The sequence below is a fragment of the Pezoporus occidentalis genome, unplaced genomic scaffold, assembly GCF_034315485.1.
Source record: "Pezoporus occidentalis ecotype Australia unplaced genomic scaffold, CSIRO_AGI_Poc_V1 ctg83, whole genome shotgun sequence".
In the NCBI taxonomy this organism is placed as follows: Eukaryota; Metazoa; Chordata; class Aves; order Psittaciformes; family Psittacidae; genus Pezoporus; species Pezoporus occidentalis.
Window position 1 is genome coordinate 91,946 of NW_026916192.1, and position 140,758 is coordinate 232,703.

A 140,758-nucleotide genomic window follows, 5' to 3' on the forward strand; every position below is an offset into this window, starting at 1 on the left:
ACTTCTTTGTTTAAATATGCAAAGGGACTGTCACTCCTAACTCTCTGCCCTTATGATGTGTAGTAAAATGTGTCGTAAGTGTAATAAAAGTGATAAATAAACCAATTCTAACTCATTTGCCAGTAAGGTACCATCAACACAACAGCATAAAAAAGATTTATTGTCATTCCAAGGTAATTGTTTGGGTAGCTACTGGGGTAATGTAGTTAAGCATTTTTACAGCACATTCATGATGTAACTGTGAGGCCCCAACAAAAGCAGTGGGTCTGGACTTGGTTTGTGACCTCCGTTATGACGGTTTGAAGTAATTGCTTGCTGGTTGTATGGTGCTTGTGTGTAGCCAGCAGAACAATGGCTGAGCACCAGCCTCAGATCTACATCTTTATTTGGACTTAATTTGTCACTAATGCAGCTTTGTACGAGCAGCAGAACAAGCAAATCCACCTATGATGCTCAGAAACTGTGGGAAATTGTGAATTACTTCATTGACTCCGATGTCTTGCCTGTGGATACTTACTTTTCTGTCTGCTGTACCAGCAGGGATTGGCTTGGACATTTCCTCATGTCAGGGAATGAGTGAGGGAAGGGACTCGTATCTAACCCACCTCCTGCTCACGGTGGGACCATCCCTAGTAGTGATCAGGGTGGCTGTGGCTTTCCTTAGCCAAGCCTTGAAACCTCCCAGGATGGAGACATCCTTATCTCCTTCATGACCCAAGAGAGGTGTAAGATGCCTCAGAGCTGTGCGATGCATTGTTGGACTGCCTGGGAGGGAGAGGGGATCCTTTCCTTGCTTGGTCACTGACTTGCTGATGACTTTGTGGCTTTATCCTTTGCCTCAGTTTCCCATCTGCGCTAAGAGCCACTGTTACCCAGCAGCAAAGCAGCACCAAGCCTGGAACTGCGCCAAGTGCCAAGCCCCACAGCAAGTCCTTGCCCTGGAGTCTGGGCACAGGAGGGTTGCTGACCCATCTGACTGCAGAGAGGCTGTGAATGGAGTCTGGAGGAGGCCATGGAGATGCTGCGAGGGCTGGAGCAGCTCTGCTCTGGAGCCAGGCTGAGAGAGCTGGGCTGGGTCAGCCTGGAGAAGAGAAGGCTCCTGAAGGGGAGACCTGAGAGCAGCTCCAGTGCCTGAAGGGGCTGCAGGAAACCTGGAGAGGGGCTTGGGACTGGGCACTTGGTTGCCCTCCACAGACAGATTATCACCAGTGGCCAGGACGCCTGGGAGATGACTTGTTCTTTATCCTATTACCAGTGCCAGCAGTTGTCCAGGTCATTGCAAGCCTCTTAGCTCTGCTCTGTCACTGAAACAAAGCTCTGTGGTTATAGCTCTTTAATACACTCACCTTGTCTCTTTCTTTTCCCTCTCTGCCGTCCCTTTGATCATTAGCTGTGGATTCACACCTTAGTTAATACAGATCCAGGCTGTGAATTTGGAAGTGGACTGATGATCTAGTCTTGTCTTGCTGGAAAACTGCCCTGTGCTGGGAGCCTGCTCAGACCCCGTCACAGGGCAAGTGATTCACCCACGCGCTGGTCAAGGGATGGAAGTAAGGAACAAGTCCAAGAGCTTTAATGACGATGCGAAAGGACAGAGCTTACTCAAACAGAAGCATTTCCCCTCTTGATCCTCAGTCCTGGCAGGGTCCTGAGTCCCCCCTCCTATGTTTGCTCTGAGAGTCTCAGAAAGGGTATAAAAATCTTGAGTTTCTAAGCAAAAAATGATCCAGTTTCATTGCAGAAGGGTGGTAAATGGTGCTGCCCTGTCCTTGGGCGTTCCCAGACTGAATGCAGCCGCTCAGCTGGGAAAAGTCTTTATAGAGAGCTGTGATTTGCCTTTTCTTTCTCTTTCCCAAATTCAGTTTGGACAAAGATCTTTTCCAGTAGCCCGGGGAGGATTTGTACGTGCAGATAGCCCATAATCTCTGCTGCAACGTAAGAGAGCCACAGAGCAGCTCGGAGAAGGTTACATGATAAAAGAATATGGCAGACACGGTAAGTATTTGGCATGTTACATGCAACAAAAGATGAACAACAGCAACTGGGACATTATCTTTGTTTGCTAAAAATAGAGTCCCTCAAAGTTTAAAGAAAAGCACTTTATACTTGTAAACCTCTCCTCTGGCTGTGAAAGAGCCTTTAAAGATGGGCTTTGTGGCTTTGGGATGTCGCGTTCCCTTTCCGAGGCTGCCCAGGGCTCAGACAATTGAAACTCAATACAGCATCAGCCACAGTGGGGTGCGTGGGGGGGAATAAATAGCTCTGACATGACCCTGCTTTTCTGACTCCTGACACATGAACAGGAGTTCTGCAGCAGGTACATCCCCCCCGCTGCCACAGCCATACTGGGATGCCCATGGCACAGCCCAGGTCCCCCCAGCTGTGCAGGGCAGATCAGATGGGCACCAGGGCACTGCAGAGCCACCAGCAAGCGAGCAGATCCTTTGCCCACAGCGCTGCTGAGGTATGCACTGGCATCTGATCCACTGCAGTTGACAGGCTGGGGCAGAGCTGGGTGCATGGCTGCCCATCCATGCAGCACAGAGTGGCTCCTCCACCGCTCGCAGGCACACTCGCTTGCCCTGGCACCCTGTAAGGGGGGCAAACCAAATAACCCCCCAATTCTCCGTTGCTCTTCCAGCTGCAAAGAAACCAGCTGAGCCCAGCCTGAAGTTTTGGCCAACTCTGTGGTGTCTCAGGTTCTTTGTGCATTAATGCAACCCATTTTTGCAATAGAGCCATACCAAAACCATTAACTTGACCCCAGGAGCAGAGGGATGATGTGATGCTCAGCACCGGCCAAATACAGAGAGAACAATAGGGCTATTTCCATGGAAGAGGTTTCAGAGGGCTCCCTCGGGAGCTGAACCTCTCGCTGGCCCAGCATGCACAAGAACAACAAGACAGAGCTCTTGCACCCTGGCTTCTCTGTTGGATAAATACCAGCTTCAGGCAGGGCATGAAAGAAATCTATTGTCTCTAAGGCTGTATTTCGATGTGAAATGCTCTGGTAAGGCCAGCAATCTTAAACCCCCCACACGTGTGCCTATTGTTTGAAGTGCAGAACAATTGAAGGGTGCTCTCATGGGCTAAAGATAGAAAGGCAGCTGGTGCTGTCCTTTTCCCTGTAACTGAGAATAAAACAATGCCCAGTATTGTCTGCATTGCTGGAGCGATGACATTGGACTCTCTGCCAAGAGAGCATCTAAAAGATCAATGAAACCCGGGTTATTTATAAACGGGTAGTGTCATTTCTTCCCCAAAGAAATTTCACTTCCTTAGCTCTTCCACCAGGCCTTTCTGCTCCGTGAAGTGCTGTGGAGAGAGGTATAAATAGCACCATGCTGGGAGAGAGGCAAACCGGAGCTGCCGAGCTGAGCCGGCCATGGATGCTGATCCCTTCTGATCCCTTCTGCCATGGGAGCAGGTCCCTGCAGCAGCCCCAGCAGCCCCATGCTGGCCATGCATCGACCCAGCAGCTCATCCCCTGGGCCGGAGTCCCACCCACACCAGGAATTGCTTTCTGGGGGAGCTTTAAAGGGGGTTGATTTCCTCCTCTGGCCAACAAAGAGCGGTAGCATGGGCTCTGTGTGTGTGTCCAGCTCAGCTGCTCTGCTGGGGTGCTCAAGGTAACCCTTGAGCCCAAACACATGGGACAGACTTTGCTTAGGGATGGGGATGTCTTGTAAGGGAAAGCCAAAGCCTGCAAGGTGGCATCCCACCAGGATGCATCCAAACTAGAGGCTGGAAACCTAGATTCAGACATTCGCTGAAGTTTGGAGAAAGAAAAGCCCATGTTGATTGATGGGCCGTAGTAAGGTGAGGTCTCCCACCATGACATGATGACATGCAGAAACATTGCTCCCTCCTGCGTGACAGCCAGTCTTGAGAAAGGTCTAAGCCTACCAGATCCCATGAAGAGCTCCCATGTCTGTTGCCACTCCGTTGTGAGCAATGGTCCCTTGCCATGAGATAGACTGAGCTCAATCTAGTGTGAGGCTTGAAGACCAAGCACAGTGGGGAGGACAAGCCAAGCAGTGTCTGAGCCTGGGGTGAGCAGAATGCTGGGTCAATGGGCCAGGAGAGCTGAGCCATGGCCTTCATCAAGTCCCAAAAACATTGCTAAAGCCAAGCAGGTTCCAGCCCAAGCAGCCAATGTCCATCAGCTTATGTCCTACGTACCACCCTAGTCTAGTTTCCCAGGTAGTAAAGGAAAAGGTACATGAGGGATGGAGAGAGCAGGGGGCTGTGATGAGATCACCCCAAGGACCGATGCTCTGTGAGCAGCTATTGAAACCAGAGCAGGTAGGGCACTGAAGGGACAGATCCTGCACACCGACTGGCAGAACTGCATTCCAGCTCCAGTTCTGGTCAGGCTCTGCACTGCCCTTGCAGCCTCCAAGGCAGCTCTTGGTCATGATTCCCCATGGCTGCTCTATGCCAGGGTCTGTCCTGGCAGGCCAGCTGCAGTTAAAGGGCTGCTAAGTATTCAACGAACAGATTCTCTTTGTTCTCCCTGTTTTGAAGTGCATTGCCAAAACCTCAAGTATCTTCACTGAAGGCTCAGACATTCCTGTGATTTCTGCTGTGTTTGGTACATCCTTCATTCCTTTACAGTGGCAATGCCCAGAATAAAGCTCCTTAAACCTCAAAGCTGCTACATTCAAAGCAAACAAACAAATGGTCCCAGCCTCCAGGTGACCTCACTGTCTCCATGCCTACGTGTGACCTTACTTGCTAATTCTGGACACTGATTTTGCACATCATGTCTCTTCCAGGTACCTTCTCAATCCTGATACTCATTTTGGAGACATCCTGCATGCAGTGCAACCCTGGTGTCTGGAGAGTCAATCTCCAGCATACCCATGCTTCCCAAGCCTCATGCTATGGTGAGCTGCACCTCAACACTGCACCAAGGTGCTCATGGCAGCAGCAGATTCATGCATGTTCATGGAGGGTTCTAGAGGCAGCACTTCACCCCTGGCCAGAGGAGAGCCAGCTCAGGACAGGGCAACCAGCACTGGATGGGACATCCAGGCTGAAGAGCACTCATGCTGGGAAGCGCCCATGGAGCTGTGAGATGAGAGGATCCAGTGCTAATCACATCCCGAGCCCCACAGGAGTCTCTCTGAGGTCCCCGCAGTGGCATTGATGCTGCACTCATCTCCTGCTGGTGTGAGGGGTGCATGGCGAGCTGTGCTGCACTGGTGCCTGCTGCCTCCCTTGCTGTGGTGGGACAGGGCTGTGGGGCTTTGGGGGTTAGCTTTGGAGGGAGCCTTGCATGGCCAGGCTGGGCTATGGGCTGCTGTGGGACCGGCAGCGCCGGCCTGTCACCTCTGCCTGTCTCACTGCACGCAGACATTCCCACTGGATGGAAATATGCCCAAAATAGCCCCTCTGCAGATTGTCTTTATCTAATCAGCACTCCCCTCCCGTGCATTTCAGGGAGCTGATAGCTGTGATATGTGAAGTGTGGAAACCTCCAGCAAGCTGCCCGACACCGAGAGTAATTCTCCTTCCTGCACTTATCAGAGCCTGCTAATGGGAAACATTCCTCCTGGGGGTCAGGGAGCAGGCGGGGGATCTCACTGGAGAGGATGGCTGAGCCCCTGGCACCCTCCTGCCTCCCCAGGGATGGGTTGGAGCTGATCTGACCACCAGATGCTCATTGAAGGAGCAGCTCTGCAGTGTAGCACTGCTGGTGCCCTGTCCCATGTGGAGAGGCTTGTCCAGCCCATGGGAGCACTTCTGAGGGGCTCCCTCTTCTCCCATATACCCCATCCTCATACCCTCTGTATCATGGGACACCAACATCAAGTACAGATCTACGGGAGGAAGAACTGGGGTTCCTCAATGGTCAGGGGGAGATGCTCCCACTCCCAAGGATGGTTGTGTAGGGCTGGTGGGACATTGGGGCAGCCTGCTTTGGGCAATGGCCACCTAAAGCAAACCCCTGTCAGGCTCCTTGTTCTGCACATGGGATTTTGTGGGAGGTCCGTAGGAGCCATGAGGACGTGGTGGGCATGTGAGCAGAGCCCAGCTCAGGCCTTGCCAGCAATGTGAGGATGAACTTCCTACCGCCCTGAAAACCACATCACAAACACCAGCGCCAAAGGCGCCCGAACCCGGCGGAACTGCGCTTCAGCAGCTGCCGGAGCAACCCTTCCACGTTTCCCCTTTACAGATCTGCTCAGGCTTTGATGGACCCTGCTGGAACCTCTTCAAAGAGGGACAGAAACCAGGGCGAGCAGAAGGAGCTGCCGAAGGAATCTCCGAACATAAAACCTCTTTAAAGACAAGGCCGGGAGGGGGTGAGCAGAGCCCTGGGAAGAATGTGCGGGGCTGGGCCAGCTGCTGGGGCTGGGTTCAGCCCACTGCTGGGCACTTCGGGCAAAGGTGCTTGGCACCGGAGCCACCAGAGCCTTGGGTCCCTCCAGGCTGTGGGTGGAAATCTGATGCAGGGCCCAGGGCAGAGGCAGGAGACCACCGGGGTAACCTCAAGGGACCCCATGTCCTCCGGCATCCCTGGCTCTTCAGGACACTGGCACTGCCGCCTCGGCAAGGTTGGGCACCTCTGCCATGGGTTCTCAATTGGGATCTCAGCTCTGGTGTCCCCAGAGTGGTGTCCCCAGGGTGGTTGCAGTGTCCTCATCCATGGAGTCTAATCCTGATGAGGACCTGAGCCTCTGAACTGAGCCTGATGAGACAATGCCCACATGGGACATGGAGGTGGGGGCTTGCTGATGTGCTCAGAGTCAGCTTGTTCAGGCTACAGGCTCCTCTCCGTGGGGCCGTTGTAATTCATGGGAACACTGGCACCATGCGATGCCCTTACACTGCACAGTGCAGCCAATGAAGGCAACATCCACCCATCCCTGAGCCCAGCCATCCTCTCTGTGGGGCTAAGAGGACCGGTCTGAGGTCCTCCATCCCATGAATGTCCCAGGCTTCACTCCACAGCAGGGTGGGAGGGCAGAGGACCTGCCTGTCGGTGGAAGGGATGGCACTGGGAGCCCAGCCCGGAGCCCAGCAGCAAATCATGCCTGTGCATTGGATGGAAGCCTGGCCAGTGCTGGCCTTCCGCAGAACCCCCTTGCAGTGCCTGGCTCAGGGTCAGGGCAGGTTCTGGGGCTGCAGAAATCTCTGTTCACCCTGGGCTGTGTGCCCAGCCCGAAGCCACATGCCCTAAGCAGCTCCTAATGTTGCTATTCTGGCTGTGGCAGAGGCCACCCCACATCCAGGCTGGGCACAGCACTGTGCAGCTAATCCTTCATCACCCTGTGCCTCGGTTTCCCTTACTCTACAAACCCAAGTCACTGTGGGGTGTGAGGGGTGCTGAATGGGGAGCAGCAAAACCCTGCCGTCACGGGCCCTGGTTTTCCATTATCACCTCGTGGGGTTATTTCTATGTCCCCAGGACACGACCACAGGAGTGAGGAACCAAGAGGTGGCTTGCCTTGGAGAAGTTGTGTCCCTTTGCCTTGGAGAAGTTGTGTGCTGGTGCTGTCTTTGACAGCAGCATCTCCTGGGCTGATGTTGGCAGGAGGGAGATGGGGTACAATAAAACATCCAGCCCTGCTTTGCTTTTTGAATGCACCAAAGCAAAGCCAAGAGGAACAGAGTGCTTGGTGGGAAGGCATGGGTGTCCTTCACCAGCATGGGTAGAAACCTCAGCCTTTGGATGCCAGCAACTAAAACAGCTTTTCCCTGAGCCTATGGCATGTCTGTGGGTCTGGGTGGCCCCACTGTGTCCCATTCCCATCTTGGGCAGTCCATGGTGCTCCAGGCTGTGACTACCATGTTGTACCCAGTAAAATGGTGTGGAGAAACCCAGCGCCCTCTCTGCTGAGAGATTCTGAACCTGGCCTAGCCATGGACCAAGCGCATGGGAGCAGGACCTGGGGGCTACTGTTGGGTAGAGCTTGCCAAAGCAGAGCCCATCCATGCAGTGAGGCAGAGCAGGAGCTCGAGCCTGCCCTGGGAGCTCCCCACAGGCCACTGCAGCTCAAGGGAGCATCAGGCCCCTCTGAGAAAACAGTTTCATGCATGTAACTAGAAAAGTCAGTCCTGGTGCTTGTGGTGATTGGTGTTAAACAGGCAGTGGCTGCTGTGCCTCTGAACAAGCCAAACCCTTTGAGAAGATGACAGTGGGGTAGCAGAGACCAAGCCCGGAGGTCCTGGGCAGTCTGTCCAGGGAGAGGCTGAGCTGGAGCTGAGCAGGAGGTTGGGATGCTCCAGCTCAGAAAGCCAGCAGCCACACACATCCTGCCAGGCAGCACTTCCACTGGCAGGGTGTGGGGAAGAAGCAGGAGGGAATGCTCAGGTGCAGGAGGGAACGGGGAAGCTCCCATCCCTCTGCTCCCCACCAAGCAGGCAGCACGGGCAGGCTGCGAGAGCTGCGCTGCCTTCCCGAGCTGGAGGCTCTGCCTTTGTACTCGCCTGACAATACAGGAATAAAAATAACCAGGCTGCACTTGCAGAGAGATAAAAGCGAGGTTTGCCTTTTGTGTCTCTCCGGGCAGTGGGACAGCAGCACCAATGGAGCTGTGTGGACATGACACATGGGAATTTCTGACATATCTTTTCCCACTCTGACCTTGACAGACACAATAAAAAGGGGCTTTGCTGCACGCACTCAGCCACTCAGTCCTATCACCAAGGTTAGTAAGAAAGAGCATGTCTGTGTTGCGCGCTTGTCCTCTGCTACTAACCCGCTTCACCTCTGCAGGGTGGGTGATCCCGGAGGACAGGGGCTGACTGCGGCGGTACAGGGGAGGGTGGGACAGACCTGCGCCAGGAGCTCTTCTGCTAAGGGCTGTGTGCTGTGCCGAGCTCCTGGCTACCAGCAGTGGCCATGGTTGTGGTCTCTGCCACGTCCCGGAGCTCTGCTGTGTGATACTGCAGTAGATGGATAACGGAAAGCATCAACTCCTCCAAGCAGCTCTCTTGGCGATCCTCTAGAAGGGGTCTTCCCAGGGATAATACCTCCAGCCTTGCTTTTATCTTCCAGCAGATCCGGGGCTGTGCAGAGGTTTTGTGCAGGGTACTAGGGCTCCAGCAGGTCTACAGAGCTGGAATAGGCTTAGCTGTTTATCAAGAAAAAGGGTGTCATTGATGATCTCTGGTGACACCTATAATGTGAATGATGGGTTTGACACCAAAGCGGTGCCGGCTCACCCAGCTGGGACTGGATAGCGGCAGAAGGGAAAGTGTTTGGTAACTGCCTTGTTATTATGGTTCTTATTAGCTACTATTGTTGTTCTCTGTTGTCTCTCTAAAGTTAAAGCTCTTCCGGTGAGCACATTGCTCTTGGTAAGCAGCCCAGTGGCGGGCACTTTCCCCATGCACTGATTCACTGTCCTTTCCCTCCTTGCAGCGTTCAGGTGTCCTGCACTCTTCCTTCACTACTGCCAGGTCTTCCTCCAGCCAGGCAAGATGTCTATGCTGGACATGAGCGAGTTTGGGGAGGCTGCTGAGTACCTCCGGAAGAGCTACACAGAGCAGCTGAAGCTGCAGACAATACCCTTTGATGGTAAGACCTTGAGGCAGCTCTCGGCACAGCCCCATGTGTGTTCCCCATGCCAGCCCTTGGCCATGGCTCTCTTTGGAGACCATCCCCATCCCTTTCCCAGTGCTGCTCCTCATGGAGCTGGTGTTACAGAGCTGCCCCCACCACCATGGAGGAAGATCTCACAAGCAGGAAAAGCAGGTTTTTAACTCTCCCCTAGGTTACAGAGGTGGCCTTTGAGGGAGATGGGCTGAGGGAGGTCAAAGCCTTCTCCAGCTCCAGGTTGAAGGTGTCCGCACTGTCCCAGCCACCCCGCTGTACCGCAGCTCAGGCTCCAGGGCCCAACTTGCTCCTCTTGGTTCAGCAAAAGAGGAGAATTTTGCTTCCTCTCACAGTCCTTTTTTCATGATGGTCCCAGTGCAAGCGCACAAGAACAGCAGACTTGGGTCAGGCTAAAAGTCGATCCTGGCAAAATAAGCAGCTGCCAAACACAAAGAAGGCAAAGAAACCCCAGCTCCTAAGAACAAGAACATAGGAAGGGAGAATTGCTCTCCTTCCATGTTATCTGACTGCATTCGTGTGGCTTTCAGTTGACAGTGTCAAATGGTTTCCTACATTTCAACCTGGTTTGTGTCCTTTCCTTTCCTTTCCTTTCCTTTCCTTTCCTTTCCTTTCCTTTCCTTTCCTTTCCTTTCCTTTCCTTTCCTTTCCTTTCCTTTCCTTTCCTTTCCTTTCCTTTCCTTTCCTTTCCTTCCCTTTCCCTTTCCCTTTCCCTTTCCCTTTCCCTTTCCCTTTCCCTTTCCCTTTCCCTTTCCCTTTCCCTTTCCCTTTCCCTTTCCCTTTCCCTTTCCCTTTCCTCTCTCCTCTCCTCTCCTCTCCTCTCCTCTCCTCTCCTCTCCTCTCCTCTCCTCTCCTCTCCTCTCCTCTCCTCTCCTCTCCTCTCCTCTCCTCTCTCCTCTCTCCTCTCTCCTCTCTCCTCTCTCCTCTCTCCTCTCTCCTCTCTCCTCTCTCCTCTCTCCTCTCTATCTCATCTCCTCTTTCCTTCTCCAGGAAAGAAGCGTGCTTGGATCCCGGATGAGAAAGAGGCTTATATAGAAGTGGAAATCAAAGAAAGCACTGGTGGCAAAGTCACTGTGGAAACCAAAAATAAGGAAGTAAGCAAAATACCTTTCCTTTCCCAAGGGAGAGCAAGTGTGTGTGTGTGTGCGTATATATGTGACAGGCTCATGCTTAAACTAGCTGAGCTCCTGCTGATAACCCGGGTGATCAGTGGTGCCCCGAGGGTACGCAGTGTCAGGACACTGATGACCTGCCAAGAGTGGCAGTGGTTCAGCATCCCCCCATGGAGCGCTGGTTTTCGAACACAGTTCCTGTGCGGGGCAGACCCAAGGGGACAGCCCTGGCCCAGCACAGCTCCAGGCTCTGGATGGAAAGGCTGCCCCAGCGCAGCCCTTTGCAATGCTGAACCCGCTGCCCGGCTCCTCTCCGAGGTTCAGACCAGAGGTAAGGGGCCAGCTGGCCAATTCCTGTTCATTTTAGCCGGGATTTGCAGTGGATTGTGGTGCTGTTGGGAGAACAGGCACTAGGCAAAGGGCAGCCCCAGCTATGCGTCGTGGTGAGGCTCCAGTCTGCCAGCAGCGGGAGGGAGGCAAAGCAAGGCAGGGTCAGCTGGTATTTATCAGGATAATGAGCAAACAAGGATCAGTTGATATTATTGGTAATATCCAGTGCCAATAGCTGCAAGTGGAATAATGAATATTCCTGTCTTGGCTAGGGGAGTCTCATGGCCCCACAACTTCATCACAGTGCAGAGACTCAAGACTGGTGTAACACTGGGGAAGAAACCCAAAGACCTGCCCGGGCAGTAAATCATAGGCTTCATTATTGCTATTCCTCAGCTGGTCAGAGTGGCACTGAGAAGCGCTCGTGTCTGACAGGTGTAGAAGAAATACATGTAATTGTCTATGAAAGTGCCAAGGCTTTGAAAACATTTTTGTTTGAAACTGGGGGAAAAAAGTAATGAAATTTGCCCTCCCCAAAATGAAATTTATTGGGGAGGGGGTATAAATTTTAAAAATTATTGAAAGATCTTCAGCTTCTGTGAGCAAAGCAGATTCCAAACCTCTTTTGCTGCTCCCTCTTGAAACTGTCTTGTTTAACAATGTCACAGATGACTTCTGAAAGTGTATCTGCTTTCCCTGGATCAGCATTTCCAGCTCTCGCTTCTAACACCTAACACCTTCTAACACCACACGCTTCATAGCCATCTGTAAAAAACCTCTTTGAAAGGTTTCATTTCATCTTTATTAACAAGACCATTTGCTAAATGCAGCTTCTTCCATTCGGGCCAGATTCGTAACGTGATAGCTTCCCAGCGCTTGGGATTAAATAAACGCAGTTATCAGTGATGGGGTGCAGGCTTCAGCTGTTTGCCCAAATAACCAGGGATCTCTCTAAGCACAAGTCCATGTTTCCCACAGGGTTTTAGGCTGTGAAGAAGGGCACAGGACAGGGGTGTTGAGCATGTTGTGGGCTGATATCATGGTGCCCCCCAGCTTGCATCCCCTCTGTTGGTCTCAGCCACGGCCCATCTCCCTGGGAGAGAAGAGGTCTGGAGCTTGATTGTTGCAACAGGGCTTTGTGGCTGGAGCCCTGCTAACCCCACCAGCCCACATGGGAGGACAGCAGGCATGGGGCAGGGTGCCCAGCATGCCAATGTCATGTCCACCCATGCAGCAGTTTAGAGGGTGTTCACTGGGGACTGGGGTCGATCTGACCTGTGCCCCTCCTCTGGCAGACGCGGGTGGTGAAGGAGGATGAGCTGCAGCCCATGAACCCGCCCAAGTTCGACATGATCGAGGACATGGCCATGCTGACGCACCTCAACGAGGCCTCTGTGCTCTACAACCTGAAGCGCCGCTACTCCCACTGGATGATCTACGTAAGCCACTGGCACCCGGCAGACGGGGGTCACCCAGTGGGGTGGGGAGATGAAGGGGCATCAGGGCATCCCCATCCCTCACCCTCCCTCTTTCCCTTTGCAGACCTACTCGGGGCTCTTCTGTGTCACCATCAACCCCTACAAGTGGCTGCCCGTCTACACGGCACCGGTGGTGGCAGCCTACAAGGGCAAGAGGCGCACGGAGGCTCCCCCGCACATCTACTCCATCGCCGACAATGCCTACAATGACATGCTGCGCAGTAAGCCCTCGCTTTGGGCCCCCCATCCTGGGGGGTCTGGGCTCCTGGGGTTGGGGGTGAGGGGGGTGGCACTGTCCTAATGCCTCCTCCTTCTCTTCCAGACCGTGAAAACCAGTCCATGCTCATCACGTAAGTGCCCCTTGCCCTGCTCAGTCTGATGATGCTAAGTGCTTGGGCAGCACCCTGTGCCCCAGGGGAGCACCTCGGTCATGTCCCCCATCCCTTCCTACTCAACCTCACATGCAGCCACCATGTGAGGTGACAAGCAGGCTCCCCTGCACCCCAAAGCTGCCATGGGGCACCCCAACTGCCTCTGAGGAGCAAGGGGAAAGGAGAGATGGAGGCCAAGGCCAGAGGAAAATGGTGGCAGAGGTGGCCAGAGGGGCGGTGGTGGGGGAGGAAGGTGACGTGGGAGGGTATAGGCCAGGTTGATTTCAAGTGACATATAGATAAGGGCTATATAAAGGACTCTAAAGGACCCTATGCCGCTGCCAGGAGCCATGGACATTTTTAGCCTTGGCCATAGCCTAATTAGGAAACGTAGGGGCTGCAGAGAGATGCTTGGTGCGTGTCCGGTGGCAGCTCTGCTCCCCCCGGGCTCTTTGTGATCTGGGATTACAATGGGAGAGCAGCTAACTATAGGGATGAGCTCAGCCAGCCCGCCGGCTGTGCCTGATGCAGCATCCACCCGGTGTGGCGGCTCCAAGACCCCCCAGCAAAGCAGAGAGTGCTGAAACCACCCGAGCGGGAGCAGCAGACCTGGGTCCTGCCTGATCCCGCACAGCTGAAGCCCCGGGGCTGGGGCTGTACGGCCGTGGTCAGTGCCAGCACCTCCTGCCATAGCTGCAGCGGGCAGCTGAGCCCCTGCGGCACCCCCAGCAGGACACAGTGAGGATGGAGCTGGGTTTCGCTCCTAAGACAAGCCCCAAAGACAAGCACGCACACCCGCAGGCTGGAGGGCATTGACAGTGCCACCCCTCCGAGACTGTGCTGCTCCTTCCTGGCGCGATGAGCAGGGTGGCAGGGTCTCTGTTTGAAGTTTTGCCTGTTCTTTGTCTCATGCCCTTGATCTGTGTATTTCTGTTGCTCTAAGCGGAGAATCTGGTGCTGGTAAGACTGTAAACACCAAGCGGGTCATTCAGTACTTTGCCATTGTCGCAGCCTTGGGCGACACACCGGGCAAGAAATTAGTAAGACCCTCTTTTGAAACAAGCTCGTGCTGTTGTCTTCCTTTCTTTGGTGTTTTTTTTTCTTTCCCTTCCCTCCCCCTTTTCTTCTTTTTACTTCTTTTCTTTTTTTCTTCCCCCATCTTTTTGCATTTGGAAGCGTGTTTTGGTCTGACCCACCCAGGGCTTGGCTTTTCCTTGCCTTTTGAACAAGCAAGGCTTGAAATTACTTTGCTCAAGGGGAAATGGACTTTTTTTCATGTGGCTGCTCAATCTGCGCAGCCTGGAAGAGGTGCCTTATGTACCCTCTTTATCTTCTCTTCCTCCTTCAACACCCCACAGAGCTTCTTCTTAAGGAGTATTAAAAGAACGCAGTAAACCTGCCATTTCCCACCTTGCCTCTTTTAAGCCTTGCTTTTCATCCTTTTCTCCTCTTTTTTCCCCCCTTGTTCATTTTGATCCTTTTCTACCTTGTGCTTTTCTTGCTCTTGTTTTGATTCTTGCATTTCTTTGGTGCTGGTGATTTTTGAGCTGCCTTTGCAAGTGCTTATTTCTTCTTGATACGTTGAGGCTCCAGCCTGCTTTTCCCCTGTAGAAGCAAACTAGCTGCTTTAGGTATCAGTCAAGCAATACCTCGGCATTATTTTCTTTACTCTTCTTTGGGTTTGGATTTAACCGTTTTTGCTTTTTGATGCATTTCTTTATTTTCTTGAGCTAATCTATTTAACAACTTTTTGGCATCTCTTGCAGAGTTTAATCCTCCCATTTTTCTTCTTGGACGGTTTATTGGCACTAAATGGTCATGCCCTGCTTTTCTGACCATGCTTCTTGTGGTTCTTGCCTGCCTTTTCTGGATTGCTAAAGACCATTTTCTTTCTTTTCTCTAGGCAGCTCTTGCCACTAAAACTGGGGTAAGTGTTGTAGACTCCTAATCTTTAATGCTGAGCACAGTTCTGGTGCACCACAGAGCGATGGGGTGATGAGGAATGCCTGTGTGGGGCCTCTGCCTTGGGTCTGGGAGCAGGCGCAGTGTTTAGTTCTCCACTTTGCTTTGTATCTCCCACCTTCCCGTAGTTTGGAGCTTTGGTGTTTCATCTCTTAGCAACTTTCTACCTTTTTGGCTCCAACCTCTCCTTCAAGGGATCATTGCTCTTCAAACACTGGTTTTAGCCAGCACCTTGTGTTGCCTGGGGGGGGGGGGGGGGTGTGGGCTCCTCCAAAGAGAAGACAAAGCCCCCAAAATCCAAGCTGTCAGTGTTCCCCCAAGCCTCGAAGCCCAGCTGAGGGTGGTCGTGCTGAGGAGCAGGGGAAGAGCCTCTTTGCCATGGGCAGCTTCGTGCTTTGGCTTCAGACCTGGGTACTCCTAATGCCTGGACATGCCACCCTCTGCAAAGACCCAAACAGGCTCAGCCCTCCATGTTGCAGGCAGCTCGTGTCCTTCTAGGGGTGCATTTCTGAGGTGCTTGCTTGGCTCCAAGGAAACAACTGGGATCCTTTGGAAATCCAGCACGGGTTCAGTCCCTGGCACTGCCAGCACCCCCAGGGCTCAGCCCTGTGCCCTTGGTCCTCAGTTTCTCTGAGCACTGAGGGACAGCCTTTAGCTGGTGCACACTAAGGGGAGGCTCATTAACACATGCGATTGCTGGAGGGCTGGAGCTGTGGGTCCAGGGCAGCCCATGGGGCAGCCCTCATTGAGTGTCACAGGCTAGATAGCTTAGATCAGGCTGGATTTAAGGATAACAGATCAGAGGCTATCCCAGAGACAAAGTGCAGTTGGATAAAGCTGTGATTCACAGCTGCTCCCCGTCTCTTTACCTTCCACCCAGCTGGAGCTGCTGAGCTGGGGAGTGGTGGTGGGCACAGTACAGCTCTTGGTGGGCAGAGCTCAGAGCTTTCCTGTGCAGGGAAAGTCCTATGGGCTGGAATGGGTCAGAGCATGGGCATAAAGCTCTCACGAAAATCCTGCAGGAGCCTGTGCCACCAAACTCTACTACTGTTGTCAGCCTCCACTGTGCTTTGTGTGGCTTGGCATGAGTTTCTTGCTTCTCTCCTTGAATTCTTGTCCTGCTTTGCCTGCATTAGGTGGAGGTTGTCTCTTTATCTTTGAACTGCGTGTGTGAAACATGAATGGAAGAACGAGGTTAACTGTGGGGCTTGCTCCGGTGAGCTCAGCAGATCCCATTGCCTGGGACTGGTGGTGTGTTCCCACCACCTTGTGACCCTGCTGTGCATGTTGTTAGTGTAGGGAGTCATGGATCAAGCCTGCTTTCTGGGTCATTTCTGCAATGTTCTGTGATTTAAAGTGTCCCAGACTATGGTGGAAGAGGAAATTCCTGTCAGAGTCAGAGCCTGGAATGTTTCAGACTGCTGTGGTGACAGCGTGTGCTTGCTCTTGGTTTCATATTGTAGCAGCCTGAGAAAGAGGCTAAGGGCTGCTGTGTGCAGAGGGGAGGGTAGCCTGGGTCTTCAGAGTTTAGGCAAGGAGAAGCCCACAGAGAGCACTGCTGCAAAGCCTAATGCCTCTGACCCTCAAACCAAGCTGCATTGCTTTGTGAGAAAAGGAGATGCCTGAGGAGCAGCAGGCTCTTCTGAATGGCAGAGCAGGCAGATGGTGCAAGGAGCCCCACTCACTGTTTCCCCGTGTTGTTGGTAACAGATCCCCTCTGGCTGGGTGGGAACTCACGCATCCTTTGGGTTTTGCAGGGCACCCTCGAAGATCAAATCATTGAGGCTAACCCAGCCATGGAAGCTTTTGGCAATGCCAAAACCATAAGGAATGACAACTCCTCTCGTTTTGTAAGTGTCTTGAGCAAGACAGAGAGCTAAAGTGCTGTGTTTATGCAAGCTGAATGCATGCATCATTTGTGCCATTGTGTTCTCTATGGTGTGAGCCAAAGGCATGTATCAGGAAGGAGGCTCTGCTTCCTGGTGGGATTGGACTGCTGAGGCCAGGCTGCTTCTGGTTACATCAGTGCAGTAAATGGTGTGCAGAATGAATGCCTTGGCGTCACAGCCTGTGGCTGCAGAGACATCCCCTACAGGACCAAAGCTGAGGGGCAGTAAGCACAGCCTGGAGTGCTGTGTGCCCCTTCCAGGGGGCAGCATCTCTTTTGCTAAGCACAGCCTTGGTCCGCTGTGGGATACTGTGATGCCTGCTCCCGTGCCTTGGACAGGAGACACTCCAGGGTGAGATTCCTCAGCACACCATGGAGCAGGAGGCTGGGGTGGACTCAGTATCACACTGCCCCACAGAACTGCTCAGCTTTAAGAGTAGGTCTGTACTTAAACCTGGAGAGGGGCTTTGGACAAGGGCCTGAAGGGACAGGACAAAGGGAGGGGAGACTGAGATGAGCTCTTAGGCAGAAGCTCTTCCCTGTGAGGGTGCTGAGGCGCTGGCCCAGGGTGCCCAGAGAAGCTGTGGCTGCCCCATCCCTGGCAGTGTTCAAGGGCAGGTTGGACACAGGGGCTTGGAGCAAGCTGCTCTAGTGGAAGGGGTCCCTGCCCGTGGCAGGGGTTGGAACTGGATGAGCTTTAAGGTCCCTTCCAACCCAAACCAGCCTGGGATTCTGTGATGATTCTATGAGAAGGATTTATCTGCTGTGAGTGAAATCTCTGCCTGCCTGGTGTTCAAAGCCTGACGATACAAACCAGAGAACTTCACCCACCCACCCCTCACAGAGCCCAGTAACTTTCCTGGCATCAGCAGAAGCCTAAGAAGTGGGAAATCACCAGTGCCTTGGAGTTGTCTGAGGTTTCTGGGAGCTGTTTAAGTGTGTAAGCCCAGCACTCACCTTCTGCACGTGTTTCCAGGGCAAGTTCATCCGGATCCATTTTGGCCCCTCAGGGAAGCTGGCCTCTGCAGACATTGACATCTGTGAGTAGAGCTGTGCCTGCTGCCGTGGGGAGGGATCGCACCTCCCCATGTGTGCTGATGCTGGGTCAGCTCTGGGAATGAACAACCTCTCCTCTGACCCCTCTGCCCTGCTCGGTTCCAGATCTCCTGGAAAAATCCAGAGTCATTTTCCAGCAGCCCAAAGAGCGGAGCTACCACATCTACTACCAGATCCTCTCTGGGAAGAAACCAGAGCTGCAAGGTAAGGCAGCTGAGGCTTTTCTAGCATGATGGCCTGAAAATGGCCAGAAAGGGCTCTGTGTTAGCTTTGAGGTCTGCAGGGAATGAGCAAACCCAGCTCACGTGCAAATACTGCGCTCAGATGCTTTGTTAGCTGCACAGGATCGTAGGATTGGTGAATAATTTAGGGTGGAAGGGATTTCACCTACTCCAGCCTCCTGTATCCTCCCAGACAGAGAAGCCAGATCAAAGCCCTTTCTGCAACTGCCTGGGAGCAGAGGTTGTTCTGGGTCTACCTGCAGGGTGGGAGCACGCTTTGCAAAGCTGCCTTGCATAGAGTCCTTATCGTATGGTGGGTACAGCACTGACCTCAGCATGTGCAGGGTGGATTCTTATTCATTTTGGGGTAGGGGGAAGTGTTTTGCAGCCTGCTCTGAGCTCCTTCAGCCACCTGAGTGAGGTGATGTGTTGCAGGTGGGCTTGGAAACAGCTACACAGTTCACTCGCTGGTGGAGACACATCCTAGGATAGTCCCAGCAGACCCGAGCTTGCCCTGGGGCAGCCCTGCTCTTAGGTCCCAGGCTCCATGGAGTGCACAGAACCCTCTCCACAGTGCAGGAAGATGCTGGCACAGTCCCCCGGGGTGGTCAGCCCCTTGCCTGCAGGCTCATTGAGCTCAAGGACAAGACCTTATTAGGCAGGTCTGGAGCACTGTGCAGAGCAGTAATCTTATCTGGTGGTCACGAGGACATGGATGGCCACTTCTAAATCAGTCTGCAGCCAAGCCATGTCCCAAGATAGCAAGCAGGAGGCACATCACAGAGGAGATGGACCCATGTGTGGACCTGCCTGGGCTTGAAGAGGGTGCTCCTCCCACCTGCTGGTGCCCCCTAGTAGCTGAGGCTGGTGAAGCCTTACCTCTTCATCTGTGCCCCTCTGCTCCAGCTTGGTCTCTGCCAGACTGACCTCACCCTCTGCATGTGTTCCCCCCACAGATATGCTGCTGCTCTCCCTCAACCCCTATGACTACCACTTCTGCTCTCAGGGTGTAACTACTGTGGACAACATGGATGATGGCGAGGAGCTCATGGCAACAGATGTATGTGAATTTCCTTCCCATTGCACAGCATGAAGTGGGCCTGGTGGGGAGCACAACCTCCATCTCCCATGGGGAGACATGGGGCCATGTCCTGGCTTTTCTTTGTCCCTCTCTAAATCAGCTGTGTGGTCCCTCTGGTTTATTGGCACATGCTTTGAGCTTACAAAGAAAGAGCAAAGTGACTCTGATCTCCATCAACAGCCCCATGCAGGCAGAGAAGGCGGAGTAATTCCCTGCATTAGGAAGGCTCTGTAGCACATGAGCACTTCCCATGCTCCCAGGAGAAGATGAGAGAGCTCAGCCTGGAAAGCCTCCTGCTTGTGGATGCTAGGCTAGTCCTTCTGCTTTCAGATGAATCTGGTGGGAGCTGGCCTCACATTCAAAATCCCATGGACAGGATTCCTCAGCTAGGTGTGCACTGGACAGAGCACCCTGCCCAGAGCCCCAGGATAGGGAGAGCATGTTAGGAGACCTCACCCCAGAGTGGTGATGTTGTTCTATCTACACTGCTTTGTCTCTCCTCAGCATGCCATGGACATCTTGGGCTTCAGCAACGATGAGAAATACGGCTCCTATAAAATAGTGGGTGCTATCATGCACTTTGGCAACATGAAGTTCAAGCAGAAGCAGCGAGAAGAGCAGGCAGAGGCTGACGGCACTGAAAGTGAGTTTGGCTCCACGCTGCCAGCTCTGCCCAGCCTGGCCTGGGCATGCAGACCCCTCCAAGGGCAGAGTGTGGTAACTTCCCTGGCCTGGTCAGTGGCTGTCACCCCAAGCAACCACACGGTCTGTAGGTGCACAAAGGGGTTTGGCTTTGAGCCGCCACACTTAGGGCAGCCTTTTCTACAAGCAGTAGGTGGTCTCATTTGCATCAGACTTGCCTCAGTAGCCTCATAGGCTCTCACCCCTTGCCTGTGCTTCACCTTGTTCAGTCTTCTGCTGCCCTTCATCTCCTCTTCTCTGGCACTGACAGCCTCCCAGAGCAGTCATCCACAGAGCATGAGCCAGGCCATGCTCAGGACTGCAGGGACCTGCTCAAGACACAGCCTCCTGCAGAGTGGTTAGAGTAGGATACAGCCACTGTCTGATACTTCTCCTTGTTTGTTGCCTATGAAAATCCAATACAAATCAAGAGAATGGTCAGGCTTCAAAGCAAACCTGGAAAGAGCTCAGGTATTTTGTATGGCTTTTGCACTGCTGCGTTATGCCTGGCTCCCATATAACGGAGCAAGCTTCAAGGCAGGATGGGAAAGGGGAGCCCTATCACTTAACTGGAGGGCTTCAGCTGAGTGACTGCCTGGATCAGACCTTCCTGCTAACATTCATGAAGGAATTCCTCTTGCCTGAGGGATGTCAGCACAGGATTCAGCTGCTACCTGGCCATTAGTGGTGATTTTGCTTTAGCAGTGATTTCCCTACAGAGGTGATTTTCCAGCTGCAGTCTGCTACTGGGAGTCTATGAAAGATAAGCAAGAAAATGACCTCTCGTCTGGTCCCTTCAAATTCACTGTGTGGGAATCCAGGCTCCCACTGAAAAGTGCATAGAGATTCCCAGATAAGGCTTGAAAACCTGGTAATGTGCAGCAGGTCTGCTACAGCCATCTCCTCCAAACACCAACTTCAGGCAGGAGGTCAGACTTTAAAAGCATCCTACAATACCCAGGATGGGAAATCACACCAGACTCTGGAGAAGGTGGGAAAACGTGTTTAGTGAGCACTGAACAGCAGGAGACATGGGAAGTTTTAGTTACTCTCTTTTTTCCTTCCTTACTGCCTCCTCATGCCTTTGTGCTGCTTTATAGGTGCTGACAAAGCTGCTTACCTGATGGGAATCAGCTCAGCTGACCTCATCAAGGGCTTGCTCCATCCTCGTGTGAAAGTGGGCAATGAGTACGTGACCAAAGGTCAGAACGTGGAGCAGGTGAGTTTGCCTCAGTAACCCTGAGCTCCCTGCGTCTGTCCTTGGTGTGCCAAGAGGAGCTCTCCAGCCTCTAGCTCCTGCAAAGGCAGGGAGAAGGATCAGTGCTCATGGCCTGCTCCGTGATGTGCTTTGGCAGGTTGTCTATGCGGTGGGAGCCCTGGCTAAAGCCACCTATGACCGCATGTTCAAGTGGCTGGTGACTCGGATCAATAAGACCCTGGACACCAAGCTGGCCAGGCAGTTCTTCATTGGAGTACTGGACATTGCAGGCTTCGAGATCTTTGACGTGAGTTCTGCGGGCCCCCCGCAGTGGGGCTGGGGGATTGTTGTAGCCAGGCAGCGCAGTCCCCTGGTGTTTGACAGCTCCTTCTCCTCCAAGAAAGTGCCTTGATAGGGAAATGAGCTCTTGCCTGGATTAGTCTGTCTGGAGCTAACAGGCAGCTCACACTGCTGTGGGCACATCTCCAGTGATCCTTGGCTACCTGCTCTGGTAGCGGTCCAGCTGAGCCTAGCAGAGATCACTCCTCACACCCAGACAAAACAGAAGAGCGAAGCCCTTCACGTCTGGGCTCCTTCTAATGCAAAATTGTTTTCTTCTGGCAGTTCAACAGCTTTGAGCAGCTCTGCATCAACTTCACCAATGAGAAGCTGCAGCAGTTCTTCAACCACCACATGTTTGTCCTGGAGCAAGAAGAATATAAGAAGGAAGGCATCGAATGGGTCTTCATTGACTTTGGCCTGGACCTGCAGGCTTGCATTGACCTGATTGAGAAGGTAAAGCATGAGTCAGGGCATGGGAATGGTACTTCTGGTAGGTGGCTTGTTTGCAAAGACTGGAGGGGCTCTAGTACCAGAGATGGAATGATCCCCCCCAGTGAGCGGGAAGTGCCCAGCTTTGTTTTCCCCACACTTAGCCCAGAGCCTGCAGCCCAATGAGTCCCTTTGGCACAAATCTTGACTTTCTGAAACCACAGACATTCTGTTCCTGCCCACTGGTGAGCCACAAAACCTGGTGCAGCCTTTCCCTCCAGAGAGCATCGATCTCTGCCTCCTTTTCCTACCCACTTGCTGCCCCTCAAAGCCTCTTACTAAGTACTTGCTGATTCAGAGCAGCTGGTACAAAAGGTTTCCACCACTGCATGGTGGAAACTCACCTCTTTCAGTGGGAAGGAGCTCACCTATCAGGATACTGGAGAGGATCTCCCCTTCCCACAGCCTGATGGACCTGGACAAGCCCCCAAGTCTTGCAGGCTTGGCTGGTCCCACTCTGACTGGCTGGAGGTCAGATGCAGCCTGGAATACACCAGTGATAGCTTGTCCCATAGTCAATGTCTTGCACCATTTGCCTCTAAGAGGATGAGGTCTCCCAGGTCAAGCTCTGCTCAGTGGCACAGGGAATCCCCCATTCTGGAATGGGCTATGGCAAGGCTGAGCTCAGACCTCTTTATACCACCTTCCCCCTGCAGCCATTGGGAATCCTGTCCATCCTTGAAGAGGAGTGCATGTTCCCAAAAGCCTCCGACATGTCCTTCAAAGCTAAGCTCTATGACAACCACCTTGGGAAGTCGCCCAACTTCCAGAAGCCCCGGCCGGATAAAAAGAGGAAGTATGAGGCTCACTTTGAGCTGGTGCACTACGCTGGTGTGGTACGTCCCCGGCACCCTCCACAGCACCCACACCACCCCCTTGGAGCACCGACCTTACCTTTGCCTCTTTGCTCAAAGGTGCCGTACAACATCATTGGGTGGCTGGACAAGAACAAGGACCCCCTGAATGAGACAGTGGTGTCTGTCTTCCAAAAGTCCCAAAACAAACTCCTGGCTTCCCTCTATGAGAACTACGTGGGCTCATCTTCAGGTAAGGAGCAACCTCATCTGTTTCTTGACCTTGAGTTCCCCTCCCTCTGCAGCAAAGCCTCCTCACCCTCACACCCTGTTGGTGTAGTATTCCTGCACCTAGCAGCCCAGGCAAGGGGAAGAGCCACACTGACCCCTAAAAACCTCCCTGACCTGGGTAGGTGGGTGCTCTGGCCATGCAGTGCTGGCCTAGGGGCTTTAGAGGGGGGTTAGGACCAGGCTGAGCTTGTGTGGTGCTTAAATAACTGTCCTGGTGGCCCTGTGTGACCTGAGATGTGTGAAGGGGTCTGTTATCGAGGTCTGAGGAGCAGCACCCAGAGCTGGGTACTGTGGGAGATGTTTCTGCTCTATGGCTTTGCTCTGCAGCAGGGCACTACTAGAGAGCGCAGGGGCTGTGAGTGTTTCGAGGGTGTTTGGGGGTGCTCCTGCATCCTCCAAGCCAAGCAGATGTTATGCTGATGTAATGAATCAATATTTCAACCCAACAGAGGAACCTCACAAGCCAGGGACCAAGGAGAAACGTAAAAAGGCAGCTTCTTTCCAAACAGTGTCTCAGCTGCACAAGGTAAGAGCCAGCCCCTCATCCGAGGCCATAGGGAAGCATGCTCAGTGTCCCACTGTCATCCCACTCCACTCCCCTGACAAGACTCTGGGGTATCTTGTACCTGAGGGTCCGCCAGAGCTCCTGACACCCTCTTGTCCGTGCGCAAGGGGCCCGTGCCTGGCAGAGCCCCAGCCCTGTCCCCATGCCCTAGGGAAGGGCGCGGGGCTCCAGGCTGGGAGAGCGATGGTTCCCTTTGGCTTGTGCTGCTTCCGCCCGGCTGACGCTTGCGCTGCTCACAGCTCCTTCGCCTTTGAGAGAGCGGCAGTTAAGACTTGTAGTGATGTTTAGGTGATGTACTACATGAACATCACTTTAAGTCTGTGCTACTTCTCTCCTCATTCTGGTCAGCAGGAAGGACAGCCTTTGGGCAGAAGAAAATGGAGGAGGAACTTGCAGGTCTCTGAGCAGGCAGCTCGCCGCTGTCCTGTGCGGGGAGGTGACCTGAGCTCCTTCGCAGCTCAGGGTGACACCCCATGCTCACCACAGAAGTTATTTATCTGCCCCAGAGCTTAAGCCACTGGAAAACAGCACAGAGGGGGGTGTGAGCCCAAAGCTGTGTCCTGCCGTGACAGCCCTGTGGTGACGGTGACAGGGTGCTCGCAGAGGGCAGTGCTGGTGTCAGAGCCCCCGCAGGGACATGAGTGACTTTCTTCCTCCTGGACAAGTCACAGGCCTTGGGGAGAGGTGTTTGTAGCAAGAGCTTGCTCTGTGGTGAGGTGGAGCTGCGGGAAGGTGTTCCCAGGCAGGCTGAGCCTGTACGAGCAGGGGAAGGCAGCCTGCAAAGATCGAGGATGCAGATGCCTTTCCCATAGGAAAAGGCAGGGCCATGTCTTGGCTTGAGCCCTGCCTTGGACAGGAAAGGAGGCCCAGGCTGGATTGGCAGGGCTCTCTGTCATGGCCAAAGGGTATGGGAAGCACTGTGGAAGTGCAGGGGAAACCTGATGAGCTGAGGACTGCAGGCAGTGTAGATGCCAGCACTAGATCAGGAGGATGCTGAGCACAGAGTTGGTGGCACCAGCAGAGCTGTTTACGAGGATAAGCTCAGTGCTGTGCTCCTGGCTGTCCCCTGCAGCAAACCTTTACCTGCAAACACTTGAGAAGCACCCAGTCCCCTCTGCCATTGCTCCCACCCTCCAGAAGGCAGTGGTCCTGCTTACAGGGCTGGGGTGTCCAGTTGACAGGATAGCACAGGGATTAGGAAGAATTCCCTCTTTCCCATGAAGAGTGGTAGAGGGCTCTCAGCGTCTGCTCTGTCCCTGCCTGTGGGGGGAAGAAAGGGGCTGCAGAGATGTGTTGTAGGGGAGCAGAGGTGTCACCCTGTGCCTCATCCCCATCTCTGTCCCACAGGAGAACCTCAACAAGCTGATGACCAACCTGCGCTCTACGCAGCCCCACTTTGTCCGCTGCATCATCCCCAATGAGACAAAGACCCCAGGTATGTGTGGACTGAGACAGCACCCAGGGCGTTCCCTTGGGTGACATCCACATGTGGGAGCTGGCAGGACTCTGGCACCCACCTTCTTTCCAACCCTTGTCTTGCAGCAGTTCTGCTGCCACTCACAGCAAGCCCCATCTCAGTGTGGAAACCCCTATGACCCACACCAGCCTCCTCCACTGGGGAGAATGAGTTCTGCCAGGCTCCCCTTTTGGCTGTGCATTGATGGTTGGGCTGCCTTGTGTATGACAGCAGGCATGACGGAGTCTTTCAGGCTCACTGACTTCCATCACCTGAGGCCCAGGCTGCAGCACTCGCGCTCAGCGTAGGCCTGCAGGATGGGTTAACGCCCGCATTCAAAACCACGGGCACTCTCATTTCCAGGGTTCAGACCCATGCTGCAGCTCCATTTCCTCTGTCCTCTCGGGCTGAGTGTCTGCTCCACCTCTGTTCTCACCCACAGGAGCCATGGATGCCTTCCTGGTGCTGCACCAGCTGCGCTGTAACGGTGTCCTTGAAGGCATCCGCATCTGCCGTAAAGGCTTCCCCAACAGGATCCTCTACGCAGACTTCAAGCAGCGGTAACTCTCTCCTCTTCCTTGCCTAGCAGCCCACACGTGTTCTAGGGGAGAGAGACTTGCCCTGGCTCTGACCTGCTCCCCTGCTTGTGTGGGGCTGGTCTGAGCCACAACCACGCTCCCGATGCGTGTGGGATAGCACTGCTGCTGCTCTGTGCTGCCAGACATGGAGAGTTTCGTGCCAGACGTGATGAGACTGGTGATGTTTGGCATGCAGGGCTGGTACAGGGAGATGGTGGCAAGGCTCAGCTCCATTCCTCTCTGCCCTTGGGATCCTTACTGCTCTGTAGTTGGCCCCATCCAACCAGTGGCCTCTTCCTGCACAGTCTTCCTTGTGTTCAGGGACTAAGATCTGGCAGGGTTCCCTGGTGTCTGCTCTGCAGAAGAGCTCATTCAGCACCCTGGAGCAACTGGTTCATACATGGGTCCAGCCTGTGCAGCAGCACTGTCTAGAAGTACTAGAGGGAATTGGCATGACTGGGGTACAGGGATGACGATAGAACCACGGACTCTGTTCTGGAGTTCTTCTGCATGTCCTCCTCTGCTTTGTCCCTGCAGCTACCGTATCCTGAATCCAACAGCCATTCCAGATGACAAGTTCGTGGACAGCAGAAAGGCCACAGAGAAGCTGCTGAGCTCCCTGGAACTGGACCACTCGCAGTACAAGTTTGGTCATACCAAGGTGAGAGCGGGCAGCTGGTCCAGGGACACTGTTCCTCCTGTCCCTGCAGTCCCAGTGTGCTCCCCGTGCCCAGCTTGCTCTCTGCTTGGCCACAGCCCTGCTGGAGCCCTGCGCTCTGCAGGTTGTGTGTGGCCCTTGAAGGAGCTGAGAAGGGCGTTGTAATCCTAGAACCACAGAATGGTTTGGGTTGGAAAGCACTTCAAGATCACCCATTTCCAGCCCCCTGCCACGGGCAGGGACGCCTCACCCTAGACCATGACGCCCAAGGCTCTGTCCAACCTGGCCTTGAGCACTGCCAGGGATGGAGCATTTACCACTTCTCTGGGTACCCTGTTCCAGTGCCTCAGCAGCCTCTCAGCAAAGAACTTCTGCCTAATATCTAACCTGAACTTCCCCTGTTTGTTTGAACCCATCACCCCTTGTCCTATCACTACAGTCCCTAATGAAGATGCAGGCTGAGAAGAAACAGGTCTGAGCAGGACATCTCTGCTGCCTGAGCTCATACCACCCAAGGCAGCAGCTCGTGTCCACTCAGGGCAGGGAGCTCTGATGTCCCCTTGTGCCTTGTGTAGGTGCCCCTCCAACCAGTGCAGTGCAGAGAGGAGGCTGAACCTGCAGTGTGCAGCCCTCGCTGCTCTGTGTGCCCCTGCCTTGGCCACAAGTCAGCTCTGCCTCGTGGGTGATGTTCCCCCTGAGCCCGCTGCCCTCTCTGCTCTGACTCTGCTCTCCCTCTGCTCCTGCAGGTGTTTTTCAAGGCTGGTTTGCTGGGCTTGCTGGAGGAGATGCGGGATGAGCGTCTGGCCAAGATCCTGACCATGCTGCAGGCCAGAATCCGCGGGCACCTCATGCGCATCGAGTATCAGAAGATCATCAGCAGGAGGTAGAGCTGGGGGTGGGGGGAGAGGCAGAACGTTGTGTGTCTCCCTGTTCCTTTGCACATTTGAGTGGGTTTGGGGCAGTGGTTGGGTAAAGCCCTGTCGTGAAGGGCTGGAGGCAGACCTGTGAGAGGTCAGGCATGGGCTTGGTAGAGAGGCTCAGTGTACCTGGGTAGGGAAAGCCTTTGGTTTCCACTGGAAGATTCAGAGGGATGCAGAGTGAAGAGACCTGAAGCCAGCCCACACCACTCATCCCAGTAGGGCCATTATGTGTGCAGACAATGTGCCATTCATTCAGCACACTTCCATACTGGTTGAGAATAGAGCCGTGTCCAGGCCTGCAAAAGCCTCTATTGCAGTGGGGGTGGGATGTGGGGAATCTACACCCATGATGATGCTCTGCTTGTGTCTATCCAGGGAAGCCCTCTATACCATCCAGTGGAACATCCGGGCCTTCAATGCTGTCAAGAACTGGTCCTGGATGAAGCTGTTCTTCAAGATCAAGCCTTTGCTCAAGTCGGCTCAGACTGAGAAGGAAATGTCCAACCTGAAGGAGGAGTTCCAGAAGCTGAAGGAGGCTCTGGAGAAGTCCGAGGCTAAGAGGAAGGAACTGGAAGAGAAACAGGTCTCCATGATCCAGGAGAAGAACGACCTGACTCTCCAGCTGCAGGCAGTGAGTGGCTCACCCCCTCTATGGAAGTCTAAAGATAATGCAGGGTCCATGGGCAGGAGAAGCAGCAGATCATGCTAGATCCCTCCTCCAGCCTCTTGCAGTTCGAGACCCCCTTGTTGCCACAGTCTGTTTGAAATGCATTGTTAGACTTGGTGCAAACCTGAAGCATCATCACAGACTTGCCATCTTCGAGCTGCCACGGGGATTTGTGCTCCTCTGGCTTGGGAAGGGTGATCTCACCAGGAGCATGGGGAGATGACAGTTTGCTGATTGGCTGTGGTTGATCTGTGCTCTTCCTGTTCCAGGAAGTGTCTTTCCAGTGTTTCCATCCCCTGGAAAGATTCAGTTGCTGTTAGCTCTTTGGCCCTGCTTAGTGTCAGTGGTTGTGCCATGGGCCTTGCAAACACAGCTGTCTGGTTTTGTCCACCTGAGCAACTCAGGCATGCTCTACCCCTTCCACAAGGAGAGCTTCAGCTGTGGCCAGGGTAGCATGGCTGAGAGCCTGCTCCGGGGCAGTGGGTGAGCACTGCCTCTCCTGTGCTTGTCCCAGGAGCAAGACAACCTGGCAGATGCAGAGGAGCGCTGTGACCTGCTGATCAAGTCCAAGATCCAGCTGGAGGCCAAGGTGAAGGAGCTGACAGAGCGCCTGGAGGATGAGGAGGAGATGAACTCAGACCTCACCGCCAAGAAGCGCAAGCTGGAGGATGAGTGCGCAGAGCTGAAGAAGGACATTGACGACCTGGAGATCACGCTGGCCAAGGTGGAGAAGGAGAAGCATGCCACAGAGAATAAGGTAAGCGACCCTGCCTGAGAGCACAGCCTCATTGCCCTGGGGTCTCAAAGCTTGTGGAGGCACCAAAGAGAAGCACCAGGGACAAGGTTGCTGGCTTGTGGGAGCCTTTCATGGGTATTAGCAAAGCATCCCTCTCCCTGAGAAGATGAGCTCAGTTGTTGACTCCCTGTTCTAGGTGAAAAACCTGATTGAAGAGATGGCTGCTCTGGATGAGATCATTGCCAAACTGACGAAGGAGAAGAAAGCGCTGCAAGAGGCCCATCAGCAGGCCCTGGATGACCTGCAGGCTGAGGAAGACAAAGTCAACACACTGACAAAAGCCAAGGTCAAGCTGGAGCAGCAAATGGATGATGTGAGTCATAGACAGTGAAGTGAGAGAGGTTTGAGTCACACCTCCAGGTTGTCCCTGATGGGATGTGGAGGGTGGGATCATTATCAGATCCCCGTTTAATATGGCTAGTTGATGAATAACCCCATTGTCAAACTGCCCCTGGACCAAGAGGTGATCCAGAGTACCTCATTGAGAGCAGTTCTGGGCTGAGAGAATGGGACTGGACACCAAGCAGGAAACAGCTCTGGCTCTCAGGGCTGGATGAAGTTCCCATAGCAATGGATGTGGGGAAGGTTGGGGCTGCCAAGGATCCTTTCCCTCCCTACCCTGTTGCCCTTCATTCTCCAGCTGGAAAGCTCTCTTGAACAAGAGAAGAAAGTCCGCATGGACCTGGAAAGAGCAAAGAGGAAACTTGAAGGAGACCTGAAGTTGACCCAAGAGTCTGTAATGGATCTGGAGAATGACAAACAGCAGCTGGAGGAGAAACTCAAGAAGTGAGTGTGTGATCTGTGCCTGGGCTCTGTGCTGACTCTGCGAGGCCAAGGCCCACCTCTAGATCAAGTGGATGTGTGGCCTCTGCAGGAGCTGCTGGGATGGGGCTTTGGATGTGCCAGTTTGGCAACTCCAGTGCTCGCTTAGAGTAGTCCATGAGCTGCTTCTTACGCCTGTGGTCCCTTTCCTATGGGGATTTGTTTGTCCTCTAGAGCTGGGTGTTACACTGCAGGGAACAATCTTCCTTCGGCTTCAGGAGCCAGGTGTCCTTGGGAGGACAGTGTTTGTCTGACCACGGGCTTTGCCTTCTGTCTGTACAGGAAAGACTTTGAAATGAGTCAGCTGAATTCAAGGATTGAAGATGGGCAAGTGACTGAGGCCCAGCTGCAGAAGAAGATCAAGGAGCTCCAGGTATGGTGGGCAGAACTGTTCTCACAGCCTAGGAGTCCCCAATTTCCATCACGTGTAATGTGATGGGGAATCTGTATGGCCCAGACCCTCTCTGAACACATCTCCTAGGCAGAAGAGTGATGAAAAAAAGCGAAGCGTCAGCTAAAACATGGTAGGCTGAAAAGAAGCTCATGAAAGAATGAACTATTGAGGTGAATGCTGGCACCAGCACAAGGAACAGCTTCTAGGATGTAGTTCTCTGTCCAGATTAAAACCTTAAATCCAGTTCCCAAACTCTGAAGACCCGAACTTGTATGCTTGGCTTCTTCCTATCAGACAGGCCTCACATTAAAGCATGGAGGTTCCCACTGAAAAGAAGCAAGTATCATCCTGGATCCTGATGTCAGTGTATAGAGGAGACCAGGAGTTCTGCAAAACACACAGCCAGGGCGCATCCAGGCATGCATGCTTGAGAGAACCCCAACCCAGCCCAGGCCTTTGCTCCAGACTGGTGGCTGCTTGTTCCCCAGCAGCAGAGGAGACACCTTACTCCAATGTGGAGGGCAAAGATGCTGGTGAAACCTGGTGCTTGGAGCATCTGCCTTATTACCCCTTGTCCTATCAGGACAGTCCCCGATGAAGAATACCTCTCCAGCATCCATGTAGGCCCCCTTAGGGGATGTCTGCCCGTGGCAGGGGTTGGAACCGGCTGCTCCCAAGGTGCTTCCCAGCCCACACCATTCCATGGTTGTGTCTCTGCCAGGCCCGCATTGAGGAGCTGGAGGAGGAGCTGGAGGCCGAGCGCGCTGCCAGAGCCAAGGTGGAGAAGCAGCGGGCGGAAGTGTCCCGGGAGCTGGAGGAGCTGAGCGAGCGGCTGGAGGAGGCCGGCGGTGCCACGGCCACGCAGCTGGAGATGAACAAGAAGCGGGAAGCGGAGTTCCTGAAGCTGCGGCGGGACCTGGAGGAGGCGACGCTGCATCACGAGTCCACGGCCGCTGCCCTGCGCAAAAAGCACGCGGACAGCGTGGCCGAGCTGGGCGAGCAGATCGACAACCTGCAGCGCGTCAAGCAGAAGCTGGAGAAGGAGAAGAGCGAGTTGAAGATGGAGGTGGATGACCTGTCATCCAACATCGAGTACCTCACCAAGAACAAGGTGGGTGCTGCTTCTCTGCAGGGCAGTGAACACCAGTGCAGCTGGTGTGTTCAGCACAGCCATGCCCGTGGGATGTTGTCCTGGGTAGCTCTTTGCCATGGCCAAGTCACAGACTCAGAATCCCAGACTGGTTTGTGTTGAAGGGACCTTAAAGCTCATCCAGCTCCAACCCCTGCCACGGGCAGGGACACCTTCCACTAGAGCAGCTTGCTCCAAGCCCCTGTGTCCAACCTGCCCTTGAACACTGCCAGGGATGGGGCAGCCACAGCTTCTCTGGGCACCCTGTGCCAGCGCCTCAGCACCCTCACAGGGAAGAGCTTCTGCCTAAGAGCTCATCTCAGTCTCCCCTCTGGCAGGTTCAAGCCATTCCCCTTGGCCTGTCCCTACAGGCCCTTGTCCAAAGCCCCTCTCCAGGTTTCCTGCAGCCCCTTTAGTCCCCATTTTTCACTGGGTGTAGCTTGTCCCTGTATCCCTATGGCAACGTTTGCAAGTCCCTTTGGGAAGGATGGTGCTCTGTGGCCAGGGCTGGGTCTCACGCAGGCTCTGCTTGGGGCACGCAGGCCAATGCTGAGAAGCTGTGTCGCACCTACGAGGACCAGCTCAACGAGGCCAAGTCCAAAGTGGATGAGCTGCAGCGGCAGCTCAACGACGTGAGCGCGCAGCGGGGCAGGCTGCAGACCGAGAACGGTGAGTGACAGGGGACACGTGGCTGCCCCGGGGCACTGGGACACGTGGGGTGAGGTCCAGCCAGGCAGAGTGTCCCCCTTCTCCTGTGGACAAAAGGAAAATGGCAGGAGCTCCATCTGGAGCGCAGGGGGGTGGGATGTCTGTGTTGTGCCTCCAGTCAGGCCTTGGAAAACTGCTGTATAACTTGACTAGAGGCCAAGGAAAAGGACCTCTGTGGTGATGGTGGTTGTGCTGGGGGATGCTCTATGAGCTCCAGCATCAACAGGAGGGATTTCCTTCCGCTTTGCCTTTAGCTGCTTGTATCTCTGCCCATGGGCCCCAGCTTGGGTGGGTGGGGATGCTGCTGGAGGTCTCCGTGCAGCTGAAGGCCACAGGGTCTGCAGGAGCGTGAGCTAACGCAGGGTGCAGCCCTTCAGCCCCAAAGTAGCTGTTTTGGCTGTGTTTGACCCCAGGGGAGCTCAGTCGGCTGCTGGAGGAGAAGGAGTCCTTCATCAACCAGCTGAGCCGTGGCAAGACCTCATTCACACAGAACATTGAGGAACTCAAGAGGCAGCTGGATGAGGAGACCAAGGTGAGGCTTCTACGGCCGCTCTCTGCATGGCACAGATCTCAGGGAATGGGCCATGTGTCCCACGTGCCCCATGGAGCGGGGAAGTGGGTCATTCCCTGCACACAGGAGCCCCAAAGGCAGCTTCTTAACCTGGGAAAACCAGGAGTCCTCTCCTGCTGCCCCCAGCCCCGGTGCCATGGCTGGTGTCCTGGGGCCAGCGGCTCCTCTCATCACCTCTTCCCTTCCTCAGAGCAAGAACGCCCTGGCCCATGCCCTGCAAGCCTCCCGGCACGACTGCGACCTCCTGCGGGAGCAGTACGAGGAGGAGGTGGAGGCCAAGAGCGAGCTCCAGAGGAACTTGTCCAAGGCCAATGCAGAAGTGGCCCAGTGGAGAACCAAGTACGAGACGGATGCCATCCAACGCACGGAGGAGCTGGAGGAAGCCAAGTAAGTCTGATGGTGGAAGTGGGTTCCTTGCGGGTGGCAGATTTCCGTTCGGTGATGGGCTGAGGCTGTTTGGGCAGGCTGTGTGGGCAGTGGGGTGGGATAACATGGGCCAAGAGCACTCCCCCCTCGCTGCCACCGGCAGGAAGAAGCTGGCCACCCGGCTGCAGGAGGCTGAGGAGGCGGTGGAAGCCGCACATGCCAAGTGCTCCTCGCTGGAGAAGACCAAGCATCGGCTGCAGACAGAGATCGAGGACCTCTCGGTGGACCTGGAACGCGCCAACTCAGCCTGCGCTGCCCTGGACAAGAAGCAGCGCAACTTCGACAGGATCCTGGCCGAGTGGAAGCAGAAGTACGAGGAGACGCAGGCGGAGCTGGAGGCGTCGCAGAAGGAGTCGCGCAGCCTGAGCACGGAGCTCTTCAAGCTCAAGAATGCCTACGAGGAGTCCCTGGACAACCTGGAGACCCTCAAGAGGGAGAACAAGAACCTGCAGGGTAGGACTGGGCTCAAGCTCTCCCCTCGAACTCCTTGCTCAGACTCTTGCTCTCGTGGGGTCCCCTGTCCCCAGCCATGTGGTGGGAGGGGTGCTCCCTGCAGGCAGGGCTCAGACCTTGCTGCTCAGCCGAGACAAGGAATGCAGCAGCCCAGCCAAGAAGCCACCCTTGTTCTGTCCTCGTGCTGGGCACTATGGGCTGGCAGGCAGCGCCACTTGGCCCTTGTTAGCCAATGGTGCGTGGCAGGCAGAGCCATGACCCTGGTTTGGGGGTGTTGCAGTGGACAAGCAGGTCTCCATGCATCCGTAGCGCCTCTCCCACGCCCTCTCCTCCACCCAGACTGCAGCAGTGGCCCCAAGCACAACTCAGCTGCTCTCTAAGGGCCGGGGGTCATCATCCAGCCTGGGCAGGGGGATGGGGATGTCTCACTCTCATTCCTGACCAACCGCCCTTCCACCCCTGCCAGAGGAAATTGCTGACCTGACCGACCAGATCAGCATGAGCGGGAAAACCATCCATGAGCTGGAGAAGCTGAAGAAAGCCCTGGAGAGTGAGAAGAGCGATATCCAGGCAGCGCTGGAGGAGGCTGAGGTGGGTCCTTGTCTCCCACTGGTGCTTGCATGTGCTCCTTGCCCTCGAGGGCAGCACTCGCACCAAGGGGACAGGGCTGGGCTGAGCTGCAGCCCCTGGGCTCATGGGGCTCGTGCAGCCACAGCAAGGCACTGGGATGGCCCCCTCTGCTCCCCATAGCTCTGGGGTGGGGACAAGGCCAGGCTGGGGCAGGTGGCTGATGGAGCACCCCCAGGGGCCACCCTCTGATGGCTGCTGCTGTCTCTACAGGGGGCCCTGGAGCACGAGGAGAGCAAGACTCTGCGCATCCAGCTGGAGCTGAACCAGATCAAGGCTGACGTGGACAGGAAGCTGGCGGAGAAGGATGAGGAGTTTGAGAACCTGAGGTGTGTGCAGAGGGGCTGGGCTGGGCCATGGCTGGCTCCGTGGCCCTGGCTCTGTCAGGGATGGGGCTGACGCATCATCTCCCGCAGGCGCAACCACCAGCGCGCCATGGACTCCATGCAGGCCACGCTGGATGCAGAGGCACGGGCCAAGAACGAGGCGGTGCGGCTGAGGAAGAAGATGGAGGGAGACCTGAACGAGATGGAGATCCAGCTGAGCCACGCCAACCGCCAGGCCGCCGAGTTCCAGAAGCTGGTCCGGCAGCTCCAGGCCCAGATCAAGGTTGGGTGACGGCGGTGGGACCGGGTTGGGGCTGTCCCTGCTGCCAGCCCCGCGGCTGCTGACCCTGTGGTGCCCTGCAGGACCTGCAGATCGAGCTGGATGACACCCAGCGCCACAACGACGACCTCAAGGAGCAGGCGGCCGCCCTGGAGCGCCGCAACAACCTGCTGCTGGCCGAGGTGGAGGAGCTGCGGGCGGCGCTGGAGCAGGCAGAGCGGAGCAGGAAGCTGGCGGAGCAGGAGCTGCTGGATGCCACTGAGAGGGTCAACCTGCTCCATTCCCAGGTGAGGGACCGCCGCGTCCTGCGTCTCTGCTGGCACTGGAGGGCCCGGAGCCCACACAGGAGCAGGGCCATGGTGAACTGACCCTGCTCTGCCTGCAGAACACGGGCCTGATCAACCAGAAGAAGAAGCTGGAAGCAGACGTCTCACAGCTGAGCAGTGAGGTGGAGGATGCAGTGCAGGAGTGCCGCAACGCTGAGGACAAGGCAAAGAAGGCCATCACAGATGTAAGAGTGATGGGGCTGGCGGGTGGGAAAAGAGGGGAAGCTCTCAGAACATCTTCATTGAGCCCCCAGGGCTGCCTGGGCTTGTGGTGATGCCTCTTGGCCTTGCAGGCTGCCATGATGGCAGAGGAGCTGAAGAAGGAGCAGGACACGAGCGCGCATCTGGAGCGCATGAAGAAGAACATGGAGCAGACCATCAAGGACCTGCAGATGCGCCTGGATGAAGCGGAGCAGATTGCTCTCAAGGGGGGCAAGAAGCAGATCCAGAAGCTGGAGGCCAGGGTGAGAAGGCAGGGCCAAGCCCCTCATGCTGCATCAGGCTCTGCAGGGCCCCAGCACTGCTTCGTCCTTCTGGAGCCAGACTGTACACATGGAATCCATGGGCAGTGAGGGATGGTCCCTGAGGACCTGAAAGCCTTTCCTAGGGGTTGTTCAGTCTCAGCTGTGGCTTCCCTGAGCTGGGAAGGTGTCTTGGCCTCATCTGGGGCTGGTGCTGAGCTCGCCTCTATCCCCCTGCAGGTGCGGGAGCTGGAGGGAGAGCTGGATACGGAGCAGAAGAAGATGGCTGAGGCCCAGAAGGGCATCCGCAAGTACGAGCGGAGGATCAAGGAGCTGAGCTACCAGGTACAGCAGCACCGGTCCCAGCTCCAGCCTGCAGGACCCAGCTCAACACTCCCTGTGCTCAGCCTCTGCCGTTACCCCAGTCCCCACCTTGTCCTGGGCTCTGTGCAGAGAAAAGGGGCAGGACAGGCTGCGGCCACAGCAACCACCCCCTGCCCATGGGTCAGCACCTCCTGAGCTGGGTGCTGAAGCACAAAGGGGTCTGGGGACACACACACACACACACACGACAAATGGGCAACAGATGGTGCTGTGTGCGTGTGTCTGAGGGGCCCTGGCACCACTGGGACTATTGGCTGAAGGTGTGGGGCAGCTGGACCCCCAGTTGGGGTTGGTTTTGGGTCCTGCTAACAGAGCTGGGGCACTTGCAGGCTGAGGAAGACCGGAAGAACCTGGCACGGATGCAGGACCTCATTGACAAGCTGCAGAGCAAGGTCAAGAGCTACAAGCGCCAGTTCGAGGAGGCGGTAAGTGCCTGTCCCCACTGCTGCTGCTGGCCTGGGGCAGACCACCCCAGGACGGCCGCAGGAGGGAGGGGCCATGGGGCTGATGCAGTGCCCATACCCCCCCTCCCCATGCAGGAGCAGCAGGCCAACTCCAACCTGGTGAAGTACCGCAAGGTGCAGCACGAGCTGGACGATGCCGAGGAGCGGGCGGACATCGCCGAGACGCAGGTCAACAAACTGCGCGCCCGCACCAGGGAGGTCATCGCCTCCAAGGTAAGGCCACCAGCACGGGGACAGGGCTGCAGCACCCGTGCAGCACAGCCCATGGCCCCGTCCTGCCCAGCACCGCATCTGGGCTCTCACCAAAGCTTTGCTGTGGTTCTTCCCCAGCACGAGTAGCAGGCACTGGTGCCTGCCCTGCGCCGCTGCCCGCTGTAGGTTGGAGCTGAACGGCTGCTGCCAGCTTTGCACTGTGTGAATAAACGTAGATGTGCCAGGACTTGCTCTCTTGTGTCTGTCACCGGGTAACCAGGGCCTTGGCCTTTGCTGCTGTGGAGAGCAAGCTGGGGGCTCTGGGGGTGTCCTGCACAGCCAGGCAGGAGGCAGGGACAGGACTCTGCTCTATGTCCTAACTTGCTTCAGGCTTGGGGTGGGGTTTGGGAGAAGAGCCCTGTCCTCATCCCTCCCCACCAGCCAGCCCACTTCAGCCCCCTCAGCAGCAGGGACCAGAGCTGAGGCAGGGTGGGGTGGGTGAGGGTGTCAGACAGAACACAGAATGAACACTGCCAAGGCCACCCCTAACCCATGGCACTGAGGGCCTCGGGTACACGGTGCGCGAGCGTTTCCAGAAGAGTCATTTCATCACTGCCCTGGGCAGCCTCACCGTTACTCCTGGGGAGAACATGAAAACCCCCAACTACAGTCCTGCAAAGGGCCTGAAAAGAAAGACATCTCCACTTGGTTCTTTAAAATAGATTTCTTTAATAGTTTCCATTTGAATACGTTAGTCTGCAGTTAGCGAATTGGCATTAATCCAGGCAGCACAAACCTTAGCAATCCGTGGGGACAGTGCAGGCTTCCAGCAGTACTTGTTAGGGACAGAGGGTCCCACCTCCATCCCAGAGTCCAGGCGCTCTGCCTGGCACCATGCAGGACACCTCCTCCCCATGCTCTTCGTAAGACAGACAATAAAAGGATGAAGCAGAGAGCTCATCCCTCTCAAACTGAGATGTTGAGGCATCTGCAGGGACAGATGAGCTCACAGAGATGACACCCAGTTATTATGTGCCTGCGCCCCTCTGCACGCTCATGCCCCAACACCCATGTTCCCTCTTTGGAGGAGCTGCTGTGGGTTCCTTTTCCTTCCCTGCTGACGGCCAACTTTGGCTCCTGCACCAGCCTAAAGGCCAAGGCAAAGCCAAGCTGCCTCTAGGATGTGCGCACCCCACAACCACTGGGGCCTTGGGTGATCAAAGGGAGTTCAGTTCACCCACACAGCCAGATAGCTAAGGCCAGACAGACTTTGGTCCCTCTGTGTGTTACATCAATCCAGATGTGAATGAGACTCTGGAGGCTTAGAGCAACAATCACTGGATGCACCAATAAAAGGCATCCCTTACATTAAAATCCTTTATAACTTGAAGCATTTATTTTACGCGTACATCATTACAGTTAAGAAGAAGCAAAGATACACCAAAGCCACAAGTACCCAAGAACAAAAAAAGTACAGAGGAGAAAGAAATGAGCTCAGGGGAGGGAAGGGGCAGGGAGGTGGGGACCTGATGCTGCAGCTCTGCAGTGAGGAACCAGGGTAGGGTCAGCCCAAGGCATTCAGCCTGCCAGGTGGGACACAAGGATCCTGGGAGCTCCTGCATGAATCCAGGTTAATGCACGAGCTCAGAAACTCTGAGCCCCCTGCAAGCAAAGTACCAACTGCAAGTCCAGAGCAGGACACAGAGGAGAGGAGAGGAGAGAGGGATGGGGAGAACAGGCCCTGCACGGGGGAGTTGGAGCCTTGCTCCTCACCCAGGGCCCCAGCACAGGGACCCTCAGAGTGGGCTGCATTCTGCTGGCAATGATGAGACACAATGCTTCAACCCTGGGACATCTTTTCCCCAGTACCTCCCCGGAGCCAGGACAGAGCTGAAGCCAAGTCACCTCATCAAATCAGAAAGGTTAAGAAGTGTTTCAAAGAGGACAGGTTTCCTTTAGCGGGAGCTGCGAGACAAGTTTTTGATTCAAATGCAGTGGCTCAGGACTTCAGGCTGTTATCTCATTCCTGGGAATCTGCCTTGGAGCAACACAATTACCTCTGGTGAGGAAGCAGGGCAGGTGCAGGTTTGGCAATCAGGACTGCCAAATGCCAATTCCCCCTTTTCCAACATATCCCACAATGTTCCTTTCAACCAGGAGTGTTTATTCCCAGCATTTAACACATTCTGATAGAACAGATCCAAGGAAAACAACTGACATCTCCAGTAAATATTGCACTTCAAGATTAGTGTGTGGGTTTTGCTTAAGGACTGAAATCAGAGACTGACATAAGACTTCAGGCATAGCAGGTCAGCATCAAGAGCAATGGTCCTGAAGAGGATTTTAAAAACCACATTAGTTCCCCAAGAAAGGACAAGCTGCAAGTTTACCAAAATTAGTACATTTTAATGCTCTGTGAAAGAGCCAACCCCTGCTGCAACTGTCCCAGTGCTGAGATGTGTCTGTTCTCCACAGCACTGTAACACCTTCAGGTGGGAAGGGGAAGACAGCAGGAGCAGGGGTTCTCTCCTAACACATAGATTTAGTACCAAATGATCCAAAAGGAGATGGTAAAGAGGTGACTGGAGCTGGGGCTCTCAGGAATTAAAAGCACACACACATGCGCGCGCACACACACACACACACACACACTCACACTCTAACCACCCCTGAAACCCTGGTTCCAAACCCCAACAGAAGACTTGCACCCAAGGGAGCCCTCGTGGTGGCTCCACACATGGCTGGTGGCTGGGTCCTGGTCACACTGGCTCCTTGGACCTCACATCTGGAGGACAATTCTGTGCTTTTCGACTTGCTTATTCTGGAAGAGCCACAACTCAACTGGCACATACAGAGCATCCTCTCACAGGGCTGTAAAGAACGATCTCTGACCAGCCACGCTGGGCTGGGAAGAGAGAAAAGAAAGAGTCTGGTTTTTGCAGGTAATGGTTTTTATCCCAGAACAGCTGGAAGATACATCCCTGAATGTGTTACCCAGAGAGCTCTCAGAGTCTCATCTGTTAGAGATCAGAGATGGGGATGGGGGGGGCTGGGGTTGGGACAATGCTCCACGGTTCCAAGCCGTGCACACACACACACTCCACAGCATATCCCTGAAAATCCATGGGCTGTGAGGGACCCTCCAAGCACTGTCCATCAGAATCTGGAGTGAAGAGTTACTCCTCAGCAAAGTCTCTGTCAACGTCCATATACGCCTCGTCGATGTAGCTAACTATGGCACAGGGGGATGTCCGGTCTGGACTGAGCAGTATAGATACAGTCTCTTTCCAGTAGGCAAAACTAATACATGAGCTCTGTGGGAAGAGATGAAGAGGTTGGTTAGTGAGGTCCACAGGCACTGACATGCAGCAGAAGGCACATCCCAAAGGCATTCAGCAGAGGGAACTGAGAATTGCTTCTCATTCAGCCCAATTTGCCCAGCCCCTCCTTGCCAGGGCAGGGAGCAGAAGGGGTGGGAAGAAGCTCCTCTTCAGGTACCTCATCTATAGGAGACTGCCTGCCCATCACTCATGACAGCCATATGGCTGTGTTCTGCAGTTAGATATGCACCAAAGAAGGGCTTTCTTAAACACATTAAAATCTGTTAAAGCTGCCACTCAATCACTGAAAAATCAAGGAAGGAACCTGTGCAACCTCCCTTCAGCCTTCTAGTGCATATACAAAGGAGCTGTCTTCTCATCACAGGTCATTTATTCCTCTTCTTAGTGCCCAAGACAGACCAGCTCAAGTGGAAAAGAGTAGGCTGCTTTCCTTGTATTGTATGTCCCTTGTATGCCCCCTTGTAAACAGGGCAGCTGCCCTGTATTGGAGCAGCTGCACCAGACTGTTTTCCTGCACTGTGCCACACCAGAAGAGAGGGGACAGTCTGGTTAAGGTGCTAGCTATTGTTAAGGGTGGATTCTGTCCTGCCTCCACACCCCTGTGCAGGGCTGTTCACCTCACCAGCCCTGCCTCTCAAACCCACCCAGCACTAGCAAGTCTCACTGTGTGCCAGAGCAAGACCTAAGGGCCTACTTGCAGGAAAACCCAGCATCTACCTTGTGAAGTCTGACTGCTTGCGGAAGGGACCTGACTGGGAAGATGGTGTGAAAAGCACTACACAAAGTCACACTCTGGAGCACAGCTTGCTCCTTTCTTTCCCTTCACCACCTCTCACTTCCCATTTTTGCCAGCTGACTAGTGGACAAAATGCTGTAACTGATTCTTTCAAGGCTAAGGGGCTCACATACATTTTCTAAGCAGGTGCTGTCTTTATCCTTGTTGAGGTAATGCTGCTGCCAGAATCGCAGGAGACTGTGGAAGTTGTTCAGGATGAAGCCTGGGTATTTTTCTGTGTACTCCATCTGTTGCAAAGTGTGCAGATAAAAAGGCAGCTTTTCTTTCCTTCGGGCCAGCATTAGGATAACTAAACTTGTGTTCAAACAACTGACATTTTCCTAAAGGTAAAAATGACACAGTAGGTGAGACAAGAAAACCCCAAACCAACCATAAACCCCCCTGAGGTATCAGCTGTACACATCCTTACAAATCATGCTTATGGTAAGCAAGAGGAGCTCCTATGTGTACCAAGAAGGGACATGCGTCTCCTGAAGAGAAGGCAGGTTCCTCCCTGCTCCCAGCCCAGTTCATCACTACACAATATCAGCAATCTGCAAAGTTACTGTCAGCTCTTTACCTGTGTAAGTGTCTGTACATGAATAATATTAATGAGACGGAAAAGAAAGGACATTCTCATGGACATCTGGGACATATATGACAACAGGCGGCACTCTGACAGGACTTCTGCAACTGCAGCGAGAAGAAAGAGACAGTCATCAGGTGCTTAAAGTTCAGGCAGGTTGGTCCAAGCAACATGGCAGTAAGGGCTGGTGCTCAGACCGTAGCAACAAACACACAGAGTGGTGCTTCTCAGGCTAAAATGAAAGTTTTCAAACCCCAGACTTTAAATAACCACTGCCGGTACCAAACACCCCAAACACCGCTTCTTATTCAAGGGCCTGTAAGGACAGGCCAAGGGGAATGGCTTTAACCTGCCAGAGGAGAGACTGAGATGAGCTCTTAGGCAGAAGCTCTTCCCTGTGAGGGTGCCCAGAGAAGCTGTGGCTGCCCCATCCCTGGCAGTGCTCAAGGCCAGGTTGGACACAGGGGCTTGGAGCAAGCTGCTCTAGTGGAAGGTGTCCCTGCCCGTGGCAGGGGTTGGAGCTGGATGAGCCTTGGAGCAAGGTCCCCTTGCAAGCCAAACCAGTCTGGGATTCTGTGATTCTTTACCTTTAGCATCAGACTGATTCTCAAATCGGTCCAGGGACAGGGTAATGCAGCGAACAAGCATGTTTGAGTCAACCAGTGAACTGTTGATCTGATTTAAAAATATCTGGAACTAAAGAGAAATAGTTTTTAGTACTGGATTAAAAAAAAAACCAACAAAACCACCATCCTACAAGCACACCCACAGAGGAGGTCTGAGAACAGCATTTCGTATCTTCAGAATGGGTATGGCCAAGGGGTGTGATAACGCAGTTACTCTGTGGCAGAAGGGGAACAGGTCAGTTAGGAAAACCTACAAACAGGGTTTGGCAAGTAAAGCAACATTAAGTGTTCTCCAGGTGTTTAACACTGAAATTGAACAGTTCTTGAAGGATACTGGAGAAACCACCTGAAGTTCTGAGCGCAAGCACCCAAAACGTGCACTTCAATGTAGTGCTTCAGACATGGACAATTTCTCTTTCCCTTCAGAAAGGTCAGTTCTGAATGCCCAAATGCTCAGGGTCATTTCCTTTTTTGTTATCCCCAACAAGAAAAAGAGGAGATCCATACTCCAGGGACTGCCTCATCCACCTCAAGCCAACTCCAGCACTGAAGGCTGCCCAAAGGATGCCTACAGCAAGTACTTTAAAAACACTATGGCAAAGGAAAACACCAAAGTCCTGGCACCACTCAAATCTCTTTTGAAGCTAGGTCACTTCAATGAAGCCAAGATTTCATACACTGTTGGTTTTGAAAGAGGGAAATGAGTCAGCATAGCTGCTGGGCTCTCTAGTTCCTCCAGCTCCATGTTTTCCTACACTTTCTCTGTACAAGCAGACAGTGCTAAGGAGGAATAACGCGGAGAAATACAGAATGACGATTAAAGAAATTATAGCTTGATAAATAGGAAGCACACACAAAGTGTAAGGACAGATTCTCTAGAAGGACTGAATTCATTTACCAGAAAACCACCTGAAATTAAATACATCTTTCTTTTAAATGCACCTCTGCTTCTATCCTCCCTGGTCCTTCAGACTTAACAGCAACCAGAGAAACATTTCAGTAACAGAAGCAAGAGTATGAGGTGACTCAAAGCCTATCCAACAGCTGATGTTACATGCACAAAGTGCACAAGAGCATGCAACCACTCTGCATAGAGTTGCCCATTCCTGATCTACATATACAGCCAAGTTTTATAGGTAATTACATCAGCCTTGTATGTAATTGCATGTAAATTCACGTAACATCAATGTATGTCTTTCTACAGCATCAAATATTGAGTATTTAAAGTCATCTCAATGAAGAACCCTTAAAGCTCCAGTAAAAGTTTTTTCTGAGCCTGTCTCAACATCCACAACTATCAACTTAACCCAAACCCCAGTGACTTCACAGGAAATGTTCTACCATAAACCCTGACCTTAGCCCTGCCTGATCATGCAACAGGGCAGAATTTTCTGAGCAGCCCAGTGCCTGCTGACTCACAAGGGCTGCGACACTTCTGAGAACATGAGTGTATGCAGCAACACAGATGCTTGTGAAGTCTTTGGCAGCTCATTCCTTAGTGTTAATTGTGCACCAAGCTCAACAATCACACCAAAATCGAATACATCTGAGCTTTAGTGCTACATCTGGCTGCATTGTAATGTATGTAATGTGACCCAATTGGCACAGCTTCTGCAAGTATTTACCTTCTCATCTGTGTTGATGTACTTGTTGAACCTCTTGAATGCATCAATATTGAATTTCATCAGCTCTCCCAGAAGGTCAAAGTAACTCTGAAGCACATCTCGTGATTTGCACTCACTATCAACAATGCAGTAGAGAATATGCTGGCATGGGAGGAAAACATGTTATTGCCACAGTTTAGTCCAAGCCAGCAGTACAGCACAGACTGTGATGTAACCACTAAAACAGCTATCTCCAGGTTTAGTTCTGAGAAGACAGAACTAAAGACTACAATGCAGATGAGAGTTCTGTTAAATTAATCCCAGCGATTAACTTAAACAGGGGAAGTTCAGGTTAGATATAACAAAGAAGTTCTTTACTGTGAGGGTGCTGAGGCACTGGCACAAGTTTCCCAAAGTAGTGGTAAATGCTCCATCCGTGGCAGTGTTCAAGGCCAGGTTGGACAGAGCCTTGGGCAAAATGGTCTAGTGTGAGGTGTCCTGGCCCACGGCAGGGGGCTGAAGCTGGATGATCTTAAGGTGCTTTTCAACCCAAACCATTCTATGATTCTGTACACTTCGTTACCTCCAGGAGTCCTCTCTTCAGCAGGAAGATCTGGTCTGCATAGGAGGTGGTCCCCCGCAGAAAACTTTCAACTGCCCTCGCTTGCCAAAACCTGAGAGAAAGAAGAAATGAGGTTTTCATTTTGGAGCAAGGGGAATATTTATCACAACTATTGTTTCAATCAGATTTCCTGAGCTGTTTCATTCCAATCTAAAGCTGGAGTCAGACCTGCTGATCCTGCAGAAAGTCACTGTGCTGGGTGTGAGGTCCAACACAAGCTCTGGCATTCCCCCTCACCTGCACTACCACAGCAGACAAGTGCAACAAAGCCAGATCTTTTCATAGGTTATAATTTTCAATGGCTATAAACTGCACGAAAACAAACTGACTTCCCAGTCAACTCTAAAGAGCTCCAGCACAAGTGAACCCACCTGAAGGAGGATTCAGCCGGTTCCTTCTTCATAACCTGAAGCAGTCTGGTCAACAAACCCCTTTTCCCATCACAGACAAGACTCCTAGAGCACATGAGGAAATCACAGCATGAGTGGAAGGGCTGCCAAGCTCTGTACCTTATAGAACACTGAATCCAGTCTCTTCTCCAGAGCTTTTAGTAATCAAAATCCCAGTATTAAATATATAGTACAAATATTCATTGCTAGTTCTACCAATGGAAGAACTCTCCTCACTGCCTTTGATGAACATCTGCAATAAAAAGCTGCAACATGACTTCCAAACAAACCCTAAAGAAAAATGATTCATTTCCTCTCAAAATTGTAATGATTTCAAAAATACCAATTCACAGCTTGTAGTGTTGAAGAGTTAGAAAAAAATGCCATATATACCATATTTGTGCTTAGGAATGAAAGAAACACAGGCCTTTTTTGCTCAATAGATGTAAAGGAAGCTCCAAGTTCTGTTTAAGGAGACAGAGTATGAAAACCCAAATGCTACATGAAGTAGCCTTCATGAGTGTAGCACTAAAAACACAGAGGCTGTAGAACTGCAACACTATTTGTATTAAACAGCATCTTCAGTGAGCATCTACCTACAGCAACCTTGTGCAAAAGCAATGCCTTGATTCACCCCTGGCAGTACTCAAGGCCAGGTGGGGGTGGCAACTGGATGAGCTTTAAGGTCCCTTCAACCCAAACCATTTTATGATCTCATGTATAAGGAAAATCAACATGGAAACAAAATGCTAAGGGTGAAAAAGATACCAAGTTTAGGTCAGAAACTGAGCAATGCTGCCTGTCAGGCGACACAAGCCACCCTGCAGAGGCAGAATGAAGCATTTCAAGCTGCACCCTCCTACTCAAAATGCCCCAGGATGCAGGTTCAGCAGATACTCCCAGGTTAACTGCCATGTACTGGATCAGTACCCTTACTGAGCAGTCAAGAGCCAGCTGGAAAAGCCCTTGTGGGAAGCAGCTGTTTCGCAGTGTGAGTCTGTTCTCACTACCACTTGAGAGAGATGAGAAACTTTGCAGGCAGGAAGAAGCTCCTTTAGTGTGCTCCTAACTGGGCGAATTCTTTCTCCTAAATACTCACCCCTTTTTGACCAAAGCCAGAAGGGTACCTGTGCTTAGAAAGGAAGGATCTGAGTAATACAGACAGCATTTCTTCCCAATTAGGCACAGTATTATAATAATTTTAATCTTCTCTTAGAGAATTCCCTTTAGAAGAGAGGTAAATCTGCTCTGGGAGCCCAGGGCCCGGCTCATACTCTGGGACTATCCTGATAACTGAATTCTGCAAATATTTCAACCTGGGAGGTTTGTGCATCAGAATCATGTATTAAAGAGCTTATTAAGTCAAAATAGTCAATCTAACAGGTACTCAAATCTAACACTACAGATTCACAAGTAGTTTAACATGTTAATCTAATTTAGCTTATTCTAGTTATCAGCTGCTCTTAAAATAAAGACTCTGAGTAGACATATATTTGTGCAGACCGGAAACAGACATTGTGTATGCACAGACTGCTCCTGAATCTCTAAGTTTTATTAGTAGCAGCAATTCATGCATTTAGGGGATACCAGTTTACTCAACAGGTCTGTTTGTAGTGCCCATAGTGAGAAGGGCCAGACAAACAGGCCTTTGGAAAGCAAATCATGACGGAGTCTGGTCCATGAACTCAAACTCCCTCTTTCAGGTTGCTTTTGTTTTATAAAGAGCCTTACTCTGAGCACAAGCCCATTTTAGTTTTGCTAAAGACCACGAACATCATACAAACCTAGCCACTTCCTGCTGAAACACTGGAACTAAAGCAAGTGTCTAGGACAGAAGGACCCCAAATAAATCAGGTGACATCAAACCCCAAGTGCTTGCAAAACTTCAGAAGCTACTGCAATAACCCTTTATCCCTACTCACCTGTCTGTGTTGACAACTGCATCAACTTCAGGGATGTTGGCTTTATGGGAGATTGCACTCAGCTCGTTGAGTTCTTGGCTGTTTAAAAGCAGATACTTGTTCCTACAGCAGGACATTTGGGGAGTTGGGGAGAAAACGCAATGAATTCAAGAGGCAAATGTGCAATCCCATGAAGAGTAAAGCTACACACCTATGAGGGCTGCAGGACCAGGCAAGCAGCTTCCACCTCTCTGACACTGCTCCCCTCACCACAGCGCAGCAGGCCAGCTACCTGCTGCGTTGTGAACCTCCTCCCAAACCACCAAATGCCAGTTTCAACACTGACCACCTCGGAGATGGTGGTGCTTTGCTGTTCAGGATCTTATGGTTTGGTTTTTAAAATCTCAGCAACATTTTGCTGAATTTCAGAAGACTTAAATCAACTTTTTCCCACAGCTTCCTACAGTTTCTCTCTGCCCTATAGTGACCATGCTCTTTGTCAGTAGTAAATCTCAGAAAGTAGGCACTGCAAGAGAAGTCCTCAATCATCCTGGTATTTTACTACTTTGAACAAACTGTTTACTCTGGATAGATTAAAACACTTCACGAAATGCAGAAAACAGAACAGGGATGGATACAAGCCCCAGGAATTTGCATGGAATTCATTTTCAAATACTACACTTTTCCTAATGAAAATCAATTAGTCTAGCTGTGAAGTAAATGAAATGCAGAAGAAGACTGACAGTAGAAATGTAATCCAGAGGCTCCCTTTGAGAGACTCCCTGCCCAATGCCAGTGTGCTCCCATAGAGCCCTCCAAAGTGCTCAGAATCAACTGCAAAGTTGTATTTTCAGGAGCCCTAAAGGAACACAGGATGCAGTGATGACTGTGAAGGTGTGCAAAGAGATCTATTCAGCATACATAACTACACAGAAGATAAACTGTTAGACCAGAAAGGTGATGGGGATGCCTTCTTGCTTCGAACACTGGCTTCCAGATAAGTGCCCACTGAGGCTGTCACATGGAGCTTCTTTTGATCTGGATCAACAGGTTTCTGTAATGAAAATACAGCCTCTCTTCCCAGGCAATAAACAGTCCCACAAGTGTGAGTTTATACATAGTCTTACTGAATACTAGCACAGAAGTAGTTGCTCTCATCTTGTCCTTGGCTAACTCAGCATATCTGTGAGCTCATGTAATTCTTTAAAACCCCAAACCAGATTCCACACATTCCACTTGCTCAAATGTTACAGCTGAAAGCTCTGTTTAAACAAGCCTGAGATCTTTGTAGTGGTCACTCAAGCGGGAATATCATCTAAAGAGATTTTATTGGAAAACCTGGAATGATTCCTGGGCAAACAATGTCTTGCAGGGAGGATTTACAATAGGTCGGCCTTACCCTTCTGCTTATAGTATGTCCAGCAGCTCCCCAGTCTTAAAGCTAATCCTGCACAATAAAAAGGTTGATATTTCCATCCAGTACTAGATCAAACCTACACACAGTATCACTGGCTGCACATCTGAGCAGGGAAGCAGTGCCATATGCTTCAAAGGCAGATGTTTGTAAGCAACAGAACACCACCTTGGAGGACTGAATTAGAGCACCAGGACACTGTACTGCAAGATATGATTCTACATGTCAGAACAGAGCAACAAATACCTTTGTAGCAGCAGTACAGCATTTATAGATCACTATTCCAGCAGACTCAACCTTTGCAAGTCTGCCTTTTGAAGGCAAACAGAAGCTTTCTTCCTATTTCCAACCTAGCTTCCCAATGGCTAGCTGACAGATAACTGTTCCTTTAACATTTTCCCATCCAGTTTCATCAGGTCTTCTCTGTTGCTGGCATTCAGACACCAATCATGTCTCCCCAGCCTTTTGAAAAGGCAAAGGAGTCTTGATTAACCTCTTCAGAGGTTGTCTTTCACCTTGATCTTCCAAACTGAACATGTCCTCACAGGGTACATGTGCTCTTGTGAGCACACTGGCTCACTACCAACTCTCAGAGAAAAGACAGATAAAGAGCAGCATGAAAGCTGCCTCCTTATTCCCTCAGCCAGAAAGTGCTTACTCATCATATAAACGTTTCAGTTCATTGCAACACAAAGCAAAATGGGCTATTTCAAATCATTAACAGACATGTTAAGACATGCCCACTGCAGAGCATGTCCATAACATCTTCACAGCAGGAGCTGAAAGGCACATGAGCATGGAATCAAGTTTAAGGACTGTACAATGTTCCATTCACATGGATCCTGCACCATGCTTGGGACACCCACTGTAACTGCAACCAAACACACCGAGCCCCAGTCTCCCACAGCTTTCCATACTCACTCATGGTGATCACTAAAGCTCTGAAGAAGCCTCAAGAACTGGATCTTCAAAGTAATGTCCTAAAAAGAGACAAGAAAGGTCAACAGATTTTGCTTTACTTGTGGATATCATTAGTTACCAAAGCTGACATGAAACAGCTGAACTGAAAACCTATCCAAACCAAACACATCTGGGCAGCAGAGCAAGTGACTTGCATAAATGGAGAAGGCTGCACTTTGCAGGCTTCCCAAAATAGAACAGAAGTGGAGATTGTCCCCCAGCCTGTGCATGAAATGGTTAATAATTTTCCACTCCCCCCAGAAGACCTGACTGTGATCCATTTGTGTTCTGGGCCTCTCTTTGCTAGACCCACTTGCTACCATGTCCTTAATTTTGGTCATCTTCCACCTTTGGCCTCCAGGGACCACAGAACCCTTTCCCAGTTCCCAAACTAAGAGAGAGTGGAGAGGGTAAATTGCCAGCATGAACCAAAGATAAAGACTTAAGCAGTAATTCACCAAAAAAATATGAATGCACATCTCCCTTTCTTATCCAAGCACCCAGTTACTCAATACAACCACCCAGAATTAAATGATAGGATAAAAATCCAATATAACATTTAAGAAGTTACTCACTGGGCTACAATCACAATTCTGGTTGTGTCCATGCAGAACCAGGGCTGATGCTGAATGCTTTCTCCAGATCAGTTTGTCAAACAAGTTATTGAGACCAGGAATCAGTTTGAACTCTGCTATCATTTTATGAACCTGGAAAGCAAGAGAAGCATATACCCAATCTGGACAGAACAGTCTGGTAAACAGATGGGCACAATTATGTCATCCTCTGACAACAGAAAGAGTGAATTCCTTTAGCAAACAGCATGTGTTTGTGGTTACATGCACACTGACTATGGTGTATCACTACAGCAGTTTCCATTTGGTGGAGATGGATAAAAAACAGACATTTTGAGAGAACACTGTTAGCCAATGCTTCAGTTAACCACCCTGCCTCTGGAAGCACAGGTTTTCATTCCCATCTATATGGAAATCACATTCCTGCTGCTGGACATCTCTGAATATCACACCTGAGGAAGCATGCAGCTCCTTCCCACCTCACCCACAACACCCTAACAGACTGCAAAGCTTGGAGTCCTTTGGTGCTCCCTCACTTTAAAATGCTCTCAGACACTTTGGTCTAGTCACAAGCCTCCAACAACAGCAGCTCTGAGCAATCTCTCTGAACATAGCACTCCCTGTAGTCCCTCAGTGGCCAGAACGGCACAAGCACAACAGATTAAACCCAGTATATGAGCTGCTTGCAAGAGCCTCAGTCCCTCACTAAAGGAGGAGCTCTCTGTGCTCATCATTTTAACTCCTGAATCTGCTCTTTTCCACACACAGCATAATCTGCTTATTCCAAATGACTCTTCCCTAAGTAAACTGAATACATCTGAGATTAACTCACAAGTTCCCACTTGACAGATGGCTGCATGCCAAAGCTGCTGAGTCACAGTCACTGCCTTTGGATCGTGCACTCCCTTCAGACCCCAAACTCCTCACAGCTACTGGGCCCAGGGATGCCAAGACAACCTCTGCTCTATATTCATTCTTCAAACTCCTGTGAGCTTTTCCTGTTGCTGCCCAGCTTCACACGAGTTGCTCTATTTCTTTCTCACCACTAACACTACTATGAGCTTCTGCTGCATGCAGTTGGGCTCCCTGTAGAAGGAACAAGTAACTCAGCTGACTGCCTTTCACCACAATACATGTATCTCCTTACACATATACAAGGAGAGTAATTTAGAGTGTGACCATAAGAAGAAGGAAGCAAAGGCACAGATCTGCAGTGAAACACCACTTATCCCCAAGAGCATGATCATCCCTAACACACAACAGGTACAAGCCAGGCCACTGCTACCACAGCTGCCAATTCATGCACATTAGCCAGCAGTCAGGTTTAAACCAAGGATTTAGAGTAACCATCCAAAACCAGGTTGAGTTTGTCAGGAAGCTGCATCATGCTTCAAGCAAATGCTAGACCATTATGTTGATTATTACAGTGGACTGAGGCAGGTTTGCGATGTCCTGTAGAAATCCTATGCAAAATTAGTCCAATATAAAACCAGTAAGAACTTTGGCTGCTCAGACTGGATGACTGATAGCACAGATCAGTGCTTTTATTCCCTCACAGGAAAAGAGATCCCATCAAGCAACTGAAATGCTTATCAGTGAGAGTGCTGTTGCATTGGAGCTTTCCACATAGAACAGCTCAGATCCAGTTCTCCATCCAGCTGCCTCTCAGGAAGGGGAACGGATTTACATTTCTTTCAAAGGCAGTGGATTTTACTGAAAGACCTGGATCTGGACAGAAAGTGTTTGGGAATGGAGTAACTCAAGTCTTTCAAGAATTCAATTCCAGTCTTGAACCAGCCCTGCAGAGTGAGCCACTAGCTTCATCCTTAGCCACTTTCACTGTTTGCATGGGGGCAGAAGCAGCAGAGGAGGAATAAAGAGCTGTTTTTCCCAGGAAATGGAAAAAAAAAAGTCAAGTTTAAAGCTAGCTATTCCAGCAGCAAACTGTCCACCTTGTCTCATTTGACAGCACCACCCCAGAAGTGACCCAGGAAGCCAGCCCCTCCACCTCCCTGAACAGGCAGCAGCACGATGAGCACAAGCTGCAAGTACTTTCTAGAGTATCTATAAAGCTGCATTCTTGTGGTGAAACCAGGTAGGGATCAGTTATCTGACTCCATACAATAGGAAAAAACCTCCTCCCAACAGATCCATGCTCTGGTGGGTTTATGCCCAACAGAAACAGTACTTCTAAAAGCAATGAAGTACTTTTAAGAACAGTGAAGTACAACAGGATTATGAGCTTCTTATGGTACTGATTGTGGTTGCTGCAAGAATTGCTGGTTTCTTATGGTTACTATTATACTGAATCTATTTCTTTTCAGTGCCGAGTACCAGACTTCAGAGTGACCAGGTGAGTTATGTTTGTGACTGTGCTACAAAAGCACTTCTATTTTAAATTCAGATTAAGAGACTTAAGAGACTGCATATTTGTAACTCCTAAACAGCAGGAGGTTACAAGTACAGAACAAAATACTCAAAGTGTGCTCAAGCAACAGCCCAATACAGCAATTCTTGCCTAATACAAGAGCCCTTCAACAGCTCAGAACAATCTGATCCTCCCAGTCTCTAGGGCATCCAAATGCCCCTGCTATTCCAAGCTGCTCTGTTGAGCTGAGCAGGCTGCCAGTGCTGGAAATCTGTCAAAACTGCATCAACAGATTGCTTTTCTTTTTCCTTCACAATATGCTTTTGACCAGTTTCTAGCAAAATACAGCCAAGCTGCAGTGACTGGTTCTCCATAAGCCTATGGAAGGCAGGGAACAAGTTATTTTTCATTCTGAAAGCAAGAAATACAAAAGTGAATGAGTGTGGGATTTCTAGGCAGCACCTAGAGCAGACAGCCCTGAAGTGTACCCTCCCAGCTGAGAGTTCAACACCACACTCAGCTGAGACATGGGAACATACTGCAAAAACCACCCAGTCACCCCAGAGGATCTTCCAGAAGTGAAAGCAACCAGAGAAGGGGAAGAATGAATGGGCTCTGAACAGGTCACCAGCGCACCAAGAAGGGGAAGAACACGTAACTGCAGCTCCTGAAGCATCCAGGTACACCCACACCTTTCCTCACACACAGACAGGATGCCTCATCCAGAAGCATCCTCCTGCACCCATCCAGAGCTCTGGAGACTGACACCGCCCCGCCACAGGTCAGCACAACCTGTGTCAAACCTTGCTCAATGGCTCATGCTGGCTCTCAATGACGTTTGTTTGTGCAACCCTGTGGTGACAGGATTTGCCCAGCTTTACACCTTGAGCTTTGCCCTGCATGTTTTTGTGCCCATGACCTAATTCATGTATATTTAGGTTTAAAGAGATGTTACCTTCTGCATGAGTGACCCTTTTCAAGTGCTCACCTGATTCCTCTGTCTCCCCATGAGCAGCACACAAAGAACATACAACACCTCCAGCTTATACATGATCTCGTGCATGATCTTCATGGGCTGTGGAAGCTGTGCTCGTGTCGAGGTGTTGGCTAAGCCACTCTCATCTGAAGATTCTGAAAAGATGGAAAAGATGTAAGCCTGAGGCAGCTTCAACAGGAAAGGATTTGTAGCAACTATTACTGGTACACTGAAACACCTCAGGTGTAAATCCAGCATGTCTGCTTGAATCTTAATTAAAAATAGTGCCATGCAGCAAAGAACCAACTTACATTAAATGCTACAGAAGAGAAAAATAGAGCTGCAATAAAATAAAATTAGATTTCTTAAAATTATTTTTTTTTTCCATGGATGAAGGGCATTGTCTACCTAAAATAAGCAGGATCACCTCTATGAACTAGCAGATTACTGCACCAGAAAGGACATGGCAGAAAGGGTAATAAAGGTAGGGGTGAGATCATCAGAAGCATTTACTATTTGCCTATTCTCATTTCATACCTCAGTACCAGTATACTTAGGCCATAGGTAAATAATTTTCATATCCCTGTCTAGTATTATACTGCTAAGGGCAGAAACAGGACATAACAAACCATGGCGGGGGGGGGGGAGGAGGGGGGGTGGAACTGGATGATCTTAAGGTCCTTTCCAAGCCACACCATTCTATGTTTGCATGACAGAAATCATGAGTGACATAAAGTCAATAAAGACATAGTGAAACTTGTAGGCTGCAGTTCAGAAAGGAGTTAGCTCACACAAAGCGTACCTAAGGGCTGAACTGTCCTGCCTGCCACAGGACAGCATGAATGCTTGTTGAACCCATGTGAAGAAACAGTAACTACGCAAACACACAAAGGAAGGAAACTACCAAAGGCACAAAAGCGCAGATGCTGACTCTGACTCAGAGTCCCCAAGCCACAAGCTACTGGACACTGAGGCAGTGTTCTGGGAACGTGCATCTGGGTTTGTGTCCTGGGTTCAGCAGTAGCAGTCATTTTTCTCCTTCTTAGTAGCTGCTGCAGTGCTGTGTTTTTGACTTTCAGCCTGGGAGCAGCGCTGATAACACCGATGGTTTTAGTTGCTGCTCAGTCATGTTTAGTCTGACCAAGGACTTTGTGAGCCTCATGCTCTGCCAGGGAGGAGGGGAAGCCAGGAGGAAGCAGAGACAGGATACCTGACCCAAACTGACCAAAGGGTATTCCATACCACAGCACGTCATGCCCAGTATATGAACTGGGGGCAGTTACCCAGAAAGGCGAGATCACTGCTCAGGTAGGGCTGGGTATCGGTCGGCGGGTGGTGAGCGGTTGTATTCTCTCCCCTTATCATTATTATTATTGGTGGTAGAAACAGTGATTTGTCTTATACCTTAGTTACTGGATTGCTCTTATCTCAGTCCATGGGAGTTACATTCTTTCGATTCTCCTCCCCATGCCTCCAGGAGCAGGGAGAGGAAGAAGGTGGGGGGGGAAGAGAGAAAGCAGCTGCGTGGTTCTCAGCTACCTGCTGGGTTTAAACCACAAGTTTGCTTGCTGACTGATGTTGTGGGTCAAAAGCTGTGACTGGGCATGTTCCACCTCAGCCTTGAGAACTCTGCTCCAGAACACCAAATGCCCTCCGGTTTCACAAAGTCCCAGGCTCATCTGGGTTGAAAGGGACCTTAAAGCTCCTCCAGTTCCAACCCCTGCCACGGGCAGGGACACCTTCCACTAGAGCAGCTTGCTCCAAGCCCCTGTGTCCAACCTGCCCGTGAACACTGCCAGGGATGGGGCAGCCACAGCTTCTCTGGGCACCCTGGGCCAGCGCCTCAGCACCCTCACAGGGAAGAGCTTCTGCCTAAGAGCTCATCTCAATCTCCCCCTCTGGCAGGTTAAAGCCATTCCCCCTGTCCTTTCCACCATGTTGGTGCGTATAAAGCTACATGAAAAATGCTGCTATTGACATTTCATGGGGGGTTTTGTGTATTTTCAGAAGGTCCAATAATTGTTACAAAACTACTGAAGCTGGATAAGGAGAAAGTTTTCTAAAGCAGCACAGAAGCAAAGATGTAGGTATCAAAATTTGGGGTTAATTCTCATGACGTTACCAGGTACTTTGAGCTCTCCAAGACATACAATGCATTTTGTAAGGGTGAAGAAACAAACCCTGTGTTCCCTTCAAAGCATTTTTTAAGGTTGTATTAACACTTCCACACACTCAACCTGGAGCAGTTATTTTATTTCCCAATTAACTTATTTAATTTTCCTGGCACTACCTTTCCTTTTAAAAGGAGGGATGCCTTGCTTGAGACCAAGTATTTGGACCTAAAGCCATCAGCTTAAGTTTTAGAGCAAAATGCTGGCGAGGTCACTTACCTCAGGTATGTGTTATTTCTGTCACTCCAAGGGAGATCAGTGCTGAGGATGTACAGTGTTACAGTGTTAGTACTATTTAGGCATGCAAAGGGCACATTTCCTTCTGCTAACTTTAGTTCATGAGGAAAAACAATCCATGCTACATGAGGACAAAACAGTAGTCAGACCTAAATGCTGAGCTGGTGGTTTTCCAAGAAAGAAATGGGAAAGGAAAAGCAACGCATGGCAAACACTGTAGAAGGTTAAGGTATGCAGCAGCTAATGGTGGCTAGAGGAATGCAAGCCAGATACCTGTACTGCTCTGCTCTGCCTCTTCATTTGCCACTCTCATCAGTGTATCAAGCACTAGTGCATTGTCCAGCCCCAGCCAGGTGTACCATTCTTCCAACTCCTGGAGGAAGCTAGAAGTACCTGTTGTTTCAGACACCTTCCGTGTTGCCAGTTTGCACAAGCGCTCAATGAAGCCTGGAATATTCAGAAGTGTAGCTGAAAAAAGAAATCCAAGTATTAATTATGATTGAAAATAACCAACACAACACTCATCACATCCTCTACACCACAGGGTACCAAAACACCTCCATTAGTAATATGAAAGAGTGCACAGAAACTAAACCCATCTGGTTAAAAAGATGGAAGAAGTCAGTGCACTCTCCTGTTAAGGACTGGCAGAGAGTATACACACCCTAGAAGTAATTCAATCAGCGTTAAACTGGTTTGTGTAACTAGTTCTACCCTACTCTAACTGCTTGTTTCCACCCAATTCCCTCTGCTGGCACTGCTGGTTTCCAGTCCATAGCGAGTCAATACCAAGGAACTGATCTGGTTGAAAAAATCAAGCTGGCATAAATAAAGAAGCAGCCCTTCGAAGGGGCAGCTCCACCTCCTCTTCCATCTGTTGTGTGATGCTACCTCCTCTCTTTACCTCCTATGGTGTGTCTCACTGCACACCGAACCAGCTTACTTCAGGAGCTGGGGAGAAAGCTGTTAGCTTTTTAAGTATGGTTTCCTGAATTAGTTCTTCATGGAGCAAAACAGATGGGAAACATGTAACAGCAGCCCCAAGTCAGAGGGTTTTAATTGTGGAACTGCACCCTCAGAAACAGCAACTCAAGGACAGAAGTCACTGGTTTGCAAAATGCTTGGGGAGGTGCCTTTTGTCCTAAAGATTTCCCAGAATATCTCAATTACAGCCCTGTTTCTTATAGCTACATGGCTAAGTCTTCACACTGCAGGTGTAACTAGAAAAGGACTATGTGAAAGAGTTGAGATTCTGCCCGCTGGTACCATGTCTGAAAGAAACAGCTTCCTGATAATTTTAACATGGAATTGGCAAACAAAAACTGGTTATAAACGCTTGCTTGGCTAAGTTCAGCTCTTCAGGATTCAAGTTTATTCAGTTCAACAACTTCGTACCCACATCTATGTGTACTTGTCCCCTGCTCTTTACAAGCAACCTCTGGTGATTGCAAGGCAGAAGACAATACAAACCCTTTTAAAGCTTCTTGCAGCTTCTGCCTGCTGTATTATGTGTCTGTCTTTCCCTGGATGCTGTAGAGGTGACAGCAGTTACAAACTGAGCTTTCCTGTTCATGCCTAACACAAAACATTGGAAAACAGGAGAACCAGCTCCAAACCCCCTTTTTCCACTTCCCAAAATTGCCTGGCATGGGCCTATGCAAACATCTGCTTCAGAAGCACAAAAGAAGAGTTGCAAAAAACAGATTCTACATTGGAGGGTACTTTTAAATCTCTTAAATTCACATTCATCCTTCTGGGCAAGACATTCACATCTGAAGTACTCAGCAAAATAAGGAAACCAGCCCTGTGCCCAAAGTTAAACTGGTATTAGACCCACAGATTTCCAAGTCTGGTGTGCTAAAAGGGGGCAACATGATTAGTGTTAAACATACTTTCCTTGTTGATAAAAACAGACATCCTGCTCAGGATAAGGCCAGATAAAAGCAGAGAAGAAACTGCTCCAACAGCAACCATGCTGCATGCAGTTTAGTTCATGAATTCCTATTTTAAGGAGGACATGGAACTCTTGAGAGTTGCTAAACAGAAGGCCATCAGGGATAGAAGACAAAACCAAGTTATTTTAACCCACTCAGTTCATCAGAGAGGGCTGAAATGACAGATATTAATCCACCTATTCACCAACCCTGTATGAAACCAAAAGCTACAAAGGAAGTTTCATTACCAGAAAAGACTGTTTACAGGAAACTGCTTGACGAAAGTGAATAAAGAGAAATGCTTTGCCAGACAGACTGCTTATGGTATCCTCTGGAAACACACGCTACGGATGGGACACTGAGCAGAGGGAAACTTCACACACCGCTGAGATTCTTTTGTATTTGTTCCCAATGAATTACCTTGATTAATTTCAGCTCGAGAAGGACCCAAGTTTTTTTTCTGCTGGGCATTTTTGGCAAGCAGCGTGTGCTTGTCATCACTGCCTGGGTCAAGTTCTGAAATGGTGACAGCAAGGATCCTGCAGAAGTTCGCAAGCTGCTGCTGATCAAAACTGGACACCAGGCTCCCAAGATTGGGAATATCATCCAGTTGGATCATTTCCTAGAGGAGGCAACATCAGGAGAGTAAGTCACACATGATAAGGGCATGGAGTTGTTGGAGCAAGGCCAGAGGAGGCCACGAGGTTTATCAGGGGCTGGAGCACCTCCCGTATGGAGACAGGCTGAGAACACTGGGGCTGTTACGCCTGGAGAAGAGAAGCTGCGTGAAGACCTCAGAGCAGCTTCCAGTGTCTGACCCTCTCCACAGAATGTATGTGGACGTTTCATTCAGGGTTTTGCCAGGGTTACACTCACCCCACACCATCCTCTGCAACAGCATTACGAGACCACATGCATCACTTGGCTGCTGCAGGAAATGTGACTGATGATCACTGTTAACATGCAGGTTTCAAATAAGCTTTAAGAGGTGGGGATGCCTGCTCAGAGGGTTATCTTCAGCAACTCAGAGACAGTTGTCCTTCCTAGCCTGAAAAGCCACACAAAGAAAGAAACCAGCAACTGACCTTTTTCACTCCCAGGATATCTTCAATGAGCGTTGCAGTTTGCAGGAATGTCTTTTTGTTTGTCATCAGTGTAAACAGGAACAACACAAAGTCGTTTCTTTCCGCCAATCGCCTTGTGACTCCTTCCGTCTAGAGAGGAGCAAATGCACACATGGACCCAAAGTCAGAGCCCACTTTGAGAAGTCACAAGTTACAGGCACATGCAGGACAGTTTTACAGATGATGTGCTGCTGAATCGGCTACCCCTGAAGCCAGGAAACATTGTGCTTACGATGACTAAAACACCATAAACAGTCCTTGCCTGAAATTAACATGCAAAACCAACAGGCTCCAGGAGGAGAGGCTTCATCTCAAGGCAGTTGTTTACTTGCTTGAATCAAAAGGAAACATTGCATGCATAGAAATACCTCAGAGAGACCTCTGGTTCCCCATGCAAACTGTAACCAGCTCCATTCCATGGTATGTAAGCACACCCCAGATGTCTGTCGGCATCGCTCCCAGCTTGGCAGAGCAACCAGAATCAAGCACTGACCTTACTGAACTCAGTGATGAACCCAACTTCATGCTTTCCCTGACTGCTGGGTTCATTAAGGTCAGCTTTCATGCTCTGATCTCTGCTGAAAGCACAGCCAGTCCTCTCTGTTATTAAACATAACTTAAAACTACATCCTTACCACTTGCAAAGCTGTTTATTATATATAACTGACACATTACCGGTGCTCACAGAGCTAGATACGTCCTGAATATTTACACATAAGCCTAAGAACACCTGATATTGCACTGACGTTTTTGTAATCCTGAATACTTCTCATTCAAGAGAATATTTATATATATATATAGTTATACTAAATTAAACCAGCTATTCTATACACTGCAAACCTGTTTCTTAGCATATTATGCCATTCACAGTTTGCAAAAGTGTCAGTCAGGAAGAGTACTCCCTCTCTTCCTGCTCCCATGTGCACACACAGTGAGAACATGATCTATTAAGACTCCCAACTCTTGAGACAGAGTTGATGTCTTTGGAAGAGCTCCAAGCCAGTAACTGCCTTTTACTTAAGTTTCTGTTCCACAGTGCTTCCTGGGTTGTGCCATAATGAAATGTGGGATTATCTTAATCCTGAGGATGTTCCCTGCATATGCATCACCCGAGGCATGTGCTTTTAGCTTCAACATTTTAAAGGCAAGGAGTTGCAACAGGCCTTTAACCAAGTATCTTCCCTAACACTGATCTGCCAACAACCAAACTGAATATTCAGCATGTGAAGGAGTTGCAGAATCCAACTTAAAACACTTTGCCAGCACTATCACTGAACTAGACGAACTGTAGCATGGGTTAGCAGGCATCCATTCCCAGCTGCAAATTTGAGGTTTGACTACAACATGGCTTGGAAACATGAGCACAAAGAGCCAAACAAGAGGATTTAAACTTGATAATGTGGTAAGAAAACAGAAATTATTTGAGTAACGCATCAAATTACAGGGTGGCCCAGAAAACACACTTCCACAGCAGTGGTACTTACACATATACATGTGTTGTACAGTATGCTTAAACAGTCCTTGATCAGGTCATCGCTTACTGCAAAGAAGAACACAGACACTCAATAGCTACACGCTGCTGAGGAGCACCAACATCCACCATAGTGACATCAACAGCTATACAACAGTGAGAATTTCAGTTTAACTCCTAGCTTAGACCATAAGTGGAAATGCTTTGGAGGATGGAAAACAGAAAGAAACACTCTATACCTGACCTCTTCATATGGTTTCTTCCAAAGCTCCCCTCAGCACTGCCTAGGACCACAAAGGGTACTTGTGGTCTAGGACACATCTTAGTGACACATTAGGAAAATATCATAGATCACAGAATTCAAAATCTGTCAATATGAGAAACTCTATAGATACATATTAGTTCCAGTTGTTAAACATGGAGGGAGTTTTCTCCACACAGCATCAGGACTTCATAGCAAACCTTCCAATCTCATTTACTCCAGCATTTTAATATTCAAAGTATGTTTTCAGTACAGACATACAACAGCTGCCTCCAGCTCAAATTCATCAAGTTACTTCACCTTTGAAGCTCGCTGGCTGCCAGGCATGGAGCGTACCATGACATTTCCTTTGCTCAGAAGGGTTCAGGGAACCAGAATGACAGACAGGAGAAACAAAAACACTAAACCAAAGCTGCTCCAGCAGAGAAGCTGTGCTAAAGCTACTGCACCCCACCTGCAAGCTCTCCTTCCAGCAATCTGGAAACTGGTTACTATGGCTAGACCAGGAAAACAGCATCAGTTACATTATCTCACAATCTCTGTAACTCCTATTACATCAAGGATGTTTTGTGGATTATTAATAACTGTTAACAGCAGCTACAGCCACAGTAACAATGAAAGTTTCCACTGACTGCAGATTGACGAGGGACATTACGCTGAGTGCATGAATGCACTGAACTGTGCTTTGCAACAGGTGACTATCCTAAATCCCATCATGAATCAGTACCAGAGGGAACAAAGAAACCAATGATTCATTTAGGAATAGGAAATCACTGGTATGGGAACACAGAAATAGAAGAATTTCTATGTGAAAAAGAACACAAGACAAGTAAAAAGAAAACCCACCCATTTACTTACTTTTCTGTTTCTTTTTCTGTGTGATAAGAGTTGGTCTCATGAGAATTTCTACTAAAAGCTGTAGTAACAAGATAAAGAATTAAGAGAATAATCATTGAGATACAAATAACCAATTCATTTGTCAGTGATAAATCCAAACTTAGTCCTGTCTCAGCTGAAGCCACAGAGGCGACTGATTACTGGCAGCTCTACAGTCAAACCCCGCTGGTGGCAAAGTTACCTTGACAAAAAATAGTTGCGTTTACCCTAAAGAAATAACAACAGTTGTATAAGACAATCTTCCACTGGCAAGTTTTAAAGCATTTGAGCCTTTAAAGAGTGTAATTTCACATGCACCCAGGTAACATCAAAGATGGCTGTCACACATCTCCCAGAATAATAAGCCTTTAGCAGTCATCTGCAAGAGATGCGAATTTAGCATCCCTAAGTGTTGCTGGGCTTCAGAACACATTCCTGGTCCAGATATAACTGAACTTAGTTTTTCCAGATTTTAAACTCACCACCAAAGAGCAAGCCACTGCTTCTGTGCATGCACCTTGTGTGGGCTGAACATCCACGTTTACACATAGGTGAAGTGTTGTCTTCATTTCTATGTTGGGAATGTAACGGTCAGCTTCCCAAGGCTAGGGCTATGGCTCTGACAGATGTTCAGACAGTCAGATGCAGAACTGACCTTCAGCTGTTCTAGAAGTTTATTTTAAAATGAGAGCTAACCACTGGAAGGAACTGATGACTTCTGCAGAAAGCACTGCAAAAAGCCCCTAACTTTAAAGTTCAGTTTAAAATCATTAAGTGCAACGTAGGCATCACCTGGTTGAGTCATGCAAACTAGGAATATACTTCTATTTTACAACCTACTCTCTCTACTTGTCCCAGTTTAACTTGGTCTTTTAATGAACCATCTACCCAGGCATGGAGGCAAACATCCAATAGCACTGGAGGCACTACTCATTTTAACCACTGATAGGTAAACAGGCAACTTTAAGAATGTCCTGGGTTCAGCTGTAACAATTGTTTTTCTTTCCAGCAGCTGGTGCAATGCTGTGTTTTGGCTTCACTCTGAGCACAATGCTGGTAACACACTGATGTTTCAGTTGATGCTCAGTAGCACTTGCCCTGATCAAGGACTTTTCATTCTCTCATGCTCTGCCAGTGAGGAGGGGCACAAGAAGCCAGGAGGAAGCAGAGACAGGACACCTGACCCAAACTAGCCAAAGGGGTATTCCATACTGCAGCATATCATGCCCAGTATAGAAACGGGGGGGAGTTACCTTGAAGGCCCAGATCACTGCTTGGGTCAGGCTGGGTATTGGTCAGTGGGTGCTGAACAATTGTATTGTGCAGCACTTGTGCTCTGAGCTTTCATTTCTTCTCTTGTTGTTTCCTATTATTATTGTTGGTATTCTATTATCAGGATATTTTACTTTATTTTAGTTATTAAACTGTTGATATCGCAATATTCATTTGATTCTCCTCCCCGCTCTGCCCTGGTGGCGGGGGAAAGGGGAAGGTGAGTGAGTGGCTGTGAGGTGCTGAGATACTGGCTGGGTTTAAACCACAACAAAAGAGGAATATACATTTTATGGAATCCCAGACTGGTTTGGGTTGGAAAGCACCTTAAGATCATCCAGATTCAACCTCCTGCCATGGACACCTTCCACTAGACCATGTCACACAAGACCCTGTCCAACCTTGAACATTGCCAGGGACGGGACACTCACAACTTCTCTGGGCAACCTGCACCAGGGCCTCACCAGAGGCAGAAGGAGCAGAAAGGGAGTTACAAGATCTTATGTCTTGGAATGTGGTTGCAATTCAGATCCAAGGTCCATGATGTTCCTGTATCAGTTCATGTGTTTGTACTTTTGGGTAATATTTTGTATGTATTCATATAAAGGCAGGACACACAAATGTGCTTTTGTTCTTTCTTGATGTAAAGGCTATCAAAATCCAAAATATCTTGCGGAGTCTCCTGTCACACATTACACATACAGAGCACACTGCAGATTTAGTGTCCTTCAAAGTTACTCGTGCTTCACAGCTCGAAGTGCAACTGCAATGTGGAGTCAGCACATGGCATACACAGAACCAGCAGATTACACTCCTTCTATTTTAAAAACACATAGAGCAGGCTTCTACAGCTGCCTTTAACCACATTAAACCCACTGGTGTCAGCCAAATCTCTAGCCATAGTACCAGGTAATTAAAGCGTAGCTGATACTTACCATCTCCAGCCCAAGTTAAAAAAAACAAACCAAAACCAGTTGAGAGGATACCAGTGACTAGACCAGTACTGATTTCAAAACAACATAACCTAAATACAAGTTTTACCTAAGTAAAGGCACGCTAAGAGAGAATTAGCAAAGACAATGTTTAGTTAGACTAAAAAGGGGGCATCAGTTTAGTGTGAGGTGCCCTTGTCCATGGCAGGAGGGTTGGAACTTGATCTTAAGGTCCTTTCCAATGCTAACTATTCTATGATTCTATGAATTCGTTTACTAGAAAACACAAATCATACATGTCTAATGAAAGCTGAAATCCCAGAGTCTGCCACCATTCAATTGAGCAATGGGTATTTGTGTAATATTGAATAAAGATAAATGTCTCCAGAAACCTTGGAGGTCTGTTTAAAAACTTTTCCATCACAGAAGCAGTCCTTATTGCATGCCAGCTATAAACACAGACAACCTGGCTAAAGGAGTGCACTAATGTGCTTAAAGAACCACCACACATCCTTCAGTTGTAAGGGAAAAGCTCAGTGCTCTCGTAGCAACTGTAGTAATCTCACAACTACAAAGCACGTGAAACTGTTTACACTGAGAACAGAGAGGTCTCACCTTTTTCACCCTAAAACCAGACTGCCTGAAGAAACAGGCAAGTCTTCTGTATCATATAAGAAAAAGCACCTCGCTTTTGATGATGGAACACCTCAGAAAATACACCCTTTTCACATTTTGATTAACAGAAACAGGCACAATTCTAACATTTAACATCAAATTGGTAAAGTCATTTTGTAGCTTCTATTTAGAAGCTTCAAAGGTCTCAAGGACCTCACAGATTTCTCAGTGGTACAACTATCATAGAGAAATCTTTTGATATTGTTGGAAAAAAACCACTTACATCGACTCCTCCAAATAAGTCAAACGTGTATGTATTTGGGAAAGTGGACTCTTGAGCAGCTTTTTTATCTTCTGTAACAGATGCCACTGCTTCCATTGAAAGAAGTGGGGAAATTTCCTGTATGCAAAAGAAGGTTCAAAGAGAAAACTGTTCATCAGTATAACACAAATGTCTCCAACTACCCGTGTTATCTACTGACTGATCAATGACACATTCCCAGTTCTTATCTACCAGCCAACTGACAGATGTTATCATACAAACAGCAAACACTCTAGAATACGATCACAGTAGACTTTAAAGAAAGAAACAACAAAATAATCCCTAGCTTTCAGGAAGAACAGTGTAGACAGTACCTTTAAGATGCTTTGGCACTGGGAGAAATCGCTGTTTGGGTGGCTATGTTGATACAGCTTCTGCAGCAGCAAGGGAATCCCACTCCATTTTGCTTGTTTATCTCTTTCCTTTAACAAGGCCTCTGTGATCTGCAACAAAAGAATAGAATTTCCACGCATCAAATGCTTCATAACCAGGAAAACCACCTTATCACCTCCCCAAAACGTCAGCATATCACACAATTTATTGTACAGAGTATCATTACAAATCCAGTACCTTTTTCCATGCAGCATTTATTCAGAACTGATAGCTGCAAAAATTTTACAGATGATCTAAGTATTTTGAGCAGGAGGGGGCTTAAAGCAGATGTTATCATTGAGAGTATTTCACCTCATGCCATATTTTTATATTGATCATAGATTTTAAAATGGGAACACATTAGTGTCCTATTAACTCCATTGGTAGAACTCCACTGAACAGGTCAGTGTGCCTTGATGCTGCCAAGATACTCTAAGATGGACAGAACACTGAAGATGGAAAGGCTTCATTACTCATCACATTCAGCTTGTAATGAGTATTTCCTCAGCCAAATCCATGAAGCCATCACTGGTCATAGCAATGGCCCAAAACATGAAGATTTACAAGCAGGCTCCAGAAGAACATACCAAAGATCCAGTAAAAGCTTCCTCTGTGGTCTGGTTATAAACAAAGGCCAACAACCAAATCAGCAGAACGACACTGGCATTACCCTCTGGGAAGCAGCCTGCAACCATCCCTTCATATTTGCTACTACATTTGTGCAAACTTTCTCCAATTTTCCCTCTTCTCCCCAAAATATATATTAAAAAAAAAAAAATCACCACTACATTTTAAACGTAGGAAGAAAAAAAAATAACAGCAGCACAAAACTAATCAATATTCTGCTTAGAACCCACAAAAGCTGTTTGAAAACTTGACCACTTCCTGCAGGTTACTGTCAGCAGATGCTGTGAAGGCGGAGCTCTTCATTGAGGTTCACCATGCAGTCAATGCTGACCTGCATTTAACTCCCTTCCTTTAACAGTACCTCAGAGGTAACTAGGCCAACCCCAGAAGAGGGCTTTGCCCTTGTACAGAAAGGTCAGACAGGCAGCAAGAGTTAGAGCAGGATTTCTGGCTGGTGTGACAGAATTTTTATATGCCCACCAGATTAACAAACAAGCCCCCAGGAAACTGCAGTCCTCAGGTGAGCCAGACCGCATCTCAACGCGACAGTTGTGGAGCTTCTTTTACTCCAGGCCTAAATCTCTAAGCTGCTCCCATTCTGGGTAACTCACTCCCAGCCTTTCTGTGGCTAACTTTGTAGAATGGTTTGAGTTGGAAAGGACCTTAGGATCATCCAGTTCCAAACCCCTGCCATGTAATCCAAGGCTCCGGACAACCTGGCCTTGAGCACTGCTAGGGATGGAGCATTTACCACTTCCCTGGGCACCCTGTGCCAGCGCCTCAGCACCTCACAGTAAAAAACTTCTTCCTTAGATCTAACCCAAACTTCCCCCGTTTTAGTTCAAACCCATCACCCCTTGTCCTATTGCTACAGGCCCTGATGAAGAGTCCTTCTCCGGCATCCTTGTAGCCCCTTTCAGATACTGGAAGCTGCTGTGAGGTCTCCATGCAGCCTTCTCTTCTCCAGGCAGAACAGCCCCAACTTTCTCAGCCTGTCTCCATACAGGAGGTGCTCCAGCCCCTGATCACCCTCGTGGCCTCCTCTGGAGTTGTTCTAACAGTTCCATGTCCTTTTTATGTTGAGGACACCAGAACTGCACACAGTGCTGCAAGCGGGGTCTCACGAGAGCAGAGTAGAAGGGCAGGACCTCTTCCTTCGACCTGCTGTCACGCTTCTAACTTGTATTGTTTCCTTTCAGCCTCCCTAGATGTTCACTGTTAATAGTTAACAGTCAGGAAAGCTTCCTTCTTATTGTTTCAGTCAAGACATCCTCCTCAGACACCCCTCTGTGTACAATTCTAAAAGGTCACTGCATTCTGTATTAGACAATTACATGCAAATATACTCCAGTTTCTGACTGAGAATTTACCCCTTTTCTCTGTTGCTAGACACCATACAGGAAAACCAGAAAACTGGGGCAAGCACATGAAACTTCAAACTGGCAATGTTAGGTCCTCACCCTTCCTCTAAGCTTCCCAGATAGCTAAGGTTCTTTTCCTGATGAGAACTTCAAGGCTCTTGAAGTATCGGGTTTTCTTGCTACAGGGGCTGACTGAAGCAGCATAAGCAAAACTGGGACATAAAACTCTCTAGTTTTTAACTCTTTGCTGCTTTGACTTCTGAATGAGAGTGATCACTACTGGGGAATGATGACAGAGTTTCTTCTGAGGAGGCCATTCAGAGGCAGAACAAACCCAGAAATCAAAGGGCTTCTCACTGTTTGTCCCGCGGGCAATGGGTCAGCTCCTCTGAAGTTACAAATTTCCATCTCTCCTTGTAACACCCAGCACAGAGATGAAGAGGAGCTCCAACACTGCCCATTTCAGGTGTGGCAGAAGCACACAGCCCCACGAGCAGCAGAAACTGGATTCATTGCAAAGAATGTGCAGCAAAATGCCAGGGAAAGAATCCAACTCTCCAGCTCCAACTGATGTGCAAGATACCACAGGCAAAGATGACGTGCATGGGCTGCAATCTCTGCTTCCAGTAGCACAATGGAGAATTCAGCATCCAAGTGCTCTCAGAAACAGCCAAAAGCTCTTTACCAGTGTTAAAAGCTTGCACTGGGTTTAATACTGCATTTGTTAATCACATGTATGCTTCTTGGTTTGGGCAGGATCCATCCCCATTCCCATCTCTGTACCAGTAGGTCTTCCTCTCCCTGTGCTGGACTCCAAGGCAGCCACTTATGCTGATCTGCAGAAACCTTTCAGAACTGAAATTCTGACAGAATGAAGCAAATGTTTCCTTGCTCTTGTCTTCCTTTAACTGCTTTCAAAACAAAGTTTTCTTTCTCTTATTTAATACATGCCTTTGGTTTCCTTGCAAGCTCCAGCTTGTGGTCCCTGTTCAGTATTTATGAGGCTAGCCTGGCTCTGAATATTTCCATTGTGGTGGGGTGATATCTGCCAATGCAAAGATTTTAGATTCTGTGGAGGGATTAAAATTCAACTGGATTGTATGGAGCTGTCTGTCTTTACAACCATTCTGGTTAAAAACTGCATCTCCTGATTTCTGGAACAGCATATACATGAAAACTGTTCACTACATGCTAAGTGGGTTTTTCCCTCTTGCTCTTTTTGTTATTGAAGAGTCATCAAAATTAGCTCTGGGTCTTTGGGGGCCCCCTTCCCGCTAGAATTCTTTGGTTCAGCACCAATTTCTCACACATTTTCTTCAGTCACTGAATAGTTCTGAATAAAACAGCTGAAATCTTGCATATGAAGCTTGAGAAGTCACATACTCTCCAGCAAGAAGGGAAGGCTGCAAAAGCCCAGCTGTAAATGGCATCAATTAAGACAGAGGCCAATCTAACCAGTGGTTGCTGGGGTTAGGAACCATCACACATTCCTGGCATTAGCAGATGACAGAGTAAGTACCGATTACTGGGAAAACAAAAGGACCAGCGTCAGAACTTCTCTACACCCCAGTGCAGCAACCAAACTGGTACAAACACCAAGCTCCACACAGTCATTTCTCAGAAGTTTGCAGTAACACAGCCAAGTCTTGAATCACAAATTGAGAAACCTGGGGAACAGCACGCTGTGGCCCTCCAGAAGCAGACCATCCAGGCAGGCCTCTGAAACAAGGCAGCACACACCAGCTCAAGCCCAGCACAGAGCTCCCAAGCTATGTCACCAGCCAAAGTGGTCTGATTAATGTCAGTTTTACACCAGCACTTCACTGAATGCTGTTCACCAGCCAAGGGATCAGGTACCTGACTAGTCCCATCCTGGCTCGCTCCAGCTGTGCTTCTGAAGCCACAGCACTGCGGATTTGCTGCAAGGGCAATCAAAGGCTTCCGGATGGATTTAAGCACAGAGGTAAAAATGTGTCATCGAGCCCAGCCATGACAGTGAGTGGAGCAGACAGAGCGGTTCCTCTGCAATCCCAGAGTAGTTTGTGTTCAAAGGGATCTTAAAGCTCATCCAGCTCCAACCCCTGCCACGGGCAGGGACACCTTCCACTAGAGCAGCTTGCTCCAAGCCCCTGTGTCCAACCCCACCTTGAACACTGCCAGGGATGGGGCAGCCACAGCTTCTCTGGGCACCCTGGGCCAGCGCCTCAGCACCCTCACAGGGAAGAGCTTCTGCCTAAGAGCTCATCTCAGTCTCCCCTCTGGCAGGTTAAAGCCATTCCCCTTGGCCTGTCCCTACAGGCCCTTGTCCCAAGCCCCTCTCCAGGTTCCTTGTAGCCCCTTTAGGCACTGGAGCTGCTCTAAGGTCTCCCCTTCAGGAGCCTTCTCTTCTCCAGGCTGACCCAGCCCAGCTCTCTCAGCCTGGCTCCAGAGCAGAGCTGCTCCAGCCCTCACAGCATCTCCATGGCCTCCTCTGGCCTTGCTCCAGCAGCATCATGTCCCTCTTGTGCTGTTGCCCCAGAGCTGGATCAGGACTGCAGGGGGGGTCTCCCCACAGCACAGCAAAGGGCAGAATCCCCTCCCTCAACCTCTGAGATTGCAATCGAGCACACAGGAGGTGGGGGGTGGGTCTGGGCTTAAGTGCACACTGGTGGCTTATGTTGAGCTTAAAGTCTCCCGAAGGACTGGACTCCAGGATTTCCCAGGAGATGACTCCAAAGACCACCATAGGAATAGTTCCCTACTATAGAGTTTAAGTAACCAACTTTTGTGCATAATCTTTTCTTGAAAGTATAAGAAGGGCTGAACCACATGCAAATCTAAGTATTTCTTTTAAATTTTTAATCCTCCTGTGTTATAAATCCTTTTAGAACACCCCAGTATCCATTAGCATAACAATCTAATATAACTAATTATAATACTTAAATCTTCCTTGAGGTATATTGAGTTATATGTTAATATCTACGTAAATCCATCCCTGGATCAGCTTAGTTCTCCCTTCCTTTCTCGCCCTCACTTTGCTATGGGTTTTGTTGCTGATGTTCCTGCCCACGACCACTACTCTCCAGGCACAGCTCCTCCAACGGAAGCAGCTCATCCTTCCAACTGCTTTGTGCCCCTGCCACGGGGTAAGAACTGCATTATGAGCAGCACTAAGTATTTGTTACTGACCTGAGACCTCCTGTAGTTAAGACTGCTTCAAAATCCCTTCTCCTTCCAACGAGTATTTGCCTTTCCTTCTGTGCTCCTGCATTGTGAGGATTTTCATTGCCCTACAAAGTAATCCTCTTATTTTCCCAGCCTTGTCTCCACCACTTTTCCAAGCTGTGGTCAGTGACACATCTCCAAGTCTTCCCATAGTTGCTGATGAACTGGAGGCCCATAAGCACATGGCAGCAGGAGAAACACCATGAACTCCTCTTTGCTCTCCAGAGTAAGCAGTTTTCTAACAAAACTGTGTCTCTAGTTCACATTTACCCTTCAAACATTTCCCTGTCTTGCTGAACACTCACTACAGGAGCCTGGTTTCTGTCATCTTTCAAAAGCAAAATAATAGTGACTCAGGTGCCCAATCACCCTTTACAGCACTGAAGGATTCATGCTGCGATAGACTTCACAGCTATGACACATCTGCTGTCATCCTACTTCATTCCATTGGTTTGGTTGCCATCATAAAATAATTAGGGATGGAAAGGACCTTAAGATCATCCAGTTCCAACCCCCCGCCATGGGGCAGGGGCACCTCACACTAAATCGTGTTACCTCTGTCCAACCCGGCCTTGAACACCGCCCGGGACAGAGCATTCACAACCTCCTTGGGCAACACATTCCAGTGCCCCACCACCCCCACAGTAAAGAACTTCCTCCTTATACCCAATCCAAACCTCCCCTGTTTAAGTTTTAACCCGTTACCCCTTGTCCTATCACTACAGTCCCTATCATGCAGTAAGTTAAGATTGGAAATGCTATAAAAAAAAAAACAACAGAATTTCCATTCTCATTTCCCATGACCACTTCTGAAGTATATATTCAAACATTCTGAATGGTTAGAAGGAAAAAGCAGCATGAGATTATCAAGAAACAGATGCAAGCACAGGGGCTCTATATCATTTTCATATCCTTTCCTTCCAACCTTTTAGGCTGTACCTTTAAAACCCAGGCAACCAGTATTTGTGCAATTAAATATTCAGCAATAACTGAGGAAGCCATCTCTGACATGCTGCCAGGAGAATGAGTATTCAGAGTTAGGGGAGTGCCCTGCCAGCCCAGCTCTTGATCACAGCTCCCTTTCAGTCGCTAACAAACATGCATCAGCCTGGTGAAGCTGTCCCTTTGCTCATGCAACTTCCCACAGAAAACCTTCAACCAAGGCAAATGACCCCTCCTCAGACGCAAGTTTCCAGTTTAACACAACAGCATATCCAGAAACAACTTGTGGCCCTACGGCAACATGTCAGAGATCCCAATTTCGTTCATACAAAGAAACTCCAGTGGTGAGATGTTGACTTCTCCCAACTTAATCAGAGCACCCATCTCCAGCCTCTCTCCAGCTCCTAGATTCTTCAAAGCATGGATCCAGTTTCCCAAAACCAATGCTTCTCCACCCTCCACAAGCCTGGATGGACACACCACCATTTCTCCTGCCAACTCAAAAGCCAGGCGGTGAACTTTGCCAAGAGCTGTGGCTTCTAGCCAGGTCTAACCTTCCCCACAACTCCCGGACTACTGTTCTACTCCCCATCCCTCGAAGAAGAGCTCATCTACCAAGACAAAGAACAGGGCATGAGAATCCAAAACCCTACAGTGCTTCTAAGAGTGGAACAACTCCAGTGCAGATCTTTAACACCAGCAGCTCTTAAAACCCACTACAAAATCCACCAGATAGTAGGAACAGCTACTAATGTTTGCTTTGATGATCTTACTCTCAGAAACTAACACTTCAATGAATATGTAAAATTATATTAACTTCACAGGGATTGCTTTTTGCTTGGAACTGCCCTATGTCTCTTCTTTAATTCATTTTGAATGAAAGCAAGATCCACAGGGATATCTAGGAAAAAGCAAAAGGGCAATGAATATCATGGAACCATGAAATGGTTTGGGGTGGAAGGGACCTTAAAGCTCATCCAGTTCCAACCCCCTGCCATAGCAGGGAATTACACCTATGACGGTTTTCTTCCCACTCACACAACAAAATAAGACCAGTGAAGTCCAACCATTTCTGAGTGTTTCTTATGGATGACAGAGCTCTGGTTCCCGTCACATAAAAAGCATGTCAGGGTTTTCAATACTCCCTAGTTGTCCTCTAGTAAGGAGTATAAGCTTATGAAGACACAATTAGAACTACTCAAGTGGATTATATTCATACTCAAATGCTTTTTTGGTGGCAGTGGTGTGAGGGAACAAAACTGATTAGAAACCAAAATATTTCCTTAGAGTTAGTAAACTACTCCAGACAGACAACCTGTAGTGGTGGGAGCTGGAAATCGGCATGTCTGAGGCAGATGTTTTCCTTCCACAGAGATGTTTTTCAGAGTGGATAGGGGCTATCTTGCTAAGGGAAGCATCTATTCCTAGGGATGAAACACATCTGGAAAGATGGACTCTGTTTTTCCATTCTGATTGTTTCAGCTAAGCCTTGGCAACCCTGAGAGCAGCACTGATGATGCGCTCTTGGGTCTGCACCAGCGGCACACTGATTTGCCAACACATCACTGGTTAGCCCACTATTATACGGCTCTGTCTATAGCGACTCACACAGCTGCACCTAAATATCTTCTGGTTTCATGTTATACACATGCTTTTCACAGTTGGCTTGCAGCAGATGAAGTATGTGCTGTCTTGCAAAGGGATTTGAGCTTGATCAGCCGAGCCAAAATGTTCTGTTGCCTTCAAGGAACCGCACCATAAACCCTGTCAGGTCTTATTTACAGTGCTTGTGTGCAGACAGAACTGCCGTGCCAGCACAGGGACTCAAACCAGCCAGGTCCCAGGCAGTGTTTCTCCTTGTTAGAAAATGTGTGTCACTTCTGGAAAGTTGGTCTGTTCTAGCTTACCAGTATCTGAAAAGCTCCTTTCACTTTCTTTGGACTCAGGGCAAACCCTGACACAAAGTTTTGCAATCTGGTATCACTGACTGAGGCTTGTATGCAGGGAAGCAACTGGGCTCAAATGCCTCTATGAACAGGCAAGGGCAATACCTGCTGAAATCTGCCTTATCCATTAACCTCATTATTATTAACAACAGAGCAAAAAGACCAACCAGCAAGAAAGCTCTGGCTCCTGGTAGGCGAGTACAGCAGGAACACACAAGGATCCAGAGTTTGGAGATTTAACTGGCCTCAAAACTGCCAGATATTCAGGTGGCTGTTGACGTCAAAAATACTATTATGTTCCTGTATGATCAGACTGATGGGACTTCCAGATACGGGTCTGCCAACAATGAACCTCACCCATTCAGAGATAAGCCTCTGCTTTCCTCACACAAAAATTGATCTTGAGTTCACCTAAAAATAGTATACAAAGTCCTGCTTAAGAACAAATGCCACTGCTGATCACAGAAGCGTTCTGACTGTCCCCCAGAGATCAGATGCTGAAATACAGTCACGACATGGGGCTTGGAGCAACCTGCTCTAGTGGAAGATGTCCCTGCCCGTGGCGGGGAATTGGAACTGGACGAGCTTTAAGGTCCCTTCCAACACAAAACATTCTATTATATGAACATTGTGGGAAAACACTCCTCAGCTGGCAGGCACCTCAGCAAGGAACCATGCTTCCTAATATCTCTGAATTAACAGCCTGAAAATGGTTTCTTCTCTTGGAATACCAGCAGTGTATGCAGTCCATGCAGCATATGCCCCAGAACTTCCTCGCAAAGAACAGGAAGACAGAGCCCGAAGGACATTCTCCCAGCTTGTTCTAAACCCCAACGCAGCAGCTTGGAAACCTGATCTGTTCTCATGCTTTTCAGGAGCAAGTGAGTTGATAAACTGAAGCACAAGCTACAGTACCGCTGCTGAGGAGCCAACTGCATGAAAACTGTGCACTTTCTGATCAAAAATAGAACTTCATAAAGATAAGCACCCAAACCTGCCTCCTACTACTTTAAAAGTTACATTAAAATGTTTTATATTTAGATCACATACAAACAAAAAATTGCTTCGAGGCAGAAGTACAGAGACATGTCATTTACTAAGTTCAGAATCATTCAGGGAGTTCTTGTCATTCCCTCTTAGTTTAAGTGATTTGAAAACAGCATTTATGAAGCACTGGGAGCCCTCAGTGTCCAAGCTTGAAGTATCTGAGAGCAGCACATTGATACTGAAATCTATAGAGTAAACCAAACCAAGCCCTTGCAACAAGAAAACCCCATCCCAAACTTGGGCATTATGAGAAGGAGGAGGAGATAACCAGAAGTTTCCTCACTTCCTGTTAAAGCCTGGTCACTGCTTTGGCAGTGATTCCCAAGATTTAACAAACCCCCCAACTAAAACAGGGGACCACACTGCATTTCTCAAGCAAACTAAAGAGTGGAGGTACCATCCTAACAGATCCAAGTTGGTGCACAACAGTGCTACAGGTTTATCCGACTTAAATTGCTGCTGCTGTAGGGGGAGTGAGAAAGAGCATAGAAGTGGACAGGCGAGTTGGCGAGACAACATGCTGCTCTGTCTGCATGCCCTGCAGAACAACTCCACTGAAATAACTTCCTTCAAAGGACACTTCATCAGGTTTAAATTCATGCAAATGGTTTGCTCTCTCTTAAGCCTTAGTCAAACTATCAGAGCAAGCAGCAGAGTGAGGACAAAAGAGTGTCTAAAAGCTTTTTCACCTCCTCAGCTACAGAAGGAGGTGTGGGCATTCATGTTGACCAAGTCCCCCCTTTGCAATTGCTCACACTCCTTGTTAATCAAGGAACATACTGTTGCCTGCACTAGTAAAAAGCACTTAAGAGAGTGGTAACCCATTTTTAATGCCATTTCAACTCTCTGAAGATACTTTGGCTCAATAAATCGCCATTCGAATGCAAGTTCTTTATCCCACACTTTGCTTCCCAAGTCTCTGCACCATTCCAGAATTAATCTGTAAAACAAATGCCAATTACTCTTCACAAAACGAAATGAATACTCCATTATCCATGAACAGCTTCTTAAAAGAGCCAGCATAAGCACATGATAGCACAAGCCTCAGTAGCAAGTTTTCATTTCTTAGTAATTCCCCAGCATCATCAGCTGGGAAAGATGACAAATTTGAAACAGACCTGGAACAGTTTTATGTAAAATCATTAACATAAAACCTACCCCATTTCAGAGCTAAAGTGCCTCTTGAGCTCTAGTATCATCAGGTTGCCTCTGTCCATCAAACACACCTTAAGTCTGACGCAGTGTTATCACGGTTATGAGCAAAGCTTCTTTTCGGGGGAAGCCACAACCTCTATCTCCAACCAAAGCAAGAGGGGAGGCCGACTCTCTCGCAGCATGGCACAGGCCTGCCCTGCTCCACAGCCCTTCTTATAGCGAGACCAAAGACGGGAAGGGGAACAAGGGGCACGAAGGCACGGGGGCATCCTCCTCCTCCTCCTCCGCACCACGTCAGGCTGCAAGGGGAGGATTCGGCCAGGACCGCGGCGGGGCAGCACAGGAAAGGCTGGGCTCCAAGCAGGCTCGGCAGCAGGCCCCGCCGGGCTCCTCCCGGCCTCCGAGCTCCAGCGGAGACCTGACAGCGCCAGGCCGGGGCTCAGCGCCGCCGAGAGGCCGCTAAACACCCGCTCCCAACCCCAGACGGAGCGGGGCCTCGCGGGCCGGAGCAGGCGGCTCTGCAGGCCCTGCCGCGTGCAGGGGGTGTGCTGAGGGCAGGGGGTCCGCCAGGCCTCGGCCAGCCCAGCGGGAGCCCCCCGCCACGCCGGGCCCGGGGAGCCCCCGCCGTGCTCCGGGCCCCCCCGCCCGGCCCAGGTGCCGCCCCCCCACACCCCGTACCTGCGTCCCCCGCGTCAGGCCGCAGCCGCTGAGCTGCCCGTACCGCAGCTGCTGCAGTATGTTGGTGGGCGCCGCGCGGGCTCTGCCGGGCCTGGGGCCCCCCGCCGCCTCCGCCATGTCCGCCGCGGTGCTCGGGCGCACACAAACATGAAGCGTCCCCCCCGCTCCGGGAGGTGCTTTGTACGGGGCGGGAGCAGGGACCCAGTCCCGGCAGAGCCCTGCGCGCTGCGGGGGACGCTGGGAAATGTAGTCCAATGAGGGCGCGGGGCTGCCGGGAAGGGGAGGGGCGCGCGGGGGGAGCAGAGCGGTGTAAATGGCTGCGGGGGGGAATAAACCCCAGCGGGAAACACAGCACTGGGGGAGTAGGCACTGTGGAGCACGGTCACAGAATCCCAGCCTGGTTTGTGTTGGAAGGGACCTCAAAGCTCCTCCAGTTCCAACCCCTGCCACGGGCAGGGACACCTTCCACTAGAGCAGCTTGCTCCAAGCCCCTGTGTCCAACCTGGCCTTGAACACTGCCAGGGATGGGGCAGCCACAGCTTCTCTGGGCACCCTGGGCCAGCGCCTCAGCACCCTCACAGGGAAGAGCTTCTGCCTAAGAGCTCATCTCAGTCTCCCCTCTGGCAGGTTAAAGCCATTCCCCTTGGCCTGTCCCTACAGGCCCTTGTCCCAAGCCCCTCTCCAGGTTTCCTGCAGCCCCTTTAGGCACTGGAGCTGCTCTAAGGCCTCCCCTTCAGGAGCCTTCTCTTCTCCAAGCTGCCCCAGCCCAGCTCTCTCAGCCTGGCTCCAGAGCAGAGCTGCTCCAGCCCTTGCAGCATCTCCATGGCCTCCTCTGGCCTTGCTCCAGCAGCTCCAGGTCCCTCTTGTGCTGCTGCCCCAGTGCTGGACCAGGACTGCGAGGGGTTCTCCCCAGAGCACAGCAGAGGGTCAGGATCCCCTCCCTGCTCTGTTGCTCATGCTCTGGGGGTGCAGCCCAGCACACGGGGATAAGGTCTGGGCTCCAAGTTCTGGACTAACATGCAGGCAGCAGCTCCAGGGACCCAAAAGGTGATGGTAGTCCCAAAGACATAATGGTGACCAGCAGCCACTCTCCTCCCTCACTGCTGCTGGCTGGCTCTAGAGTCTTAGGGCTGCTGTTGCCAGCCCAGCTCTGGTGGCTGGTGAGACAACAGGGAACATACAGTGTAGGCACCCAAAATCACTTAAAACACAGATCTTGGTTTATATCCCATTTTATTATCCCTTTCATTGTACAAGGGACAACAGAATTCAAGAATGACAGTAGTGATTTACATGATGCTTTAGAGCACCCTCTAGCCCGTGCTACTGCGATGGCTCTCAGGTGATGTACTTGAAAGTTTTACAGCATCCCATCTTCCAGCCCTTCTCCCCACCATGAATAATGCGTGGGCCTGATGATGATCACAGTTTTAATTGTAAAAAGCAAGATGTGCTAATGGATGACTTGCTGTCTGGATAAACTGCTGCTCACAGCCACTAAGCACTGCAGCTGAAGAAATGCACACATGGCAATCTGTTCACTTGCCTGCTCATGCTGCCTCAGATACAAACGGCTGCTCTCAGTCCCTTCTCCTAGGGACTCCTGTCACACTGCCCCCTTTGCTTTTTGGTATGGGTGGTTTTTTTTGCCATTGACAGCAATTCATACAAAGTTCTGACTTCTTCTTTTTCCTTTGTTAGCTCCATTAAAATAGTATTTCACAAGACGCTGGTTTGACCTTTCACCAACCCACAGCCTCTCCACATCCCAACAATTGCTTTTGAAATACCTCAGAAAATCCAGCCTGAAGTTTCGGGCTTTGCAAGATGCTGGGGGTGGAGAAAAACACCACCACAGTTTTAAGTATGGCATCAACAGTACATGCTAAATTTGGGTTCTGTCTTCTATCTTTCTCCACCCAAGCAAAGCCTGTAGTATCTTTCCAGCCTCTGAGAGATGCCACAAGTATGCACTGGAGGTAGGACCTCCTGAGCCCTGATCTGCCTCATTTGGAAACCATTCAAAGCTGCCACTACCCATATGTGTTTAACATACCTCTCATCTTGGGTTCCTGACAAAGCTCCTCTACGTTCTGTTAACATGACACAGTTTTCCATTTACAGAAAAGGCTTACTAGAGGAGCCTAAGAAAGTCGGTTTAGTGAAAAGAAAGTCTTAGTAAGAAGGTAGTAGCTCCCAAATACTGGACCAAACCAAAATTAAGGCTGTCTTGTGTTATTCTGACTCACCCATCCATAGCACCAACCAAGGTCCATCTGATTACTCACAGTAAGACAGTAACTGTGGAGAGATGAGTTCTTTCAACTCCCACCGTGCTAAGGATAGGTCTTACCTTCTAAGGCCCTTTGGTTCTGATACTGAATGTAGCTTGTTTGTGCCTGCTCCAACTCCTCACTTCCCAGCAGGCTTGAAGAAAGTTCATCACTTTTCTGCCCCACCTTTTTTCCCTCTCTTTAGAAAGAAAACCTCTTTGTAACACCAGTGTTGGATCCTTGCATACATCTGTCAAAAAGACACTAATATCACATTTAAAGGTTTGGATTTGTCAGGTCAGCTGAAATCCAAGAGGTTTCATGCATTTCACCTCTTAAGAAATAAGTTTCCATAAGAAGGGTCATGGGAACTCTCTCACTGCCTGCTGCACCCTGAGGCTAACTTCACCCACTGAGTTGGCTGATTCGGAGTTATACAAGTAAGGACCAAAGGGAAGTTCGAAAGAGGAAGGAAATGGGGAAATGTCATAGGAAAAGTGTGTTAGATTCTGTAAGAAGGAAGCAAGCTCCACTGCACAGTAAACCAAACCTCTGCTAGTCCACACTCCACCCCAGTTTGCAGATGACACTACCTGGACATTTATTAAACTGGTTTCAGGCAGTTAGTACTGACCCACACTGGTTATAGACATGGAAGCACCAAGAACTTCACTATGTTGCCAGTGCTGTCCTCCCCTCACAGCATCCTTCAGCTTGACAGACAGGAACCACCTCAAACTCAAGTTTTTTTAGCTGGTCAATCTCTCAGGTAAATCACATGTTCCTGAAGAGGCCAAAGAAAAAAGGTGGAGCACATCACAGAAGAGACTTAAAGGCTCAAAGGTGAAGATACACCTTGTGCTCCCTGCTTTTCCCCTTATAACAGGCAACTGCTCAGGCTCATTTTTATAGAGCAAAGTGTCGATTCTGCATAAGCCTGTAAAACTTCAAACTCACAATGGAATCATCATAGAATGGAATGAATCCCAGCATGGTTTGTATTGGAAGGGACCTTAAAGCTCACCCAATTCTAACACCCTGCCATGGGCAGGGACACCTTCCACTAGAGCAGCTTGCTCCAAGCCCCTGTGTCCAACCTGCCCTTGAACACTGCCAGGGATGGGGCAGCCACAGCTTCTCTGGGCACCCTGGGCCAGCGCCTCAGCACCCTCACAGGGAAGAGCTCCTGCCTATTATCTAATCCCCTCCCTGAGCTGCTGCTCACACTCTGGGGCTGCAGCTCAGCACGGGGAGGGGGGTCTGGGCTCAAGCACACACTTCAACCGGGTCATGGGGAGCTTCTCCTCACGCAACACCCCCAAGTCCTTCTCAGAGCTGTTCCATCCAGTCTCTCCCAGCCTGTGTTTGTGCTGGGGATTGCCCTGACCCAGGGGCAGGACCTTGCACTTGGACTTATTGAACCTGCTATTCAGGCAACGAATTGGTTTGAGATAGGCAGTAACAGCTGAGTACCTGAATCACATCTGATGAATGCAGCAGCAGAATTTAATGGGAAGCTGCTTCACTTCCTAATAAAATTCACATTGTGAGGTACAACACTTTCCATTATGAAACTAAAAAAGTATATTCCCAGAGTCTGACTCAAGTTCAATAATTTAAATTGATGAGGAAAACAGAATCAGGTGTTATCCAGGAAGACCTGTCCCAGTACTGCAAGCTTAGAGTTAAAAGACTGACTGGGGCAACTCAGAAGGGAGTGTGAGCTCTTCTTGGAGTTCCTCTTCTCTCTACCTTTCTCTGATGAAGCATCTTCAGGGTCTTTTGCACCTTCCCCTTCACCATGGGTGGAAGCTCTTTTTAAAGTAAATTTCTTGGGTTTCTTCAGTGAGTAGAATTCCCGCATCAAATCCTCCACCTCCCACTGCTCTTCCTTACGCTTCCTGCAGCAGTGCAGGGCAGCAGGGTCGATGGGATGAGCTTCAGTGTTGAAGATGTATCCTCCAGCATTCAAGATGCATTCCCCATATGGTGTAATCACCACATCAAAGTCTGATCCATCATTGTGAATGAAGTTGTCTGGGTCAAAGAGCAAGTACAAGTATTTGATTGTTTCAGCCAAAAAGAAGGATTCCATGCGATTATCCAGCCTGTGATCCCGCAAGTCTTTGATCTATGGGAGAAGAAATACCGTGGGTTACAGTAATATTGAATTCAGTAAGCCATGAACTGAGGGGAAAAAGTAAAACCAGCAATACATTTCAGTTAAACAGCACAGGATGGCACAAATTCACCCTGTATTTTAAACAGATGTATGCAAACACAGCAACAAGGTTCCAGATGTGTGGAATTAGCACAGTCTAGTAATAAGGAGCAGGAAATAAGCAAGCAGGAGAAATGCATTTCCTAACTGGGCAAGGAGGAGAAGAGGGAGGAAGCTTCCCATCATTTTCCCTACCAAAAAAGCCCACAACATAAGGCTTTTACCTACTTCCCAACCACAAAGCTTAATTCCCAATATTTATATGGAGGTTTTTGTAAAATAGAGCTTGAAATCTTCCACTGAATGATTTCAGAGAAATCACACCCTGCAGTTCCCTTGTGTTTGATCAGATTTTCAAGGCACAGTGGGAAATCACAACCACACAACTGGCAGGCAAAGCCTGCACATGAGCCTTCCTGCTGGGTGGAGCACCGAGTAGCTAGAAAGATACAAGAGGCATGAGAAGCTGCTGATGTTTTCTCATGCTTGGGCTCCTGCTGCCCATGCCAGAATTCAGCCACTGTTCACCAGAAACAGGAGCAGCCATTACCAGGTCAGCTTGAGAGAAATACAAGGTGCTTGTTTGAAAACAAAATCATGTTTCAACTAAAGCAATCACTTGCCTCAATGGCAAAGTATCATTTCTGAGAACACTTTCTGAAAGCTGATGTTTCACAGCCATTCAGCTGACTCAGCAGTTGATTTAACACTTACAGTTGCAAATCCACAGTCCACCTTGCTGATTTTCTCTATTGACTCCACTGCATCCCTTCCCAGTTCCAAGAGTGTGGGATCTCTTGTAGCACGGTACAGATACATCGCGCTCTCAATCAGCTCTGAAAAAAACCCCAGACATTTGCAAGCATCAACATTAGCAAGCCATGGACACAGGGAAGAAGAGATATTCCTTTTACTACTTTCTAAACACTGCTTCAGGATGCTGAGGTGAACAGTGCAGCTTACTTTGTGTCTCCCCTGGCTCAAAGCATTTGCTTCTCCTGAGGATGTGCTACAAAGAAATTCACTGTAATCAGATTGCATCAGCTCAGGTAAGAGTGAATAATGCTCCCCTCCCACATTCAGGGAGTGGGAGGGTAGTAAAAGAGAGTAAGATTAGAACTCAGATGTCAAAGGAAGAGAAGAAAGATGCTTCTAGAAAGAATGATGAAGAAATTCAACCCCCAAAAATGCAATTTTTAATATTGTAAGCCTCAAACTGGGTATCTAAAACACCACTAAGCAAGCATTGTGGAAATACTCTATACAGGCAATGTATGCACTGTGATGTGTTTATATACTAAAGAAACTGGGATGCTATAATACATTAGAAGTCTGGGATTCTATGAATGTAGATGTCACCTGAACACTCAGCTCTAAAGAAAATTAATTACTCAGATTATGTCACTGTACTATTACAGACAACAAACAATCCTATTATAGATATTAACATATATATTAAGAATATATATAACGTTAATAATACTATATACAATTATACATTATAATATACAATATTATACATTATAATTATATAATTATATTTGTATTATATTAATAATATATTAATTATATATATATTAAGCTGAGCTTTACTGGTGCAAATAGAACTGGTTTATTTCGGGAACTCAGCAGAACTAGTGGTCTGTCCATACTCACTTTCACTTCCTAAATATGAAGAACACAAGCAGTCACATCAACATTTTGCATGCATCCCATGTTGAACAATCTAACACTTACACATGTCAAAACCTACACTGGGAACCCAGCTCATTAACATGCCCCATTCATATAGTAACACTATGGTTTGCTTCCTCTAAATGCAGACCTGCCTGTGTGAAGGGCTTTGACTATGGAGATCACTGGTAAAACACATGCAGGAACTAAGTCAAAGCAAAACTAGGGAGGAACTTTTAGGGGGTAGGTAACATCTGATTGTACCACCAGAGCAAGAGCAGCATTCTGTGTTCCTTTTGATTTCACTTCTGCTTACCAGGCCTGAGTGGATATCCTTCCCTCTTGTCCACTGTGTAGCCCTGGGGAATGTTGTAGAACTCTGGCAGCCCACCAAACTGCTTCCAGACAGTGTAGTAGTTGAGGAAGGTTCTCATGGCATTATCTACATCCCCAATTAGGCTCTGAAAGAGAGGGAACAATTAGCAAAGCAACATCTGAGTTAAGAAGAAACAGCACAGGAATCAATGCAATAACACTGCTATAGTTGAAGCAAGAGATAGTGACAGAAATGGGTCGTTCAGGTCTGAGGGGTGTAACAAATTCTTGGGCATGATGTCTTGAGACTAAAGAGGAGACAGATGCTGCTTTTCTGTTGGATCACAATCCACACACCTGAAATTATAGGAAGTCTCTATGATTTTCAGTTATAGAAGGTTGTGTTTATTCAGTCAACATTTCTTTTAGTCAATCACAGCATCCAGTCTATTTCAATGGGGATAAAGTCCCAGACCTTTGGTCTGATCAGAAAGCAAACCATGAACAGGAAAGGATTCATACAAATAAAGCATTTATGAGGTGGTGGAAAAAGAGGTGTGATTTTCTTTTTCCTTACATTCCCACCTAGATTATGAGCCCACTGTCAGTGGAATTTGCTACAACAAAACTACCCTGTCATGCTTAATGGGAGACTTTTTATAGACCATAAAGTCAACATCTGCTCTTCCACAGGCTCAGACTAGGGCAGATTTCACCAGAGAGCAAACCAAACTTTTAAAGCAACACAGATGAGGGTTCTATTCAGAACTTCTGTATTAAAAACAGATGAACAAAATCACCACATGGTATTACAGCTCCTACCTGTAGGCCTGGCCAGTAGGCCTCGAGGGACTGAAACACAGGCATGGACACTGTTCCTTTGTACATCTGAACCCAGAGGTACCAGTCATCGAACTTTGTGTAATTTTTGATAGCTTTGTTATATTCTATAGAGAAACACAGAGGGGTTGGTAACAACAACAACAAAAATATCTCTTAAGAGCAAGAGAAGCCCCTTTTTCACTTGAGCCATGATAAATGACTGTTCCTGAAGCCTTTGTTGTAATAATTTTGAACAGTCTGTGATGACAAAGAGTAACCAGGATGCTCACTTTGGTTACTCTTTGTCATCACAGACTGTTCAAAATTATTACAACAAAGGCTTCAGGAACAGTCTTGAATCGTAGAATCACTGAATGGTTTGGGTTGGAAAGAACCTTAAGACCATCCAGTTCCAAACTCTCTGCCACGGGCAGGGATGCCTCATACCAGACCATGTTGCCCAAGGCCCTGTCCAACTTGGCAATGTACTCTATTATGAGTCTACATCTTCCACAGTCCCACATGCAAAATTTTTACAAGGAGCCATTCCTGGGACTCTTCACTCAGGACACAAACTACTCACCCAGAAACATGGACATCAGCTCCTCGTCCTGCAGGAGAATGGCTCCTTTGACAAGGTATTCAAAGTAGGAGTCCACTCCTGCCCCAATGCCAGCATCTTGGGCCACCCACTTGGCAGTTATCACATCAATGTGGTTGCCAACCTGGAAGAGGAAAGGGAGGACGAAAACGGGAGTTAAGGTGAAAAAAAAGCTTATTTGCTAAACAATAATGCCCACACCACCACCGCACAAGACACCTTTGAGCTTTCTTTACACTGCCTATTTCACAGATTCAATGGCCATTCCAACTAGTATTTTTTCCATTGCAAGACACATTTATCAGTATCAGAGAAGTACAAACTGTAGAAAATGTAATTTTACCATTTCAAGCTTCCAATATGAACACTGCACTGGCCAAACCAAAGCACCATTCTACTACTGTAAAAAGGCACAATTTCAACGTGATGCGACTGGTCCTAATTCTGATCTTACAAGAGAATAAATAAGGATGAAGAGGTCCAGAAACAGACAACAAGGATGTCAAAGGCATGAGAGCTGCCATGCTGATATTTAAATAGATCCTTCACACCTGGGACTCTTCAGCCTAGAAACAGACCCAGCTGATGGAGTACAAAATACACAATCATGACTTGCTTGGCATGAAAAAAAAACCAGCTACTGAGTTTCTTTCCTGAACAAGGCTTAGAGGTATAAACCAAAACTAAACAGATGCCAAAGCAAACAGAAGGAAACACTTCTTCATACAGCATGTTAACAAATCTGTTCCTCTTTACATACACAACACTAGGAGTTCACACGGCTTCAAAAAGCAGCTACAGAATTAGCTGAAGACTGAACACAGAGATAACACTTCTAGCTCTGGCTAATCCTACACCACCAAAGCTGTAGAGGCTGGTAACATCCTGTTGCACTTGCCATACTTGTATTCTCTTCTGTAGGGCATTGTCCCAGCAAGCATCAGACAGACCTTTCATTTAATATCTTAGAGCTGCTGTTACAAAACCAGCAATACCCAGTGGGAGGTGTTGATCTGTTCTGGAGCAGAACAATGGCATAATGTTGGGGAGAGATGTGGATGCTGCAGGTGTTCAGGAACAATGTGAAATACAAGACTTCAGCCCAGTTCTTAGCACTGGTTATTTATCTAGTTCCATCTCCTCTTTCTTTATGCTTTTTTATGCTTAGAGAGGCATCCACAAAGCTACACAAGAAGCAAGCCAGCAAATTCAAAGTCCATTCTTCACTCACCAGCCCAATATCTGAGCGATTCTTCCACAGTGCCTTCAAAGCCTTCCTGGCAATGTCCTCAAACACTGGATCACCAGTGAGGTGGCTTAAAGTGGCAAATTCCACTATAAATGTCCCAATTCCAGCAGTACAGGTAACTGGGGTCTCCCCAGGATTTACACCATGCAGCAAGTTCACTGTTCCATAGGGCATCCCAGTTGGGGTCTGAAAAGCTGAAACGTAAGATTTGGGGTTCACTCTTTTGTCTGACACTCTCAAACATGTGCCTCACATTCCACTGCACACAGGCAAGAAGCAGGACTGAAGCAACTGCAGTAACTGCAAAGAATGAAATGAGAAGTAGAATGTGATCCTGGGAGGGGCAGAGGGGGCTCCCCAAGCTACCCACAGTCCTGGGAAGGTACTGCAGATCCCTTCCAGCCTGCCCAGAGCAGCAGACTGCATCCCTGCCTGTATTTCTTACAGCACAAGCAGGGTAGTCAAAATGAACTAACCCACTGGACAGCAAAGTGCAAACACTGAGCTTGTGATTGCTGAGTGGTAGCCCCAGGTGCCCACCACACAAGGAAACAGTGCCATGCTACCAGGGACACATCCCAGCAGCAGGTCATAAAAGGGTAGATAAGGCTGCATCTTATTGTCTTTACAAGCTGCTGTTTCACAGCCTTTATTTTTTATCCTAAATATATTTTCCCTCAACAAGCAACAAACAAACTGATGTTCTAAGCATATATAACACTTGGCATGCATTTATCCAACTGGTATCCAGCACTTCACAATGTTCTCCCAGAAAACTAAACTTGCTTTGAGCTTAGGGAACACAGAACCCTTTATGAGTATGCTCATCAAGCAGCACCACCTTCACCAAACACACCAGTCACCTCATGAGCCACGGCACAGACAACAGAAGTTCTTACCTGGTAGGAGTTTGCGAGCTGCTTCCTCTGCCATTCTCAGGAGAGGCCCAGAGCATGGCCAGCCCACTTCCACCTCAACACCAGCCTTCTTGGACAGCAAGTGAGCTGAGAGGAGGCCACCCACCACTGGAAGAAGCACAGTAACAATCACAGAATCACAGAGTGGTTTGGGCTGGAAAGGACCTTAAGACTATCCAGTTCCAATCCCCTGCCATGAGCACGGACATCTCACCCTAGACCATGTTGCCCAAGGCTCTGTCCAACCTGGCCTTGAACACTGCCAGGAATGGAGCATTTACCATTTCTCTGGGCAACCTGTTTCATTGTCTCACCACCCTCAGGGTAAAGAATCCCATTAAAGAAGCTGGGCAGGAGTCAAATCTGATACCTGTTGTATTTATCATGATGCAGGGACAGTGTCTGGGGGAAGAAAAATGAGATGGCTCATCCTTAACAGCCAGCACACAGGCTGATTCAACACGCCACAGAAGAGTGGTTTGCTTCTTCCTGCCTGTTTACAACAGGTAGCAGATTTATTTCTTCCATTAGTTTAGAAGCATCAGATCCTTCTTGCCCTACTACACCTGCACTGCCCTGCAATCAGAGAGCTAACAGTATACTGAACATGAACCTCTAAGAGAGGAATTTCATTTCTTCCAGACAGTTTAATACTATGTGTAAAGTGATACAGTGTCCTGTATTACATCTTATGTGATACAATCTTAAATTCCTTGGAAGAAAGCATCCAGGCCAGAGTTAGCACAGAGAAATTACACTGCTGCAAGAACTGGAGACCAGTAACGAGTGGCGTCCCTCAGGGATCAGTGTTGGGACCAATCTTGTTCAACATCTTCGTCGCTGACATGGACAGTGGGATTGAGTGCGCCCTCAGCAAGTTTGCCGATGACACCAAGCAGTGTGGTTCGGTTGATACCCTGGAGGGAAGGAATGCCATCCAGAGGGAACTTGACACGCTTGTGAGGGGGCTGATGCCAACCTCATGAGGTTTAACCATGCCAAGTGCAAGGTCCTACACCTGGGTTGGAGCAATCCCAGGCACAGCTACAGGTTGGGCAGAGAAGAGATTCAGAGCAGCCCTGCGGAGAAGGACTTGGGGGTGCTGGTCAATGAGAAAATGAACATGAGCTGGCTTCAGTGTGCGCTTGCAGCCCAGAAAGCAACCGTATCCTGGGCTGCATCAAAAGGAGCCTGACCAGCAGGGCGAAGGAGGTGATCCTGCCCCTCTACTCTGCTCTTGTGAGACCTCACCTGGAGCATTGTGTGCAGTTCTGGTGTCCTCAACATAAAAAGGACATGGAACTGTTGGAACAAGTCCAGAGGAGGCCACGAGGATGATCAGGGACTGGAGCACCTCCTGTATGAAGACAGGCTGAGGAAGTTGGGGCTGTTCAGCCTGGAGAAGAGAAGCTGCATGGAGACCTCATAGCAGCCTTCCAGTATCTGAAGGGGGCCTACAGGGATGCTGGGGAGGGACTCTTCATTAGGGACTGTAGTGACAGGACAAGGGGTAAGGGGTTAAAACTTAAACAGGGGAAGTTTAGATTGGATATAAGGAGGAAATTCTTTGCTGTTAGGGTGGTGAGGCACTGGAATGGGTTGCCCAGGGAGGTTGTGAATGCTCCATCCCTGGCAGTGTTCAAGACCAGGTTGAACGAGGCCTTGGGTGATATGATTTAGCATAAGGTGTCCCTGCCCACGGCAGGGGGGGTGGAACTAGATGATCTTAAGGTCCTTTCCAACCCTAACGATTCTATGATTCTAACTGCCTCAGCAATATTTGATAGGAGAAACACAAAAAAGCAGAACTAACAGTTTTGTTCCCTGACAGTGTTTTTGAGTTGGATGGCACTGAAGGAGTTCAGCATTCAATTGGGTACAAGACTTGTGATTTTCAATAAAGACAGTCAAGTTTCACTCATGACACTAAAGCAAGAAATTAATAACCTCTATTTCAAATCAGTATGGAAAACCATGATATAATTTGTGGCGTTTCAGTGGAAAAGATGTTTATTTCAGAGCCACAGACCTGGGACCAGCACACTGAGACTGCCACATCTGCTTGTTTGCACTGAGGCAGGAAGCAAAGAGCTGACGTGCAAAGACCAAAAGAAGTGACATCTGTTTGGGATTTTTCTGTTGGTGTACGTGTCCTCTCACACTGCATTTACAAACTCACTCTGTCCCCCACCTCACATGACCTCTGGGTACAGTTCAGAGGCTCCTACAGGAACACTGTGGAAAAAGGCCACCTCACCTCGAATGTTAGTTTCAAAGACAGATGCATTGACATCAATATCAAAATCCACCCCTTCCTGCAGCACACCAACGACTCGCTGGAACTCAGAAACGTTTCCCAAGATCTACAGGGAACAACAGAGAACAAGGCTTAGAGCTCGCAGGAAAACAAAGGTGCAAGCCAGTGTTAGGGACCAATGGTTGGTTTGTTTTATTAATTTTGTGAAATCATTAATTACAAAGAGCATTTAAAAAAGTGATAACCTGCCTCATCTGGCCTGTACCAGCACCAGTGAGGCAGCAGGGCCAAGGCAGGGACTGTGCCCCTGCACTGGGTGCTGGTGATGCCGCACCTCGAATCCTGTGTTCAGTTCTGGGCCCCTCACTACAGGAGAGACATTGAGGTCCTGGAGCAGGGCCAGAGAAGGGAACGGAGCTGGTGCAGGGCCTGGAGCACAAATGTGATGGGGAACGGCTGAGGGACCTGGGGGGTTCAGTCTGGAGAAGAGAAGGCTCAGGGGGGACCTGATCGCTCCCTACAACTACCTGACAGGAGGATGGAGCCAGGAGGGGCTGGGATCTGCTCCCAAGGAACAAGGGATGGGACAAGAGGAAATGGCCTCAAGCTGCACCAGGGCAGGTTTAGATGGAGATGAGGAGCAATTCCCTCCCCAAAGGGTGCTCAGGCATTGGAACAGGCTGCCCAGGGCAGGGCTGGAGTCACCGTCCCTGGTTCACAAGCCATGTAGATGAGGCTCTCAGTGCCATGGGTTAGTGGCAGCCTTGGCAGTGCTGGGGAACAGTTGGACTTGATGATCTTAAAGGTCTTTTCCAACCCAGCTGATTCTTTGATCTCATTCCAAAACGCTTTCTCCACACACACTGGATGTCTTTATCCCCGCGTCTGAAGGTGTGGGGCCCAGAGCCAGAGCACAGTGAACTGTGAAGGCTCCCTGGTCAATCAGTGACTGACCTGGTGCTACCGTATAAAACACAGGTGTGAAGGAGGCTGACAGTAACCTTGAGCGGCTGAAGGCCGCGGGCACACACAAGGCCGGGCCCCGGGGCTGCGGACAGCCCGTACTCACTAGCAGCGTGTCCAGGGCGTCGATCAGCGTGAGGGAGAAGCTGTGCGGGGAGAGAGGCGCGGTGAGGCCCGGCGGCAGCGCCCAGCGGCGGGGCGCCCAGGCCCGGCCCCGCGGCGGGCGGGCGGGGGGGGATGCCCCGGCCCGGCCCCTACCTGCCCCAGGTGTCCTGCCCGTCGCAGGTGAGCGGCCGCAGCTCGTCGTAAGGGAAGGCGCTCTCCAGGTAGTGCTCGTAGGCGTGGTAGAACATGGCGCGCACTCGCTCCCTGCGGCACAAGCACACAGCGCTCAGCCCCGCTGCGGCCCGGTGCCGCCCGGCCTCACCGCCCGGCCCCGCACTCACCGGTAGGACGCCACATCCAGCCCGCGGGCGGCCGCGCCGGAGCCCGCCGGCGGCCCCGGGAGCCACAGCGCCCAGAGACACAGCAGGGAGCCGAGCGAGCGCAGCACGGGCGCCGCCATAACGGCACCGCCGTACGCCCCGGCCACAGCCAATGGCAGCGCTAGGGGCAGGCAGCGCATGCGCAAGACGCCGGAAGTACTTTCAGGCTGGGCGTCCTGTTCCGGCGCGTCCCGGGCCGGAGGGCGGTGGGGGGCTGCGGTCCCGCTGTTACCGGACGGTGATGGCCGGGACTCCCCATCGCAGGCACGGGGGAGCCTGCGGGCATCAGCGGGCATCCCGGGCGGGCGTTGTGGCGCTGGCAGCAGAGGAGGTGGCAGCAGCTCTGGGACCTGGAAATAGATCCAAGTACCGGAGCTCTTGTAGTGGTGATGTGTGCGGTAATGACGTGGTACCGCGGGGGTGCCTGCTGCCAGGGAGGAGGAGACGGTTCCTGCCGCCATTCCTGTGTATTCCTCTGGCAGTGGGGCAGGAAAGGGCGCAGGATATTCGAGGAGCAGCTGGGAGGTTTCTGGCCTGTGGGTTGTCCTCCTGACAAACCATCCTCTTGGTCTTTTTCCCCTCTTAAATCCAGTTTTGTGTGGTGCATCCAGACCTGCTTCAGGAAACGCAGTGAGCCTGCCCCATGGAGCTCTGTGGTGCTGTCACTCTCCGCAGTGCAGGTGGGCTGCTCAGCCTGGTGTGATGCACTGTTGCAGCAGGACGGGCTCTGAGGCAGCCTGGCTCGCAGCAGCCCTGTTCCCTGCAAAAGCAGTGAGTCCCTAGGGATGTCAGTGCTATGACTCAAGCCAGGGAGGATTTCTGTGCTCACACTCCCCATGTGATTACACTGATTTTAGCACCCAGCTCTTGAACCAGCAGGTCCCGTTTTAACATCAGAGTGGTTGGCACATCCCTTGCTACACCTGCACCTATAGACTTCAACTGATCCACAGTGAATCCTTCCTTTTCTCTCCGTGCATGCCTGTAGGGGAGGAGGATTGAGGTGGGACTGAATCATGACAGCAGAAACAAGAAGTAATAAGCCAGTCCTGTTGTGTGGCAAAGATGCAGCATACAGAAGTCAATACTAAACCAGCTTGCTCACAGGAGAGGAAGGGGTGCATATAACCCAATGCTTTGTCATTTCATGCTGGCATTTGGCACTGGGAGGGCTGGCTGTTGATGTTCTTTAATGACAAAAGCCACTTTTTACCCCATGGCTCCTCTCCCGGGGCTGTCCCACTAGGTGTCAGTGCACACTCGTGTTCCTGTGTGTGCCCACAGCTCTGCTCCGTGCAGCAATAAACAGCCACCGAGTAATTTCAGCATATTGTTCATTTGCTGCAGCTGTAATGTAGGTTTCTGGGGCCATATATCATAAGGCTGTCTGCTTGCTTATTCCATGGCTCAAGGCCGCTGGAGTATATCTCACTGTGTTCCTGGGAAAATGAGCCTCTTGAAGCTGATTTCACTAAAAGCTGTCACAGTACATTACTGGAGTGCTTTTTATTAAAGTTTATTTTCCAGACTGATATTTAACAGTGTTCTAGACCACTGTCATTTACCATCGGCTGGAACAGCAACTGCTCTATCAAAGTCACTTATTGCATTCTAAAAGTTGACTCAAGTATTTTTAACCAGATAAAGTGCGTGAGTTGAAAGAAACCCAGGACAAGACAGAGGCAGGGCCCTACGGTGTCTGTTCCCTGGCATCATGGCATTGGAGGAAGGGGACTCCTGGGGGCAACATCGCAGACACTAATTGCACTACTTGAAGCACGGTCGTTAGTGCCTGCACCCTCTAAGCATTTGAAAAACATTTTCCTGGAGAAGAATGTAGCAAAGTGTAACAAAATCAGCTGTACATCATGAAAGAGCTTCCTGTCAGCCTGCAAAGACCAGGCATAGCAAAGACCAAACCAAGGGATGAGCAGAGGATGGTGTAAATGGGACTGAATTTATCTTTTTATCTTTCTTAATATTGTTTATCTCCTATGGAGCCAGGCTGAGAGAGCTGGGCTGGTTCAGCCTGCAGAAGAGAAGGCTTTGGGGAGACCTTAGAGGAACTCCAGTGCCTAAAGGGGCTACAAGGAACCTGGAGAGGGGCTTTGGACAAGGGCCTGTAGGGACAGGCCAAGGGGAATGGCTTGAACCTGCCAGAGGGGAGACTGAGATGAGCTCTTAGGCAGAAGCTCTTCCCTGGGAGGGTGCTGAGGCGCTGGCCCAGGGTGCCCAGAGAAGCTGTGGCTGCCCCATCCCTGGCAGTGTTCAAGGGCAGGTTGGACACAGGGGCTTGGAGCAAGCTGCTCGAGTGGAAGGTGTCCATGCCCGTGGCAGGGTTTGGAGCTGGATGAGCTTTAAGGTCCCTTCCAACACAAACCAGGCTGGGGTTCGGGGAATTGTTGCTGCAGGAACTGAGCAGTGCCTGGGATAGCCAACGGGATCAGAACTGTGTTGGTTGTGTTTGGTGCAGTTTCTGGCTGCAGTTTGTGAGAGCGCTTCATGCAGCTCTGGTTGAGCACCCTGGGCTGGACTGGGGAGGCAGCCGGGGCTGCTTCCTCCCAATCACTTGCTCCTCTGCCTCCTGACATAGCCACAGGTTTATTGCAAGCCCTGCTGAAACAAGGTGACTTTGTGTTGCCACCACAAGCCCCATCACTGAGGACTGGGGAACTGTCTGCCCTGTGTCCAGAGGGGAGAGCACCCTGTCTGTGCTGCTGCAGCTGCTACAAGGTCCCTAAACATAGGAGATGCAGCAGCTTCCAGTAGTGGTGTGGCAACCACCTGTGTGTTCATTAATAAACACAAATACAACTGCTGGCATGGAAATTGATTGGGAGAAAGGGTGCTTCTCAGTGTGGCTGTGGCACATACTAGAGGAATATTACTGTGTTGTGCATATAATATACAAGTTACATAGGCTTTGATGCAATAAATCACGGAAGATGCAGGGACAGAACATGTTTTAGGCTGCATCAGAGTCAAGTGCTGCTTCATCTGCCTCATTCCAGCTTGTCAGGGTGTCTGTACTGGCAAAATAATAGGATGTTTCATTTGGCTGTGGGAGAGGTGGTAATTACAGAGGCGTTCACACTTGGTTTTATGACATCTTTAGGCTGAGGACTTGTTTACTACTTGCTATTACCATAAGTGGTGCTGTTGCCCTGCTTGCAGTTTTGATGGCCATTAAGATGGAAACTGTATGTAAATGAGGATTGCACATTAATATTTATAATTCATGGTGGAATGTGAGAGTTTGTGATGAGAGGAACAGTGAGCAGGAGGTTTATGAACACTGAAAACTGTTGCTAAGGTGGTTCTCTTGAAATCATTTTCCTTTGCGGCCCAACATCCATTCTTAATTTTAGTAGTTCATACAGCAGGGTGGAAACGATGATTGATTTTCCTCCAAGTGCTGTGGGCTGCTTCAGTCGAGATTTCACTCTAAAAGACTAGACATTTCCAATTGCTTTTTATAACTTCAGAATTGATTTTATTTGTTTAGCACCTGACTAACATAATAAAAGAGAAAAGAAATCCAGCTAAAGAGAAGGCACAGCAAACTGACAGGCTGCCTGATTTGTGGCTTTCCTTTCGGTGCTGTGATTTTTAGCCATGCTGCAATTGAAGCGGGAAAGAGATGGACTCCCAGCTGCCTAGGGGTGACTGGTGAGGTGTCCCAGCACTGCACAGCCCTGCTTCCCCCAGCAGAGAGTATGAGTAGGGGAGGTCTCACCAAGGGGGCACTTAGCAGGCAGAAACAACAGCAAAAGATGAGAAAGGGAGAGCTGACGTGGCATCACCCCAGCCTAGATTCATAGAACAGTTAGGGTTGGAAAGGACCTTAATATCATCTAGTTTCAACCCCTTGGCTTCAACTGAGTCTCTTTAAACCTCTTAATGATTTTTCTTTCACTAACTAACTAACTAACTAACTAACTAACTAACTAACTAACTAACTAACTAACTAACAGACTAATGTAGTTGCAGGAACTGTAGGTAGGCAGCAGCCAGAGAATTAATGCAGTGAGGTCTCCCGTTCCAAACAGGTCTCTTCCAAAGAGGGCCATGCAGAAGCTGTCTGTACTGCATTCCCAAAGAATGGTGGCTTTATATAGAGTTTGAATGTTTTATGCAAGTCTGGCTTGATGTTGGGATTTTGACAAGTGAGAAAGCAAAAATAAAACCCAGTTTGCATCAATGTGACTTGGTTTTTAGTATGGGGATTTATGCACCCATGTTACCTGACATTGATAGATACCAAAGCTGCCACACGTGTATGAATGAGGCTTCATTTTCTTTATCTGAGCTTGGATTTCCCATAGGGATTGTGGCTTTGATATATTTTTACCAGGAAGATTTAGAGGTGCTCAGAAGATTGGTGTCTGTAGAATACAGATGGGCCAATAGGGGACGAGCCATGGCCAGGGACACCTTCCACCAAGCCCCTGTGTCCAACCTGCCCTTGAACACTGCCAGGGATGGGGCAGCCACAGCTTCTCTGGGCACCCTGTGCCAGCACTTCAGCACCCTCATTTGATTTTGGCCTTGAAGTTCAAAAGACTTGAATGTCTGGGAGAGTCCCCATCTTTCACACTCACACGGTGAATCTGGTGAGAAGGGCTGGTTTGACAGCTGGAGAGAAGCAATGAGAAATCCCTCCCTCTGGAAACACAGAGGAGGCAGAGACACTTTATTCCCTAGTTTATGACTGTGTAAAACAAATTCACTGAAACTTGCCACTGCACAAGGATCTCCTGCTGTTAGTAAAGGTCAGAGCAGAGGTGAGTTTGTTTCTCAAAGCAGGAGACCAGGAGAGTGTAACTGCGCTGGTAACCGCTGCCAAAGGGGTGCAGGACCAGGGGCAGGTGGGTTTGGAGCTTCTGTAGGGATTTCTCTTGTATTTGGGAAAAGGGAATTTTGAACCATGCAGAGATTCACCAGAGCAGAGCTGAGAAGTCACTTTTTAGTGGTGGCCTTGGCAGTGCTGGGCTAACAGTTGATGATCTTAAAGACCTTTTCCAACCTGGTTGATTCTGTGGTTCTGTGATTCTGGTTCTCTCCAGCATTCACCTCCTTTTTGCCTTTTCCTGTTTGCTTTCAACCTAAAGCTACTTTATTGCCACTACACAAAGTATGTCATATATATGCTATGCATTAAGGTAGGCAGGTGACAACCCTGGCAGCTACTTTCTGTCTCTAGACTTACTTTTTGACAGGGGTAAGCAGTAAGCTGCTCCCTGGTAGCATCGTTTCAGTCTGCTTGGGGGTAATTGGCAAACCCTCAAAGACTCTGTGGAAATTACACTGATACTTGATAATGCTAATTTCTGACACAGAAATCACCATGAAAACAGCCCAGTCCATTCCTGTGCAACTCTGAAGGCTCAGGATTGCAATGTGCTGATAAACAAGCTGTGATTCGTGGAGAACCACAGATTCAAGGAATGAGTCTTTAAAGGAGAAAAGAAACCTGCGCCCAAAACTTGCTCAAAGGTCTCCAGTAAGGCTGTGGCTGCTCTCCTGGGCTTGGTGCTGTGCTGGCTGGAGGCTGCTCCCATATAACTCCTTTAGTCACTAAAGGATAGTCCCCTGGGGGACTGTGGTGATCTGTGAGGGGGAGCAGGCTGGCAGGGGCTAGCAGCCTGCATCCCAGCACCCTGTGGCATCTGGGTGCTGCTTCCACATCCATGCCTGTCACCTGAAGGACTTCCCTAAGGCCTCAGCTCTGCAGCTCCCAGCAGGACCATAGGGATGTTTTCACATCCCCTTTGCTGCCTGGCAAAGCCATGGACGAGGACAGCTTTTGGTGGGGAGAACCAGCCTGGAGCTGGCCACTTCTGCAGCAGCCTGGACAGAGATGCCAGCCAGAAAGCGAGGGGCTGGCAAAGATCTTTGTGTTGAAACCTCTCTGGCAAACATTTGGTGGTTTGTAGAGAACTGAAAGAATGAAAACTTTGCTTTAAAAACTGAACTTTCAGTTTTCAGTTGTTTGGGATTATTGATAAAAATCAAGCATGTTTTCAGTGGCAGTGAGTTTTCAGAGCAGGGTTTGGTGGCTAACCACCCGCTCCCTCCGCAGTCAACCAGAGCTGTTTCGAAGGCAGTTTTAGAATCGTAGGCTGGACCAGGTTAGAAAAGACCTTTAAGATCATCAAATCCACCCATTCCCCAGCACTGCCAAGGCCACCACTAACCCATGGCACTGAGGGCCTTGTCTCCACGGTGTGTGAACACTTGCAGGGACGGTGACTCCAGCACTGCCCTGGGCAGCCTGTTCCAATGCCTGAGCACCCTCTGGAGAAGGAATTGTTCCTAATATCCAGTCTAAACCTCCCTTGGAGCAGCTTGAGGCCCTTTCCTCTTGTCCCATCCCTTGTTCCTTGGGAGAAGAGACCAGTTTTGCACCTGAGTCACTTGTCTGTGCCCCCACAGAGCTCCTGCCCCTCTGGACAGTGCTGTGAGACACAGGTAGCTCTTGGGACCATGGGAGCCCCTGGAGGGCAACTGGGCACACTGTGCCCTTGTGATGCTCTGGTCTTCTCTCACAGAAAGCCTGTTCTGCTGCTGGCTGAAGGCAGATGAGTGACCACAGCACTGCAGAGGAGTCAGGCAGGTGACAAAGCTTCCAACATGGGAATTACCGTTAAAGAAATCTCCGTGTCTTTTTTGTTAACAATTATTCTGAATGGTCAAACAGCATCTGTGTCACCAGAGGACTGTTTTCCTGGCAGTTCTGTTGCTGCTGTCTGAACCCTCAAATGTCAGCGTCAGTCAGGCTGCAGGGCTCCTTCCTCCCTGATTTGAAGATGATATTTATTTCTCCTCTGTTATTGTTTTAGAGAGCGTGGAAACAAGTGCTGGCTCTGCTTTCATGTGGCAAAATGCATGTATTGAGGCAATCTTCACTGCTCCAGCTGGGAAGCTCCTTTGAGGCTGTGAGGTGACACAGTGGCAATGGACTCCGAAAGGACAGGCTTCCAGGTGGGAATACAATGGGCTGGCAGTGCAAAACTCCCTACAATGACCTTCCAGCTCCACCAAAACAAAATCAGGTTCCCACTGATGTCAGCATGGCAGGCGATCTGAGCTCCAGAGGTGGACATCTACGCTGGGAGTGACTTGAGAGGACAAAACCACCTCCTACCTCCAGCTTCTTGTCCTTGGTAAACCCAACTGGTTTGTTTGGTGGTGTACAAAGAAGAAACCAGCAGTGGTGCAACGGCACACCCCAGCCACTCATCCATCAGGGCATGGTTACCTGCAGCTCAGAGTGGGTAGGGGATGCCACAGTCCACAGGGGGTGCCACAGATAGACAGGACCTTCTCTTGTGTCCTTCCTACAGCATTTTGAGGGTGCAGTGCATTTATAACAGGTTTGTTGTTGTCCTCACGAGTCTCCATTTCAGCTTGTGCCCCATCTGCTTTTCAGTGTCAAACGTACCAGTGCTGCGGCTTGGGCATCTCATGTTTTCAGTTGTGATTTCTCAAAAATTGGATGAGTACCAACCAGCAAATAACGACAACAAGGTCCCACCCTACCACAGAACCACACTGCAGCTTTGGGACAGGGTTTGATGGGATTCTGCCAACAGATCTGAGCTGACTTTTGCTCATTGTGAGACCTGGTTGTTAGGGCTCATTTCCTGTCTTTTCCCCTTTCTTGTTTTCTTTTTGTGGTGTAACACAACACTGTGAGCTAAGCATTAGAAATGGGTTAGGACTTTACTGAACCATGCGTGATGTTCTAAAGGCATTTTGAGAATATCTTCTTGTATCACTCCCTTGAAAAATGTAGAGACCCAAGTAAAATGTAGGTAAAATTCAGGTGATGAAGCTTACATAGATTTTAATCTAACAAGTCCTTGTGCTCTTATACCTCCTTATACCAACATATACCTTCTGCATTTGTACACATGTGTACAGGTGAAAGGGCTATTTTCATATCTGGAAAGGGAAAATATGAGACTTCCCCCTGCTCTCTGAATATAGAAAAAAATCCAGTGAGAAACACTCAGAGATTTCTTTTGCACATTAGGGAGGGATCTTTTAACCTAGTCAAGAGAAGATCAAACTGGCTTCTGCGAGAGTCCTCACTAGTCCCTACCAAGAGTCCTCACTAGTCCCTATCAAGAGTCCTTACTAGTCCCTACAAAGGGTCCTCACTAGTCTCTAGAGCAGATGACAAATGATTCCTGTATTAGGTTTGAGGACTCAGCAGGACTCTGCAATCCGGGCTGCAAAATTAGGAGGTTTAAAATGTGTTTGCCTCCTTGTTTCAGGGAGTTAATGAGTCAAAGACCTTTTCAAACTTCCTCTTGCTACCCTTGGTGGTCTAAACACAATATTTTTCTTACTCAGAGCTGAGATTTTTAACTGATCTGCATCGCTTCAAGCTGAGGTTTTAAGAAGCAAAGCAAATCTCTCGGGAGCTTGGCCAAATGGAAATTCAGGATTGGCCAAATGGAATTCAAAGTGGAAATTCAAAGTGGAAATTAAGGGTACATCAGGGCCTTCTCCAGTCACTTCCATGGTGCTTAGCTCTTCTTTTTGGACCAGGTTGGTTGTGGTCGAACATCGTTGGCATGAGCACCCGTGCTGCCTGCACTGCCTGCACACCAGCTGGGGCTTGCCGGAGTGGATGTGGAGCAGCATTACAGGCAGGGAGCACCAGCCACGTGGTGCAGCAGCCCAGCCTGGGGTCTTGCCATGCCCTGTGGGTCTGGCCACCCCAAGGGAGCTGGAGTCACGACTTCAGGGTGGCTGCTGCCATCACCTGAGCACTCAGCTTGCCCCCGAAGTGCCCTGTGGCTCTCTAGGGTGCCTGCAGGAGCTGCTGCGGGAGCCATGGAGGTGAATGGGCCAGCTCATCTCGTAACTGCTGTCATCACAGTGTGGTGTTGGGAAGCGGAGCAGGGCAGCGATAGCGATCAGAGGTGCTCGTGCTCCAGGCACACACCACCAGCGGTGGGTGAGGAGCGGTTCCTCTGCTCTGCAGTGCTGGCTGTGAGCACAGCCACGTTCCCGCTATGGGCTGCGGTGGAAATGCGGCTTTGTGACATTTCTCATGAGAAGTGAGACTTGTCCCTCTCAATCCTGAGCACAGCCGGTAGCCAGGCTTCCCTTCACACCCATGCTGTGCCCTGCCTCCTTCCAGACCCACCTGTGGTCCTTCCCCGCATCCCTGGGGGACTCACTCCAATCCAGCCCACATGGCGGTGAGGGTCTCCCAGTCTCTCACTGGTCTCTATCTGAGTGACTAGAGGGAGTAAATGCTCATTCACTGTAGCAGCCAACTCAAGCTTGGTCATCATAGAATCCCAGACTGGTTTGGGTTGGAAAGGACCTTAAGGTCATCCAGTTCCTACCCCCTGCCATGAGCAGGGACACCTCACGCTAGACCACGTCTCCCAAGGCTCTGTCCAACCTGGCCTTGAACACTTGATGGCGCAGCCACAGCTTTTCTGGGCACCCTGTGCCAGCGCCTCAGCACCCTCACAGTAAAGAACTTCTTCCCTATATCTAATCTGAACTTCCCCTGTTTCAGTTTGAACCCATCACCCCTTGTCCTGTCACTACAATCTGTGAGGAGTCACTCTCCTGCATCCTTGTAGGCCCCCTTCAGCCTCCTTACTAGGAGTCCCTGAGCACTGGTGGTTTTGTTTCATCTCTGATTTTAACCAGCTATTCTTCGACCAGAGAAACCTTTTTCAACCCAAATTTCAGAAAACCTAGCACATTGCAGGGAAAAAATCCAGTTTTGACAAATCTGCACTTTCTAAAGTACAGGAAAGTTGCCAAGTTTGACATGTTGGTGCCAAAACAGAGCAATTAGGACTTTTTATTTGGCTCCACCTGGCCTGATATGACTAAAATAGAAAGCCCTGATTCTGCATGTTTCCCTCATCAAAAGCGTGGCTGCTGCCAGGCTCCTCCAACCTCAGTTTGCTGCTGTGCCTCCGTCTCTGGATGATGGTGATGCAGGGCCTGATGCCATGACCCGCTGCTGAGCTGAGCTTCATTTTTAACTGTACAATCAACCACTCTTGTTTTCCTGCCTCGATATGACATATGATCAGGCCCTGTGGGTCTTGCTGTATGTACCAAGGTACATATAATCAATGTTGCTGATTACCATCAAAAGAGGAGAGAAGAAGTTAGGGAACAAGAAAGGGATGTCTTGTCTGCAGTGAAGCACCTCTTCATTCACATGGCATGTCTGTAAGCTCTTCATGCAGAAACCTGCCCTTGGGGCTTGTTTGAAGCTGTGACTGCCCCATCCCTGCAGCATTCAAGGGCAGGTTGGACACAGGGGCTTGGAGCAAGCTGCTCTAGTGGAAGGTGTCCCTGCCGGTGGCAGGGGTTGGAACTGGAGGAGCTTTAAGGTCCCTTTCCACACAAACCAGGCTGGGATTCTATGATTTCCAGACTTTGGTCTGTGAGAGCTCTGCTCCTGTGAGATCAGGGGTGTTTTGGGACATGGGGCAAAGGGCAGGGCAGAGGTCCCCTTGGCCATGGACACTGTCAGCCCATGAACAAGCCATATGCTTGTACCCTCAGTAGACACAGGGTGTGGTGGGATGGCAGAGATGTTCATTCTGCCACACTCATACCATGGGTGGGATTTCCCATGGGTTTCTATGGATTTTCACTGGAAATGACAACCAGATTACTCTGCTGTCATTGAGGGAGGTGTGGGATACACTGAAGAAAGGTTTTGGAGAACTTTCCTCAGCTCCCTGGCTCCCCCGTATGTTTTTTAGCAGCCTCCCTTTCCCCACCTCAAGGGCAGAGCCAGTGTAGGACATGGGGATGCTGCACCTGCATGTCTCCTGGCAAAGGCTGGCTGGATGCTAGTGCATGCTCTGTGAAAGGGCCTTTCTCCATAGTCCATAGTCTCCTAAGGACTATGCAGAGCCTCTACCTAAGTGATCTGGGAGTTGATGACCAGCCAAACCAGTGTCCAGGTGGGAAACCCCCATTGCTCCCTAAGGAGAAGTGGCAGAGGGAGACTTTGTCTCAAAAGCCCCATGAAGACCTTTTCCTTTTCAGTCTTTGTCTTGAGTCTTGCTGGCCATGAGTCCAACATCCAGCACAGAAAGAGCTTTTAGTGCCCTGCCATGGCCTGATGCTAAGGGATGCAGTCATACATCAAAGCCAGCAAATCTGACATGAAAAATGGGGTTTAAAAAAGGCTACTGAGGAAACAAAGCTTCCAGGTCTGGTATAACCCCTCTGGTCCGGGCTGGCAGCAGCATGGGAGCTTTGAATCCTGTGACTGCTATTTTTAAGGCATGGGAGAGAAAGATGCGTTATGAAATCATAATGAACTGGTGGCCCTTTCTTTGGGAAGAAACTGGAGCCTGGGAAGGGATGGCCATTTTGCCATGAGGAGGTTTTTGTCCCAGTTTAGCTGTATCACAAGCAGTGGAGAAATCTCACTTAACATACACTCAGTAATAGCTTTGCACCCCTCATCCACACTGGCCAAGGCCAGGAGGTGGATTCCCCTATGTGCTCCACAGCCTTTTCCCAAGTGCTGAGGACGACCAGCAAGGAAGAGGCATAGGAAAGGGTTTAAGGCAAAGATCCCAAAGGTTGTGAGGAGCTTAATCACAATGATTGTAATGACACAGTGATTATAATGACAAAGGAAATAATCACTTCATTGCATTTTCTTCCTAAGAAACTCATTGCACCCCGGTGCTGTGGGCAGAGCAGTGAGGAGTCTGCAAGACCAGAGCATGGGAGTGAATTCCAGCTGCCAGGTCCTCTGTGCTCCTTGGGAGTGCAAGAGCAGGAGAGCTATAGCAGCCAGGGCTCGAGTCCTCCAGGTTGGACATGGTCATTCAGAAGTCACTGTAGGCAAAACCCTGTGAGCCAAATCCTGCCTGGTGCTAAAGGAGCTCTGTTATGTGGCTAATCCCAAATCATTGTCAAGCCAAGCTGCCTGTGAAGACCTGCTGAGCACCCAAAGTCAGCAGGTTTTGGCCACGAGCACCATTACTAAGCCCTTAGTGGGGCAGAGAGCTGATGGAAGCTTGGCCACTGTATCAGCAACGTCTACCTCAGCCTGCCATTAAACTGGGAAAAAAACACCGCTTTGAAGAAATCTGTATCCTGGTGATGAGCTTTGTTTTGCATTTCTTTGTGACAAAAGTGATTAAACTGCTAAATCATAGCTGCTTTTCTCATAAAAAAGACAAAGCAGCTTTAGATCCCTACATCATTTCAAGAGTTGCAGAACGCTCTAGGTAAATGGGAGAGATTTGATCTATCTTGGTTTTATCACTGTATCTCCTACTCCCACAGGCTCCTGAGCAGGGTGTATTTGCTGTCTCATGGCCTAATAGCTTCCTGTGTTACTCATAACTTAAACACTGAGAGAGAGATAGGGGATTGGGTTTGGTTTGTTTCCTTTAAGGAGAAATGAACCTTAATAAATAGCTGATTACCAAAAGGTGTCATAGTGAAAGTACAGAGCTTTCTCCTGTTCCACACTTGGCCCTTGCATTTGGTTAAAGAGCAATGTGAAAGCCCTGAAAAATGAGCCCCGTCACACTCAGTAAGTGCTGGATCCAACAGGGATGAGCTCCTATTGCGGGAGATGGTCAGACAGGTGCAGCAAACTGCTGCAGCCTTTGCTGGGCACAAATCATTCCCTGTAATGTCCACTGAAAGGGTGGAATTTGCAGTCATAGCACTCATCATCTCCAGTGTTTCAGAAAGCTCCTAAGGGCCCTGAGGTTGTTTGTAAGGAGTCCTGGTCCTGCTATGAGCCACTTCCCATGACATCTCCCGTTGCTTCAGCTTGTCTTGCTCCAGAGAGAGCTGATGACAGGAGTCTCCTCCATCAACCTGGTTTAAAGGACAGATGAATGTTGATGCTCCAAAAGCATGGGCTGGCCATGGCCATGGCCAAAGGATCTGCTGCACTGGAAGGCACCTCTGGTGACTGTCAGTCCAGTCTCTAATCTGCCCATGAGGCTTTGTTCGTGGTTGTCTCTGAGGTGGGGGGGAAGAGGCTTCTGGTGCAGACGCCTGAAGGGAGCACGGAAAGGGGCTGCCCAGAAATGAAGCTGTGGGAGGCAGAAAGAGAGGGGACCACCAAGCTTTGGGTGAGAGGGAGCACTGAAGAGAGTGGGTGAGATAAAGTGAGGGAGTTTGATGCCTGGGTTTGGATGGCAAATGCCATCCATGGGTCAAACTGTGTTCTCCAGCACCATGAGAGCAGGAGAGGTGGATAAGCAGCTTGCTGCTCATGGTTGGAAGGTTCAGGTATGGGAGTCAAGAGATCTCAGGGGGGCACCAGCTCCCTTTTACAATGTGTGTGTGTAACACAGAGGCAGGAGTGGGGAGAAGCTTGGAAATGGGTGAGTGAGCAAGAAAGGGTCAGAAAGCAAAAATCCGCCTCCTAAAACTGCCAGAAAGGAAAGTTCTCATGACTTTTAGGCCATCTCCTGACATGACTCCAGACTTCAGCACAGGTGGGGTTGGCAATACTGTGGATTATTTGTTACAAATGATTTACAAGGCCCTTCAGAGGGAAATAAATTTCACAGGACAGTGCCTCCAGGGAAAATGATATGTATTTGGATGGGTGATTCATCATTCTGCATTAAGGCCATAAGCTCAGCTGACAGCCAAGTATACCTGATAATCTCTTATCTAAATCATTTCCCCTTGAAATCTTCCATCTGTGCAGCTGTGAGGATAAACTGTTGGGGACCTGGTGTTGTGATGGCATGGCCGCGATGGAGAGCTGCTGAGTCCTCCCCAGCAGATCCCACACCATGTTAGGTTACATGCAAGGCACAAATAGTGCCAGATAGCCCCGGAAAGGTGGTGGAAGGAGGGGGCAGAGGCTGTTCTGCATGGGTTTGAAACCTGGGTCCATTTAAAGTCTCTGAGGGTGAGCACCTGGTTGTGTCTTCCTTCATGGTCAGTCTCAGAGGAAGGCCAAGAGCTTTCTGCAGAGCCTTCATCTCGTTTAAGCAACAGGGAGCTTTCCCCATGCTTCAGGAGATGGTAACAGTCTTCATCCTGAGACATTTCAGCGCGTTTCTCCAAATCTTTTGTTACTGTCAGTCTGGGTTATTGTTGTATCCATCCTGGGATGAGGTCAGCTCCAAATGCTGGGCTTACAAACCGTCTTCTGCTGGTGATGCTGAAAACATCGAAGTCCTTTGTCTGCCTTCCTCTCAGCATCCTCTTTTTCCTGCTGTTGCTCACACGGGGTTTTCTCTGTCATGGGGCTCCAGGGACTGATTGGGGGGGGGGGGGGGGGGGGGGGGGGGGGGGATGCTGGTCTCATGTAGGTTGTTATAGAATCATAGAATGGTTTGGGTTGGAAAGGACCTTAAGCTCATCCGGTTCCACCCCCTGTCACAGGCAGGGACACCTTCCACTAGAGCAGCTTGCTCCAAGCCCCTGTGTCCAACCTGGCCTTGAACACTGCCAGGGATGGGGCAGCCACAGCTTCTCTGGGCACCCTGTGCCAGTGCCTCAGCACCCTCATGGTAAAGAACTTCTTCCCTATATCTAATCTGAATCTTCCCTGTTCCAGTTCAAACCCATCACCCCTTGTCCTATCACTACAGACCCTGATGAAGAGTCCCTCTCCAGCATCCTTGTAGCCCCTTTCAGACACTGGAAGCTGCTCTGAGGTCTCCACGCAGCTTCTCTTCTCCAGGCTGAGCAGCCCCAATGTTCTCAGCCTGGCTCCATATGGGAGGTGCTCCAGCCCCTGAGCATCCTTGCGGCCTCCTCTGGGAGGAGGAGTGTGCTGTGTGCTGTGTGCTGGGACAGGACAGCATCAGCTGTGATGGGAGTACTGCTTGAAAGGCAGTCATGGGTTTGAACATGGGGCATCTGGGGGTCCTCCAGCAGCCTCCCATCATGTGTCTTTACAGTGTTCTGCAAACCAGGGACACTTGCAGGGGAATGTGAAAGATGCATCTTTTCCTCTGGCCAGCCGTGTTCTGTTCATAGCTGGCTGGAACCTGATTTGGCAGAGTAACGTGATGGTTGTGCTACTGGATTCAACACATTAATCACTAATTATAGCAGCCACCCAGTGTCTCCAGTAATGCAGTGTCCGAGAAGGCCGTAAAGCATGTGAATCACCTATAAATCCACATATAACTCTGGTAAAACAACAGGAAATACAGGCAAAATGAGCTGTCAGCCTATTGCTGGCTATGCCGATGGTATGGACCATGCTTGTGCCTTTGCTGAAGCAGGTTTGGATGGGACCCAGAAGGGTAAATGCTCTGCAGCTGCCTCTCTCTTGAATTCAGGCTGCAGCTTTGCCTCCTCTGGGCCCCACACCAGCAGCCCCACAGCTCGCAGCCTGCTGCACCTCTGCTTGCCCTGAGCAGGAAACCTCCCTCCAGCCCCAGTTGTACCCCCATAGGCATGGTGAGGGGTGGGAGCAGCTTCCTACAACGCTGGTGGCTGGGTCCTGTTCCCTGCCTGGCTGCTGCAGCTGACACCGCTCCTGTGCCAGCACAGGGCACGCTGCCTTACCGACAGTGTAACTGGAGCCTCTCAGATGTGGGTAGTTTGTTTTTCTCCCATCTTCTCCACAGAGCTCCCTGCCAGTGGTGTTGATGTGTCAGGAGAAAGGGGCTCACAGCCCATGGTGTGCATCCAAGTGTCTGCATGGCACAGTAGGCAGCAGGGATGTGCCTTCCTTTGCCACCCAGCAGCCATCCTGTAGGCAATGGGCACAAAAGTGGTGTCTGGCCCTGTTTTGGACATGTTCCTCTGCCCAACAGCATCCACGATGCTCCCTCTGTGCTCCCTTGTGGTGCCCATCACCTGCATCCATGAAGCTGCTCAGCTCCCCAGCTCCTCTCCATGCCAGGAGCCCATCACCCTCTCCCAGCTTCTCCCCATCCTCCTGGTACCCCACAAGTCTCTGCCCTCCTCACTTTTACCTCTCTTACTCCTCAAACCCCATCTCGATTCCCCCCATCCTCCCTACCCCTCATTCAACCTGCGTGGCTGGATGAGCATCCCTTCATTCACATGGAATTCAGCAAACCCAGGGCGTTTTGGAAGGGCTGGAGGGATCTGTGAATTTGCTTTGAAGATAGCAGCATGTTTTGGCTAAAGGGAACAGGAGAACATTTTGAAAATGTCAAAATATTTTGTTTAGGCATTTTTTAAACAAAATGCTTCACTTGGTGGTTGACAAAAAAAGAAAAGAGAAAAGAAAGAGGGGGAAAAAAATCAGTTCGGAATCTCCAAAGCAAAACCTTCCCATTGCCGTTCTGAGATAGCACCTGCCTGCCAGAATTCAAACTACAAAGGCACAGAAGCTGTTTTCAATAGCAAATACTGGCTGGGCACCCATGGGAGTTTCTGCAGGGGAAGTCAAAGTGTTTCAAAGGGAGTCAAAACATTTTCTGGTTGGATTTATTGACCCTGTTTCACTTGGAGTGGGGGGAAGGTGTCCTTGTGAGCCTGGAGCAAGGACTTTGTGTTGGCTGCTAAGTAGAAGTGTTTATGACAACATGGGGCTGGTGGGAGCTCAAATCTGCTTCTTGCATTAGAAAGGGAACGAATGGTGGGGTCAGATCCTCCATGGTGACCCTCTCTCTGCCACTTTGGCTTCTCAGCCCATATGATTCCGGGGCCAGAGGAAATCTCTTCCTTGTGTCTGCTCCAGCCTGTGCCCTGCTCTGGAGATCCTGTGGCTCTCTGCAGTGAGGCCGCTATTTCTTTGTGTTTTCCAGGGCCTGTTTCCTGATGTATCTGTCTGCCTGGCCCTTGTCCTCCTGTCCTCTCATCTCCATCAGCCCCTCCTGAACACCACTGGTAGGAGACAAGCCTGGGGCCATGGTCCATGTCCCTCCCTAGTGTGGCTGCACTGAACCCTTTCTGTAAAGCTCTCAGACACCGCACATCCCATTCTTGCCTGGTTTCGTGCTGCAGTCATGCCAGCTGCCTGTTTGTCTTTGTGCCATCTGCCTGTGAGCCCCCACAGAGCTGTGAGAGCTGAGGACTCATTTCAAGCACACTTGCCCAAAGGCTTGAAGGTGGGAAGGTCCTACAAGCACAACGACAGCTGGGAGCGGGGCTGGGGGCATGTCATGGTGTTGTGCCTCTTGGTGGCACCTCCAAGGCTTTGTGGCTCCTCTGGTCCTGCTCACGTAGCGATGAAGCAGAGCTATTCCAAGACCAACGTTTCTGGCTGTATAAACTGTCCATGCTCGGTACAACGGTGCTGCAGAGATGAGCCCTAGGAAAGCCAGGCTGCTGGGTCTGTGCTGTCTGCATAGCAGAAGGGCCAGGGCTGTGTTTCTGTTCCTAATTCACTGCATGGTGGAAGGGTGGAAATCAGCAGCCGTGGGGTGTCGCTGGCTCAGCCCCCCAGCCGTGGGGCTGGATGTGTGCACAGCTGCAGTGACTCAGCTTTGCTTTGGAGTGAAAACCCAACCCCTCCAGCACCCCTCACACCCTCCTTGCATAGCACCTTTGAAGGATGGGTGGAAAGGGAAGCACAGAATCCCAGAGTGGATTGACCTGAAGGGACTGTAAAGGTTCTTTTCCTCTTCTTTTTCTCCCCTTTTCTCCCTTTTTTCTTTTCTTTTCTTTCCTTTCTTCTTCTTTCCCTTCTTCTTCTTTCCCTTCCCTTCCCTTCCCTTCCCTTCCCTTCCCTTCCCTTCCCTTCCCTTCCCTTCCCTTCCCTTCCCTTCCCTTCCCTTCCCTTCCCTTCCCTTCCCTTCCCTTCCCTTCCCTTCCCTTCCCTTCCCTTCCCTTCCCTTCCCTTCCCTTCCCTTCCCTTCCCTTCCCTTCCCTTCCCTTCCCTTCCCTTCCCTTCCCTTCCCTTCCCTTCCCTTCCCTTCCCTTCCCTTCCCTTCCCTTCCCTTCCCTTCCCTCCCCTCCCCTCCCCTCCCCTCCCCTCCCCTCCCCTCCCCTCCCCTCCCCTCTCCTCTCCTTTCTCTTCTCTTGTTCCCTTCCCTTTTTCTTTTCTTTTTTCCCTATCCTTTTTCTTTTTCTTATTTTACTTTTCCCTTTCCTTTAACTTTTCCTTCCACTGCTCCATTTCACAGGGAACTGTTTTGTTTCTGCCAGATAGGAGCAATGAGGAAACTCAGGCACTTGAAGTGATGAGAAATTGCATACGAGGGTGCACTGGGGTTAAGTATGACATACGTAGAATAGTAGGTCATATATATGTGTGCATATATAAGTACATGACAAACAGACATATATATGTGTGTATATATGCATATATAGGTATTACCTACACCATCCACGCTGTCACCCGTTCCTGTGTGAGCTCCAGAGCTCATGTCGCAGGGATTCGGTCGTGCACCGCTAGAGGCCAGTGTGCCCCTTGAATGAAAGAGGCCGCTGCGCTGGTTGATAGCAGCCTGTTGGGAGCACCCCGCTTCCAGCGGGATGGGATCTGGGTGCACAGGGGATGCTGGCCAGGGCAGCAGGGGCGGCTGCTCACTGCTGGCACCCCGCAGGGATGGGCGAACCCTTCCCACGGAGGAGTCCTGCACAATCCTGGCAACTTCTTCCCAAATCCTGCTGCTGGATTGGGTGAGGTCCTGCCTGGCACCTGCTGCGTGCCCAGGGTGCAATGCAGCCGTAGCATCCTCTTCTCCAGGCAGCACATCCATCCCACCGGGAGCCACCCGTGTCCTAGGGGACTGCTGGGACACTGCGGTGGCAGAACAGATCCCACGGCTTTGCCTCCCCGTGCCACTGCCACTGGACACCAGGCTGGTGCAGCAGCAGAGCTCCAGGCTGGGGATGGCAAATAGCTGCCTGCCCGCTCCTCTGTGTGGGCTGCAGATGGTGAGTTTGGGATGGCCCTGGAAAGTAAAATCAGTTTCTGAGCAAAACAGACCATTGCAATGCTTCATTTAACTAAAGATGGTGTGCTTGGTGTTGTTGCGCAGAAGTTTTTACCTTGACGTCTGCAGTAGCAGCAGCAAATTGCGACGCCTTTCACCATCCCAGATCACTTTGGTTCAATAACAGCAGAACCTTGGCTTAGTGCATGTCAAAATGAAGTTGAAATCAGTTCTGAAATGGGTCCATTTTAGCTCCAATTGTTTGCAAGCCCCAGACTCATCAGGGGTAACAACAGGGAGATGAGGGGAGAGATGAGGAGGGCTCTGGGGTGGGAAGCGGGGCTGGAAGAGCAGTGAGGAGGGAGCGCTTTGCTGGGAGAGCTCCTCGGTAATGCAGCTGTGTTTTGGGAACTCTTCTCGTACAGTTGTTTTTTTAAAGCTTGTTTATTGCTTGGCTGCTTTTATCTTTTGGAGATGGAGAAGGAGAGCAGAGTGCTCCTCCTGGGTGTAACGGCTTCCCTGCTTTGGCTGGTCCGGGGGAAGCAGTGAGATTCGGGAGTAGGGATGGCTTCAGGTGCCGTTAGAAACCCAAACCCAAATACTCAGTCCTAAGTATCCTTTTTATCTTTTCTTTTTTTTTTCCCTGTGGAGCAGAAGTGAAAACAAGAAACAAAGCCAAGGAGATGTTTTCCCCAGCATCCTTCTAAAATCTTTTCTTTCTGCCCCATAGTAAATGCTTGCACTCGTTTTCTCAACCTGGAAAAGCTGAGATCTACCTCAACGTGACCTGAATCAGGTTAAGGTACCAGGAGCATCCACTTCAGGTTGAGACTGAGGGTCCATCCCTGTGGTCACGGGCAGACACCAAAAAAGCAAGAATGAGGCAAGTGTGCATGATATTCCACGTGGAACTTCCATCTGTTTTCAAAGTGGGACTTCTCCTGCTTGCGTAAACATGAACATTTTCACTTGTCCCATTCTCCAGAGCAGCTACTGGCAGAGCTGACCAGGGGTTTGATGCACCCCAGTGCCAGCACTCCCTGGTCAGAACCACCCCAAGTGACCTGGGATCAGAGGAACTGCTGCAAAGCAGCAGAAAAGCCACTCAGGAGGGCTGAGAGGGAGACCCCCCCCTCGCTGTGTCCCTGGAGCACTGAGCCGTCACCAGAAGGGTGGCAGGCTCCAAGCTGGCTGGAGCTCTGAGTCTTGTTGAAGTCTGGTGTAGGTTGGAACAGGACAGCTCCGGTGCCAGGCTGGGGTCACTGCTGCCTGCAGCTCTGCTGGTCAGTCCTCACGGGAGCAGGCGGTTTGTTTAACCCGGGACGTTCAGCTGGGAATGTGAGGCTGAATGAGCTGCTGTTTCCTGTGGGATTTCCATCCAGTGCAGCGAGAGGAGGGTCAAGGAGGAGGAAAACCACTGCCCTGTGCTCTGGGCAGCTCACAGTACATGGCACGGCCATCCCGGCATCCCCATGGCTGGGTGCAGCATCCTGCCACGGCTCCCTGGAGCTGTTCTGCCGGGATGGCTGCGTCTCTCAAGCGAGCTTTGCTGGGCACCACGCAGGGCTCCTTGTGCTGACCAGCGCACAGCTTTGGTGGAGATCCGCTGGGTCCCAGGGAGATCTGCTGTTCTGGCAGGGGGGCAGGAGCCCAAACAGCATGTGGAGGATGCTTGTGACACCTTAATTAATGTCCGTCCTCTTACAGGACCTGCCATGGTGATGCTCCTGTGAGCAAAGCACTTCTGATCGTCACTGTGTCACATGGATGGAGCAAAGAGCTGCGTTATCACAGGAGAACCAGCATGGAACCAGAAGAGGCAATTGCCTCTTCTTCCCCCTCCAGAGTCCTGCCATGGTCCACACTCCTCGGCATCCCTCCAGCCTGGGAGCACTGGAGCCTGGGGCCAGCACAGGAGCCAATGGATCTGTAAGCCCATCCTGTAGCCCATATGAGAAAAGACTCCCAGGGGAGGACTCGGGGTTGTGGTGTTGGGGCCAGAATAAGCAGCCCTGACAAGCAGCAGCACTATCAGCCTCACCTCTCTTCCCCCTGGACCACAGAGCACAGCTGCTGCTGGGCAGGTTCTCATGGAGGGTCCCTGTGCCCTCGCAGTGTCTCATGGGCACCACTGCTCCGGTGCCTGCCCGCATCCGGGGCAGTGCTGCAGGCAGGAGCTGGGGGTCTCCAAGGAGCGCAGGCACACAGGGGTTAACCGGGATCCTGTCTCCATGCACAGCTCCACTAATGGAATCAGCACTGAGATTTGTGCACTGCACTATGCTAAAAAAAACCTAAATAAAAATGAAAAAAAGCATGGAATCTATTTAATCTCTCCTTTCAGAATTGCGTTTGACATCTAAGTAAATACAATGTTCCTGAGGTCATTAAAAATCAAAAATAGTACAAGCTTTGGGTTTGCCATGATTTCAGAATGAATCAGGTTTCTGAACTTGTTTTAATCTCTGTCTAATTGCTTTTCTGTATATGGTAACCTTTAGAAAATGAGTTTAACAATTAGTCACCTCCGACTAGTTAAAGACAGCATCCTGCCCTCAGCTCAGTTACATTTTCAACAAACAAGCAATGCCAAAGTAGATTCTTTGCTCTAACTGGAAACGTGGACAGGCTACATGTTGGGCCGGTGAAACTGTGTTAAGGCCCCTAAGAGTTTGGAAGTTCAGCAATGCTCATCTTGATGTCTTTTCACTCTCCCTCGACAAGAAGAGCTGGAAGAGAAGTGGGAAACATCAAGAAGCTGTGCCAGCCATGGCTGGTGCTTCAGTTCTGCTCCTTCTGGGCCCAGAGCCCCAAATGAGTGCAAGGGCTGGCTGGTGAAACGGGCTGGACCCTCTCTCCCCAGGATTGCAGATCTGGGCAGAGACCAGGCAGTTTTCCCCTCCTTTTTCCCATGCCTGCATTGCCAGCCTGTAGATCACCACAGCTGGGGCACGCTCATGGTCCTGGTCCTGCTCATGCCACCATCTCCCTGCTCCCTCAGCACCTCATTCATCTATGCTAAAATCTGAGCTGCTTTCTCTCTCCCCATCGCACTCCATGCCATCATGCCAGGCTGGGTCTCTGCTGTGTTCGTTAGTTTCCCAGGGCCCATATGTTATCCCCCCGGTTGGTCCATACCCTCCATGTCAGCAGTTCACCAGTGTTGGTGGCCCTGTGTCCCCTCGCTGCCTCTGCACCATGGGGGCCCTGCAGTGCTTGGACCCTGCTCCCTGGCTCCTCACAGTGTGTTGGAGACCATTGCACACCTCTGGGGCTGAGGTGAAGAAAGAGGCAAAGCCCAGCCTGTGCATGGACACTGTAGGGACAGAGTACCCTGTATCCCACCACCTGTGTCCCACAGGGCTGTCCTTGCCCCAGGGGACAGATCTGTGTCCCAACACTGCCATCAGCTCCAATTCCCTCTTGGCTTGTGGCAGTCCAGTGCAAATCCGAACCGCAGGTTTCCTTCGGTGTGGCAGAAGGCAGTGGAGGCAGAATGTCCTCCTGCAGGCTCCTTTCCTCATCACGCTGGAAAAGGCACTGCAGATACGTTCCTCTGCATTGTCTTGTGCTTTATTTAGTCTGCAGTTCTGAGGGGTTGGACCTGCCCCCATTTCCCTGGAGGGATTATTCCAGACAGATCTCACCCTGGGAAATGCTTCCTGCTACTCACCTTATGTTTTCTGTTCCTTAATTTCACCTCACTGCTCTCAGCTCCAACCCGTTGTCTGGCAGCCATCTCTTCCCTCCCTGCTGACAGAGACTCTGGTTGGGTTTGCAGGAGCCCTTACCGTTTACTAACCAGGTCATTCCCACCGAAGCCAGTGGTTTGTGTGGTGCACAGGCTAACAGCAAGTGCTCCTGTCTTGGAGAGACCTTCTTGGTCATCCTGCTCCCCTTGGAGGGACTGTGCTGCCGTTCTGTTCACTTGCATCTCCATCAACGGGTTAGCCCCACCACGGGGATTCCAGGTTATGTGTGCAGTTCCCAGCCCTGGAGCGCCCATTGAAGCTAGTGGAAAAGCTCACATCAGGGGTGGGATGAAGCTCTAATCCCACAAATGTGCTAATCTTTGGATCAGGAACACTCAGTGCTTAAACGTCTCTCGCAGACACCTGAGAGTGTGTTTTGCTAAAGCAAACTGCAATTACACGTAGTATCTTCAATTTAGCTTGACGCGTTGCCTCTAGAAAGAAGAGATGTCTTGTGTTAAGCACAGACAGTGCCTTTGACCCTCTCCTCTCCCCTCTTACACCCCCCCTCAAGGTGTCTCCCAGGCCAGGCGAGCAATGGTGGTGGCAGCAGGTAGTCCTGGCTGGGAGGTAGGAGCTGCTAACGCACAGCTATTGCTGCCCCAGCGAGGAGCCTTGTACAGCACCGACCGAGGAAATGAAGCCAGAGCCTGCGTGGAGAGCAGAACAAATGCAGGAGAAAAGGCCCATAGGAGCCTGCTGCTTCACTACAGCAGGCAGAGGCAGCCGCTGAGCAGAACACAGTGATGGGTAAAGGCAAGCACCGCACGCTGCAGCTCACACCCTCAGCGTGTCTGGGGCAGTGGAGCTTCCCCCAAGCTGAGAGCCCCCCAGCAGCAATGGAGATGGATTTACTTTCCACTGTTTTCATGGAGTAAAGGTATAGTTAACGTTATCCCTCATATTGTCCATGTGCTGTGCAAAGGTAGGTCTCCTCCCTTTGTGTTTTGAGACTTGGTACAGGCACAGGTACTGCTTGAAAGCCCCGCATCTCGCTAAGCTGTTCCTGCTGGGAAAGCACCCTTCCATCTCATCCCTGGTCCTTTACTTCTCTCTGCTCAGCAAGGCTCAAAGGCACGTGTCCCACCTGGCTGTGACCCGAGGCTGCAGCAAAGCAGCTTGGTGGGGAAATCAGTGTGGGCTGGGCTGGCCTATGTGGGAAAGGATGTATGGGAGAAGGAAGAATGCCCCTGTCCTTGGACCGTCATCACTCTGTCAAGAGTGGGTTGCTGTGTTTGAGTATGTGCCAACAGGCTCCAAAGCTGTGGCTGGGGTATGCCCAAGTCAGCACAGGAACACTGGACTTGGAAAGCTGGTTCATAGTGTGTGAGTGGAAGCAACGTCAGCAGAAGAAGGTCCCTTCCCCCTCCCTTCATTATATTAACATTCGCTTTCGTTTTACTGCTGAACAAATGAAGACAACAGCTGTGTTATTTAACAGTGTGCGTTTTACTACCAACAAAGAATGGTCCTTTAAAACGTGCAGAATGCGGGGTGCCCTTCCAGTGAGAAGTGGAATTGCAGGTTTGGACAGAATGACCTAAATACTAAAAGTGCAGCTGGAGCATTGAAACCATAGTTGGTGGCGAGGATGGCTGGGTTTGGCTTGACTCATTGGCACGATGATCCAAAGGGCAATTATGCTGCTTTAGGAGCAGAGCCATTTGCCACATATCAGTGTAATGGCAAAACTTAGGGATTGGTGGATATTCAAAGAAGTGATCCAAAGTGAAATAACACCTCTCTATTGCTGCTGTTTTTCTAAAGGTCATGTAGATACCGTAACAGTTGCTTCACAGTGAAAACCTTGCATGCAATAGATGAGCTTAGGTTAGCATGCCTGTGCTGAGGGAAGGAGACAAAAGCAGGTCTTGGGGCCAAATTTGATCTGACCTGGAAACAGCCACCATGTGAAACCACAGCAGCAGTGAAACCACAGCAGTGCACAGCTCCACGTGTGCTCACTCAAAATATTTCCTCTGCTTCCAGCTTACCGCTTGTGTTCACCTCTTTGAGCTGCCTTAATGCCAGACCTGTAAGGTAGGCTTGCACCGAGGCTGGGGAAAAGAGTAAGTCTGAATATTGATGCTGTGCTTGTGACAGAATAACTGATGTGAATGACACAACACATCCAGCATCTTGTCTGAAGCACTCAGAAATGAAGCTTGAGTGTGCAAAGCATTTTGCAACCTAAATGGGAATGTTGGTGTAAGCTCAGGTGACAGTCAAAGGAGATGTGATGCATCTTTGGGGTTAGTTTGATGCAAATGGGCACTTGAAAAGAGCTGTGATGGTTGGCTGGCCAAAGGTGAGCAGTAATGTGTGCTAAAAAGCTATTGTATTGATTGAAATGCATCTAGAAAACATCAGCCTGATGTAAAACAGGAGTAATCAGCAGAAGCTAAAGGCTATTTCATAGAGATCATGAACATGTGTTTTTGAACACCCTTCATTAATAAATCAATGAGATGCTCATGTTGGCAGAGGGTTCAGAGCAGCTTTTGGTGAGCTGCTGAAGGAAGTGGCTGTACCCCAGTGCTGTACCCCAGTGCTGGAGGAGGTGGCTGTATCCCAGTGCTGTACCCCAGTGCTGGAGGAGGTGGCTGTACCCCAGTGCTGTACCCCAGTGCTGGAGGAGGTGGCTGTACCCCAGTGCTGTACCCCAGTGCTGGAGGAGGTGGCTGTACCCCAGTGCTGTACCCCAGTGCTGGAGGAGGTGGCTGTACCCCAGTGCTGTACCCCAGTGCTGGAGGAGGTGGCTGTACCCCAGTGCTGTACCCCAGTGCTGGAGGAGGTGGCTGTGCCTCCACAGGGCTGGTGACCGACGGATGCTCAAGGACAACAGAGTCTCCAGTGAGAAGCACTCGCACAGGATGGTGGTGCTGGGGTCTGTCAGGGGCAAGATGCTGCAAAGTCCTAATTGTGAAGCGAGGGATCTACCTGCAGGGCTGGGGCTCACTCAGGACCAGCAGTTCCTGCTGCACTGTTGGACCTGGCATCCCGTAAGTGATTTCAAAGAGTAAATCCATCTCTTCCATCCTGTATCCATTGCAAAGGAGATCTCCACTGGCCTCTTACAGAGGTCTTCAGTCCAGTTGCTTTTGTAGTAAGTGATTTATGTAAAATCCAGCATCTCTGTCTAGAGCTGCTTTTGGAGGGAGAGACCACAAGTGGTGAAAGGACCAACTCATTCTACAGGGCAGTAGCATGGGGTACTGATCCATGGATCTTTGCCTGCATGAGCAGGAAGCAGCACCAGTCAAGGTCAGAAATGAAGGTGTTTTCTGGCTGCCCTCTCGTCCACAAGATGCACCACTTGCAGAGCAAGGAACCTTTTAAGCAGGTCTCTGTGCTGCTGAAGAGCTCCTGTCCTGGCAGCACTTTTAGCTACTACATCTTTGCACTCCTGGGATTTGCAGCCTGTAAATGTGAGTTCAAATATGCACTCATGTGAACTGCAGCTCCCTGATCCTTCCTGCCTGTGTCTCCTGGATGCTCCACCCCAGGGGGGAGCAAGGCTGGGAGCAGGCTGTGCTCGTGGCTCGAGAGAGGTTTTGATGCCACAGCAAGGTAAATGGCTCCAGGATCCCGGGAAATGCTGCTTTCTCCATGGTGCTGGGTCATGTAGCATGAGCTGCAATCAAGCTTTCCCCCTGCTGATCGTAATGCAGGCTGATGGGCCTGTCATGGCAAGAGACTGTGACTGTGATGTGGCCCTGGGGTGTAACCATGCAGTGGGTGTGCACTGGGGCAGGGGCCACACTGCATCATGACAGTGATGCCTTGGGACGTGAGATCATCGTGGCAACAAGGTGATGGGCTGTGATGGCTCCTTCACAGGGTCTGGCAGCAGGGACTGGAGAGCTCTGGCACACGAGTGTGATGGCAGTGAGGTGCCAAGCAGTATCTGCCATCTGTGGTGGGTGAAGGAATGGATTTAACAGGTATATTGGGTTGTGGGGACCAATCTCCTCCATCAATGATCTCACTGCAACCACGGGCATGGCTCCAGTGGCCAGCAAGTGGTGGGGCCATAGGACAACATCCATGCTGAGTTTGCTTGGAGGAGCTTGGGCTATCCACTAACACCAGCTCTCCAGCACAGGACATGGCATGTGTGCCCTGCAGAGCTCTTATGGCTGTGATATCCCTGAGTTTGTAGTCTAAAGAACCTAGAAATCAATGTGTAAATTAAAATTCCCTTTGGTGAATTCACCAAAAGCAAGATACTAAAAAAATCACAGAATCCCAGCCTGGTTTGGGTTGGAAGGGACCTTAAAGCTCATCCAGCTCCAGCCCCTGCCACGGGCAGGGACACCTTCCACTAGAGCAGCTTGCTCCAAGCCCCTGTGTCCAACTTGGCCTTGAACACTGCCAGGGATGGGGCAGCCACAGCTTCTCTGGGCACCCTGTGCCAGCGCCTCAGCACCCTCATAGCAAAGAGTAATAGTGAAGAAAACAAAGCAGCCTGACTATTCTTGGCTTGCTCCCTCCTTCTACCACCAATTTCTACAGTAAAATAGAGGTTTTACTTCAAAAAGTATGCATTTTTAATAGATTTTATTTACATAATTTTTCTGTCTAATAAGATGGGGTTTAAATGCATTAACTGCAGCATAGTTCTCTCAGACCTTTGGAGAAAAGAAACTACAATAAAGATTCTTGTCTCCTAATGTTCTGGGTTTCAGGCAAAAATTATACTGTAAGATAGGAATGCTTAAAAAAAACATAGTTCCACTGAACAAGAAAATCCAGTTAGAAAAAAACTGCATTGGAAAACATCTATTTGCCCACAAAATAATGTAAAAATAATGAGTCCATATCCCTCTTTGATGTGTGTGGCACATGCTCCTTTAAGGAGAAATTCTGTATTTCAGAGATAGTGTGCATATCATGGAATGAAACGGTTGTTATGGCAACAACTCTCAAAAGCAAGTACTTAACTGAGAAATGTGTTCCACATAGCCATAGAAAAATGAAAACATGAAAACAGAGACAGGAAGAATGGACAAACAGAAGCAGTATGAGATGGCAAAGCCATTTCTGATTTTCAAGCTCACAGAGAAGCAGCACTGAACTGGTTTGGGGAATTTTTTGTTTTCTTCTTAATTTACAGGCAAAGTTTAAACTGGGTCTGTTCCTGGAAGGTTTAATGTGTCTTTTATTTGAGGTCATAATTAAAAAGTGCCATATTATGTTAGTCCACCCTTATTGTTGTGGAGCAATGGATGGGGTGCAGTCAAGCTGTATTCAAACAGCACACCAGCCTGGAGCATGGGAAGCCGGTACCCCAGGGCAAGCTGCATCTCCAGCATCCCTGGGATGGATAGATCCAGTCTCCTGTAGCTCAGAGCCCATAGATGTGGGATTCCTGCCTGGTGGGTCACTGCAGGGTGGTGTATCCTTCTGTGCTCAACCACACAGGTCTGTGCAGCCACCACCCAGCAGATCAGTCCAAAGCACTGTGGGAGAGACAGAGAAGCCCAAAATATTAACTGCCCTTGGCATTGCTGGTGTCTTGTCCCATCGTGTCCACATAGTCTGGAGACCAGACCATTTCCCATGCTACAGAGAAAACCCCTCTGGGTCTCTCATTCCTGATCCCAAATCTAATCAGGGTTAAATCTGGGTTTAGCCCAGAACAAGCAAGTGAGGCAGTTGTTGTGGCCAGACCTTGCTTTATTTCTGTATCCATTTCAGCATTTCCAGTATAGCAATCTGGGCTCCCTCAGCACCAGCAATACCTTCTAACCTCCTGATATCCCTTATTCCATAAGCATACACCAAAGTTTTGCATGAAGACTGCAAGGCTGCTCCCCAAGCAGCATCGTTCAGCCCTGCTCTCTGGTGCTCTGTGCAACCTTCCCTTTAACTGGATCCACATCCTCTTTGTAACTCCTTCAACAGAGGTTCTTCCAGGAAGACTGATTTCCCATCAGGCTCTGAATGCAATCTTTTGTTTAAACCTAGATAGATTAGCTCCTCAGCTCCTCTCTGTTTTCCTGTTAAAATCATACTAAATTGGCCTAATGTGATCTACTTTTGATAAAACCTTCCTGACTTTTTTCCTTCCATTTTTTATTTGCCTCCATGTCCTCAGAGGTCCTTCTCTCAGTAAAATGAGATGAATGGAAGGGCCTGAAACCAGAAGGCGAAGCAGCATAGAGAACAGTTATAAACACCCGCTCCCCAAACCCTCTAGTATTTCAGACAACCTAAACCGATCTGTCTGATTTCTTTATCCTGTTAGATAATGCTTATCAAAGCACCTGTAGAAATGATAGGGCCATAGGGACTGACTCAAAGTGTGTCAGTGCTTTAGGCTGAAGGTTTTGACTTTGTAGTCGAGGTGGGGTCAGTTCGGGAGCAGTAACCCTCTGTGCTGCTGCAGCTCAGCTGCTTTCCCTGCACATCCATACCCACCCTTACTTTCCCTGCACATCCATAGCCATCCTTACTTTCCCTGCACATCCATAGCCATCCTTGCTTTCCCTGCACATCCATAGCCATCCTTACTTTCCCTGCACATCCATAGCCATCCTTACTTTCCCTGCACATCCATAGCCATCCTTGCTTTCCCTGCACATCCATACCCATCCTTGCTTTCCCTGCACATCCATACCCATCCTTACTTTACCATCACGACTGCACCTTCCTGGCAGAAGCTGAACCATGCTGGAAGCCTGACTTTCCAGGGGAAAACCTGGTGGCTTTGCCGAACTTTGTTCCAGCTTTGCCCTGCCTTGGCTGGACCTGGGTAGGATCTAGGATGGAATCTTGCTGGAGCAGTGCTGGCTGTGGCCAGTTGCTGCTGCCCTCAGTGTTCTGAAGCACCCAGGGAGAATGAAAAGTCATTACTGGTGGTGGCATCTTCTGTTTAGTGATGCCAAGTGTACCCAAGGCTGGTGGGACCCACCTAGACCCACCACTGGGAGGAAGAGCAGCCAAAGGACTGGGACAAGTGGGGGTGGCCTCACATGGCTTCACCACTCCTGCCCCTCACTGACCTCCTCAGACCAAACGTCTGAAGGTGCTGGTGATCCTGGGCCAGGGTGCACCTCACCCAAGCTCTCTCACTATGAAGCCTTTCCTTTGAGCTGTGTGTCCCTCTCCGTCTGCGGGCACGGTGGAGAGGAGGAGCACAAGCATCCTAAGACAGTGTGAAAACAGGGAGGTTCACACCCCCCAGAGCATCCAATCCTCTCCATTGACTTTCCTGGAGCCCATTACTGACCTCAAACTTCATTTGGGAGACAGGCACAGACTGGATGAGGATTTATCTTGTGTTGTGTGTGACGAGTGAAGGGAAGGATTTCTCAATCTAACCCAGGTCTGCCGAATCCTCCTTTTCAAATGAGTCACTCACACGTCCCAAAGGCAAAGCGAGAATTTGTAAATGAAAACTTCTTCAAATAAATCTTGTGTAGGATTTACAAAGCTCCTGATGGGATTTGTAACTCCAGACACAGATCTGTACACTGCCGGCGAGACTTGGGTGGCTTTAAAATCCATCTCTCGACTTGGGAAACAATCTAACCTTTCAGAAACCAGGTAGCTAAACCTAAGACTAAAAGCACTCAGCACTTGGGCCTGAAGGTTTAGTGACAGGATTTATACATTAGAACAGGGAGATAATATAACTCAAGTGTATTAAATCTTGATTTATTAACAAACTCAGAAGTAATAGCTTTACAAATAACTCCCAAGACATTTCAAAGAGCTTAACCCTTCAAGGACTGCACTTGTCAGGGTGCAAATGCCAAGAATATGTTTCAATATACGAGGGAAAATTCAACTGCATTGCAGACAAGCCCTGCAGCCCCTCTCCCTGGGGTTCCCCCCTCCCATGGAAGCCAGAAACAGCCCCTGGGGGTCCCCCAGTGCTGCATGTTTCTGGGGTCCTTTTTGGTCCCACTGTGCTCAGACACTCGCCTTGGCTGCATGTGTCTGCTCTGTGGGATGGGGCCCTGCTGCATCCCTCTCCTGACATGTCCCAGTGACACCTTGGTCTCTCTGCCTTTAGAGGGGTGATGGCTGGGCTCAGGAAACTCTGCTAGGGAGGGCACTTTGGTGGGCTTTGTGTGGCAGAGGGCTGGGAGTGCATGGGGACCAGGACAAGCTGTCTCCATTCCTGAGAGCTCTGTGAAAGAAGCCTCTTTCAGGGGATGCTCTCCCTGCATCAGCTCTTTCTCCTCTCCAGCAGTCTCATTTCTTTCCCGGTTACCTCCTATACAGACAACATGGCTTTGAGCTCCTCAGGGGGTGCAGATGGGGGACCTCCCCTTTGGGATGATGAGGGAGGATTTCCTCTGGCTGTTCAAACACACTGTGCGCTCTCATGTCTTTAAATCTCTTGGGTTTGGCAGTAACCATAAGCTGATTTCTTCCTGATCACAATCAGTTTGGCAGTAATTCCGCCTGTGACAAACCTGTTTGAAGAGAAAGGTTTTCTGCCTTTTCCATTCATGTTTATGCCAAATGCTCCAGCAAAATGCAACAGCATTCCCAAAGCAGTTGTAATTTTTAGATGGAAACCCCATCATTACCTGAAGGAGTCTGACAGGGCGGCTAATTCCCCTTCCCTCTTTCGTCTTGTGCTCTATTAGCTTTTGTTTAGCATAATTGAACTCTCATGGCAGTGGCATGCCCCAGCGAGCAGCGTGCTTCAGGATTGCCCTGGGTACTTGACAAGCTCCACGGGTATCCAGCCCCTCGCCCAGGGAGAGGAGCCCAGGGTGTTTTGAGCTGGTGAAAGAACTCGATGCTGTTTGTGTCCAAACTTGCTTGGAAACAAAATGACCATTCACCACAGCTTGCTCTGTTCACGGCAGAAAGTGCACTAGAAAATCATTGTGAAAGGAAGAGCTACTTGTTAATGAAGGAGCAAAGAGCAGCCAACACGGGCCAGAGCGCTGCGTGCAAGGGGAGCTGAAATGGAAAAGGCACTTGACGTCTCTTTCAGGTTCAGCTTGCACGAGCAATTAAACATTTTAGAAACTTCTATTCCCTTTGGTAAGCTTTTCTCTTGTCCTTCTGCTTGGCTCTTCCACAGATTGGTAGCTATTTTTGGAATGTTTTTCCATCTCCTTTGATCAGGTCTGATTATAGGTAGCATGGGAGCGCTGAGTCAGTGTGGATGAAGCCTTCCCGGGGGTATGTGCCACTGCTCTGCTGCAGTCACTGGGATATTCACTTGGAGAATCTCTCCTTGACCTCTCCATGATTTTACAATTGTATTTAACATTTTAAGTGTGGTAGGTATAAAGCATCTGCTGTGCTTCACTTTATGTGTTTGGCTTCTGCAGTTTTCACTTTAGCCACTGAAAGGCATGGGGAAAGGTTTTCAGTTTTAATCCGGGTTGGCTCAGGTTTGTGGTGACCAAAGCCCTGATTCAATAAAGCATTCGGTGACCTGCTGAGCTTTAACCACATTCTTAACCTCAGCTTTACCCAGGAAAGCTCTTAAGCATCACTTAGGATCCCAAGAGTTCCCAGTGATTTGGTAAATCTCAAGGCGGGGGGGTGGGCTGCTCCTTTGTCCTGCCCAAACTCTCAGCAAAGCTCTCCCTGAAGGCAGAACTGGGGCAGCGTCTCTGACCATGTTTTTTGTGGTGCTGGGTGCAGTTCCCAAGGGCATTGTGATGGTGATGCCCCACGGTGAGAGAGCAGAGCCTGCCAGTCCATCCATCCACCCCTGAATCCAGCCACCCACCCATCCCGGGCCACTCTCTGCGGAGTCCTGCCCTACACAGCCTTGAACACTCTGGTTGCATGGTGCAAGCAGAGGCCAGTTCCTCCCGACATGGCAGAAGTGGCAACAGCCAGTTTAACCTGGAGCAGCCAAAAAGCCCTTGGGTGACTGTGCACAGCTGGCTCCATGTGGACCATCGCCAGCAGGGATGGTGCGATCGCTTGGACAGACGCATCCGCTCCGCTGGGCACTGCCTCTGCTCCCATCAGCCTGTCACAATTTAGGTCACCGGAAGAAAGGAAAGGGTTAAAGCCAGAGTAATTCACATAAGACTGTTCATTACTGTGAGATGTCTGTGTGTCATTAAATTGCATTTGAGCTTTCATTAGACAGTTTTTTTCCTCCTATAAAAGTCTTTGTTGTGTCAATTAGTTGATTGACTATCATCTGGTTTCTGGGTTAGTGAAACCTCATCCGTTGTGAATGAATTTGTTTATCAGGGAAAAGGGACCAGGGAAGGGAAAAAAAATTCAATTAGATGTCAATGTGTGGAGTGACAAGCAGCATTTGATAAGGCTTTTAGTTTAATTGCTTGTGTTTCATTATGAGATGTATTTAGCAAGAGAATTCTTCATTTTCAAAAGATCTTGGGTGTCTTATTTTTTGCTTCTGGCCTTTAGGTACTCCCGTAACGTTCAGAAAACAGATCTATTTTTTAATTAGAAAAATGACTTTATTGTGACGTGCTCAACATATTGAGGCTGTTACATCACTGACATGTGGTGACAGCCTTTCAGTGACATCCACGTGCAAGTTGCAGGGGACAGGGTGTACCCCAGCATCATCTGAAAGGCTCTCGCCAAAGATCTGCTGCTCCCTCTGCAGCCCATGATAATACTGTGTTAATCCTCCGAGTTTGTATGAGGAGGAAACCATTCAGCTCCCAGCCCTGGAAACGTTTTGGAAGGTCTGGTTTAAATCTTTGAAAGGCTGCAAATCCCTTTGGGAGGAATGGTTTTCATTTGTGTTTTATTTGAATTCCAGCTCGTCGCTTGTGGTTGACAAATAAAAATGAAATAGCCTTTGGTAGGGGGCTGGCACCTCCTGATCCAGCGTGTTTGGCTGAGCTGGTAGTTGTATAGGAGCATCACCAGGAGTATATAGATCACACTGGAGTAACGTGCTGAGAGCCCTCAAGTTAATTTTGATAACTTGCTGTTTATTTCTAATCCAGCCTAAAACCTGTGAGCAGATAAGCGTGCAGCTGGCTCTGCTTGAGAGATGGCAATGGGATTCCAGCAAAGCTTCCAGAATGCCAAATAAATGGTTATTTTCCTGTCATTCCAAGGAAACAGCAGGAGCAGGGAACCCTTGCACACAGAGCATGGTGGTGGGGGCTCACTGCAGCCATGGATGCAATGGTACATTCTCCATGAGCATAGGATCTCCAGTAACACTGCTCCAAGGGTGAGACATCAGAGCCCAGCTTTACTCCCATAGAGCACTGGGAGCCGGATGCATTGGGCAGCAGCTCTTGTGAAAAGGAATATCTTTTGGCCTGTACCCAACCAAGTGATCAGTCTATTGGGTTTGGAGGAGGACTGGAGCAAAGGAGCTCCTGGGACACCCAGCCCTGCCCTCCATTGCTCAGGGAACCCTGTTGTGCATCACTTTGGTGATCAAGCTCCACCTCAAAATGTGTTTAATTCCTTGGCCTTGGGAGATTTGCTTTTCAGATAGGGAGGCTTGGGAGCAGGGAGAGTCTCCCTGGATATGCTCAGTGCCCAGCAGAAAGCCTGCCAAGGCCTCTGGGAGTGTCTATGTAATGAGCAGCTCTAATGAGTACTAATTACACCCAGCACATGGGTAATGAGGCTCTTGCCTGAAGCGCGTCAGTACAGTTCAGTGTTTTCTGCCATGGCTGTGTTCTGTGCCCCCTCTTTTCTTGGAAAGTAGAGCCAGGACATGGTCTCTTCTCAGAAACTCATTATTTCTCTTATTCTGTGATGAGAACTCATTTTCAAAGGTTTTAGATAAGATGCTGGGAGGCAATGCATGAAGCAACAAGCAATTATATCCTCCCTAAACATCTTGTCTGCCATGGTACAACAGCATCATGACAATGACCAAGAAGCTGAGGTTTTTGCATGAGCAAACCAGAATGGCACAGCATGGAGTGCTCCAGGTTGTTCTCTCTGAGAGAAAGCTATCACTTTACAAATGTACTTGAAGAGAGCTGAGGTTTGGGCAAAGCGAACTGACATAGCTGAAGAGTATGAATTTTACATGAACTTACTGAAGAAGCAAGAACACAAACCACACCAGCCTTTCCAAGAAAGCATCATAGCAGCAGCAGCAGAAAAGGAGGAGGTGGAAGAAACTGCACAGAGCAAGGCAATGCTGCGTGATGTTTGAGAATAATGATGGAGAATCCTGCTCTTTCCAATGCTGGACAAGAGCTCTAGAAGAGCAATAGGAGCATGCCGTGAGCATCATACACGGGAATCATATACTCCTCCATACTTCAGATAGGGAGGGATGGGCAAACCTGGCTTCACTTTGAAGGCTGAAGGAGGCAGCTCAGGGTTTTCAGGTCCAGCCCTGCTCAGCATCTTCTCCTGTGTGTGGTGGGAGGAGGCACACAGTGCTCATCCTCCCCATCTGCCCACATCCCTGTTGTGCAGCCATGGTCCTGTGAAGTGCTTCCCTGTGCCCATCAGGAGCTGGATCTTCAGAGCTAGAGACCACAGGTTTTGATCCCTGTCTGGGCAAGCCATGGTCCTTTTAGGTATGTGTGTCTTCACACCTACTGACCTCCCCTGGAGCAAGACCTGGCTGGGCATCCCCATTCAGTGTCCCTAGGAGAGGTCCTAATCTGGGCAGGTGCCTCTGCAGTGTCACCCCCTGGCACTAGAAGAGCCTCTTTTCTCTTGCTTTGGCAGCTTTAGAGAAGCTTGTGGGGTTAATGCTGGGGGGGGGGGGGGGGGGGGGGTTAGCTGTTACTTTTTCCTAATACCTAAGAATATTCTGATGGGAGAAGAAAGGTTTTCTAGTCATGTTTTCTGGTGTCCCCAATGAGCTGCTGGCTGTGTGCAGGAGGTGGAGCATTCATATTGCTATAGAAATCTCCAGCTTGGTGCAGAGCCCCATGGCGACCATGCTTTGAACCACCACCTCTGGCTCATTAGACAGATATCATTGCCCTGAGGAGTGCCTGCACTTACCAACCTCAGTGGCTATTCAGGGTTCCCCATAAACCATTCAGCCCTGCGTCACCCCATTGGTTTTGGGGGTTTCCTCGGGCAGGGGAAGGAGGGAGCATGTCCCATGCATCACCCATGCACCGTCACGCTGTCCTTTGCTCCACAGAAGCACATTGAGCTGTCTCCTGAGGGCCTGTGGTGGAGGTGAAGCTGATTCAGTGTTTGAGCAGCTCCAGCCCCTCAGCCACAGCTGTTTTGTTTTCATCTCTAAGTAGCTGCAGAAGTGTGTGCCTATCAGCGAATCTCCATCACCCCAGCCGCAGCATGTTCCCTCAGATAAGGGTGCTGTGTAATGGCAATTATGTTTTCGTGTGTTGTGAGGAAACTCAATGGGCAGAGTGGCAGAAATATTCTTCATCCTCTGTTAATTATGAGCTACTTACTGCAGGGAAGCGTGCAAAGACAAAAAAGGGGAATCAAATGAAATAAGGGGGAAGCAGCTTGTGCACTCCCCTTCGTGCTGGGTGGAATTAGTTCCTACAATGCTCTGCCACCAATTACCATTGATAATGCTGTGTGGCCCCATGTGTGACCTTGCCATCAGCTCCACAGCAGCACAGCTCCCTGAGAGATGGGTGCAAGGGCTGCATGGGGGCAGATGTGTGGGACTGTGATCAGGGATGCTCAGTGCTGCAATGCTCCTGTGGGGCTGGGCTGGCAGGAGCTCTGCCTGTCCCACCATGAGCTCTGAAATGGAGCTTCAAGAGAATCCCAGCTGGAGCAAGGGTCTTGGGCTGTTGCCTTTTTTATGTTGCTGTGTTTTCCTCCTCCAGGCTGTGAGATGCGCCAGTAAATAAAAAGATGGGGATGCTGGGAGGGACGCTTCATCACAGATTGTAGCCATAGGACAAGGAGTGATGGGTTCGAACTGAAACAGGGGAAGTTCAGGTTAGATATAAGGCAGAAGCTCTTCCCTGTGAGGGTGCTGAGGCGCTGGCACAGGGTGCCCAGAGAAGCTGTGGCTGCCCCATCCCTGGCAGTGCTCAAGGCCAGGTTGGACACAGGGGCTTGGAGCAAGCTGCTCTAGTGGAAGGGGTCCCTGCCCGTGGCAGGGGTTGGAACTGGATGAGCTTTAAGGTCCCTTCAACCCAAACAACTCTGGGATTCGATGATTCTGTGCTGGGGGTGGCTGTGGGTCTGTGAGCCCAGGTCTAGCTGTCCCTGCGGGTCCAGAGCCAGGCAGGCGGCAGAGGCAGCTGCGGTCCCACATGGTCTAGTGGTCAGAATTCCTGGTTTTCACCCAGGCAGCCCAGGCTTCACTCCCGGTGTGCGAGGGCAGTGGTGTTTCACACAACCATTGTGCCCGCTTTGGGGCTCTCCAGGACAAGGGGGAGGCTGGGCTGCTGCAGCTGCCAGCTCCAGGGCTGGAGCATGGGGCAGGTGAAGGGAGGCTGAGGGACAGATCTGGGTCTGTTCAGCCCAGGAGGAAGGCGAGGGGAAGATCTCATTGCTGCTTGGTGAAAAGGCACAGGGAAGACAGGCCCAGGCTCTTCCCAATGGCACACAGTGGGAAGATGAAAGTCACCATCTGGAACAAGGGAAATTCTCTTTAGTTATGAAGAACGATTTTATCTCCATATGGTGAAGAAACACTGGAAGTGGGGCTCATGGAAACTGTGGAGTCTCTGTTCCTGGAGGTATTTGGAACTTGACTGAAAAAGGCCCTGAAGAACTTGCTGCAGCTGAACCTACTGGATCACATAGGCTGGACTAAAAACCTTCAGGGCACACTTCTGACCCGCGAGGTGCATTCTTGGAAGGTGTTAGGATGGTTTTCATTTTCCTGTGGACAAGATACTTGATGGTTCCTCATCCTAGCTGAGTGTCTGAGTTCTCTTTATCTCTCTGGTGACCCAGGGGATGGCTCTGTTGTGATGCTGGGTTACATTAGAAGACAGTGAGATGCAAAATCTGTCTTGGATGGAGTGAGGATTACACCCAAACATGTATTTGAGATGGCAAGGAACAGACTATCAAGTACTCAAGGCGGGGACACTGCTTCCTGATGGAGCTGTTGCTTCAACAGCGCGCTCCCTGGCCCTGCAGCTAGCATATCAGTTACACCAGGCCTAGGAAATGCTCATGCAAGGGGATAAATTTGTCCTGTGGGTAAGAAAAGAATGAAATAAGCAGGGTGTGATCTGTACAACAGCTCGGCAGCTGATGAGGATTGTCAGTAATTCATTTTTTGAGCACTGTAAGCTTAACAGCCTGACATGTAGCAAGCACTTTAATTCCCAAAGAAAGATATTCCCCCCTAGAAAGTAATAAATAGCAACATAACTTCTTTGAGAGAAATTTCACCACAGATCTATGCTTTATCTAATGAGACACTTCCTTCTGAGCTCATACTGTTAAGTATAGAAGAGGAAGGATGTCACCTACAAGGGATGTTACCTACATTTTGCATCCCCTATAGAGAGACCTTTAGAGGTGTCCACCTAGGATATCTGCACGGTGTAACAAGGCTTGGATGTTTCAGGGTTCAGTGCTACCACCACTGAATATCTTTGCCTTTGTCACATGTGTATTCAGGTTGAATTCCTCAGGGGACCCACCAGACCTGAAACCCTATGAGTGCGTTCAAGCTTTAAAATGGACACAAGCTGCTAACAATGTTATTTGAGCCATTTGAATAATGACTGAATACTTGGATCTCTCCAGGAATGACCAGGAACAAAAAAAGAAGTGAGATTCATCGTCTCAGCCCTGGGCTGTGAATGTTCTGCTCGGCTTAGCTGCTGATACCGGGAGAGCAGATGCTTCCTTACTCTGCAGAAACACAGCGTGTGAAACAGTATTTTAACAGCTTTATCTGATATTTTATATCTCACTGTCAAACATAGCAACGATTCCACTTCTATTTGGGTATGTAATCTGGAAAGAAGGCAGCAATAATCTCTCAGGAGAGCCAGGCATGGGACTAATTACTCCAGCTAGAGATTCGTAAAGACACATTTTCAGTGCTGGGATTTTATCATTCCACAGGGTAATTAAAAGACAACCCTGTCAAAGGAAGTTTTACAGTCTTAAATATTCTTGTAAGAGGAATAACCCTTTCCATGCTCAGCATTGGGATGGCTTTATCTCCCAGTGATGAGAGAGGGCTACCCATGCCTACCAGCCAGCTCCATGCCATGTGCTTGCAGTGGTGGGGCAGAGCAGTGGCTGTTTCCATGTCACCACTGAACATCAGCCACTGGGAATGAGAGATGCTTTTGCAGAGGGCTAGACCCAGAAAGAGATTATTTGGCCACTGGAGAGGTTTAAAGAGACACTTCTGGGAATGTTGATCAGATTATCTGATGCTGTAAGTCGGAGTCGTGAGGAGGCAGGATTTCTGCTTGAAGTTTGTTTCTTCAGTGAAGCACTGGTGAAATCAGAACAGGGAAGCCTGCTCGTTGCAGTGGGTTATGGCTCAGCCACCTCTTCAACAGACGTCCACAACGTGGGACCAGAAATAGATCTTTGGCTGCTGCAGAAAAGGGATCAGCATGCACTGTTATAGACAGAGGTTGCCTTTATCCCTGGGTGGGAAACAGCCCTCTTATGGGGTGAGCAAGGTGTTGCTGCTTTGATCCCCTTCTTGAGGTTCTTACGGTACTGTGCTTGCTGTGCCAGGCTGGCTTGGTACAACCAGCAATGGTCACAGGAGGGATATAAAGCAGAGGATGACTGTCAGAGCGGATTTAGATGCAGCTTTGTAAATACCATGAAAGGACAAGTTACATTTAGGGCAAACTGAATGCCCTGAATGCCAAGTTTGTTCTGAATTCAGGATACTTGATTATCAGAGGCAGTTCAGATCTCTAGACAAAGAGTCAAACCACTTAATAGCCACAGTCTCCTCCAAGGTTGGTGCTGGGTTTTCCAAAAGGTGTCTTTGAGCCATTTGTCCTTTTGGATAACTTGGATAATTTGAAAATCCAAGTGTGGGCATTGCCTTCAGGACCCTGTGACTCCCCCATGGCAGCAGGGGTGGTTGGGTGGGTGCACAGAGTGGCAATGACATGGGATGCTCCGTGCAGGTGAAAGCCCAAGAAGCACATCTGCTCGGTCCACGGGATGCCAGGTCAGCCTGAGACCTCTGCTTCATGCCTGCTCTGCACAGCTCCTTTCTGCACCTTCCTACTTAAACCTCCCTGGTTCTTAAGATGGGTTTTATGTCAAGTAAAGGATTTGGAAGTTAAGGAGTTAATTCTTAGAGAAACAAAAACTTTGGAGCTGACCTTAGTGTCCTTGAGTAGGAAAAAAAACCACTGGCCATAGTCTAAGAACAAGGCACTGCACCTTGTCTCCTTGTCAGCTCTTCCTTCTCCTCTCCCCTAGTGCCTTTTGGTGCATATGGGAGCTGGAGATATGACAGGCCAGTGAGACCGATGTGACATGTGTAATGAGAAAGAATTAGTATAAACTGCAATGTATCACAAAATTAGCATCACCCAACTGCCTGTTCCTTGGCATCCTGCCGGGTTCCGTCTTTATCTGGGCAGTGTTTAATTGCCTAATTGTTGTACTTTATTTCTTTATTTCTAACTTGCCGTGAGCATGTAGAACTGTAGATGTAGCATTAGATCACTTACAAAGGAAGCCTTTTCAGAGGGGTTCACTTCTCATATCTTTTGCCTGGATGTGAACATTTTAGGCTCCAGCTGTGCCAATTCCAGACAGCCCCTGGCAGATGGTGCTTAAAACCGTGCAGCAAGAATGGTGGCTGCTGTGGGTCTGGTACATGGGGGTGGGCATCAGGCTCCTCTCCATCCCCTGCAGGCACCATGGCTCAGCTTGAGGCTACTTGCAGATATAAGAGTGGGAAGACCTAAGCATCAGAGAGCAGCTCAGGCTGTGGAGGGGGACTCTGAGGCCCCAGTTTGTTTGATTGGTAAAAAATGAAACAGAATCCTCGAGGAACATCATGGCAACCTGTTGAGCTGAGTTCAGCTCTTGTGAGGTATCGATCTCTGACCATGGAAACACACATCCCCACCAGCCCCAGGGAGGGCACTTCATAGTGTCATAGAATGACAAAATCAGCCAGGGTGGAAAAGACCTTTAATATCATCAATCCAACCTTTATCCCAGAGCTGTCAGCACTGTTTGAGTCCCTGCAGTCTCGAGATTCCCAGTCTGATTTCAGGACTGGTGAAAGTGGAGGGACTCCACATTCCCATCGGCAAGGCAGAGCCTATGGAGGGAGAGTACATTATCAGAGTACATTATCAGAGTACATTATCAGTACATTATCAGAGCTTTCTATCTAGTCCATCCAAGTCAGGCCATGGAGCCTGACTGCAAATGGCATTAATCCATGCAGCCATTTACTGGGTTTTGTTTCCCCAATTCAGAAACTTTCCCTATTCCTATGAAGACAATTTCTTATCACCCTCCTTATCTGCGCAGGAGTGCTCTGATCTGGAGGAACTCCATGCTAGGGATGGCCTAATTAAGCAAAATTAACTTTTTATCATATAATACTAACATTTAACCCTACATGCATGCAGCTCGCTTTAAATATACTCTCTGCACACCCTTTTCTGTAAGTCTCTCATGCTCTGCCAGCTCCACTCTGGTTTTATCTATAAGGAATTGAGCTTGTACCTGTGACAGGTGCGGAGTGTGTTAAATCGTTTGATCATCACACAAACCACTCATCCCGATATCCTTTAATCTAAGCAATGCAAAGAAAACCCTATGCACTAGCTTTCTAGCTTTATGCTTCTTCCATCTCCCTGAGTTTAAACAGGAGGCTCCGCAGCTCCAGATCAATGGCCCTAAATTGTTTGTCTTTAACTGAGGTGGGTTTAAAGGGAAGCTGTTCAGCCCAGCTGTCTGGAAGTTCACAGGATGGAAAGGGTTCTGTGCTGTAGTGCTGGGGGAAATGGAGTTACCTTTGAAACTTGGCTTAGTTTTTACACCAGTCAAGTAATTAAACATGGGGAAGAAAATCTCAGCGAGCCACTTACTGATGCATCCTCCACATCTTTCTTGTGGTGATGCTGAAGTTAATAGTAAAGTACTTAAGGATTTCTGTGATTCACAAATGCAGTTGGGAATTCTTCCCTCCCCTCCCCCTGGGAATGATTCCTGAGTAGTTTGTGTGGAATAGCCTATATTCCGATACTGCTATTGGTTCACATGGGTGGTATGAGCCATCTGTGTGTTCCTGCCTCTAGACTGGCTGGTTCTGGTATCCAGCCAAGGAGGCGTGAAGATTGGGATGGAGCATCCCACTTAGTGTGATAAAACACATCCCTGCTCCTGGTGAAGTGTCCCTTCTCACATTTTCTTACTGTTAAGTGACTGAGCGTTGTGGCAAAAGAAGAGGAAAAGGTCAGTGTAGTAGTGAACCAGCCGTGGTGCCCACATGTCTTGGATGGAATCCCTGCCAACCAGGCATGTTTCACTGGGAGGCAGACACTGGTAAATCCCCACCATCATTTTTTGGTCTTTGACGCTTCCTACAGGCTCAAGGCATCAAAACATTGTGAGAAAAGCTTGAAGGGACCCCAAAAGAGAGGTGTACCATCAGGTAACTCTATACAGTCGTCTTATTTTACCTGCCCAAATAGGCATGTGTGGAGAGCAGGAGCCCAGGCCAACCCCTAAACCACTGAAAATACAACCCACTGTTTTACCTTAGAGATAATTTAAAAGTTTATTTCAAATATAAATATTCTTCCAGGAGGGGGGAGAAAAATTTCTCACTGTAAGACCAAAAATTATATGTCTAGAAAAAATAGGTGTCGTTCCCTTTAAGACTGCCATCAGGATGATACAAGCCAGAACAAACCCACACCAAACCCGACCCCAAACACAAAAAGCCCTCCATGCTATGCAAAATCTCACAGAAACCTTTTTCCCATTACAGTGGTCACAGGCCATTTTGCTCTTCACTGGTGACAGGGGACCATTAAAATACAATCCCTGATGCCTGCGTATCGTAATGAAAATCATATTTCTTCCTGAACTGGTACATCAATTGTCTTTTTAGTAACCTGTGAAGTGCAGCTGTATGCAAACCAGGGAACGGTCCTTCACTCTTAATCTGTTCTCCTGCAAGATAAGTGATAACTTCTTAATGTAACTTTCCAGTCTGGTAAATAAGAAGTAGCTACAACATGATCCTGTGGTTTAAATAGAATCATCTTCCTGAGGTAGAGTAGCTGCTTTCCATCCTCCCCTGGGCAGGAAAAGTGATTTTGATAAAATCGGAGCATTCCTCTCTGTCTCTTTCCTTCCCTGGCACCTGCCTGAAAATCTGCAACTCCATTTGCATTTCTAAAATCCTGTGCTGTGGAACTGTTCCTAAAGGAAAAATAAAATAACAGGGTGCGAGGCTGTGTCCCAGCTCCTTGCTGCAGTGTTACATGGCAGGGGGCGAATGAAGTGAGGAGTTTGGGGCTGGCAAGGGAGAGAAGGCACAGGAGCTGATTGAAGTGCTGGTGGTGGATGAAGGACACACGAGCCATCCTGGCAGCCCCCTGGGGGTCCCCCATTGCCACCCCTGCCACCAGACATTGGTGCCATCAGTCCTTCCCCATCAGGCAGCACTGATTACTGCTAAACTCCTTGTGATCCTCTGTAGCCTCCAGGCCACCACCTGTAGATGCTCTTGGGCATCTGGAGCATCCCACATTGGAGGCAATGGCAGGGTCCCTGCAGGAACGTGGGGCAGGCCTGACCCATGCTAGAGATCGCTCACCATCAGCCCAGGGGTGTTCGGGGGTGTCCAGCTCTTTGCATGGACTAACAGCTCAAGAGCTGCATTTTACTTGTGTGGCACAAACAAATCCGTCGATAGGAGTAAACTTCAAAGGGTATTTCTGGCAATGGCAGATACTTGGATGTGTTCTGTGAAAGTGCCTCTCATCCAACCTCTGCAGCAGTTCCTGTGGGATGGGGACACTGGAGGAGCAAGCCCCACTCACATGAGCCTTGCCTCAGCCCAGAGGAAAACCTGGGAAACAAGTGGAAGAAATTGGGATCAAAAAACTGGGAACAGCACGGGAGCCGGATCAGGAAAGATTTTCTTCCTGAGGGGTTGTTTTGTTATGTTTCTACTTCTTTTCTGCCCCAAGCCTGCATTGTTTGAATAGGAGCTGTAAGACATCTTCTTGCAAAAAGCTTGCTTGGCTCCAGGCAGCGAGCCCTCGAGTGCCAACCCCTCCTGGGAGAAGAAGCCAGCAGAGGAGCGGTGCCAGCAGCACACACACTCTCCATCACCAGCAGCTCCCCAAAGTCCCTTATCCCTCTAAATCCCTTTTCAGGCACCCCAGTCTGCACCCAGCCGTGAGAGGAGAGATCCTGGCTCCAGCTTTGCCGGGAGGCGAACACATCACCCGTGGCACAGGAGCAGGTCATGGCTTTTTCCCTCTTTTCCCTTTTACCATCTCATTCATGTGCACAGAGAACTTCGAGGAGCAGCTAATCCAATCTGCTGCTGGATTGCCAAAGACTTTAATGAAAGTGCTATTTATTTAGCATCGTCTGATGCCACATCTAAGCGACAAGGCGGGGGACTGAGTAATAACAAGTCTGGAAGCAAAGCGCAGAGGAGAGTGTGCCACCAGCACAGGAGTGCTCCAGAAACGTATGGTTTTCAGTTTCTGGTTTAATTAGAATGTGTTTTGAGTGGGTTTGCATCAACTAATGAAACAACTGTCGTTGATGAACTGCTGGTGGGCAGGCTCGGGCAGTTTCTCATCTTTAACCAGCAGCTCAGGCAGCAAGTGTGAGGAGAGCCTGAGGAAAGTCTATTAGAGATAGACATCAATTTGACATTACTCATCTTAAGGGAGTATCGATGCAGAGGGGAAACCATTACAGAGTGGAGAAGCATGTTGTGAGATAACTGATCCCAATTCAGGGCTCACCTTAAAAACTAAATGGTATTGCAGACTTCTTGTTGTGTTAACTGCTGCAAGTGGGGTATTTCTGTCCAGGTCATCATGCCTTGAAAGTTCATCCTATGAGGGTGAGTTTGGGAGACGGATGGCAAATGGGCATCCACAGGCCAGATGTGCACCTCTGGGCTCCCCACAGCTGGTTTTGCAGCCAGTCCAGGGAAGTGGTACCCAAGGGAGGACTGAAGATGCCATCCTGCTGATAGGGAAACTGAGGCAGAGCAAATTCCTCAAGGTTAACCTATCTATGGGAGACCACAGGAATAAACACCCCTGTCCTGAGGATTGCTCCTGCAGCCTATCACCTGTGTTACCCTTCACCCTTCAAGAGCCTTAGATCCTTAATCACAGGCACCAGACAATGGAGATCTGGGCTTTGTCCTGAGGAAGACTCAGGTCTGTTACACAGCAGCTTCTGTGGCAGATCCAGACAGAATCAGGGCAGGAAGGGAAATCATCCAAAGGATGTTTGACACAGTGGAATTTGTTTTTACCTCTTTCCTTTAAAAAGCAAAGCAAAGCAAAGCAAAACAAGCTAGGAAATTACATGCATGCTTTTGGAATGAGACAGTAGCTCAGGGTCATCTGTGTTTATTTCCAACATTTTATCTTATTTCCTTGTGCACTTTTTCAAAACAAGGCTTTTGGGTTTTTGCCTTTCCCTTTCATTCAGCCTGCATGCCCAGCAGCCTGAGCTCTGCAAGGGAAGCTTAGCATTGAGCTGTCATAAACAACCCGAATCACACAGCAAAAGCATTCCTCCCTCCCTGCAACTGCCGCTCTCTTCTCCTGTCCCCTTCCACAATGACTTTCTCTTTTGCCATTTACAGTCCTGGAAAAGAACACGGGTGCAAACACAGACTGTGCTGTTTGGGAGCACTCTGAAGACCCCCGAATTTACATGACATTGTCTCTTCTTGTGATCAAAACAAGCATTGACATGGGCATTACTGAAATGGGCTGAAGCACTGCAGGCAGGGATAGTGCAGTCCAGCTGGGGTCCCAGCACTGTGCTGGGGACCAGGGCTGGCATCTTCCTCCCTACACCAGGCTCCAGATCTGATGGAGATGCTTTCTTTAAGCAACCACACTGGGAGTCACCAGCCCAGCCCACACCTCCTCCAGACCAAGCAGCTCATCTTGAGCAGGATCTGTAGCATCAGAGCTCTGGGAAGCTCAGTCTTCCATCTGAGCTAGCTCCTGGCCTGGAGGCTAGCAGTGGCTTTTCCCCCACTGTCCTGGCTCCCTCCCCAGGAGGAGACGAAAAGAGCTGGGTGTTAGTTAAATATTTATTTTTGAGCAGAAAGAGAGGAAAATTGATGTCATATGTAGGGTTTTCTGATTATTATTTTTCTGGAATGAAATGGAGTTTTTTTGATATATTGAATATATTTAATATTCAAATGCTGAGAATTTGCAGGACAGAGCACAGACTGCCTCTTGCGATAAGAGACATTATTACTGTTGTGAAGAATTCCTTGAAGATTCCATCTTAATCGTCCTGCTATTGAAATGGAAGAATAAAGTAATAAAATTAGATGTTTTGAAAAGACTTGATTAAAAAAGTAATTATCCTGCCAGCTCGAGGCTCCCACATCCTGTCGGCTTCCTCCAGCTCAGGCCCCCTCTGTGCCAAGCCCCTTCCCTGGTTCCCCATGGAGCTGGCAACCCCTTTGTGGTTGGGCATCTGCAAGGCACAACCCTTTTGCCTCCTTCCTCTGGACATGCCGTGGGGCTGTTGTGGGGTGCAGCTGGTCCTGTTCCCCAGCAGACCCTCCTCATGCAGGGCTGCTCCCAGGCACCATGGCAGTGCTGTGGGCTGACCCTTGGCTTATACCATGAGGCTGGAGGGAAAGGCACAACTTCGTCTGGACAGCCACAGCTCCTGCTCTGTGGCTCAGCTCCTGCTCTGTGGCTTCACCAGCCGGTGTGAGCACGCACAGGAGCCCTCTGAGGTCTGGGCCATGCAGGGAGCACCCCCACATCTCCTTTGGAAGCTCCTCAAGCCCTATGTGCATCATTTCTTTGTGCGGTGCCAGCACCCCATCACCAGGCTCCCCACGGCCTGCAGGAGGTTCCACCTCACCAAAGCTCCAACTGGGACAGACAGGGGATGCAGGAGGATGCCCTGCTCCTGGTGCATGGGATGGAAATGGGGTCTGCCCAAGGATTGGCCCCAGCAGCCACTGGCCATGCTGGAGGAGAGACCCCCCTGAGGAGGACAGGAGGGGTGGCTGCACACAGAGCTGTGCCGGGCCTCACAGACCCTCCCAGCTGCAATTGTGCAGCTCCTTCATTCTGCATTTCTAATGGGGAAACACAGATGGTGACAGCTGAGTGCAAAATGCATCTATTAAAATCTGCTGCTGATTGTTCTCATAATGGGCTTTCGGTTCTTTGAAATACGCTGTAGAGAATACGCATCCTCATTTGGGGATGTAGCAGGTTACAGGAGACTTGTGCCTGTGCCTGTCTTTGTCTCCTGCCCATTGCTAGACATTTTCTGGCCATTATTTATTGTTTTCATGGTAGAATAACTGGAAATCCAACTCTGCTGCAGCTAAATGGGTGTTTGAGATGTCCTGCCTGAACAAGTTCTCCAACTGGAGGGGCTGGCTGTACTTGAAGGCTACCCTTTAACCGACTGGAGGCTCTGGTAGCAAGGTAGTGGGGTAAGGTGGAAGCCCCTTTCACATGACAGCCATGCAATGAAAAGAAGATTCAGCAACAGCCATGTGTGTCCCTGCAACCAGCATCATGTTACCCAAGCCAAGTGGAGTCACCCCAGTATACTGCAGTGGCAATGTCTACGGCCAGGTTGAACAGAGCCTTGGGTGGCATGGGCTAGTGTGAGGCACCCCTGCCCATGGCAGGGGGTTGGAACTGGATGATCTTAAGGTTCTTTCTAACCCAAACCACTCTGTGATTCTATGATTCTGTGGTATGCTGCCTGTCACTGACAGCCCTGCCTGTCTCTGACAGCCATGCAACCCCATCCCAGGGCTTTGCTGACCCACAGCCCTCCCTGAGTGAGCTCTGCCTCTCTGCATGCACCGCTCACACTCTGCTCTCTTGCCATGCAAAGCCACCACTTCACCAGAGGAGGTTTTGAGCTGGCAAGATTTCTCCCGAGTGGAAACTCAGCAAAGCTCCCACCGCTCAGCCACTGACCTTATAATTAAGTGGTGTGGAGGACACTGCTCCCAGCCAGCTCCCTGAGTGCTTATATTTCAGTTTGGGCCACATCCAGCTCCAATAAATCCATTAATTACACTTCATACAGTGGCATTTACTGACAAATGAAAGATTTCATTAAGTCCGCCTGCTTCCTACGGCACAGTAAGAGCTCGGACATGCTCCCCTGAGCCCTGGCCCCAGTGGTTTAAGCAGCAGTGCTGTGCCTCCTTGTTACACACACGCCTCACCTGTGGGGAGGATTTAGCCAAAGATCTTCTCTCTTATCTCCACTGTGCTTCTTGGTTCCAGGCAGGAGATGTAGGGCTGCAGAAAGCAGGGCTGGTTTCATCCTTGCTGGTAGTGGAGCCTTGCTTTGTGCTGTGCAGGGACACAGGAGGCAGCTCACTTCCTGGGAGAGAGAGGAGATGCATTAAACTTGCATGAAAACAAGTCAGTGACAAAGGCAGAACATGAGCTCTTCCCACCACGGCAGCTCAGGAGGGCTCTCCATGTACCGGCGCGCAGGGACCAGGCACTGATGTAAGGTAGGGCAGCCTCTTAAAAAGGCTCTGATCAGTGCCCCAGAGGATGTCCATGCGTCCATGGCACCTCCACATGTGCTCTCTGAAACCTGCCTTTATCCCATCACCATGTAATTTTGACTGTCAGGATATGTTGAAGCAGTCCAGAGATAAGGAAGGTTGGAAGGATGGGACCTCAGCTCCAGGGCAAGTTTGGGTCTAGACTCGATAGTTTCACTGCAGGAACTCACAGTTCAGGATGCTGGTGCTGTTTCCATTGGAGGACTCACGTGAACCCTCCCTGCATCAGCTCCTGTAGCCCTTGGCCAGCATGAGTAGTGAGTGGGGCTCTTCCCATCTGCTCTCATCCTTCACTTCTTACTGTGGCCATGCTGTGTCGTGCGAGATGAGCAGGAGCCGAGCTGGAGGAGAGGAGGGAGTGAGATTTAGCGCCTGTCTTTAAACATCATCAATCTTCTGTATTCCTTCAGTGTCACCTCTGGGGTTCACTTTTTGCCCTTCCCTAGGAGGGCTCTGGACCATCTCACACCACAGAGCACGAGGATGTGCTGCTTGCCTGTGTCCTGCAAAGGTCCATGGTTGGGAGCTGCCACAAGCCCTGCTCAGGACCAGGAAAACCCATGAGTTTCTGCCCCTCAGTAGCTGCTGTATCAAATATTAATCCTGGCAGATCACTAGTGCTTAAATGACAGCTACATTAGCTGAGTCAATGCTGAGGATGTAAGTGTGCAGCTGGCAGGGCTGGTGTTTAAGCAATAAGAAATGACAGCGGTTGGGGTTTGAAGTGATTAGTGCCTGTTTCAGGCATGCGGAGAGGCAGGAGGCTGAAGGTCAAGTGACTCAAAGCACTTGCAGAGCACAATAATCATTGTGGTGGGCACTTGAGAGCCCCGTGCTGTCAGGAGTTGGCCGCAGAGCCTGGCCAGACCCAAGTGCTTTCTGAGCATCCTTCACCCAGAGGGGAGCTTGCCCATGGCCAGGCAAACTGAAGCTGTAGATGTGAGCAGAGATTGTCATTTGCTCTGTGAGGACTCATTTGGGCTGTAGTGTCTGCAGCACTGCTGTCTTCTTGCTGCCCCAGCAGCAGGTGTCCGTGTGTCCCATGTGCTGTGCCCCCTCCATTCCATTCACTGCTGCAGTACAGAGACACGCTGGAGGCAGGTAGGGTACAAATTGTCCCATGCTGGGGTACATCCTAACTGGACTTCTCTCATGGTTAGAAATCCTGGCCTAAATCCTGGCTTTTCAGGTTGAATATCCTGGTGGGAGATCAAAGATCAGTCAGAGGAAACACTGCCTTTAACAGCAGACTTTCAGGGCTGACTGCCCGAAGGAGGCAATGAGGGAGGTGGTATCAACAAGGTCAGAAAGGACTGGCACAAATTCATGGACAAGTCACTGAATGGATGAAGATGACTGTGGGATGTCACTAACATCCCAATAGCATCCCTAATACAACAGCTCTGGGCCACCCACCAGGTCTAATATGGATGCTGCAGCCATTGGCTCCTCCTAAAGCAGAGCAGGCAACTTTTGGTGGCCCATCACCCCTTTTCTTGCCTTTTGCACAGCCCTTTTCTTTGCAAAAGTCTTTAGGGTTTTTAACCAAACCCACCCTTTCAAAATGTGCTCAGAACCAACTTTTGGTTTTGCTGTTGATTTTCTCTCTCTGAAACTTGAAGATATCTTCAGTGAAAACAAGTAAGGCTGAGCAGGTTTGTCAAATCCTTCACGTGACAAAATAACAATACTTACCCCATGTTTATGGTAAACAGTGCCAAATAATGGGCAAATGGGCAAATTCTTTCTCCCCGGTAAGAATGTGGACAGCTGCATGGAGCTGCACAGAGGGCCCTGATCTCTGCTGCCAAACACCAAAACCAAACGGCAAAGGAAAAGCAAACCCCTCCCCTGGACACCCTCTCCTGTCACCTACATCACTGAGAGCCTCGTCAGCCTCACAGGCTGCCAGGGTGCTCATTAAAACCTGCACCGCTCCCCTGCGCAGTGACACGGGTGGCTGCGGGCATCCCATGGCACCGGGGAAGGTCCAGCTGACCCCACACATGGACTGGAAGCAGGAGTTTCCCACTCACCTATTTAGCTAATGAGGAAAAATGAGTTCCCTTGCGCTTCAGTTCCTGCTGTGGCACATTTGTCCTGGTTCTTCATCCCCGTGTGACGGGGAAAAAGCTGCAGTGAGAATGAAGCCTCCATCCTTCGTCCCCAGCCTTCACATGCGAGCTTATAAGGCTCTGACAGTAAAAAACAGTCTCTTATGTGCTGCAGAAGTTCATAACGTTCCAGCGTTGATAGGGATAGACTGCAGAAGAAATCAAATCAATAAAATATTCAAAGCTTTCACATTATAAGCTCGAACAAAACTTTTTACCAAATGTTTGCTGTATAATAAATTCTATTAAAAAGCCCAGGCTTGCACAGTGAGGAGGGGTGGAACGTTGTCACTTTAATTGCAATGGCATAAATATTTGATATTCAGTAAATTAGATCGGTAGCTCTGAAAACATTCTTGCAAATGGATTTTTACCTGTAGCACAGTGCCATTAGCAGGAGAAAGTCAACACAGCCCCAGGGTCTGTAATTAACTCAACCCAAGCAGAACTAAACATTTTTGACAGTTTTCCTGGTCTGGAATTAACTGTCATAGCAGAGAATGAAAGGAAGTGCATTGTCACATTATGTTTACGTAAAGGCTGCAAAATGCTGTGGTTTGTAGTTTTGTTTTGTTAAGTCTGGGTTTCATGCCCCATTATTTTTTTCATCATTAGAGACAAGCTTAAAAACAACTAATGATGTATTTTATATCCTCAGCCTCGGATCGAAGCCAGCTGAAAAAAGAAGGGGGGAGACATTAGCTCTGTAATTCAATCTTCCGTATTTTTCCCCTCTATAATGAAGCATGGTACACTGTGTACTGATATAAATCATAATGCTGTGACATTTGAAGACATTACAAACTCTGGTTTTCCTATCTGATTCAAGGTTCTGAGATAATAAGCAGTTGTCTAGCCCGTATCTGTCTATTTTACTGGGGCTGGGGGAAGGCGTCATGTATGGTTTTCCCCTCCTTTTCTTCCTTTCTTTATTTATTTTGTATTTACAAAAATAGCTGTCACTCTACTGAAACGCAGACCCTTGAGGGCAAATCTCCTTAATGCTTCCCTGAAAGCTACTTATTGTCCAGTAGCTCAGAGAAAATCTGTACAGCTGTAATTGAAGGGATGTGTTGAGCTTTCTGACATTTTGTCCTAGAAATTAGCTTACCTGGAAAAGAAAGGGGTATTTAGGAGGAGAGCTCCTCTGCAATTTGGAAATGGAAGGATACGCATAAATAAGCTGGTTAAAAGACATGGCTTGCTACAGCTATAGTAATAACTTGGGCAAATGTGATAGCTTGCACTAAAAGGGGGAAACCAGCTTGTTTGGATGGCAAATATATGTGTGTTGCTGCAAGCAGGGATGGTGTTATAATCTTGTCTCTTTCTTGACATATTGAGAAGACAAGCAAATAAGGAAACAAAAATGTCAAGAGATTTTTTTTCTCCCAAAGATTGCCAGAAAGGGAGGGCAAAAATCAAGGCAAAATTAACACCGCTCTCGATCCTGCCTGCGCTGCTCTGCCTTGATGCCCACCTAAATGAAAAGCTTTTCTGTTGGATTTCGGAATATGGCAGGGAAAGCAGAGAAATCCCTCTTTTCCCAAGATCCAGCATGCAAGGGATGACCTCAGCTAGATGTAATTTTTATTTTGCATTCCCTTTCAGCATAGAAGTCCCTCTCGTTTTGCTGCCCTGGGTGCCAGTTGCAGAAGGGGTTTTAATGGTTTCTAACCAGCGTGCAGTTGCCTGTTAGCTTGTCGCCTATCACGGCAGCTTCCACGTCTTTATCTGTATCCAGAAACACTTCCTTGACGAGAGCACAACATTTTCATTAAGAGACAGAGAAAAAAAGCAAGGAAGACAGGAAAGCAGTTTCTGGAAGAGGGGAATCTGTGCAAACCACCTTATGCGGGGAGCTTTCTTATCACAACAGGAAAGGGACCCTAACACTGGGGGAATAAACAAGTG

General features: G+C 49.7%; 3 protein-coding genes and 1 long non-coding RNA gene across 7 annotated transcripts; 2 read left to right on the plus strand and 2 right to left on the minus strand.

The window, feature by feature from the left end:
• Positions 1-8,637: 8,637 nt before the first annotated feature.
• MYH7B (myosin heavy chain 7B) lies at positions 8,638-36,312 on the plus strand. 4 transcript variants are annotated; one of them, XM_062604043.1, is made up of 43 exons: positions 8,638-8,660; positions 9,377-9,532; positions 10,559-10,662; positions 12,306-12,449; positions 12,553-12,709; positions 12,811-12,838; positions 13,803-13,899; positions 14,763-14,786; positions 16,579-16,671; positions 17,686-17,749; positions 17,871-17,969; positions 18,943-19,046; positions 19,572-19,710; positions 20,849-20,967; positions 21,104-21,253; positions 21,571-21,741; positions 22,434-22,613; positions 22,692-22,824; positions 23,312-23,388; positions 24,775-24,862; positions 25,326-25,443; positions 25,999-26,122; positions 26,866-27,002; positions 27,415-27,670; positions 28,221-28,463; positions 28,639-28,815; positions 29,143-29,288; positions 29,607-29,697; positions 30,440-30,829; positions 31,390-31,516; positions 31,969-32,087; positions 32,317-32,513; positions 32,656-33,005; positions 33,472-33,596; positions 33,846-33,961; positions 34,049-34,241; positions 34,322-34,525; positions 34,624-34,749; positions 34,858-35,028; positions 35,266-35,370; positions 35,739-35,834; positions 35,949-36,086; positions 36,204-36,312. In XM_062604043.1, the coding sequence occupies exons 2-43, from the start codon at positions 9,436-9,438 to the stop codon at positions 36,210-36,212; spliced, it is 5,826 nt and encodes a 1,941-aa protein (XP_062460027.1). In that variant the 5' UTR covers positions 8,638-8,660; positions 9,377-9,435; the 3' UTR covers positions 36,213-36,312. The 4 variants fall into 4 exon arrangements, with proteins under 4 accessions (XP_062460027.1, XP_062460023.1, XP_062460024.1 ...); XM_062604040.1 differs by lacking the exons at positions 8,638-8,660; positions 9,377-9,532; positions 10,559-10,662; ... (1 more) ...; positions 13,803-13,899; positions 14,763-14,786 and having other exon boundaries at positions 12,598-12,709; XM_062604039.1 differs by lacking the exons at positions 8,638-8,660; positions 9,377-9,532; positions 10,559-10,662; ... (2 more) ...; positions 13,803-13,899; positions 14,763-14,786 and having other exon boundaries at positions 12,559-12,709.
• Positions 36,313-38,998: 2,686 nt separating this feature from the next.
• On the minus strand, positions 38,999-74,959 carry TRPC4AP (transient receptor potential cation channel subfamily C member 4 associated protein). Its single transcript, XM_062604113.1, has 19 exons — positions 74,748-74,959; positions 63,730-63,858; positions 63,377-63,493; positions 60,257-60,314; positions 59,150-59,205; positions 57,627-57,755; positions 56,962-57,163; positions 54,881-55,075; positions 52,212-52,354; positions 48,859-48,990; positions 48,245-48,303; positions 45,931-46,032; positions 43,991-44,074; positions 43,581-43,671; positions 43,019-43,159; positions 41,355-41,463; positions 40,762-40,874; positions 40,316-40,522; positions 38,999-39,379 (listed from the first exon to the last, which is right to left on the minus strand). Exons 1-19 carry the CDS (start codon positions 74,862-74,864, stop codon positions 39,242-39,244), a joined length of 2,322 nt encoding a protein of 773 aa, XP_062460097.1. The 5' UTR covers positions 74,865-74,959; the 3' UTR covers positions 38,999-39,241.
• Positions 74,960-78,490: 3,531 nt separating this feature from the next.
• On the minus strand, positions 78,491-88,633 carry EDEM2 (ER degradation enhancing alpha-mannosidase like protein 2). Its single transcript, XM_062604034.1, has 11 exons — positions 88,486-88,633; positions 88,298-88,408; positions 88,146-88,185; positions 87,077-87,182; positions 84,802-84,927; positions 83,885-84,096; positions 82,636-82,777; positions 82,053-82,177; positions 81,232-81,376; positions 79,956-80,077; positions 78,491-79,151 (listed from the first exon to the last, which is right to left on the minus strand). Exons 1-11 carry the CDS (start codon positions 88,602-88,604, stop codon positions 78,660-78,662), a joined length of 1,740 nt encoding a protein of 579 aa, XP_062460018.1. The 5' UTR covers positions 88,605-88,633; the 3' UTR covers positions 78,491-78,659.
• A 372-nt stretch (positions 88,634-89,005) lies between these two features.
• Positions 89,006-90,056, plus strand: LOC134156206 (uncharacterized). The gene is made up of 2 exons (XR_009961853.1): positions 89,006-89,204; positions 89,404-90,056. It is a non-coding gene; the product is annotated as an uncharacterized LOC134156206 (long non-coding RNA).
• Positions 90,057-140,758: the final 50,702 nt, after the last annotated feature.

Bases quoted from the DNA above. Each gene is read 5' to 3' on its own strand.
- MYH7B (XM_062604043.1), top strand. From the start codon at position 9,436: ATGTCTATGCTGGACATGAGCGAGTTTGGGGAGGCTGCTGAGTACCTC. The intron at 23,389-24,774 runs GTAAGAGCCAGC...TCTGTCCCACAG, and splicing joins CAGTGTCTCAGCTGCACAAG to GAGAACCTCAACAAGCTGAT. The intron at 31,517-31,968 runs GTGAGTGACAGG...GTTTGACCCCAG, and splicing joins CAGGCTGCAGACCGAGAACG to GGGAGCTCAGTCGGCTGCTG.
- EDEM2 (XM_062604034.1), bottom strand. From the start codon at position 88,604: ATGGCGGCGCCCGTGCTGCGCTCGCTCGGCTCCCTGCTGTGTCTCTGG. The intron at 82,778-83,884 runs GTGAGTGAAGAA...TTCCTCTTCCAG, and splicing joins ATCGCTCAGATATTGGGCTG to GTTGGCAACCACATTGATGT. The intron at 79,152-79,955 runs GTAAGTGTTAAA...CTTCTCCCATAG, and splicing joins TGGACTGTGGATTTGCAACT to ATCAAAGACTTGCGGGATCA.
- TRPC4AP (XM_062604113.1), bottom strand. From the start codon at position 74,864: ATGGCGGAGGCGGCGGGGGGCCCCAGGCCCGGCAGAGCCCGCGCGGCG. The intron at 63,859-74,747 runs GTACGGGGTGTG...CTTTTGTTGCAG, and splicing joins GCCTGACGCGGGGGACGCAG to ATCACAGAGGCCTTGTTAAA. The intron at 52,355-54,880 runs GTATCTGGCTTG...CCATCTTTTCAG, and splicing joins GGCAGAGCAGAGCAGTACAG to AATCTTCAGATGAGAGTGGC.